The sequence below is a fragment of the Acinonyx jubatus genome, chromosome B3 (genome assembly GCF_027475565.1).
Source record: "Acinonyx jubatus isolate Ajub_Pintada_27869175 chromosome B3, VMU_Ajub_asm_v1.0, whole genome shotgun sequence".
Taxonomy (NCBI): Eukaryota; Metazoa; Chordata; class Mammalia; order Carnivora; family Felidae; genus Acinonyx; species Acinonyx jubatus.
Window position 1 is genome coordinate 18,563,412 of NC_069386.1, and position 144,179 is coordinate 18,707,590.

At 41.0% G+C, this 144,179-nt stretch overlaps 2 protein-coding genes and 1 pseudogene across 12 annotated transcripts; 2 read left to right on the forward strand and 1 right to left on the reverse strand.

Moving 5' to 3' along the window:
* Positions 1 to 2,529: 2,529 nt before the first annotated feature.
* On the reverse strand, positions 2,530 to 24,943 carry LINS1 (lines homolog 1). 11 transcript variants are annotated; one of them, XM_027067929.2, is made up of 10 exons: positions 24,807 to 24,887; positions 24,013 to 24,048; positions 14,427 to 14,530; positions 13,078 to 13,242; positions 10,480 to 10,980; positions 10,278 to 10,367; positions 9,278 to 9,419; positions 7,813 to 8,403; positions 5,991 to 6,162; positions 2,530 to 4,161 (listed from the first exon to the last, which is right to left on the reverse strand). In XM_027067929.2, exons 5-10 carry the CDS (start codon positions 10,900 to 10,902, stop codon positions 3,279 to 3,281), a joined length of 2,301 nt encoding a protein of 766 aa, XP_026923730.2. In that variant the 5' UTR covers positions 10,903 to 10,980; positions 13,078 to 13,242; positions 14,427 to 14,530; positions 24,013 to 24,048; positions 24,807 to 24,887; the 3' UTR covers positions 2,530 to 3,278. The 11 variants fall into 11 exon arrangements, with proteins under 11 accessions (XP_026923730.2, XP_014924492.2, XP_053079603.1 ...); XM_015069006.3 differs by having other exon boundaries at positions 14,427 to 14,535; positions 24,013 to 24,902; XM_053223628.1 differs by lacking the exon at positions 24,013 to 24,048 and having other exon boundaries at positions 24,742 to 24,874.
* Positions 24,944 to 25,182: 239 nt separating this feature from the next.
* Positions 25,183 to 77,030, forward strand: ASB7 (ankyrin repeat and SOCS box containing 7). Its single transcript, XM_015069009.3, has 6 exons — positions 25,183 to 25,725; positions 25,889 to 25,982; positions 33,240 to 33,361; positions 35,767 to 36,028; positions 57,531 to 58,136; positions 73,602 to 77,030. The coding sequence occupies exons 4-6, from the start codon at positions 35,818 to 35,820 to the stop codon at positions 73,739 to 73,741; spliced, it is 957 nt and encodes a 318-aa protein (XP_014924495.1). The 5' UTR covers positions 25,183 to 25,725; positions 25,889 to 25,982; positions 33,240 to 33,361; positions 35,767 to 35,817; the 3' UTR covers positions 73,742 to 77,030.
* A 64,347-nt stretch (positions 77,031 to 141,377) lies between these two features.
* On the forward strand, positions 141,378 to 141,867 carry LOC106972084 (60S ribosomal protein L21-like; annotated as a pseudogene).
* The last annotated feature ends 2,312 nt before the right edge of the window (positions 141,868 to 144,179 follow it).

A 144,179-nucleotide genomic window follows, 5' to 3' on the forward strand; every position in this document is an offset into this window, starting at 1 on the left:
AGCCCCGAAGGTCGTGGATGATCTGACCCCAATATCCCTTTCTAGCATGAGATCGTGGAGAACAGTATGAGGACATTGGAACCAAACTGCCTCGATCCATTCTCTGGGCTCTGCCACTTTACCAGTTGGGTGATCTTGGCCAAGTTACTTATCTCATCAGCAACACAAGGATTATAATAGTACCTGCCCTCCAACATAATGGCGAGTATTATTAGAGCCATTATTAGAGCTAAAACAGTGGCTGGCATAGGAAGTGCCATGTGAGTGTTAAAGGAAAGCCTCTTCACACCTGTCTCCTCCAGGAGATTATCAAGTCCTTGGAGAGGGCTCTATCCCATTTAGTCAGCATTTGTGGGACATATAATGGCACAGACATGATGCTATCCACAAACATGATGCTATCCACAAACGACTACGTAAAAGGAGCTTGGCAAATGAAGACTGACTAACGATTAAAATATAATGGGACAAACCCTACAATACAGGAAAGAGCACAGTGAAGAGAATAGGAAGCATGTTAAGATCTAATGGTTGAGAACAGTAGGGGAAGGCTTCACAGACCCGACATTTAAGATGGGGCTTGATGAACAATTATGTACGACAAAAGGTTGTGCTGCTAAGACAGTGGGTGGGGGGAGACCCGACAGGTGAGGCTGGAGAAGCAGGTTGGGGCCAATTGCACAAGGCCCTGCATAACCTGTTTGAGTCTGTATTTTGTTTCAACCAGTTTGTCAATTTCACCATCCTAGCATGCTGGGAATGCCAAGACAATTTTGAGGGGTTAAAGGTATTTTGTTACTAATAATAGCTGAAAGGCGCTTCATTGGCAATTATTTAAAAACCAAATTTGAACACATTTCCAAATAATGTTCAAGATGCCAGCCATAAAAGAACACATACTTAATGATTCCCTTTATAAAAAACAAAACCAGGCAAAATTAGTCTATGTTGTTGCAATTTGGGATGGTTACAAGTGGACAGTGACCAGGAGGGGATCCCAGCAGGACTTCTGGGGTGCCAGTAGTTTTTTGATGTCGTTACTGGTTCCACAGGTATGCTGTTTATGAAAATCTATCAAGCCATACACTTATATGTGGAACTTGCTATATCTGTTAATATTTCTAGTTAAAAAAATAAATTAGACTCATGATACTTTGTGCTTACTTGGAGACACATTATGTGTTCACTTAAAGAAGTGGAGCTACAGGCTGGGAACTCATCACGCCAAGCATCACTAGTTTGGTCTTCGTTTATGGGCTAACTCAGAAGGGCTCTTGGATACTCTGAATGGCCAAGGATAGCCAACATCAGTCACCTTGACCACTAATAGGACTTCATGAGTGTCTGACAAATTGACTTATACCCAAAGGTCAGAGACTGAAATACCAACACTCAGTATACGTAGAAGATGGCCTCTTCCCTCATTTTAGGTCTAACAAGGGGCTGATGGTTCCTTATTAACTTTATAGAGAAAAACTGGTAGGTCAAAACCACAACAGTATAAGCATGTCTTTTAAGGCATTCAACATGTATGTACCTTTAGGAGCATAAAGAATCCAGTTTGTTTTTTGCTTTTCTTAAATAAAAGGTTACTTTCACTAAAACAACAAAAATAAAACTATGCACCCAGTTAAAACAAACAAATAAAAGAGTAAAAAAAGATATACAACGAGAAGCCAAATCTCCTTTGGATTGGTTTCCCAAGGCAATCAGTTAGGACTTTCTTATGTAAATGTTTCGTACACACAAAAGCATATATAAATGTATAGGTGCATTACTCCTGTCCCCTTCTTTTCTTAAACAGATGGGAGCCCTATATATTCACTTGTTTTTTCCTGCAGATACTTCATCTCTGTAAACATGGATATAACCCATTGTTTCCACAAGTATAAAGTCTTCTATAGAGTATATATGTTATTTAACCAGGTATTTCTGCTTTTTTTACAATGTGCATCGTACATCTTTGAATACACATTCTTTAATATGCTTTTTAAATTATGTAGAAACTGCCCCAATGTATACCAACTGTTACCAAACTTGCTGACTTCTGCATTTTTTTTTTTTTTAATTTATTTATTTTGAGAGAGAAAGAGAGTGTAAGCAGGGGAGAGGCAGAGAGGGAGAATCCAAGCAGGCTCCACACGGACAGCGTGGGGCCCGAAGTGGGGCTGAAACCCACACACCAGGAGATCATGACCTAGGGTGAAACCAACTGAGCCACCCAGGCACCCCTTGACCTCTGCACTTCTATTTGGTTAACATTAGCATCGCATTGCTGTCTCAGTTAGCAGTCCTCTTTTTAGTTCCCCTGATCTTTCCACTTCCACCTGAATGAGTACTAAGCCTGATACAGGGCTCTATCTCATGATTGTGAGATCATGATCTGAGCTGAAATCAAGTTGGATGCTTAGCCGACTGAGGCACCAGGGGCACCTTACAACGATTTTAAATAGAAGTATTATCTAGTGATTGAAAAATGTGTTTTAAAGAATAGACTCCTTTTCACAGAACAGACCATACACCTACATATACAGAGATAGTCACTGAGATTTTAAGTTCTTATGTATCATATTACATGTAAATACCTCAGAGGGAAATAACAAATAACACTGGATTAAATAGTGTCATTTCCAAAACTCACATCTACCCAGAACCTGTGACTGTGACCTTATCTGGAAATAGGGTCTTTGCTGATGTAGTAAGATGAGCCCATACTACACAACAGCAGACCCTAATCCAATGATTGGTGTCCTTGTAAGAGGGAAACTGGATAGACACATACAGGGAAAACCTCATGTGACAACAGAGGAAGAGACTGGAGGGACACAGCTCCAGGCTGAAGAATACCATGGAGTGCCAGCAATCGCCATAAGATAGGAAGGGGCAGGGAAGGTTCTTCCCTAGAGCCTTGAGAGAAAGCATGGCCCTGTTGACTCCTTGATTATGGACTTCTAGTCTCCAGAACTATGAGAGAATAGATTTTTGTTGTTTGGACCACCAAGTTTTGTGGTAATTTGTTACAGCAGCCCTAGCAACCTAACAAAATGACCAACCCAAATTTGAACCCTGTAAATTTCAAGTGATTTATCAGGTGACTTGGCATTTGATGTATATTTGTCAGTCACTAGGTTACTTCGAAAGGACAAAAAGATAGACTTGATTTAGAGAATGCTTGTGAGGGTGTTTTGGTTTTTTGTTTGTTGTTTTTTTACTATTATCTCATTAAGGCACAATTTACATTAGGGAAAAACAGCTCCTGGAAATAAAGTGCTACCGTCTTACAAGGCGTTCATACTCTCATTATATGTTGCCCCGATACGTTTTAACAACTTTAAAAGTGCTGTGGGATTATACGGGAAAAGATTTTTCTTCTGCAAGCGGTAAACAGCACTTTGTAGCTCCTCAAAGCACTTCAGTGTTTTGGAAGACAGTCCCACTTCAGAGACGTTATTTGGGACTGTATCCCAATCAACGGAGAAGAGAATATTAGATTGTTTGGGAACCAGAGGCCTTGACTGAGGCTCGAGGCTCACTTCTCTTTCATCCCCACTTGTTCCAACTGTGTCCTGAAATTTCTTCACTGCTTCTTGGTGTAAAGATACTTGTTTACTGTTTGCTGTACGCTGGTCTGTGCCTTCTACCTCAGAATCATCAGAGCTGTCATAATCTACCAGACTTTGAGAAGCGCGTGGGGGAGACGGGCTATCAGCCAGGAGCGTGGCGGGGGTCTCCTTGGGCATCACAAGCTGGTTCAGAGGTTTGGAAGAGGCATCAGAAACCCAGGAGCCGGAAGCACGGGCATTTCTGTGATTACCAAGAGCAGCCGAAGGTCTCAGTTCTGTTTGGTTGCTGCTCGTGTCTTGGACAAGTGAGGGGCTACAAGCACAGATATTTATGTTGTCTTTAGATTTGGTTACATCAAAATACTTGCAGATCGTGAAAAAGTCAGTCCAGTCTTTTTGTAGTAACTTTAAATATTTAACAAAATATTCAAGGAAACAGGTTTCTGATGAAATCAAAAAGTCAAGAAGAACTGAAGCATCAAATCCTATATTTTTTAGTAAGAATAAGAAGACGCAGTGTGGATTATAGCCATATTCATGTGTGTGATGGTTGCACATTTCTTTTTCTTGGGTCAAGCTTTCAGCAGCTTTACATTCTCTGAAAATAAAGGCAACAGAGACCTCAGATTAATGACTTTTTACAAAAATAACAGTTTTAACAGATATAATTCACATACCACAAATTCAGCTATCGGATTATTTTCTAATCTATGCATTATCTTCAACGAAAAAAACATCAAAACAATCTCTTCCTCTACAAACTCTATATAATAACCCAAGTCAATAAAATAAGTAAAATTCAGGGACCTTGGCAGTACTAGTTATTGTCTGCCAAAAAAAGTCCTCTGTCTTCCTGTCTTGACATCAGAGTTCCTCACGCCTACAGGTAACTAATTGCATGGAGTAAGGTGGGGGCTGGAGACTGACCTCCTTCCTTTCCTTCTAGGGTCTCCTCAATAAGGATGGGTACGTGACCCAGACCGCCAGTCAGAGTGCCTCACGCTCCTGGCTACAATGACTGCTTCCTTAGATGAATCTGTGACCCAAGCAGGCTAATCAGATCCCCCCGCTGGGACTTTTGCTAGAGCTATTAAAGATTGGAACTGTAAGGCTGGTGTCAGCTGGGCACTGCCAGCAGCCCTGCCTGAGAATGAGTGCAGAGAAGAAGAGCGATGATCAATGACGTGACTGTATCCCTGTGTATACGGTGACGTCTGATGCCAACATGACCCCCTGGAATTTCTAATTTTGAGCTAATAAATTCCTTTTTTTTTTTTTTTTGCTTAGACCAGTTTGTGTTGGTCCTTTTACAACCAAACAATCTTAACAGATACAACTACATTAGGAAAAATACGTAGGGCATGAGCACATGCCTCTCTGGACATAGTGAAATTAAGAAAGTTAGAAATTTAATTCAGAGGCTTCCTCCTTCCTGAGGAGTAAGAAGTCAGCTTTGAGCACAACCAAGATCTATTTTAATAGGCATGTGTGTTTTCAGATTGAATTTGTGTCTCACTGTTTTGGAGCCTAACTCAAATCACATGCAGGAATTTTGTGTTCTTGATTAGAACCTTTTGAAAATTGGCCCCAAACACTTACAGTCTGAAGGCAGCCACTGCCAGCAGGGCCATAATACAAGTCAGAAACTGGCAGCGTGACACTGTGCCGTTGGTCATTAGTAAGAAATCCCTTTCTCTGAAGCCAAGAAAGAAATGGAAATAAGGCAAATACTTTAGGACTTTAATAAAGCAGAGCAGAAATAGTGTAAAAGGTCATCAGTTATTAACTCCGTAGCCGATTACAGCTATTTGCCACGGGATGATATGACCCCATGTGCAGCTGCTTTACTAAAGCAGAAACAGGATCAGCGGAAACCATGTCATCACTAACAAAACTTCATGACCAATTTCACATATTTGCATCAGGTTGGTATCAGCCTCAGTGCAACTGTATACTAAAATGAAAATTTCAAGCTGCTGCTTTGGTTACTTACACGTTTGTACTCACCTTTAAAAAGGTGAAAGTCCTAGAAGCTCATTATGGGAAAGTTAGTCTTGGGGGTGAAAAGCATTTTTGAACATCGATTAAATTAAGGTTCGGACAATGGTACTAACGTACTCCTGATCGCACAGGTGAAACTGATGAAGCGTAACCAGAACCCGAGTTTTCCAGCCCCATGGTCTGGTTCTACTGCCTTAGATCTGCCTACCCAGCCAAGTTTTCATAATGAGAACTCAAATGTAATCTCATTTTCATGTAGGGCAGGGTTAAAGAAAGGAATTGGAACTTATAAGGAAACCACAAGATTGTTACGGATTTTTTTCCCCCCTTAATGATGGAAAGTAAACAGTATGTCCAGCACATTATTAAAAATGTTTTCTGCTTTCCTGGCATGTAGTTACTACAATTACTTTAAAATCTACTGGCCTGATCAACGTTAGGTAGATGCCCAATGATGCTCTGGCAGCTTCCACCATGTCATCGTCTTGTTCTATGAAGACCCTGGAGATCCACTCACATGCATTGTGTGGCTGAAGGGAGGGCTGAAGGTGAGGCTTTAAGAAGGTCAGTAACTGAGCCATGAAATTCTGTAAACCAACTTCAAAAAATGCAAATTTCAAAGAGCAGGCAACAGCTCAGGAATGCATTTATATCTTGCTACATAGAAAGCTATAGCATTTCAAGTATTCCAACATGCATTATCATCATAATTCACACTTTTCAAAAATCCTGTGAGGGATGAGCTCTCTTTTGCAAATTAGGAAACTGAACATCAGAGAAAAAGAAGTGACTCATTCAAGAAGATACAATTAAAATGTACAACCAGATCATCTACTTGCTGCAAGTGCCAAATAATGGATGCTCTCTGAGAAGCAAGAGTTACATGAATTCTTGCTAGAAACATACAAATGAAGGAGTAGCAGACAAAAGAAATCACTTCGCTGGAAGCTGCAGCTGTCTGTTACTAGAAGCGACAATGCAACCAAGAAAAAATCATTTTGCCTTCAAAATAACAGGAAAAAATTTTGTTTAAATATTTAAAGTATTAAAAGAAAGACTACTATCAAGCACAAAAACCAAAAAAGTTTTGGGGAGTTAGTTGTAACCGCAATTTAAAACTCTGACTTGTAGAACATATGCCACCTAGTGTTGTAAATTATAACTGTGCAGGGTGAGGATGGTATCTAGGATGTAGTAATTACACCGTAAATGGTCTCCATTCAAAGCAACGCAGGGAAGTCACGGCTTACAATTCAAACCGTTCAGTGAAACTATATGTTGCTTGTTTAGAGACATCTACTATTCCTTTTTATCACATGAAATGGAGGACATGTCTTCCGCAACACCTAAATTAAATATTCTACTTTAAACAGAAGTCTTTGGAGTTAAGATCCTGAATATTATATGTAACAATTTCTTTTTATTTTTTTTGTTTATTTATGAGAGAGAGAGAGAGAGAGAGAGAGAGAGAGAGAGCATGAGTGGGGGAGGGGCAGAGAGAGAGGGAGACACACAATCCAAAGCAGGCTCCAGGCTCTGAGCTGTCAGCACAGAGCCTGACATGGGGCTCGAACTCACAAACCATGAGATCATGACCTGAGCCGAAGTCAGACGCTTAACCGAGTGAGTCACCCAGGTGCCCCTATATGCAACAATTTCTTAATCAGTGTAACTTCTCACGTTAGTTTCAATTCATTTCCTAGTTATCCATTATCTACATTAGTAGTTACCCCAATTTTATGAAGCAGAATATGAATGAAATAGTACAAATATCTTAACTGAACAGACTTATAGCACCTGCCTTGAAGCGACTCAATAACACCTTTTTAACTTTTGTCATTAATTATACTATATGAATTCAGTTTAGCCCACAAAAAGTTGACTTGTTTCTTCTTTTTTTAAAAGCTTATTTAAAAGAGAGAGAGAGAGGCAGAGAGAGAGAGGAAGAGAGACACAATCCCAAACAGGCTCTGCACTGTCAATGGGGGGCTCGAACTCATGAATTGTGAGATCATGACCTGAGTGGAGATTAGATGCTTAAACTGACTGAGCCACCCAGGTGCCCCAAAGTTGACATGTTTCTTAAGGGAATTCTAATTCTTTTTTTAAAAGAAAACTTAATAAATTATAACTATGATAACATGTAGATTAGTGAAGTTATAGTCCTAAGATTTGATAATTATGAATTATTTTATATCACTAAACAATTACTCGTCACTTTGCACACAAAAGGAATTCAGAGAATTACCTTTCATTTCATTTGCTGAAGCACAGTTTTGAAACTTGATTTCTAAGGATTTAATGATAAGTAGGCTTGCTGCTCTGAGGATTACATGATCTGGACCAGGGACACGCTCATGTGCAGGTTGAACTTCATCTCCACCGAAGAAGGGAGGTTTTCCGTGGACAGACAATGTCCTCAATAAGCCCAAATCCACAGCTTGCAAAACAGCATCAGCTAAAGCCAACATGTCTACACCTAAATGCTGATCTGGTGGCATCAGGGCAGGGCCAGATCCCCGACACAGATCTTCACCCACTTTCCAGAGAAGGCACTTTTTGATGAATATGATGAACCTCCTTTTGACAAAAGCCTGAACGGGCCAGGTAATAACACCTAGCACACAAGAGGGTTTCAAAAATAAAATCCTCTGGCAAGTGAAATGTAGCTTCAGATGGACTCTGGAAGCTATAAGAAGTTCAAGCAATTCCAGGGAACATATCAAGCTGTTTATTATTTTAGAGGTGTCTTGGCAGCTTTCAAAATGCTGAGAAAATAAGGAATTGTAAAAAACTTCAAAAGCAGTGTCAAAAAGAGTCAGGAACTGCTTTAAAATTTCTGCAATGATAAAAACAGTAATATCAACAACAAGAAAAACAAAGCCTTCTTAAAACACAATTTACAATTCAATTTTTATAAATACTATCACTTTACACGATGAAAAATGGATTTGGATTATTTCACTCATGTGAACAAGTGAAGATACATATAGGATAACGGCTAATAAGAGGAGGTTTTTATACACAATGGAATACTACCCAGCCATCAAAAAGAAATCTTGCTATTTGCAATGACGTGGATGGAGCTAGAGTGAATTATGCTAAGCGAAATAAGTCGGTTAGAGAAAGACAAATACACAGGATTGTACTTGTATGTGGAATTTAAGAAGCAGAACAGATGAACACGGGGAAAAAAGAAAAGAAAAGGCAAACCAAAAAACAGACTCTTTACAGAGACAAACTGAGGGTTACTGGGAGAGAGGTGGCCAGGGGGATGGGCTAAATGGGTACTGGGGATTCAGCTGGGCACTTGCTGGGATGAGCACTGCGTGTTGTATGTAAGTGATGAATCCTGAATTCTACTCCTGAAGCCAATATTACACTATTTCTTAATTAACTAGGATTTAAATAAAAACTTGAAACAAATGAACAAAACAAAAGAATAAAAGCTAATAATCATGGTTAATTATCCTTTTTACAAATATCAATAGCATCAGACTATGAAAGGGATACATAATAATAAAGAGGTTTAATTTTTGTCTTATGTTTTATTTTAAAAAGGTATCTTCAGTCAAAAAATTTGGAGGGAGAGTCTTTAGTTTTTCATACATGAGGACAGATCAGATGCTGTAAAATAAATTTTAATCTTCATTATAAACATCACGCCCCTTGGGAGCAAAAGAATGGCATTTATGGGGGACCATAATTTGTACCTGTTTTTTGTGAACATGTGTCTTTAAAGATTTCCTTTATTATAAAAGTAAGGGTCCAGAGGCAGTACACTGCTTTCTCATTTTCAGGGTATTCAGAAAGATTTGTCTGGCAAAAAGCAATCCAGGAATTACTTAATGCTATCTATGACAAAAAACAAAAAGTAAAGTTATAACATAAAATTTTCTTTATAATTACAAATTACCTATTATATACAACTCCATATAACATTTCTTATTCCCTTGGGGGAAAAAAAAAGCAGAGTATTTGGAAAACAAGGACACAAATATCCTAATATTCTTCAACTAAAAAATTCAATATGCCATAGAAATAAAATCTCAACAGTGAACATGAAAATATTAGCAGTGATTACTTCTAGGTGGTAGGATAATGTGTGGTTAACGTGTGGTTTTTATTTTGTTCTTTACGCTTTCTCCCATTTTCTAGATTTTCTACTACAAATACCACCTTTTTGTATTTAGGACAAAAATGTTGAGAAAACAGCAAGGAATTATAGCTAAAATAAATCAGTAGGTGCTTACATTTATTAACGAATTCTGAGATAAGAGAAAAATCTGATGCTGTTTGTTTGCATTTTTTTTTTTTTTTTTAATATTATGCTGAGGACCATTCTTATAATTTATTTATGTTAAACCTGTAAAAATGGTCTTGGTCTTCAGCAGGGGTTCCTAAATCTTTCTTTGGAGACAAGGAAGAAGGCCTACCTGCTCCTCTGAGAAGCTGAAGAAAGTTATGGACTGACTTGAAACCCATCCTTGAGGTGAAGAATCTGATTTATAATGATTTACAACATATTTAAGACTCTAATCTTTGATACAAGTCACTATTATATTGCTCCATTCTTACACTTTTGTGGATTTATGTGTTCTTAGGTGAGCAAACATTTTATTGGTACAAACATCTGAAGGGGAAAATCGAGGGCCAAAGAACAATTTTAAAGAAACTATAAAAGAAGTAACATAATTTGATTACTTATCTTACCTCTTCTCTCATTTGGAAATACAGAAGTAGTGCAAGGCACTTGGCAGCCATGTGACATAACAATTTATCCGAGTTTTGGAACATACAGGTCTATGGGAAAACAAATAAGTTTATCCACTATTGCCAAATGTTGTCAAAACTTTTGTCCTAAAAATCTGCATCTAAAGAAAAAAAAAAAATCCACAAAAAACAACTGGCTTACTAAGGTTGAATCGATGTCAGAGGATTTTAAAAGAATTGTAATTATATCTCTGTATTTTTCCTTTGCGTGGAAGTCAGTTTCAACAGACAATATTCTGGTTATCATCACTTTGATTACTGTTAACTGAAGGAGCATGATTTCTCGGGCGCTGCACGTCGGAGAGTGTCTCTTCAAACACACAGACACTACGGAAATGGTACCCAACGTGGTGCTGGGTGGCTGGTGCCTGCCTTGGACACCACGGCGGTTCGAGCATTCTGGAGAAGCGGCTGTAGAGCAATCCTGAGCTAAAACTGCTGGGTTGAGATAAAAGATGTATTCCTGGCTCTCATTTTCAAGTGTGGCTCCCAGAAGTACCTTCTTGTAGAATTGTTCTAACACTTCAAAAAAAGCTTTCATTTTGACTGCCAAAATACATCTCATGAGAAAGCTGACGACTCCAAACTGTAAATATTAATCTTAGAAATGCGATGAATCTCTAAGAGGGTTCTTCGGTGAAACCTAAAATAGGAAAAATAATTTTTAAATTACAAGTGTTATATACATCGTAGTACAAGGGAAAGGCATCTGTTTCCACTTAATCATTAGTCTCTCAAAGGTAAGGACGACTGCTTAATTTCTAAAATGGAAAACTGGTAATAAGAACATTATTTTAAGACCATAAAAACGAAATGCATGCTTTCTGTAAGATTTAAGGCCATAAAATTATTTTTAATTTTATCGGAGCAGAAACTTCACCTTCCCTCTAACATTTTTCAGTGGGCCACAAGGGCTTCTCAGCCTTGGCACTGACACTCGGGACTGGATAATTTTGTTATGGGGAAGCTGGCCTGTGCCTTGTAGGCGGCATAGCAGCATTCTTGGCCTCTACCCACTAGATGCCTATAGCACCTCCCTTGGGGGCAAACCCACTCAGGCTGAGACCCATGGGGCTCAATTCCAATTCATTAACCTTCATCTCAGGGGCGCCTGGGTGGCTTAGTTGGTTATGTGTCCAACTCTTGATCTTGGCTCACTCCGATCATGATCCCATGTTTCGTGGGATCGGGCCCCATATCGGGCTCTGTGCTGACAGTGTGGAGCCTGCTTGGGATATTCTCTCTCTCTCTCTCTCTCTCTCTCAAAAATAAATAAATAAACTAAGAAAAAAACACTTTACCTTCAATGTACAGATGAAAACCTAGTTAGATAGTTATGTGGTCAAACTATTGTGGTTATGATGATTAATTCCCAACTTGAATTTAGTGATAATATAAAGATCCTTAGTCACCGCTTTCAACATTTAATAAAAAATTTAAAAATGCCATCCCAAGGAAAAAACAAGATGTTAATAAGCAAAAGTAATCCAAACGGGAGCACACTGTACTTGTAGCTGGATACAACTTTAGACGTTCGGGTGTCCCTGACTCTGACACAATGGAGACCAGCAAGAGTGGGGAGAAGGGGTCAGGCATGGCTTATAAAGCAGGGAATATGGACAATCACTGATAGATGAATAGAACAGAAAATATTACGAGTAATAGGAGTATTAATGTAGTTACTAAAGAGCAAGATGATGAGGAAAAATTTAGGATCTTGGCAGAAACTAGAGATTACTGAAAATCCAATGGAATGCTGAACCTCAGGAAATTATCTGATCCTCTGGGACTCAGTCCTTTCATAGCCTTTGAGCTATTTCACACCTTTGTAAGTTGTAGATTACTGATAGCAATGCAAATAATTGTTGTCTTACAACATGCAAATACAAGACTACACTGTATTTAACTAACTTGAGAATAACGGGGGAAAAAAAAGAATGTAAAAAAAACCCCCACTAAAACGGGGGGGGGGTGGGAAGGGGGAACCCCCAAATCATGTAAATAATTGTCTGGGGAGGGGCAACCCTCCCGTCGGTGGGAAAAGCCAATTATGTTTTCTATTTGTAAATTTATTTCCACATTTCTTACTCCATATAAACTCATGTGGCTCTTTAACTTTTCCTCTTTAGGCCAGTTGTGACATTTGCCTAGTTCTTTCATTAGTTAACGAGTTAAATACAATTGCCGATAAAGTTCATTGTGTACTGGTGATGATTTTGTTGTCTGACAATCTACCCTTTAATATACTCCACGGCCTTGCCTCATCTACTCTGGCCCATTTATAAATGTCCTGCCCATCTTTAACCTCAGTCATCCCTGGAGGAAACCTACTAGGAGTCCTGTCACTTACTTTGGGTTGGTCTCACTTCTACAGTATGGCCCACTGACTTGCCCCTGCCTGGTCTTTAAACCTCCCTCACTACAGGTTTCTTTCCCTGGCTTAGCTTCTAGGGCATTTCAACTCCTGATTCCTACCCTCTCCTCCACCAAGATGAACTGCCTTGTTTTTGTCCTGTAAGTATTAAGAAACCTGTAAATTTTAATGTAAAGTTATGAGTGAAACTTTGGTTAAGTTTCTCTGAATCCTCTTTTCAAACTGTGGCATACATCCCACATCATTTGGAAATGTAAGTAATTATCGGTAACTTTGTTCTATCTGACAAAGTTCAGTGTTATCTGTTACCCTGAACACTGTGCTCCCAGAAAGCAAAAATGGTTAATGTTACAAGAAAGTGCTCACCACATTCCCAGATAGGACTGCCCTCCATGCTTCCTCATTGACTCCCTTGTTTCATAAAAACTCACATTCTCTCCTTCTTCTTTGAGAGGTATTCTATTAATGAACATTCTCCCTTTTGCAATAGCCTGAATAAACTTATCTTCTTAATTGTCTGGTGAGTTCCGTCTGCCACAAATCAGAAACTAGTTTTCATATTCTACTTCAAAGTCCATTTCCATTGTACTTATTTTACTTTATATTTTAGTTATGATAGTAACATTTCTTGCCAATAAAACCAATAACATCTTTTACTTAAGTTGACATAAACTACTGACACTTTTGTATGTCAAATATCCTATGACAATAGACTATTTTAGGTTTTAACTAATAGCACATGTGTGAGTGTATTATAATTTTTAGCCACAAAAGAAATTATCTTTATTTCAATGCTACAACAGTAAAAACACTTCCAATAATATTTCTATATATCTTGTAAGTTCTTGAGTTTTTACCATGAATGAGAATAAGATTGCTGCTAATCAACCATTTTTGACCTAGGAAAAGGGCCATTTCAGCACTCAAAACTGAAGTGGATACCAGTAAATGAATAAATAAACAAACAAATGAGCAAGTGAGCATTTCGGGGGGGATATGGGCTATTTTCTGTCATAGTGGGACCCAGGTTCTCTGGTAAGCGTGGTCGCGAGAAATCAGATCTAAAAGTTATAAACTTTCAATCAAGGAGAGACATTTTCAAAATGACTCTTTATAGACAGAAGAAAAAACAAAAGCATCAACGGGGGCCCACACATGCCAGGCAGGTGTAGCAGGGCCAAGGAGAGGCTGCCCCGAAAGGTGCCACTTTGGCACATTGATTATTTCAAATAAAAGTTACTTAAGAGATGGCCTGTCAAGAACGCTCAGACCCTCCTCCGCTGTCCCTGCCAAAGCAGGAAATAAATCTCCCATGAGAGGTGTCCTCCCTGTATCAGGAGGTAGAGATGCCCTTACCTCTAGAGATAGGGAATTTAGAGCCAAGAAGGCTGTATAACAACCCTTGTGACTTTTTACTAATTTATTACCCCAGCCCAAATTCTCTTTAGAATTCCTTACTAATAAAAGCTCCCGAAGTTAAGTTTTCTCTGTCCTGTTACTTCTTCACAGATTTATTGTCTCTTTGTCTAAAAACTATAAAAACTGCTTATCTTGGTCATTTCTTTAGGCGTTCTGGTCATTATTGGGCCTCTGTGCACACATCATAAAACTTTTTTTCTGTTAATCCATCTCATATAAATTTAATTCTTAGTCCTGCTGGAAGGCCTTGAAGCTTGAAGGATGGAGGAAGAATTTTTCCTTCCCTTCACACGCACCAAATGAATGAAGAGGACAGATGCTAGGCTGGTTCTTCTGTGACTAAGCATCAATCTTTCCTCATGACAATGTCTTTTCAAGTACTGGTGCTGGCCAAAGAAACCTGCACTGAAACAAACGTCTGTGAGCAGCCTGTGGAGAATGATAGCTTTTTTTGTGAAAGGAATTATAGTATTACATGAAAGGACAAATCCTGCAAAAACGAACTAGGGGATTTGACCAACCACACTTTTTCCCCCTGAAGTGTCATTCCAAGGTTGGTACATCTCAAGCTCATTACCAGCCTGGGCTGGAGGAAGACGTACCCCTCAGACAAGCTTTTGAACAAGCCATGCTAGATATACGTGAGAAATATGTCTAGCTTGAGAAGGAAACAAATATTAGGAAAGGTCTGTTTGGGACAGTAAATGGGTAGTGTCTTTCAAAGAGTTTTTTTCAGAAAAGGCCTCTTGGCAGAGGAGAATGAACTCCACCACCAGACTGCCTAAGGGAATACCTAGTATAAGCATAAAATTTGCCTCCAGTCTTTTACTGTTGAAGTGCTATAAATGATTTGAATTGTGTATTCTATTCCTAATAAACTGTGTTTGTCTTAATATAAAAACAATATATTCCCACTCATCTTCACATAAAGTCGATGCTTTGGGAATAATAATTGTTAAAGTTTACTGAGTGCCTACTATGTACCAGACACTGATCTAAGTGAGTGATAGTTTCACAACAGATTTATGAGGTGGATAATTATCATACCCATTTTACAAATAAGTAAATTAAGGCAAGGAGAGATAAAGTTAAAGAGTTAAGTGGCAGAGTCAGGATTTGAACTGACAAAGTCTGATTTGAAAGCCTGGGGTCCTCCTCAAATTTTGTCTGATGCTCCAAGCCTCAGGACAATGGATGAACAGAGGAGCTCTAATAAGCTTCCAAATCGAAAACTTTGTGAGTGAAAATTCACACAGACTAATCTTCAACACTTTCTAGATTTTCTCCCATAATACTGTAAAGCAGAATACCTATTCTTAGAATGATTTTCATATGCTGCACAAAATCTAAACTCAAGGTCAATTACCAAACAACTTCCCAACGCAAACCAAGATTACTTTTTTCAAAAGACACTCAGCAACCAAAGGTTAAAACACTAATCAGGACATCCATTTGATTGAATTTTTATATTAAATTACTTTCAGAAGATACATCAAACCCAAGATGAAAAGCCAAAGTATCCACACATCATATATCAACATCAGCCTATCAACGGTTAAAGGCGGTATAAATATGAGTGATTAAGACCTTGATTTTACTTCACTTAAAATAGTTTCAACTCTTCACAAAAACTAACTCAAAATGGATCATGGGCTTAAGACTTAAAATAAGACTTTAGGAAAAAAGAAAAAAAATAGGAGAAAAATATTTGGGATTCAAGGTTAGGCATAAAGTTCTTAAACTTGGCTCCAAAAGTACAGTCTATAAAAACAAAATTGATAAACCAGACCTCAACAAAATTAAAAACTTTCGCCCTGTGAAAGACCCTATTAAGAGTATGAAAAGACAAGGTATTGATGGAGAGAAAATATTGGCTACTCACATATCCAACATGGCGCTAGTATCTAAAAATCTATAAAGAATTGTCAAAACTTAGTATTTTAAAAGATAATAATAATTAGAAAATGGGCAAGAGACATGAACAAACCTTTCCCTGAAGAGGATATACAGATGGCAAATAAGTGCTTAAAAAGATGTTCAACCACATCAGCCACTGGGGAAATATAAATTAAAATCACATTAAATACCAGTATCATTATAACTGAAATAAAAATTAGTGACACCAAATTCTGGAGAGGATATGGAGAACCAGACCACTCTTATGGTGCTGGTGAGATTATGAAATGGTACAGTCACTCTGGAAAACAGTCTAGTAGAGTCTCTTTAAAAAGCTAACATACTCTTAACCATATGTTCCACCAGTTGTGCTCCTTGGTATTTACTTGAAGGAGCTGAAAACTTATGTCAACACAAACACCTGCACACAAGTGTCCACAGCAGCTTTGTTCAAAATTTCCAAAACTTGGAAGCAATTAAGATATCCTTCAGTGGGTGAATGAATAAAGAAACTGCGGTACATTCAGACAATGGAATCTTATTCAGTCCTAAAAAGGAAGAGCTATTGAGCCATGAAAAGACACAAAGGAACTTTCAATGCATAGTATTAAGTAAAAAAAATCAATGTGAAAGGCTATATATTGTATGATTCCAACTATAAGACATTCTGGAAAAAGTAAAGCTATGGAGACAGTAAAAAAATCAGTGGTTGCCAGGGGTTGGGGTGGAGGGAAGGGATGAATAGGGAAGCATCCCTATTAGGGCAGTGAAAATACTCTGTATGATCCTATCATGGTAGATACGTATCATTATATCTTTGCCCAAACACAGAGGATGTACGCTACCAAGAGTGAACCCTAGTGTGAACTATGGACTTGGGAAGTAGGTTCATCAATTGTAACAAATGTACCACTCTGATGGGGGGGTGTTGATAATGCAGGGAAGGGCTATGCATGTGTGAGGGGCAGGAGGTATATATACGGGAAATCTCTGTACTTTCTGATCAGTTTTGCTGTGAATCTAAACCTGCTCTAAAATAAAAGATCTTTAAAACAAAATAAGAAACTAAACATGCAACTACTATATGACCTAATAATTACACACCTGGTCATTTATTCCAACAAAATGAAGACTTACATTCACACAAAAACCTGTACATGAAAGTTCACAGCAGGTTCATTTATAATAGCCAAAAACTGGAGATAACCCAGATGTTCTTCAATAGATGAATGGTTGTCCTGTGGTACATCCATACCATACTGGAACGCTACACAGCAATAAGGAAAGAACTATTGATAAATACAATAATTTGGATAGCTCTTACATAATTAAGCCAAGAGAAAAAAGCCAATCTCAGAAGGTTGCATATTGTATGGCTCTACTCTTGAAATGACAAAATTAGAGAGATGGAGAAGAGATTAGTGGTTGCCAGTGGTTAGGGAGGGCCCCTCCCGCTTAGCAGTAGGATTATACAGGCCAACACAAGGGATCCTTGTGACCATGGAAGTGGTGAGAGCAACACTAACCTGCTGTATGTGATAAAATTGCATAGGACTAAATATACATACAGATAAATGAACAGAGGTAAAACAGGAAATCTGAACAAGATCAGTGATTGTACTAATGTCAATATCTAGCTTCTGATACTGTACGATAGTTGTGAAAGATGCTACCATTGGAAAACTAGGCAAAGGGTACACAGTCTCTCTCTGTATTATTTCTTACACTTGCATGTGAATCTACAATTTCTCAAAATTAACAATTCAATTAAAAATATCATAATTTCAGGGGCACCTAGGTGGCTCAGTCAGTTAAGCATCCAACTCTTGATCTAAGCTCAGGTCTTGATCTCAGGGTCATGAGTTCAAGCCCCATGTTGTGCTCCAAGCTGAGCATGAAGCCTACCTTAAAAAAAAAAGAAGAAGAAGAAAATATAATGATTTCAGCTACAGACATCAGCCTTCTGATCCCAAGCATTAATATGCACAGAATTTCATTAATATCAACTTTATCTAAATGTAAAGATATTAGAACTTTGATTCTGAAAATTCCTAGAGTGAAAACTAAGCAGAATGGCATTTTAAAATGCTAAAAAGTATTTAAAAAATTTTTTTTGTTTATTATTTGTTATTGGGAGAGAGAGTGCAAGCAGGGGAGGGTTAGAGAGAAAGGGAGACACAGAATCTGAAGCAGACCCCAGGTTCTGAAGTGTCAGCATAGAGCCTGATGTGGGGCTCAAACTCAGGAACTGTGAGATCATGACCTGAGCAGAAGTTGGATGCCTAGCTGACTGAGCCACCCAGGTGCCCCTAAAAAGTATTTTCTTAAAAAATATTCCTAAGTAAGGGGCGGTGGCTCAGTCGGTCAAGCATCTGACTTCAGCTCAAGTCATGATCTCGCCATTCGTGGGATTGAGCCCCATGTTGTTGGGCAATGCTGACAGCTCAGAGCCTGGAGCCTGCTATGGATTCTGTGTCTCCTTCTCTCTCTGCCTGTCCCCTGCTCATGCTCTGTCTCTCTCGCTCTCTCTCAAAAATAAACATTAAAAAACCTTTTTTAATATTCCTAAGTAAAAAATAGGTAGAAATTTTAAGTGCACAGTCTATTCATTAGAAAACATTCTGCCATCACCCAATTTCAAAATTATCAAAAACCAAGCTGCTAGTAATTTAATCCTTTTTTGTATGCAGAAAATAAAAACAACAACAAAAAAGGTGCCACTATCTCTTTAGGATTTTCTTTAGATAACCTATATATTTAAATTCAGAACACAGAAAAATAATTACTTTCATGGTCATTGTTATAATGAAAAAATGATTTCTATATATGAAAAGCTACTATAGTTTGTCAATTGACTGAAAAACTCAAAACTGGGCTTTGGCCAAATGCAACAGTAAGTTCAAATCTGATCATAGCTCCACAGGTCACTGAATCTACATTGCTCCATTAATGAAGATGCTGTGATTCTAAAGGCAGAAGTTGAGACTTCTAAACAAAGGCTATCCTTCCATGATTCTGGTTTCTGTCCCAACTAAGACAGCAATCATTATGTCTAAACAAACAAATGAACGAACAAACAAATAAAATGAGTCTAGTTAGAGTCTACAGAAAGTTCAAGGGTGATGCCAAAGTCAGGGGAGGCTGAGGAGGGTGGCTAAGGCACTGACAAGGCCTGGAAGACAAAAGGAACATAGCTGGTGAACTGTGATTTCAAGTGGACCTCCCTCCCCTATAAAAGATGGACGCAGAAGGGATATCTTCCAACAGCATGTCGCGTGCTTTGCCCTCCTACTTCTACTCTTCATCTTTCTCCATGCCCCAGTATTCTCCAATATTGGAAGTCCTAGTTAGAGCAATCAAGCAAGAAAATTAAATTAAAGTATCAGAATTAGAAAGGAAGAAGTAAAACTATCTCTATTTGCAGATGACATGACTTGACATAAAGGAAATCCTAAAGACTCAACCAAAAAAATGTTGGATCTAATCAAAGAATTCAGTGAAGCTGCAAGATACAAAATTAAATATGAGAATGAGTAGCATTTTGTTACAGTAACAACAAGTTTTCTGAAAAAGAAATAAAGAAATTGATCCCACATGTAATAGCACCAAAAATAAATAAACAAACAAAAACATTTAGGAATGAATGTAACTAAGGAGGTGAAAGATCTCTGAAAACCACAATGCACTGATAAAAGAATTCAGAGACAAAATACATGGAAAGGTATCTCATGTTCACGTATTAGAAGAATTAATATTGTCAAAATGTCAATACTACCAAAAGTCATCTATAGATTCAATGCCACCCCTATTAAGATTCCAATGGTATTTTTTTTAATAGAAGTAGAAAAAACACTCCTAAAATTTACACAGAACCACTAAAGACCCCTAAAAGCCAGAAAAAAGCCTAAGAAAGAACAAAGCAAGAGACATTACAGTTCCTGATTTCAAGCTACACCATAAAGCTATAGCCATCAAAACTGGCATGAAAACAATCAGACCAATGAAACAGAATTGAGAGCCCTGAAATAAATCCCCACATGTACAGCCAACTAATATCTAACCATGGATTCAAGAATATTCAATGGACAAGACAGTCTTTTCAATAAATAGTGCTGAGATAATTGGATATTCACATGTAAAAGAATCAAATTGGATCCATATCTTACACTCACAAAAATTAACTCAAAATGAATTAAAGACTTAGATATAAGAAGCATGAAACTCCTATAAGAAAACACAGGAATAAAGCTCCTTGACATGGGTGTTGGTAATTTTTTGGATGACTGCTAAAGCACAAGCAACAAAATAAACAAGTGGAACTATGTCCAACTAACAAGCTTCTGCACAGCTGAATAAATCATCAGTAAAGTGAAAAGAAAACCTACAGGATGGAAAACAATATTTGCAAACCGTACATCTGATGTCCAAAATACATAACGAACTCGTACAACTCAACCAAAAAACCACAAATAATCCAATTTAAAAATGGGCAAAGGAAACAAAACAAAAGCAAAAATGAACTATTGGGACTTCATCAAGATAAAAACCTTCTGCACAGCAAAGGAAACAATCAGCAAAACTAAAAGGCAACCAATAGAATGGGAGAAGACATTTACAAATGACATATCAGATAAAGGGTTAGTATCCAAAATCTACAAAGAACTTCTCAAACCCAAAAAACAAATAATCCAATGAAGAAATGGGCAAAAGACATGAGAATAGACACTTTTCAAGAGAAGACACCCAGATGGTTAACAGACACATGAAAAAATGCTCAACATCACTCATCATCAGGGAAATACAAATCAAAACCACAATGAGATACCATCTCACACCAGTCAGAATGGCTAAAATTAACAACTCAGGCAACAACAGATGTTGGCAAGGATGCGGAGAAAGAGGAACACTTTTGCGCTGCTGGTGGGAATGCAAACTGGTGTAGCCACTCTGGAAAACAGTATGGAGGTTCCTCAAAAAATTAAAAATAGAACTACCCTACGACCCAGAAATTGCACTACTAGGTATTTATCCAAGGGATATAGGTGTGCTGTTTCGAAGAGACACATGCACCCCAACGTTTATAGCAGCACTATCGACAATAGCCGAAGTATGGAAAGAGTCCAAATGCCCACCAACAGATAAATGGATAAAGAAGATATGGTGTATATACACAATGGAGTATTATTTGACAATGAAAAAGAATGAAATCTTGCCATTTGCAGCAATGTGGATGGAACTAGAGGGTATTATGCTAAGCAAAGTTAGAGAAAGACAAATATCATTATGACTACACTCATATGTGGAATTTAAGATACAAAACAGATGAACATAGGGGAAGGGAAGCAAAAAGAATATAAAAACAGGGAGGAACACAAAACATAAGAGACTCTTAAATATAGAGAACAGAGGGTTGCTGGAGGGGCTGTGGGTGGGGGGATGGCTAAATGGGCAAAGGGCATTAAGGAAGACACTTGTTGGGATGAGCACTGGGTGTTATGTGTAGGGGATGAATCACTGGATTCTACTCCTGAAATCATTATTGCACTATATGTTAGCTAACTTGGATGTAAATTAAAAAATAAAAAATAATAAAAATAAATAATTAAAAAAATAAAAATGGGCAAAAGAGCTAAATAGACATTTTCCAAGGAAAATATACAAAAGGCCAACAGGTACGTGAAAAGATGCTCAACCTCACCACTCAGGGAAATGCAAATTAAAACTACAATAATGAGATATTACTTCACACCTGTTAAGAATTGCCATCATGAAAAAGAGTTAACAAATGCTGGCAAGAGGTGGAGAAAAGGGAATCTTTGCGCACCGTTGGTGGGAATGTAAATTGGTGCAACCACTCTGGAATCTGGAAAGCAGTATGGAGGATCCTTAAAAAATTAATAACAGAACTACCATATGATGCAAAAATTCCACTTCTGGGAATATACCCAAAAGCATAAAAAAAAAAAAAAACCAACCTGAAAACATATCTGCACCCTCATGTTCCTAACAACATTATTTAAATAGCTAAGACATGGACGTGATGTAAGTGTCCATTAATGGATGAAAAAGTTGTGTAATATACATACAATGGCAAATTATTCTGCCATAAACAATGAGGAAATCCATTTGCAACAACACGCATGGACCTTGGAGGCATTATGCTAAGAAAAATACTATATAATCTCACTTATATGTGGAATCGAAACAAAAGACCACTCCAAACTCATAGAAAAAGAGATAAGACTTGTGGTTACAAAGGCAGACAATGCAGCGGAGAGGAATTCAAGGAAGGTGGCCAAAAGATACAAACTTCCAATTATAAGTTCAATAAATACTAGGGATGTAAGGTACACCATGACGACTATTGCTAACACTGCTGTACGACATACAGAAAAGTTGCTAAGAGAGTAAGTCCTCAGAGTTTTCATCACCAGAAAAACATTTTTTTTCCTTTTTTTCTTTCATTTCTTTTTATTGTATCTATATGAGAAGAGGGGTGTTAGCTGCACCTTCTGCGGCAACCGTTTCACAATTTATAAAAATCACACCATCATGCCATATGCCTTAAACAGACACAATCGTGTATGCCAATTATTTCTCAATAAAATAGAAAAACAGTTGGCATCTTTAAGTGTTCAGTCCTCTATAGCCTCTCTCTTAGAGCAATTTCATGGATTCTCAATGTCTTCAATTATTATCTCTATGCTAACAACTCCAGAATCCAGTTAGGGTCTAGGTGTCTTCTGGGTGCTAATACCCAAGTATGCCCAGAGAGTTTTGGGCTCCAGACTCAAAACGCTATCAGAGAATTGCACTTGGAGGTCCCACAGGCACCTTTAGCATAAATTCAGCTCAACTTCTAAGGTCCCTCAAACTTGTTTTCTCTTACATCTCACTTTAGGTGTATCTCCGAGTCAACCAAGCTAGAAACTCAGACATCTTCCTGGAACCCTTCCTCACCCCAATTCTCTCCATTTTCACGGCCACTATTGCAGTACAACACTTCTGCCCCCGACAAACTAACGGATTTTTTTGCTACATGGTTGTTTCTTATGCCACATCACACCCTTCCTCTGAAAAACCCCTCCACCTTCCTTAGGAAAAAGTCCAAACCCCTGGACAGGGCTTAGAGGTCCTTCAAGATCTGCCTCTTGGAATCCCTTCAACTTTCTGCCCCACAAACTAAGCTACAGGATTTTTCTAAGGTCCTCAAAAACCATGCACTTTAAGGGTTCCCAAGCTTGGCCTGATACCTTCTGACTAAATCACATTCAACTTTCTCCCTCCCACGTTCAACCTTTAATGTGGAAACCTGCAGTCCAGGGGAAGGCTTTCACATATCCAACTCAGGATTAGGGGGCCGTGCCAAGTGCTCCCTCAGCCTATACTACACTATTTATCTCACTGCATGGTCTATAAATATTTTCTAGTTTGGTTTACCCACACTTTGACTATGGGCTTCCCTAGGCAGGACTGAGGTGTTTGCTTACATAAGCCAGTATGTAGCTCATGAGGAAAGCACCAAAACATGTACTCCAGAATGAAGAATAGTGTATAAGACAACGTGGGGGGGGGGGGGGGGGGAAAGGGGGCGCGTGCAAATTCAAAGTGTTTGCAGCGACCCCCACCGGCCACACAACATCTTAATTTATCTTATTACTTAAAAGTAATTGGCATATTAAATTACTTCTTTTATATAATCAGATAGGCCTTTCTATGTAGACATTGGTGGTAGCCAAATGTTTGGTATATCAGATGGCTCAGTTTAAAATAATGTCAATGCTTGTTTAGATTACTCTAATAGCCTTCCAGATTTGCAGTAACCCTGCTCTCAGCTACAGTCTTTCCCCCTGAGCAGTCAGGGATTTTTTTCAAAAAATAAATAAGATATTGTGATTTCCCTACATGGCTTACAATGTCCGGCAAAGATCCGCAGTTTTTCCCACACCCCCAACCTTACTACCAATCATTCTCCCTCTTACTCACTCTGCTCAAGTACGGGGGTCTTCTTTCTTGCGGTTGCTGTTAAACAGCAAAGATTATTCCAGCATCAGAGCCTTTGTACTGTTGATTCCACCTGCCTTCAAAATTATCCCCACCCCATCGCCCCAGATCTTGGCACGGTTGGCCCCTCCTCATTCAGATCTCAGCTCAAATATCACTTTCTCAGAGACCTTTCCTGACTACTTATCTAAGATAGTCATCACATCCTAGTCAAACTCGATCCCATTATTTGCTTCACTTTCTTTATATAACCTATCCCTTTGTGATAATTTTGTGTTTATCTGTCTCCTATTTTAAAGCGAAAGCTCCACGAGGACAGGTGATCGCACCTCTCTTGTTCACTGTTGTCTCCCTACCGGCTAGAACCGTGTCTAGCCAGTTAACACTTTCTAAATGAATACACGCACTCAATAAACCCGTCCATCTCGCATTATTTTCCATTCTCCTTTCCCCTCCATTGTCAGAAATCCGTGAGGGTCGCTATCCTCGCAGGAAAGCTCTTGCAGCGTTACCACCGTTCCAAAGAGAGTCCTCTTCTCCTCTCCGGGAGAGGCAAGCCCAGCCTGGTCGGTAAAGGGGCCTCGGGAACCGAAAGACGAGCCACAGACCCGGCACCCGCCTCTGAAAAGCGCTGAGGAGGGGCGGCGACACAGGGTGCCCCTCTCCTCGCTTCCTGCGGACTGCGGCCACCCCAACCTTAGACCCTCTGACCTGCCTTTCAGTCGGCGGCACACATTCCTCCCCCGCCGCCGAGCTCCGCGGCCGCTCCCAGTTACCTGCCAGGGATCTGGCTTGGGAGACTCAGCCTGGCCACCACCATCCTAACCCACAAAACCGCCTTCCGGGCCACCGTACTTCGCGGAAAGTATAAGCTAGTTTCTCCTTCCGCATGCGCAGAGGTCCCGTTCGGCGTACAGTGTCTCTTAGCAACGGCTTCGAGTCCCTCCGCCAGGGGCGGAGCATCGGAAGCCACAGTGGGGAAGCCGAGGGGGAAATGAGTGAGGCCAATCCGAGACGAGTCCCAGCCTCGATCGGCACGCCTCCTCTAACTGTCGCGAATGCGCAGATGGCTTTACGGCAGGCAAGGGGTGGGGGCAGCTGGGGTAAGGAGGGGAGAAGGAAGCAACCAACCAACCAAGTCGCCCCCACCCCCCACCCCCACCCACCCCGGACCTGGTTTACGGCTCCGGACTCAGGCTCCAGTGCGGCTGCTGATTGGCTGCTGAAGGCTTGGTCCCATCCCAGTGACCCCAAAGTGCTGGAGGGAGGGGGCGGGGGTGGCCCAGTGCAAAGTGCATCCCGAAAGCCCCCTGCCTGGAGCCCCTGCGGCTGGCACTTCGGACCCTGTATGACCCGGGACCTCGCTGCCCCGAGACCTCTCGTGTGCCCCGGTAGCTGGGAGCCTCCGGCCCGGAGCGCGGCAGCCCCCTGCTCCGAGCCCTCAGACCGGGACTGCCCCCCCCACCCGAGCCGGGACTTCCTCCCTGCACCCCTGCCCCGAGGCTGCCCGGCGGTCAGGACCGTCGCCCCCATTCTGCTCGGCTGTCTGGATGCTCGGCGGGCTGGGGCCGTGAGGCACCAAGAAGGATCAGGAACACCCGTGTCCGGCCCTGCCTGGGATGTTTGTTCAATGGAGAAGTTGGTGAGTGTGGAGAAGGCTGAAAGGAGGAAGAGAAGCAGCAGCTGAGGAGACAGGTAAAGTCAGTTACCTCCCCCGAGGGGAAGGGGACTGGCGGGGAGGAAGAATCACTGCTTCTTCCTGCCTGCCCTTATCACTCTTCCTTTTGCTACCCCTTCTCAGAGCCCCTTCCTCCTCGCCCCTGGGTCACTGCACCACTCACTGGTTTTTGCTTTCCAGGTTTGAGCTGGCTAGAGGAGACGAGAGAGCAGGAAGGGTCAAGCCACCCACCAGAGAAGCAGCAGAGAGCCTCTGACCAGCATCCTGTATAAAGGTAATAAGCCAGATCTCCCCACCCCCATTGTTTATTTCTAGCCCCTATCTCATTAAGCATTGCTTTATTTTCAGCGTGGTTACCTGGAAATGCAGGTCTTTCCTGGCACCCAGTTTCCCAGCAAAAACAAAACTCTGCCGGTGCCTGATCCTTAAGATTTTAATTAATAATAACTTCTCTATCCCAGAAACATATTTTCCCTTCTCTGTACATTGTGTTTTCCTTTTTTCTTTTTCTTTTTTGCATTATCTTTCTGTACATTGTACCATTTACCCTGCTCTGAGACTTTGAGACCTTTTTGTAGCCCCCCCCCCAAACCTTACTCCCAGAGGAATTCCTCAATTCCTTGTTAATTGCTTGTTAATTCTGAATGACTCTGCTTTTTAATTAAACCACAATTTTCTGTTTTCCCCTTATGTCTGCCTATCACCTTTCCTCTAACTGTGTCAGAAAATCTTTTGAGTTAACTAACAGACAAGGGTTTGGTAGAAGAAGACGCGGTAATGGCTTGCAATTTATGACTTTTGGAAAATAATTTGACTTTTTCTACTAGTGAAAAGTGAATCTGTGTACCTTAATAGTGTGGATAGTATGAAAGCAATATTTGCTCCTGAAGCACGTACCTGTAACTAACTCGTCTGGCTTTAATGTGTTTCTGTTGACAGATGTGAATGGGTTCTGAAACTGTTATAAAACGATAAGTAATATTTGTGACACCTTAGATTTTCTAGAAGAACTTACAAAACTTCATACAATATTTTGTTAATCATTTGACACTCAAGAATTTGAAAACAAAGGGATGTTTTGGTGTGTTTAGAATCTAGGGCTTTATTCTTGCACTCTTCATAGATAAGGTTTATTTCAAAATCCTTAAAGATAATTTGTTAGATTGAAATTTAAGCATCTAATTCATGTGATCACATTTCTGTCGTCGTATTTTGTTGCTGCTTCTGGAAAATACACCAAAGGTAAGTTTAGGACATTCATGTAATTCCTAAAGAGGGAATATGATCAGGGAAATTATATAAGAGTTAATTCACAAATTAGTCAAGTGAATGACTTCTCTAACATCCAATAACAGGAGTATAAAGTGACTTGTTAATCTCAGAGTTATTTTAATATCTCAGATTGTTTAGGGAATTTCAGGTACAAAGAAGTACTTAAAATAGCAGAAGTTGTTAGGAAATCGTTGATTTACTCTGTTCCACTGGACTTTCTGCCTTCCCCCAAAAGAAATTTATGCCTTTCCTGATTCTTTTAATTGTGAAGACATTGCTAAAGATACTTTTAAGTGCTCTGAGGGTTTGCATATTCTTGAGACCTGGTACTGGACTCCAAAGGGAGAGTGTATGCTACTGAATGGAATTGAAAATCAGTATCTACCACTGACTGTTCCATGGTGAACATTTAGGGCAGCCTATATGTGCATATAGGGTCCACTTCACTTCAGTAAAAGCTAGGCAGAAGTCTATAAAAGTTAAAGGCAATTTTCATTATGCAAATATGCACATCTCCAGAGAGATGCCCAATGATTACTTTAGGAATTTTGTCTTTTAAATGCTAACATATTTGGAATATGTTTTTAAGGTAAAGACAAATGATGTGTTTTCTATTCAAGCCTTCTCACTTATATATTTTTTCTACTTTAGATATGACTCTAGCATGTTTTCATTTGCAAGGGGTGTTACCACCTGAGATGGTAAGGGAGCAGGTCTGTGGCGAGTCAGGCTTGTAAGTTACAGAGAGAACACTGCTTTCTTCTGGTTGCCAGCCAGATCATTCTCATTGCTTAAATAATATTTCATTGCTCCTCTCAGCTTTTAACTGCTTTTCTATGACTAGGGAATATGTATATAAATCGTTGGCATCTATTCCTAGTATTAGCATGATTGAGAGTGTTTGGTCTAGATTATGCTGAACATTTAAAACGTTTAATATGGGTAATTATTTACCAGCATGGACAGTTAGGTAGTTTATATTTTTCAGATTGGTAGTTAACTTTGTGTTAATTCAATTGCCGTGTATACAGGTTTTTAGAGAAAAAAAAAGGAAAGAGCCTGATTTATTTGATAACCAAATATAGATTTATAGTCACATAGGGAGAATAACTGATTTTAACTGAAGATCTACAGTGATGCATTTAGAGTATGCTGTGGCTCTATACTTACATTCTTTATACCTGAAGTAATACCATGCATGATTATTTAATATTCTATATATATCTATTTTCTTTATGTTTAACTTTGGTAACACAGCAGTTCATACTATTCCTAAAAAGCCTAAAGTCAGATAAGGTTTATATGTTACCTAATATCTGACTTACAGCCTTTTATTTCATTTTCAGCTGAAGACACTCCCTAAGGAGAATGATTGTCTCTTTTTTTGCAAACCTTCTAGGTACTGATGTAAGGCTGCTAAGATGATAAAGCCGGACAGGGGTTGATATGATAATATTGACAAGACCTCCTCATTTACAACATTTGTGATTTAAGCCTTGAGTTGAGTCTGGATAGTGAATTATACAATTTCCTTTCTTGCCTCCTTCACATTCCGTGAAAATGGTTGGTTTTTCTGCTGGAACATTTGAGAATTATAGATAAGTTGTGCATGATAACACATCCTTGTGTTACGTGGAGGCCCAGTAATTTGGAGGAAATATGAATACCCTTACTTGTTTTAGAACATAAACACCATGCTAACCATGAGGAGTGATACTAGAAAGCACTTCTACTTTATTTTGGGTTCCAGGCTCTTGATCATATCAATAGTGCTGGTCAACATAGACCTCGGCCATGTTGTACACTTTGGGCCTTACAGTGTTTCTGCAGCCATCTTCCCTCTTAGAACTTGTGACCCAATGGTGTTTTTTTTTTCCTCAGAGCCAATATCCTTGGAGTTGCTGATTTTATTTTCTTACCAGCCTGTATATCTCTGTCTGTTCTACAAAGAAATGCTTATTTCCTTTTTTGAGTAGCAAGCTGTTATCTTGTTTCTAGTGGTGTGAAATCTGAAAGCACAGTTCTAATTTGTATCACCTAATCCAAAAATATGTGGACTTTTAGTGAAAATAATATGCAAAGAGCCATTAGTGACTAATCATTTATGCCAGAGGAAATCGGGGACATGTGGCAAATCTGGTGAAAGTTTTATACAATTTTAGACAGGTCTTAAATATATTTTATATTATAGTTATTTTACTCTCTTCACTCTGTTCTGTGAATATAAACTTCTTTTAATTATGTGAAGCAAGAAGTTTAGTTTTAACTTAATGAAGTTCCTTTGGCATCTTTATAGAATTTAGTGTTAACATCTTATTTTTAATTTTTTTTAAATGTTTATTTTTGAGAGAGGGAGAGAGACAGCGCAAGTGGGAAGGAGCAGAGAGAGAAAGGGGGAGACATATTATCCGAAGCAGGCTCCAGGCTCTGAGCTGTCAGCACAGAGCCCGATGTGGGGCTTGAACCTACGAACCGCGAGATCATGACCCGGGCTGAGGTCAGATGCCCAACCGACTGAACGAACCACCCAGGTGCCTCAGTGTTAATTTTAATTCCTAAATGTATACTTTCTAGTATGGTCAACAGTGTAAAAGCTCAGAGGCCTGCATTGTTTCCTTTAGACCTAACGTAGATTAGAAAAGATGGATTTGTAAAATTTAAACAACACAATTCAACACACTATCCTGCAGTTAAACCTCATATAAAAATGATAGACATTGGGGAAGTGGCTCATTTTGATACATAATTCTGAGGTCTTGTCTGCATGGTTTGTTTTTTATTTTTTGTTTCTTGTCTTTTCTGACTGAAACCTGGAATGGGATTTCTAAGATTATACCCTCAGAATTTTAGTCATTGTGAGTCATTAATTTAAAAACAGCTTACACTGTACATTTATTTCTTTAGAAAATAGCCTCCTTGGCCATATTCTATTATTTTATAGGTGACTTCTTCATGAACTATCAGATTTTCAAATGTGCACTCCTTGAGGGGAATATAGACTTTTCTCCATTTTCCTGTGTCTGGACTTCTCTGTGATTTTTTTTTTTTTTTTAAGTATTTATTTTTGAGAGAGAGAAAGAACATGTGCAGAGGAACAGGGGAGGGGCAGAGAGAGAGGGAGACAGAGGATCTGAAGTGGGCTGTGCAGTGACAGTGGAGAGCCCGATGCAGGGCTTGAACTTATGAACTGTGAGATCATGACCTGAGTTGGACACTTAACTGACTGAGCCACCCAGGCACCCCAACTTCTCTCTGATTTTTTAAATAGTATGTTTAGCACTAGATATTGTATTTACTTTTTAAGTTCAATAGTCTTTTTTTTTTTTAATGTATTCGTATATGGATAGCTATACTCTATTTAAAGTGCAAACTCTCCTAAAATAACACCAAGATAAAAATTAATTACTTGTCTGGTGCTTTGGACTATTAGGATGTTTTAGTAATGGTAATTAAGTCGTTGCCTTTCATAATTTAAGGGATGCAGCTGACAAAGGACTCTGTGTGCATGGTATGTGTGTCTTGTTTTTTTTCCAGTAAAAACTGTTGCATGTAAAGTGCTCTTTTGGTTTAAACCTATAGTTATTGTTTATAGCACTTGGTATTGTCAGAAAAGGGAAAAATGATCTTAACATTTTTAGGTGTATCTAATTTATTTTAAGTATGCAGAACTCTCTAGTAAAGTTTTACCAGGGGCGACACCAGTGGCCAAAGCCTAGCAGTGTGCCAAACACATGTCAGGGGCTCCGTGGACTTTCATCTGTCTGATTGAAGTAGCCCACATGGCATTATTGCAAGTTATTGTGGTTTGTGCATCTTTCTTGTTCAGAGAAATAGTCACTTCATCCTTTAACACAAAGCCTTTTCTTGATATTATTAATAAATCAGTACCATTTCATATTCCCCTCAACCCCCACTTTGCATGCCCTCCTCCCCACTTACCCCCTCTGCCTCCATGGAAGGGGCGATGGGTAGATAGAAGGCCTAAGAACAAGATTCCTAAAGGCTTGAAACCATGGAGAGCTATCTCCGCTTCTCTTGGGAGGCAGGGGATACCAAGGACACCCTTAGAAGTAAGGCAGCCAGTGCCATTGATTTTTGCAATGTAGATGTAGCTCATGTGGAAAATAATCACCTGTTCATTTGTGGAAAATGCTGGAGGCTTATCATTGGAGACCTCGGTTTGCATTTTTTAAACAAATTTTTATTTTAGTATAGTTTTAGATTTACAGAAAAATTGCACAGACAGTACAGAATTCCCATATACTCCACACCCAGTTGCCACCAACAGCTTATATTAATAGATGGATTTGTCACAATTAATGAACCAACAATGAACATTATTATTAATTAAAATCCATATCGTGTTCATACTTCTTTAGCTTTTACCTAATATGCTTTTTCTGTTCCAGGATCTCATCTAGGATACCACATTACATTTAGCCTTCTTGTTTCCATAAGCTCTTCTTGGCCATGACAATTCCACAGACTTCCTTGTTTTTGATGGCTTTGACATTTTGAGGAGTACTGGTCAGGTATTTTGTAGAATGTCCCTCAGCTGGAATTTGTGTGGTGTTTTTCTCATGATTAGGTGGGGGTTATGGGCTTTGGAGAGAAAGATCACCACAGTAAATTGCCATTCTCCTCATTCCATGCTTGTCACGTGACTTGGCACTGCTTCCTGTTAACCACGATCACCAGGCTGAGGTGGTGTTTTTCAGGTTTCTTGCCGTAAAGTTGTTCTTTCCCTCCTTTTCCATGCTGTCCTCATGGGAAGGAAATCTCTACATGGCCCACACTAAAGGAGAAGGGAGTTATGCTCTACCTCCCTGAGTAGGGGGGATCCATGCAATCATATGGAATTCTGTACAGGAGATTTGTTTCTGCTCCATCCTTTATTTATTCAATCAGAGCATTATGGGCCTGTTGGTATTTATTCTAGACTTTGGGTTAGAATCCATACCACTTACATTTATCTTGTTCAAGTTGTTCCAGCTTAGCTACTAAGAGCTCTTGTGGTTGGCCCGTGTTCCTGTGACATTCCCCCATCACTGCATTTCTCTTTGAGCACTTCCTTTTTGGCACAGTGAGATGCTCCAGGCTCATATTGTATATTTCCTGCCCCACTCTCAGAATTGGGCATCTCTGTAAGGATAGTTCTGCATTTTTTGCAGCTTGCCTTGCAGGAGTTGCTCTGATCATGTCTAATTCTCTAATTCATTTTTTTAAGAAATGATAGTTAGTTTTAAGTTAAATATTGTTTCCAAGTGTGTGCTGGCCAAGTCTTTGGACTTGGAAAAAGGAAAGGGTCAAAGTGGACTATATACTGATGTGGATTGGTTGTAAATTCTGGTGTGCAACCAGCGGCACCTAGGACTGCCACTCTTCCCCATAGTACGTCAGGTTGTCAGGTTTTCAGGTAGCCCAGCCTTTCCTGTTTAAGTGATGGAGGGTTTAGCATACCTACCCTACTGGGATGGGGTGGGGTAGTAGTTCTCCCAGTGAGTAATTTCTAGAGTGATTTGAGCATAAAGTGTGGAAGTCACTTAGCATGTGCTCTTAACCTTAATGGAGTTCATAGACCTAGGGTTTAATCTATACGAAGAAAGATCCTTTTTTTCTTTCAATTGTAGAGAGGATTTTTCCAGAATTCATATAGGGAAGCTGGCAAAGATGTTGTTAATCTTTTACGCAGTTTGATGTATATATAAAGGAATAACCATTTCAAAATGATTAACATAATGCTTTTTAGGGCATATGAAGAACCAGCATTTAAAGATATACTCTCCTTTTGGTTGTCATAGATTCCATTTTGGCCCTGACCACCTACTATATTGAATGAACACATACTTTCATTTTTGTCCTGTTTAGAAAAGAGCACACGCCTAACAGTGTCAGTTAAAAAGTAATTCAGATGAAGCAAGCCTGAAAATATATTCTGAATAGAGCAAAAAATAAGATAAAAGGAACCTGTACTTGCATCTGAATTTCAAATGTGTGATTTTTTTTTTAATTTACTCTTTTTCAAAAAACTGCCCTTTTAAGAAAAAAAATCCTGAAAATACACCATATCCTATACCAGTTTGGAGATTAATGTAAGTCTCAAGATCATTTTCTCTAAGAACTGACCTGAGTTCTTTCTCTGCTCTGGAAGTTTGATAGAAAGCACTAAAATTTAAGCTCATCGAAAGGTAGAGTGTGTAGGCATCTCTGGTTTTTTATTATTTTTAAGAATCTTCCCATAATTGGTATTTGTTTTTAGGTTAAGAAAGCTCAATCACGCTGCAATCTGGACACACTCTGAGCCTTCTCCTCACAATGCTGTATGTGCACAATGGTTATTAGGCAATCCACGTATCAGAAGAAGGGACATTCTTCCACAAGGTAAGTGACTGAAGGTTATTGGTCATCTGTGCAGTTCTGGGGAGGAAAATCCATATAGCTTTTGCTTTTCCCTTCAAAGCAGCTAACATATACTAAACACAACACTTGCTAAAAGAAAATCCAGGTTTTTGTTTGTTTATTTTTTTTTATACTGTTTGAATCTTACATAGTAGACCTCATTTAAGAGCCAAGATAATGGTCTCATTTAAAAAAAAAAAAATCTGTTAAAACTGATTTTGAGCATATAGTAGTAGTTTTCATTAATTTCTTCCAGTGGTATTCAGTGTCTTTGCTTACAACTCTAAAAATACACAGAAAGCTATTCCAAAAGGGTTCTTGGTCGTTTTTAAGATGAGAGACTTAGTTTTATAGTGTTGATTGAAAAAGTAATTAAGCAAAGGGATAAGGGAGAAAATCATGTTTATTAAGGAGACAAATTGTCAGGAAATTTCTCATTTCCAAATTTTCTCTGAGGAGATAGCTCTTTGTAATAGTAGCCTGATATTTTTAAATTATATTACTTAATAGGAATACGAGTTTGAAATAACCATTTTCACTTTATGAAACAACATAGGACATTTGATTGTATTCTTAAGCTGTGATGATTTGACCTAGGTCAGGCTTAAGTTTACCTTTGCGCAATCTATAGCAAGAGGTTTTGCAAGATAAATTATTATTGGTAACAAGATTATCCCAAGATGTCTAACCTACATAGGAGACCAAAATGTCTTTAAAGGACTTTATCACATAATTTTTTATTTTTAGAAATGGAAGCCGCCTAATTAGGAGATGAGTCTAATCTATTCCTTAAAATTAGCCCAGATGGAATGGCTTCTTAGAAGCGTGTTAGTTTAAGCTTCTGTAAGCTTTTGTAAAGCTTAAAAACCCACTGAAAAAGTTTTTGTACACACACATGTAAGAGCCACTTTTCACAATTCACTTTGGACTTTTTCCTCTTTGCATGAAGGAGATCTCGTTTTATATTGAGCCTGAGTGCACACCTCTTTTGTGACCTGTTAGAGGGTGCAGAAGTCCAGGACACTACTTTTTCTTTAAAATGATTTTTTCATGTGGTGTTGTTTTGATTCTTACAGGTTTGTTTTTTTTTTTTTTAATCTCACTTGGATTTTCTACATTTTCTTTTTTTAAATTAATTTGTTTTTGAGAGGGGAGGGGGCAGACTGAGGATCCGAAGTGGGCTCTGCGCTGACAGCAGAGAGCCCGAAGAGGGGCTCAAACTCATGAACCGTGAGATCATGACCTGAGCCAAAATCAGATGCTTAACTGACTAACCACCCAGGTGCCCTGATTCTTAGAGTTTTTAGATATTTTGTGTGATCTTGGTCCTTTGCCAATTAGAGTAAAACTTTTAGAAAACTGAAATTAGAAAAGTGGAAAAGATAACGTGGCAGAAAAAGAGGGGTGGTAAATCATGCATCAAATAACAAAGTGGGGAGGATAGAAAGAAACAAACAAAAGGAAAATGCATACTCTCTATGCATTTTACTTTACCCCACGCACTTCTTTCCCCCCCAAACCTTTCACCCTTTGGGGCTAAAAATAAAATATTGAAATACTTTAGGGGACTCATCTAAAGTTTTTCATTTTTTTTTTGAACTGCTTCTCATAGTCTTTAATCTTCATAGGCTATGAGTTGACCATATGATACCCTGCATTCACTCACTGATCTGTGATCGAGTCCTTGAATGGTTTATAACTGCATGCATTAGGGAAATTAAACTCTTTTTAAAAATTTTTTTAAAATGTTTGTTTATTTTTGAGAGAGAGAGAGAGAGAGAGAGAGAGAGAGACAGAGCATGAGTGGAGGAGAAGCAGAGAGAGAGGGAGGTGCAGAATCTGAAGCAGGCTCCAGGTTCTGAGCTCAGCACAGAGCCTGACGGGGGGCTCGAACTCACAGATCATGAGATCATGACCTGAGTGGAGGAAGTCACATGCTTAACCACCTGAGCCCTGTCCCCTCCCTCCCCCCCCCCCCCCCCCCCCCCCCCCGTGCCCCAGGGAAATCAAACTCTTAAGACAAGCACTCACCTGACTACTCTGTTGTCTCCCATTTTCTGGCTGCCCAGCATCACCTTCCATTATACCTAAAATAATGCTGCTATGTTCATAGGATGTTTGCTTTGAGTTTTCAAAAGACTACAGAAGAAATTTCCTGTAACCGCAACTTAAGGCATTATGCCTGGCTTTTTGTTTGAAATCTTTTATAATCTTTGGGAAGCTACCAAAGTTCCGGTTATAAGAGGTGCATATTAATTAGTTGTAGTAGGATGAACTGTCATGACTAAGATTTACATGATTTAACAATGGAAAATTCTGTGCTATTTAATAGACACACTGTGAGGAGCAAGTATTCTAAATTTCACATATTCTACTTGCCCTTAAAGGCTGTTCCCTGTGACCTAATGAATCCTTGGTAAAAAGTGGACTCAGCTAGGATGTTACACCACCATTGTCGAAGGAACCCTGAACTCCAGGAAGAATTGCAGATTCAGGCTGCAGTGGCTGCCGGGGATGTTCACACAGTACGAAAGATGTTAGAACAAGGCTATTCTCCAAATGGCCGGGATGCTAATGGCTGGACCCTTCTTCATTTCTCTGCAGCAAGAGGGAAGGAAAGATGTGTTCGAGTATTTCTAGAACATGGAGGTGAGTTTTCTGGAAGCAAACAATTTTTGTCAAGGAGAAACTTAAATTACATTTAGTTTAAATATGTGTGTACATGTATATAATGTTTAATGCTTCCCTTTGGTTGATACCCACCTTCTTATTCTCTCCTTTGTGAAGATTTGTTGCAGGTGTGCTGCGTTTTGCTTAAAACCAGATTGTTTAAAGCACAATTTCGTGAATATAATGTGCTTCCCCCGCCTGTAACTGTATTTATACATAGCCAGATTTTCCTGGGTCATTTCAAGTAAAAGCAACCCTCCATGTTGTCCGGCTGCTTCTGTTTCGGAAGCAGAAGTGGTTGTGGTACCCACAATTAGAGAGTTGCACAAGTTTCCCGTTTGATAATTGCTCATGCAAACAGACCTAGCAGGGGTCCCTTTAAGTGTCATGCCCTTAATGAAGTCCTATCTTTTGAAGTTACCTCTTTAAAAAAAAACTTTTGGATGGCATCTTTTATTACTGTTTTAGAGCTCCTGCCTTTTCCAGGTCTGTACATAGTTTGTAGGTTAGAAGATAGATTATCTGAGGTCTTGTTATGTATAAATATACACATTTGGGAACGACATCTGACATTTTATGCTTTTGCTTTGAAAATCTGTGCATTCCCATAGTTAACAGTTTCCATAATAATAGCTAATAATTATCCCAGACTAGTTTACTTTTTTCCCCAGTTGAATTTCTTAATTTTCCAAAGATGGGCTAGATGTATTCTGTATTCATACCCATGTTATCTTTGTAAATTATGGCGTAAAGCAGCTTATTTGGGACTCAGGTTCCACACATGCCCCTTCCGGGGCCTGCACTGCTCTTTGACAACCACTTGGTTTTGTTTTAAGGTGTGCTATGTTATGAGATGAGTCAGCCTTGTAAACCCACCTGAAGTACAGAAAACTTGAGAAGTCCCAGGGTTCTCTTGAAGGTCGTGTGAATTACGTGAAACTAGGGACATGGAGGCTGTGAGTGGGAACTAATTGCAGGGCGATGCTAAGCCTGGGACCCTGGGTCTTCACACACCCCAGGGGTTCCATAACAGCAACTAAGTCCCTGAAACGGTGGGTCGTTGACGGCCCAGCCATTCGCTGTCCCATGCCTGCTGTGTAGCTGTCCTCCCTCCCTCCTGCCACCCTGGCTCTTCCCTCAGTTCACCTTCCTCTTTAGAAACCTCAGTCCTGATGTTGATGAAGGGGAAATACAGAGAGGAACAGGAGAAAGATCAGGGAAATTGAAAGCCATAGGATCTGAAAAATTCTGGCAGTGCTTACCAAGATCAGAGTTGACATTTTTTTTTTTAATGTTTATTTATTTTTGAGAGGGAGAGAGACAGAGTGCAAGCGAGCAAGCAGGGAGAGGTAGAGAGAGAGAGACACACACAGAGTCTGAAACAGGCTCCAGGCTCCCAGCTCCGAGCTGTCAGCACAGAGCCTGACACGGGGCTTGAACTCATGAACTGTGAGATCATGACCTGAGCTGAAGTTGGACGCTCTGTCAGCTGAGCCACCCAGGTGACCCCAAGAGTTGACAACCTAGTCCTGTTGCTTTCTGCTTCTGCCAGCCTTGCTTTTAAGCAATTAACTAAGGGGAAAAAAAAAGTCAGTTACTCAGGTAATAACATTACTGTGTCTCCTTAAATAAAACAGTTTTCAAATAAATCACAAATAAAGCCAACTCCCAACTTTGCCCAACTCCCAATCCTTTCTGCCTGCCCCTCTCAGAAGTAACCATAGGTATGAGTTTGGGATAATTTCCTCATATTGTTAATTATACTTACAGAAAATATGTCATATTGTGTTGTGTGTGGTTTTAGAACATAAAATGATAATTGTACTGACCATGGTATTCTGCAGTTGTTTTCTGCTGAACTGTACAACTTAAGATTTTTTCTAAATAAGGGATTGGCAAACTCCTGTAAAAGACCAGATAGGAAATATTTTAGGCTTTGCAGACCCTACTGTCTCTCATAAATACTCCACTCTGCCTTTGTAGGTAGCATGAAAGTGGCCATAGACAATTTGAAGCAAATGAGTATGCCTGTGTGCAAATAAAACTTCATAAAAACAAATGGTGGGCCAAAGTTTGCCTGTGGGCCACAGTTTTCTGAACCCTGTGTCCTCACTCACCCTCCCCTCTGTGTAGCCATGGGTGTGTGTGGGTGTGTGTGTGTGTGTGTGTGTGTGTGTGTGTGTATAGGTATTTTTAACAGCTTCTATTGAGGTAGAATCCACATGCCTTACAATTCACCCATTTAAAGTGTGCATATAGTTCAGTGGCTTCTAGTATATTTGTAGAGTTGGGCATCCATCATCACAAGTAAGTTTAGAACATTGTCATTACCCCCGAAAATACTTGGGCCTGTTCTATAATACACATAGATTTACTGTGTTCTTTTTAGCCGCTAATTATAATATTTATTAGTATGGACACACTGTCTTTTGTCTAAACCATTCTTTATTTTTTATTATTTGAGCATGGCTAAAATTTTCTCAGTGGATTTTATTTGTTGAGAACATAATATATGTGGTTAAAAACCAAAGGATAGTTATTCTGCACTGTTCAGTGAGGGGAAAACGCCTGCTCTCTAGCACCTGTCTGTGACATCCCTTCCCAGAGGCAGTCACTCTTACTGGTTTCTTTTGTGTCCCGGCAGATATAACCTGTGTGTCTAGGTGCATATAATATTCCATCCTCCTCCTTCTAGCCTGCTCCTTTTCTTGTTAATAGTCTATTCCACATCTTGCTTTTTCCACCTGCCAGTTTAGCCCAGCAATAACTCCTTATCACTATTGACAGTATCTCACATTCTGTCGCACAGATGTAATTTATTTAAACTTATCCCTCATTGTTGGACATTTTGATTTTTCATTTTTCTACTACTAGAAAGAGTATTACAGAGAATGTCCTTGACTGAATTTTTTTTTTTTTTTTAATGTATGTGAGAGTTTATCTCTTGGATAATTCCTAGAAGTGCAATTGCCAAACCAAAAGGATGTTAAAAAAAAGTTTTTTTTAATAGATTTTTTGACAAATTGTTCTGCAAATGTTAGGATGGCTCTGTCTTTACTGACCAGTAGGATAGCGCCTGTTCCCCCACCTTTGCCAGGCATCCATCACAAGATAGTTTGCTCTTCCTCTTTGTGATTTGCTTGCCCCTCTCTCTCTCTCTCTCTCTCTCTCTCCCTCACTCCCTCTCCCTCTCCCTCTCTCTCCCCCCTCTCTCCTTCCTCCCCCCCCATCCCCCCCCCCCCCCGAAATGACATTTGAGTAACAAAACATTGCAACACTGGGCTGCTTTGCTGATCATTTTCTTATTGGCTTGTAGGAATTGTTCGTATATTCTTCTTTGTTAGATATGTGTTGTGCCAATCTTCTCTCTGGTTTTAGCTTTATCTTCTTGATGTCTTGTTTGTTTTTGTTGGGCAGAAGTTTGCATTTTATTGTAGTTGAATTTTATTTTTCATCTGCCTTAGGATGTGTGCTTTTTGTGTCTTGCACACCGTGCCAGTGGGTCATTATTTGCTTGTATTTTCTTCTAAAAAGTTTTATGGCACATAGATCCTTAATCTATTCCAGAGTTGATTTTGGTGTCTAGTATGAGATGGTCAGGTACAATTTCATACTTTTTCCCCATAAGGGTAGCCTCAGTCATCACTTCTGTCCTCATTGCTGTGTCTTTCTGGCTCAGATATAAAGTTTTCATATATGCATGGTTCCACTGAGTCTAGTGTCTGTTGGTATAACCCTGAGTTAGTATAATACTGTTATAATTAATATCACTCTGTAATTAAAGTTTTGATTTACAGGAGGAGGCGGGTATGGCAAATCTCCTTGTTATTCTGTTCTTTAAGGATGCTTTGGCTACTCTTAGCCCTTTATGTTTTCTTATAAAATTTTAAAACAATAGAACTAAATGTTTTGGAGAAGCCTCTCAATTGTTTTTACATAGCACCTTTTACTCACTCCTGTTACCCTAACAGAATTAGGAGGTTTGGGAAGTATTTTTTTCCTAGCACGTTATATATCAATTTGGAAACGTTAACAGGAGAAGAACTTTCCTCCTTCCCTGTGCCCTTGGCCGCAGGTAATGCTTCTCAGTGCTCTGTGTTTAGTCTAAGCCTGCCTTCTGACCTCTAGACCAGTGTGTCCAGCTGCGTGTTAAGCCTCTGCACGTTCCTGGCTCACACACAGCACAGGCTGCTGCTTGGACATGTTCTTTTATAGCTAATGGCACCACAGCCTGCTAGGCCAGCAGTCTAGAAACCACCCTTGACGCTCTTCTAAATAGTTGCCAGATCTTCTCATTTCTTTTCATTGGAGGCACTGCCCCACATTTGGGTGAGAAATCCTCGTGCCTCACCAGGACTGTGATGATGTTCTCCTTCATCCCTGCTTCCAGTCTTGCCCCCTCCCAGCCAGTCTCCAAACAGAATGATCTGTGATGAAAATTAAAATGGGGCGCCTGGGTGGCTCAGTTATTTGGGCATCCGACTTCAGCTCAGATCATGATCTCACGGCTTGTGAGTTCGAGCCCTGCATCGGGCTCTGTGCTGACAGCTTGGAGCCTGCTTCTGATTCTGTCTCCCTGTCTCTCTGCTGCTACCCTGTTTGCACTCTGTCTCTCTCGCTCTCTCTTTCTCTCTCCTTCTCTCTCCCTCCTCTCTCCCTCTCTCTCAAAAATAAATAACATTAAAAAAATTAAAATGAAAATATTTCCTTTTTAAAATCACTGAAAGTTTTCCATCTCTCTTAGGGTAATAGTCAAAATTCTTAATGTGACCTACATGACCCTCATTGTTCTGGCTCCTCTGTGATATCTTTCCAGCTTCATCTTTGAGCCGCAGCCTCTCTGTGTTCATTCACATCCACTGAGCCCAGAGGCCTATGCGCAGGACCTGCTGAGTCCCCCTGCTCACCCTGCTGCTACCACTTTCACCTCATTCATGCCCGCTTCTCTGTCAGCTCTCATGTATCACTTTCTCAAGGAAATCTCTTATCATCCAGACTTGGGCAGATCCTTCTGTTGTATGATATTATTGTCTGTACCTTTTTTTTCTAGCTCCTATCACAAGTGTAATGATTTATTTGTGTACTATTCTGTTTAATGTCTTTATCTCCTGTTGAAGCTTCGGAGGGTAGCACCCATATCTTCTTTGTTCTCAATGAGAGAGAGAGGAAACACATACCAGCTATCTCACAGAATTGCTCCCCAGCCATACAGAGACAAGACTAATCCTTTCTTTAAAAATATTGAATATTGGTTGAAAATGGGCCAGTCTTGTGGTGGATTAGAAAAGTGTTTGAATTTGACCTACCTGCTCTTGTCCTAAAACCATAGTTTCTTTAAGAGCTTGAAAATTTCCAGATTGGCCCCCCCTCCTGTTAATAAGCTTCTCTTGTGATTGGTATTAAGGTGAACTGAAGTCCAGTTCAAATGTGGGTAAGTGAGCAAAATAAGCCACAAAAAACAAAGGTTCATTTCTCTTCCCCTCCTCCTCCTGGCCCCCAGTCCCATGAGGGTGGGGGAAGGTTCATAGAGATAGTTAGATGAGGTGGCCCATTGGTCCTCCATAAATCACTTATTCATGTATTTATTCTGCAAATATTCATTGGGTACCTAACATATGCCAGGCTCTGCGCCAGGCACCAAGGTACAGAATGAGCGTTGTGCTAGCTGTCTGGTCCTTCATAGTCAAGTGGCTGGATAGATTTATAGCCAATGCTTATTGAGCACTTAGTAGTAGCCTAATGCTTCACAGCAGCTCTGTGAGGGTGAGTAGTAGTTTTTCCATTGAGAAAACTGAGCCACCGAATGGGAAATAATTTGCCCAAGGCCATTCACCTCATAAATCGTGGAGCTAGGGTTCAAATCCACTGTCTTAGCTATGATTCTGTATGGCCTGCCTATACGGATACAATGCAGTTCCAACAGAGTGAGCTAAGTGCCGGGTATAAAAAGTCCCCACTGTTGCAGTGGTGGATGTGGGGGCCACAGCAAAAGAGGTTTACTAGAGAAAATATGGTTTGACTTGAGATCCTGAAAGGTGGGGCAGGGATGGGGCAGTGGAAGGACAGAGATGTGGGATTTTTGAAACACATAGGACATTGAGTGTGAAGGGTAGAAGAAGAAAGGAACATGTTTGGTTTTAGGAACTGAGAAAAGTTCAGTATGATTAGAGCATATCCAATAATTTATTCTATGGACTGTATTAGCCATTTGACATCTGATAGAGAGAAGTGGCAGAAACAGATGCATTTTAGCAAATTCACTAGTGATAGTATGTGAACTTAGTAAAAGGGCCTGCAATCTCAGCAAGAGCAGGTGGGTGCCTGCTTCCTGATCAGAACTCTGGTCTCATTTCCCTGCACCCCACTCTAAACACATTTATTGAGCACCTGCTATGTGTCAGGCACTGTTCTGAACATAATGGGAATACAGCAACAAAATAAAGTGCTGTCATGGCACTTACATTTCGTTTTTTTGTATTTAAGTTTATTTGTTTAGAGAGAGCGAGCGTGTGCAAGTGGGGACGGGGCATAGAGAGAGAACCCAAGGAGGCTCTGCACTATCAGCATGGAGCCTGATGTGGGGCTTGATCTCACGGACGGTGATATGAAGACCTGAGCTGACTCAAGCAGGCTCCACACTATCAGCGTAGAGCCCAATGAGTGGCTTGAGATCATGACCTGAGCCAAAATCAAGAGTCAGTCGCTTTAACTGACTGAGCCACTGAGGCACCCCAGCCCTTAAACATTTCTGAGTGAAGGAAATTGATGGTGAAATGTACAATGTCAGGTGGTGATCAGTGCTGTGAAGAAAGGTGAAGCAGAGAAGGGATAAAGAGGTATACAGGATTTTGTTTTAAATTAGGTATTTAGGGAAGGCCTCCAGTGTGCTGTTTGAATTGAGTCCTGGAAGAAATGAAGACCACACCATGAGAATATCTGGGAGAAAAACGTTAAAGATAAAGGGAACAATGGGGCACCTGGGTGGCCCCGGTTAAGCGGCCGACTTTGGCTCAGGTCATCATCTTGTGGTTCACGAGTTCAAGCCCTGCATTGGGCTCTGTGCTGACCACTCAGAGCCTGAAGCTGCTTCAGATTCTGTCTCTGCTTGCACACTGTCTTTCCCCTGCTTGCACACTGTCTCTCTCAAATATAAACATTAAAAAAAATTTTTTTTTAAAGAGGCAAAGGGAACAAGCGAGTGCTGCACAAGTTCTGGGAAGGGAACGTACTTAGCACTTTGAAGAAAAAGCCAGGAAGACTACAGCAAGAACAGAACGATGGGAGAGAGGCTAAAGAGATGATGAGCTGGCGTGTTCCGTAGGTCCTTGAAGGTTCAAAGAGGCTTTGGACTTTGTTCCAACTGAGAATGGAAAACCATCGAAGGCTTCTCAAACTGAAGAATGAGAAGACCTTACTGAAGGGCTCACTCTGGCTTAAGGAGGTAGATTGTAGAGGAGCAAAAGATAAAGGGGAAGACCTGTCGGGAAGCTTTGGAATAGTTGAGGCAGGAGATGCTAGTGGCTCATCCTAGACAAGAAGGATGAGTTGAGAAGTGGTCCTACGTTGAGAAGTGGTCAGGAGAGGTTTTGAAAGTGGAGCCAACAGGCTTTGCTGATAGATTAGTTGGCCATGTGGTGGCAGTGAAAAGAAATCAAGATAACTGAGGTCTGGGGCCTGGGGGAGAAAGAGTTGCCATTGAATGAGCAGCTGAAAGTTAACCAAATGCAATTAAGAGAAAGGGGACATAGGGGCACCTTGGAGGGCTCAGTTGGTTAAACGTCCGACTTCGGCTCAGGTCACGATCTCATGGTTTGTGAGTTTGAGCCCTGCATTGGACTCTGTGCTGACAGCTTAGCCTGGAGCCTGCTTCCGATGCTGTCTCTCTCTCTCTCTCTCTCTCTGCTCCTCCCCCACTCGTGTGCTGTGTCTCTCTCTTAAAAATAAATAAACATTAAAAAAAATTAAAAAGAAAAGACACAGATGCTTAATACAAACCATTCACCACTGTAATACCTGTTCACCTGCACAGTGAAACCGCTAGTGAATGATCAGCTCTAACCCAAATGCAGAGATAACAGGCTGCCTGGGACCCTACTGGGATGCCAGCGATATGGCCACCAGGGAAGCCTGGTCAGGGAACAGCTGTGTGAAGCCATACTTGTTGGTCCTGTGGGAGGAATCCAGTTTCACTGAGAAAATGAGCAAGTTTGACTTGGTTAGTTGATGCTGTCTCTATTCCAGAAGGTAGAAAAAAAAAAGTGAGGTTCTCTTTCTTATTTAATCCTAGGCTGTCCGTAGCAGGCATGGCTATTTACATTTAAATGAAATTTTAAAAGAAATTAAAAAATAAATTCTAAATGAAATTTAAAAAATTCAGTTTTTCATTGAGAGTAGCCGTGGTTCAAGTGCTCGATAGCTACATGTAACTAGTAGCTACTGTGTTAGGCCTCACAGATATAAAACATTAGCTTGTGCAGGTAAATTACATTTTGCTGCTTTGCAGGCATTCCTTGGAGATGAGCAGGTTGGGTTCCAGACGACGTCAATAAAGTGACTATCACAGTAAAGCAAGTCAATGAATTTTTGTTTTTCCAGTGCACGTAAGGGTTATGTTGATACTATACTGTAGTCTGTTAAGTGTGCATTATGTTTAAAAATATTTCTATATGCCTTAATTAAAAAATACTTAATTGCTAAATGCTAACCATCATCTGAGCTTTCAACCGGTCCTAATCCTTTTGCTGGTGGAGGGTCTCGCCTCCATGTTGACGGCTGCTGGCTGATCAGGGTGGTGGTTGCTGAAGGGTGTGGTGGCTGTGGCAATTTCTTCAAATGACAGTGAAGTTTGCCACATCGATTGCCTCTTCCTTTCGTGAACATTGTTCTGTAGCATGCGATTCTGCTTGATAGCATTTTGCCCACAACTTCTTTCGAAATTGGAGTCATTCCTCAAACCCTGCCACTGCTTTATCAACTAAGTTTATGTGCCATTCTAAGTCCTTCGTTATTTCAACAACCCTCATAGCATCTTCACCAGAAGTAGATTCCGTCTCAAGAAACCGCTTTATTTGCTTACCTGTAAGAAGCAATTTCTCACTGTTCAAGTTAGATTGTGAGATGCAGTTCAATTCCATCTTCAGGCTCCACTCCTTTTTAAAAAAATTTTTTTTTCATATTTATTCATTTTTGAGAGAGAGAGAGAGAATGAGCAGGGGAGGGGCAGAGCGAGAGAGAGAGAGAGAGAGAGAGAGAGAGAGAGAGAATCTGAAGCAGGCTCCAGGCCCCGAGCCGTCAGCACAGTGCCCGATGCGGGGCTCAAACTCATAGACCACAAGATCGTGACCCGAGCCAAAGTCGGATGCTCAACCAACTGAGCCATCCAGGTGCCCCTTTCAGGCTCCACTGCTAATCCTAGTTCTCCTGCTGTTTCCACCACAGCTGCAGTCCCTTCTTCCTCTGAGGTCTTGAACCCTGGAAATCATCCATGAGGGTTGGAATCAACTTGTTCCAAACTCTTGTTCATGTTGATATGTTACCTCTTCCTGCAAATCACAAATGTCCTTAACTACAATTAGAGTGGTGAATTGTTTCCAGAAGGTTTTTAATTTTCTTTCCCTGGATCCATCAGAGGAATCACTGTGTATGGCAGCTGTAGCCTTAGAAAATATATTTCTTAAGTAGTAAGATTTAAAAGTTGAAATTACTGCTTGAACCATTGGCTGCAGAATGGATGTTGTGTTAGCAGGCATGAAAACAACATTAATTTCATTGTACATCTCCATCAGAGCTCTTGGGTGACCAGGTGTATTGTCAACAAGCAGTCACATTTTGAAAGGAATCTTTTTTTTCCCAGCAGTAAGTCTCAAAGGTAGGCTTAGAATGGTATGTTATCCGTGTTGTAAACAGATGTGCTGTCATCCCGGCTTTGTTTTTCCCTTTATAGAGCATTGGCAGAGTAGATTTAGTTGACTTTTAAGGACCCCAGGATTTTCGAAATGGTAAATGAGCACTGGCTTCAACTCAAAGTCACCAGCCACGTTAGCCCCTGATAAAAGAGTCAGCCTGTCCTTGGAAGCTTCGAAACCAGGCATTGACTTCTCCTCTTGAGCTTCGAAAGTCCCACATGGCATCCATCTTCTTCCAATAGAAAGCTGTTTTGTGTACGTTGAGAATCTATTGTTTAGTGTACTCACCTTCATTAACTATCTCAGCTAGATCTTCTGGAGAACTTGCTGCAGCTTCTACATCAGCACTTGACTTGACGCTCACCTTACACTTTGATGTTATGGAGACGGCTTCTTTCCCTAAACCTCATGAACCCACCTGCTAGCTTCAAATTCTTCCTCTTCAGCTTCCTCCTCTCTCTGAGCCTTCACAGAATTGAAGAGAGTGAGGACCTGGCTCTGGACTAGGCTTTGGCTTAAGGGAGCTTGTGGCTGGTTTGATGTTCTGTCCAGACCACGAAAACTTTCTCTGTATCAGCAATAAGACTGTTTTGCTTTCTGATCATTTGTGTGTTCACTGGAGTAGCACTTTTCATTTCCTTCAAGAACTTTCCTTTTGCATTCACAGCTTGGCTAGCGGGCTCCAGAGGCCTAGCTTTCAGCCCATTTTGGCTTTCGACATGCCTTCCTCACTAAGCTTAAATCATTTCTAGCTTTTGATTTAAAGTGGGAGACACATGGCTCTTCCCTTTCACTTGAATACTTAGAGGCCATTATAGGGTTATAAATTAGCCTAGTGTCAGTATTGTTAGGTCTCAGGGGACAGGAAGGAGAGGGAGAAAGATGGGGTAATGGCTAGTTCCTGTTGCTTATTATTCCCATCTTATGTGGATATAGTTCATGGTACCCCAAACCATTACAACAGTAACATCAAATATTGGACACATAATATAATATATTAGTAATATAATAACTAATATAATAATTAGTGATAGTATATTACAAATTCTTAATCTTCCTGTTCAGATTAGTGTGCTATTGAAGTTACGCAGAAGAGTCTGTATTATAATAGTGGAAAGTATAAGAAACCCATTATTACTATCATCTTCATTTTCCCACTAGGAATCTCTCTAAAAATTCTAAGATCATGTTGGACATTTTATAAAAATAACATTAAGAGACCCTATCTTAGGTGGGATTATTTATCTTTAGATTGGGTTCATGTAACTAACCTGGAGGGCAGTAGAAGTTAAGTCCGTAAAGCACATCCCCATAGGAACCTGAGGAAAGAATCTCAGAGTTCTTCTTGATACAGTAGGTAAAATCCTCATGGTGAAACACATGAAAATAAGTTAGAGAGGTAAGGGATGAATCAAAGAAATCCATAGCAGTGTGGTGAGAAATTATTTTTAGCTTTTCAAAAAGGAAAGATTTTGCAAATTATTATCCCAAATGTGATAAAGAAGAAACATTAATGGTAGGAATTTATGAAAGCACTTCTAGAAAGCAGTTTGAAAGTATGTATTAGATCCTTAGAATTGGAAGATCTTTTTGTCCAGTAAATTTACTTCTAATTAATTTATTCCAATAAATCCATCTTAAATGAAGGAATTTTTTTGTGTCTGAAAATTTCACCCTTCATTTCATATAATTTTTTAAAATTCTCATGCCCAAATACAGAGAAATGATTAAATTGGTAGACTGTAATCACAAGTATGTGTAATTTTTTAAAAGGTATAGAAGAAAAGCTGCAAGCCTACTGTCAGTGGTGAGAGTAATTATCAGGAAATGCTGGGTTTTTGTGCTGCTGCTTTTCTAAATTTTCAGTTTTTCGTTAATGAAAAAATTTGTTTCTGGGAGAAATCCTGTTTGGAGACATTATACCATTTGACTTTCCAACTTTGTATTTTTTGGTGAATTCTTAGCAAAGTTTTAGGTATTTGTCTAGATTTTTTTTTCCTCCGTCACTGTTGCCTTTCTATCCTGTGTTAATACAGCACAATGTATAACTGTTTTAGACCTCCACGCAATGCCTGTGCCTGTGTAACTTAGCTAATTGTATTTGGTGCTTCCCAAACCTTTTTTTAAAGAGTAATCACATGTATAGTGAACTACGGTATGGTGTTCATCTGTGTATTTTCCTGATTTGAGGATTTTGCTTTTAAATACAAATGAGATGCATATCATAGTACATCTATACAAATCTGGTTATGATTTTGGCCAGGTTAGTATGTATATTCCAATCTTTAGACCAACCACTAAAAAAAAAAAAAAAACAAAAACAAAGATGTACAGTAGTAAAACCTTGGATTGCGAGTAACTTGTTCTGTGAGTGTTCTGCAAGACGAGCAAACATTTCTAATAAATTTTAACTTGATAAATGAGCAATGTTTTGCAATATGAGTTGTACTTGACGCCAGATATCATGTGATCACAATGGAGCCAGTGGTTCTTCTCTCTCTCTTGCTGTGGGATTGTGGTTGATCGTCAATGCAGTGTTACATTTCTGTGAAGTCTTCAAAAGGAGGCAAAAGCAAGGGTCAATGGATAGGTTCCTTGATAAAGTTGCACAAAAAGAAAATGATTCCCTTGAGTCAGTAGATAGCTGTGATTCGTTAATGCTAGCAAAAGTCGTCCTGTACAATAACCCTCCTCTCTGTTGTCTCCCTCACACCAGCCACGAAGGTTTTCAAAGGTAAGTGCAGGTTAATTTGTTTGTTTTTCTTTATATTTTGTATTTTCTTTATTATTTTGTATTATATTACAGTATTGTAATCATTTTTATATGAATATTTTTGGGTTGTGGAACGCATCTGAGTTTCCATTATTATGGGGAAATTCGCTTTGATATACAAATGCTTTGGATTACAAGCATGTTTCTGGAATGAATTATGCTCGCAAACCAAGGTTTTATTATATAGCTAAAAAGTCAATAGAGAAATTAAAATAAAATACTAAAAAAATGACCTAAGAGTATAAAAAAGGCAGTAAAGGGAAGAAGGGGAACAAGAGAGGAGATAAATGGAAAACAAAATGGCAGATCTAAGCTCATCTAAGTATCAATAATTATATTAAATATTAAATGGACTAAACACTCCCAGTTAGAAGCTAGAAATTGTCAAAAAGGAGTAGACAAGATTCAATGAAATGCTGCCTATAAGAGATACACTTTAGCTATAGAGATACAGATAGGTTGAAAGTAGAATGGATAAAGATACACCATGCAAATGGTAATTAAGTGAAGGCCAGAGTGGCTATGGCTAACATATAAAATCTATTTTAAGACATAAACTAGTACCAGAACTGAAGAAGGAGGAGTAAGGATCATGGGATGTGTACACAGTAAGAGAGCCCAAAATACATGAGGCAAAAAATTGATAATTAAAGGGAAAAATGGACAGTTATACAATCACAGTTGAAAATTTTAACATCCTGCAGCAGTTGATGGAACAACTAGATAAAGAAATCAATAACTAGAGAAAATCTGAAAAACATCAAACACATTGACTTAATTGAGATTTTTGAAAACTGCACCCAGCACCTTCAGAATTTACATTTTTTTTCCTGTGTACGTGATTTTTTTCATGCGTACATGATAGGATACCAGGATAAAGTCTCAGTAAATTTTATGAAATTGTAAGAATATGTTCTCTGACTACGGTGGAATTTTATTAGAAATCAACAACAATAGGATATCTAGAAGAGCCTCAGATGTTTGGAAATTAAACAGTGTTCTGAACTGAATGCTAATGAAAATACAATATATCAAAATTTGTGGGATGTATTTGGTGCTTAGAGAGAAATTTATAACTTTCACTGCTTATAGTAGAAAAGAATTTTATACCAGTTATCCAAGTTTTTACCGTAAGAAACTGAACTCAGAGTGGCTGCCCCCATCCGCCCTTTCTGTCCCCCAACAATCTCTATGGCACGTTATCATGAGGACTGGCATTCTCCTTGCTGCCAGTGGGCAGACCTGCTTTTGGAGCTCAGTAGAAATGCCCTAAGCCTGGAGCATTGTTGAAAATAACAGTGGTCTCAAATTAGGTGGCAAACAATCTAGAAAGGCCAACAACACAGCTGCCTCAGGCTGTGATACTGGTTGGAGCAATCAACACAGTACCCTCACATTTAATAGGAGACCTGGAGAATGAGACAGCCATTTGAGCTTTATTGAGCTTCTGTATATTCCTGGGAATTTGGAAGGCTACATGCATGCTTAAGAAAGACCACAAAGGACCCCAGTTATCGACTCAACCCTGGCTGAACAGGAGACCAGAAGATGAGAGCTTCACTGAATATTGAATGTGTGCCTCAACCTGTATACATCTCACCTTAGCAAAAAGTGTGGGAGCCTTGCTCATTAGAGATGTTTAAGTACAACCTCTGACCAGTCATTGGTCAAAGAGAGTTATTTTTGCCAAACATAAGTTATTCTTGGTAGTGGCCCCTAGAAGCCAGAATTTAATAATATTAACAGCTAAGCAGACATGCAAGTGGCTGCATACTGCAGAGGAGACAGATTTTGTATAGTTAGACTGCCCATTTCACTAAAACAAACAGCAATGGCATCCCACCTGGATACAATCAAGGGTTGCTACAATATAGTCTAAAATCTTTAGTTTTCAGAAAAATTGTGAGACATGCTTAAGAAACAGGAATGTATAGCTCATACACAGGAAATAAAGCTGGCTAATAGAAAGTGTCTCTGGAGGGGCCCAGATGCTATATACTTAGTTAACAAAATTTCAGCTATTATAAATGTGTTCAAAGAACTAAGGACAGATACCACATTCAGAGAATTAAAGGAAAATGTGATGACAGTGACTCATCAAGTAGACACTAGCAATGCAGAGATAGAATTTACATACATATGAATATATGTGTGTGTCCCCAAATAGAAATTCTTGAGCTGAAAGTACAGTAACTAAAATGAAGAATTCATTAGCAGATTTGAACTGGCAGAAGTAGGAGTCAGTGACCTTGAAAATTGATTAACAGACATTATTTCAGTTTGGGGAACATATAAAAAAAGAACAACAACAAAAATAGAGCCCCACACACCTGTGGGACATTATCAAGAATACTGACATATGCCTGAGGCATAATGGGAGAGCCAGAAAAGAGAGGAGAGAGAGGAAGAGGCAGAAAAAAATATTTAAAGAAATAATAGCCACAGCTTCCCACATTTGATGGAAAATATTAAACTACACATCTGAGGAGTTCAGCAAACTCCGAGTAGGATAAACTCATCTATACACATAGTAGTCAAACTGTGGAAAGCCAGAACCAAAGAGAAAATCTTAAAAGCACCTAGAGAAGTATCTCATTATGTACAAGAATTCCTTGGTAAGATTAACAGCTAATTTCTCATAAGAAACCACAGTGGCCAAAAGGCAGTGGGATGACATATTCTAATTGCTGAAAACAAACTGTCAATCAAGAATTTTATGTCTAACAAAATTGTCCTTTGTTTTTCATACAAAAAAATAAAGATCACTGGTAAAGGTAATCAGGTACATCTAACAAACAGTATATTCATTTCTATTACTGTGCAACAAACTACACAAACATATGGCTTAAAACAGTGCACATTTATTACCCTACAGTTTTAAAGTGTTGGCCAGCATGTTTTCATCTGTAGGCTTGAGTAGAGAAAAATTTGCTTCCAAGCTCATTCAGGTTGTTACCAGGTTAATTTCCTTGGGCTTCTAGGACTGAGCACTTCAGCTGCTTGCTGGCTGTTGGCTGGAGGTTCCAGTGGTTGCTGCAGGTTCTTGTCCTGTAGGCTTTCCCACCCGTGCTCCTTACCTCATCAAGTCAGCAAGGAGAGTCGCTATAGCGAGTCTGCCGGCAAGATGGAATCTCATATAACAGAACACAAACACAGTAGTGACAGGCCATCACCTTTGCCACACTCTTGGGTTAGAAGGAAGTCCTACGTTCTGCTTACAACTGGCCGGGAGAGGATTACAGAAAGGCATGGACATGAAGAGGCAGGGATTATGGAAGGGGCCACCTTAGAATCATTCTGCCATAAACAGTATAAATGTATTTTCCTCCTTTTCATCTCTTAAAGACAACAGTATAAAACAAGTATAAAACTGCTGTTAGGCTTATGTAGAGATGTAATATATTTGACGATGGTAGCACAAAGGAGAGGGGAGGGGAAAAGAGCTGTATTAGAACAGTTTCTATGTACTGCTGGAATTACACCCAAAGTAATAATAGGAATGAATAATAGAAGACAAATCAGTGGGATCGAAGATGGGAAAATGATGGGGAAAACTGATGAAGAAAATAAAAGACATATCACCAGTATTATGTATGGACAGATCCTACAGACATTAAAAGGGTAATAAGGAATATAATGGACACCTTTATGCCATTCAGAAGAAATGAACCAGTTCCTTGAAAGACACAAATTGTCAAAACTGACTCAAGGAGAAATAAAACAATTTAATAGCCCTATACTGGAGAAATTTTGTTGATAATTAAAACTTTTCACTAAGGAAACTTCAGGCCCAGCTGCCTTCTCTGTTGAATTATTTCAAATATTAAAAAAAATAAACAATAACAGCACTACCCAAACTCTAAGGGAACACTTCCAAATGTACTGTACAAGGTTTGCAGTGCCCTGATACAAAACCAAATAGACACTGAAAGAAATGAAAACTATATACCAGTATCCTTTGTGACAATAGATTAAAAAAAAAAAAATCCTGGACAAAATACTAGCAAATCTTATCAGTATACAACAAAAAGAATATTACATCATGGCCAACTACAGTTTACCCCAGGAATGTAAGGTTTAAGATATGAAAAGCATGGTAATTTCCACTGTCTATAGAACTAAAGTAAATACCAAGTGATCATTTCAATAGATGCAGAAGATGCATGTGACAATATGAAATACCCATTCATCAATAAAGACTCAGCAAACAAGAAACAGAAGATAACTTCTAAAACCTAAGGAAAGGCACCTAAGAAAAGCTATAATATGCATCACAGTAAATGGTGAATTGCCTATTGCTTTCCGAGATCAGGAATAAGGCAAGAGTAGATGTTTTTACCACTTTTATTCAACTCTTGTTTAAATAAGAGGCCTGTGGATTGGAAAGGAAGAAATGAAGCTTTCTTCGCACAGAATGTAATTGTGTACATAGACTAGCATAACAAATATACAATAATGTGCTTGAACTAAAATTTAGTTAGGTAGACAATACATAGGTCAGTATATAATGAACCTTATTTCTCTATATCAGCACTTAATACTTGGAAAATGAAATTTTGAAACTGCATTACTATACCAACAAAACTTAAAATATTTAGCAATAAATGTAATGAAAGATGTGCAAGACCTACACACTGAAAAAGTACAAAACATTCCTGATGGAAATCAAAGAAGACCTAAATAAATAGATACTTCATGTTCATGTTTGGAAGAATCAGTATTATTTAAAGTATTAGGGGATGGTTTCCATTTTTAGAGGTGATGAAGTTCCAATCAAAATCCCGCAGGTTTGTTTGAAGAAATTGTCGATTCCAAAATTTATTGGCCAAAAAAGTTTTTAAAAAGGTTTGAGGATATATACTACCTGCTATCAAAACTTACTGTAAAGCTGCAGTAATCAAGACAAGCCACTATTGGTGTATGGATACACTTTTAGGTAAATAGAACAGGATAGGGTTTGGAAATAGACCCATACTTGCATATGGTAAATGGTTTTCAGCAGTGGCACAAGCATAAATCATTGGGAAAAAGATAGTTTTTACAACAGATTGTGCTGGACAACTAGATACCTGTGTGGAAAACAGTGAACCTTGATCTGATCGCACTGTACGCAGAAATCAGCTAGCAATAAGTCATTCTTCTAAATATGAGTTGAAAGTTGAACACTTCTAGGGGCGCCTGCGTGGCTCATTCTGACCCTTGATTTCACCTCAGGTCATGATCTCACGGTTCGTGTGAGTTCAAGCCCCACATCAGACTCTGTGCTAACAGCACCGAGTGTGCTTGGGATTCTGTCTCTCCCTCTCTCTCTGCCCCTCCCCCACTCACACATGCTCTTTTTCTCTCTCTCAAATTTAAAAAACAAGGTATAACACTTCTAGAAGAAAACATAGAAATTCTATGTGATACTGTGTTGGGCAAAGATTTCTTAAATGGGACACACAAAGCACAAGCAATAAAAAACAAAAAAAAAGTCGACTTCATCAAAATTTAAAACTTCTGCTCTTCAAAAAACAAAACAAAACCATATAGAACAAGAAAAGGCAATCAAGAGACTAGGAGAAAATATTTATAAAACATACCTAACAAAAAGCTTGTATCCAGAATATATACACAATTAAATTATAAACTCAGTTACGAGAAAATATAGCCACTTAGTAAAACAATGTGGCAATTTCTTGGGAAGTTAAACATGCACTTAATATGTGACCCAGCCAGTTCTTGCCTAGGTATTTACCCAAGTGAAATGAAATCATATGCACTTACAGATTTGGTTGTGAATGTTCACAACAGCCTTATTCATAGTAGCCTCAAACTGGAAATAACACAATTGTCCACCTGCTGGTGAATCATAAATAAATGTGTTTCCATATTATGGAATACAGTTCAGCAATACAAAGGCATGAACCTTTGATACACACTGATAACATGGGTGAATTTCAGAAACATCTTGCTGAGTGAAACAAGTCAAACACAAAAGTCTACACACTGTGATTTCACTTCTATGAAATTCTGGAAGGGCAAAACTTTAGTGGTTGCCTGGGACCCAAAGTCTGGGCAAGGAATTGACTGTAAAGAGACAGGAAGGAACTTCTTGAGATGATGGAAATATTTTGATTGTGGTGGTGGTTACATGGCTGTATACAATTTGTCAAAGTTCATCAACCTCCGTTTAAAGTGAGTGGATTTTATTGTACCTCAGTCAAGCTGTTGGAAAAAAAGAAATCCTATTGGTGGGAAGCATTTTTTATACACACTTTAAATTTTTTCAGTAGATTTAAATGGATTTCTTGAGACTATACTATAACTTGTTTAAAATAAGTTGCACTTGAAAAACATAAAAATAGAAAATAAAGTAAGTTGCACCTTGGAGGGAGAGAGGCTTGCTATAAGCAGACAAAGTAATGAGGTGGGTGGGGCTGCTCTGTTAGTGTTCAGAGAAAGTTTTTTCTCAGAAGGGACATTTGAGCAGATACAGATGAAGTGAATTGAGTTCAAAGAAATGTCTTGACATGTGCCTTGCTCCATCTCTTAATTTCTATCTAGATTTCTGTGGTTTCTGTTACTATCACAAATGAGATCTTTTTCTTATCTGTTGCACTGGCTAATAATAATTCTTAAATTAATCTTTGTTTGCATCCTCAATGGTCTTCTGTCTCCCATTTGTTAATTCCTTGAGGACAGTAAGTATACAATTTCATGCATTGTTAATTTACATCTCTGCTGTGCTGTGTTTCCAGCGTGTGCTTACTTAATGCATTTTCATGGTTTTTCTGAGACTGAGCAGATCCTTGTTGTATCTGTTCATCTTTGTTTTTCCTAGCTCAGTATAGCACCAAAATATAAGTAGCACCTAAAAAAGACGTAGTAAAGTGGAAAACCAAAGATGCTAGTGCCATTTCACGTAACATATTTTCAGTCTTAACTGTCAAATAGAGCAAGTATAGGATGCACACGAGACTGTGTGCTGGCACCTTAAAGACCCCCCTGGTGGATGAAAAAAGGTGAGAGAAATGAAAGAAGGTATTCTTAAATCTGACAAGTTAAGAAAGAATGTTGGAAGCAGCTCATTATAGATTAGAAATGGAAGTCTTGGCAAAATTCATTGTTTCATTTGAATTAAAGGTATTCTTTTAGATTCATGCCTGTCTTCACTTGGTCTCTGTATATAAGGGAGGTAGGTTTCAAGATGTGAAGGCTTCAGTGTCAGCTGTCTAAATGAAAACATTAGTAGCTGAAGTTCATGCCTGATACCAGCAGATGGCAGCAAAATGCTTTGTTTAAATGTTCTTGCTTTTTTTTTTTTTTTCTTTCTTTCTTTTTTTTTTTTTTTAAGTCACAGAGTAAATAGGTATTGTATCTTTTTCTTTTAGCGAAGGCCAAGGCAGATGGAATACTCTTAGTTTCTTTAAATGGTAATACAACCTTTGGGTACTGTCAGTTTATACTAAGTGGTTTTATAAATTCAACTGATACAGCTTACATAAAAATGTTAACCTTTTTTACAGGTTTTGTTAGCAACTACTTCTTAATTGTCATTTTTATTCTCCATAGTATTGTTAATATTTTATATATAGTTTTCTGCCTCACAGATTTTCCTGAGGGACACAGCTGTCCTAATGTAGTTTGGAATGAAATAACATTTTAGTAAACAGTACTTGAATGTTTAATCATATAACTTGGGAAGCTTTTCGTTTGTTTGAAAAACACTCATGAATTTCTCTCTTTCATGAACAAACCAGAAATTAAGGGTGATGTTTATAAGGAGAAAGCATTTTAATCCTAAGTAGTTAGGTCTGAACAATTTATTTTCACGTGAAATTGCTAGCCTCCAGGCAGTGACCTACATAGTAGAAGGAACACTTCTTCTACCCACAGCCCCGGAAGGCCAGCGGGAGGAGAGCTATACAGAACTGACCCTTGCTTTCAGGAGAGATTGGGGGCAGGTGACAAGTCAGTGACATAGCAGATAGATTATTGCTTTTCTTTCTCTTTTATTCTTTCCTCTTGTCCCTCCTTCCACCATCCCCTACCCCCCCCCCCATTTCTCTCTCTCTCTTTCTCTCCAGAAATCAATCCATTTAGGAGAGAGTTTTGGAACTGTTTTAGAAAATAATATTTATACAGTGCTGAGGTTTCTCCAAATTTTTCACCCAATGTGGTGTTTAATTCTTATAAACTCCAAAATTCTTGTAAAACTAAGAATCCAGAATAGTCTTTTATCTTATGAAAACATGATTTATCAAGATCACTTAACATATATCTTACATGCTTTGGAATTTTTACAGACCACAGAAAATATTTTTTTTTCTTTTTTTACCTAATACACCCTAAAACAACATGGCCTGCCAGACCACAGTACATCCGTAATTTAGAGCAGCAGATGTTGCTACACATGCTTCTCTTTAAGACCAAGAAACACAAGAGAAAATAAAACAAAAAGTTCAAAACAGAAGAGAAACATGAAACAATACAGAGATGAGAGAGTTGAGTAGCCAAAAGCAATTGGTTAAATTAGCCAAGAGAGGGGATGTGGCGATCTGAACTCTCTGTTTTTGCCCATCTGTCTTTTAAATACTTTGTAAGTCATTTTCATTCTGTTAACCCAGGTTTGATAACTTTCTACCAAAATTTATTTTCCATGAAACTATGCTTCAATTGAGGAAAGAAGTACTTGATGTTCATTATAATGTTCAGTCATTTCGCAATTTTTATGGAAATGTCTTAAATGCCCTGTGCCATGGTAGAGACCATTGTTTTGTCTTCAAGTCTGCTAATGTTTTCGTTTTGGTTTTAACTCTAGCTGATCCTACAGTTAAGGACTTGATCGGAGGCTTCACTGCTCTTCATTACGCAGCTATGCATGGCCGGGCCCGGATCGCACGCCTGATGTTAGAGTCTGAATACAGGAGTGACATTATTAATGCCAAAAGTAATGACGGCTGGACTCCCCTCCATGTGGCTGCTCACTATGGGAGGGACTCTTTTGTCCGACTTCTACTGGAGTTCAAGGCGGAGGTCGACCCGCTCAGTGATAAAGGCACAACACCACTTCAGCTCGCTATCATCCGAGAGAGGTCAAGCTGCGTGAAGATCCTCCTGGACCACAATGCCAACATTGACATCCAGAACGGTTTCCTGCTGCGATACGCTGTGATCAAAAGCAATCACTCTTATTGCCGAATGTTCCTTCAGAGAGGAGCAGACACAAACTTGGGTCGCTTAGAAGATGGACAGACTCCTTTACATTTGTCTGCCCTTAGGGATGATGTGCTTTGTGCACGGATGTTATATAATTATGGAGCGGACACAAACACAAGGAACTATGAAGGACAGACCCCATTGGCTGTTTCAATAAGTATTTCTGGAAGTAGTCGACCATGTTTGGATTTCTTACAAGAAGTCACAAGTATGTAATTTCATTATTACTGTCATTGCATTTAAAATGTTCATCTTCTGAGGGGCTTTAGATGTTTTCACAACTTAAAATGACCAGACACTAATGATTCCTATTAGCCCTGCTTATTAATAAGTTACTATTAATATTCTACTTCATTCATCTGAAGTAAAAAGAAACTTCTAGATCACAGGGTTTCATACAAATTCAGTTGTGTTACTGAAAGTAACAGGGGTATGTATATAGGTTGAGATAGGAAATGGAGAAAAGAACAGAGAGAAGAGAAATTTTTAAATTCACTAAGATCTGTGTTAGAACAAAGCAGTTCTTGCTGGTCATATACGTAGTCGTTCAGGCTTTCATGGACTTCAGCTTGAGGAATGAGAAGGAGAGTTTGGGATTTTAGGTTCTATGTCTGTGTAAGTGTCCTAGAATTTGTGCTTTCTTGCTAAGCTGTTGCTCACCGTTTTATTGTTTCTTTGCTGGCTTCCTATGATGTGACCCCACATGAGATGAACAGCAGTGTTCCTGATTTAGGGATACTAATAATGCAGGTTAAGGATGCTAGAAGTTGTTGTAAGAAAAGATTTTTTTGTCAGTAGGAAATTTGGTGCCACCATCCCTGGTCCACATGACTTCCACTTTCGACACGGTTTTGTGTGGGCACTTCTTCTTAAAGCCTGGAGGCATATGACCTACCTCATGTTGTGGTGCACATGTTTGCATCATTTTTCCGGCAGGGGTATTGGTTTGTGTGGACACTGCCTCCTTCTCTTGCTGGATGTCCTGTGTGACTAGTCGAGTGTGTGTCTCAGAGCTCAGCTTCCAAACATGAAGCTAAAGTCTGTAAACAAAATATATGATTTTACCAACTGCTGCACCTTTTAGTGAATTCCTCTTTCCTCGCCTGATTTTTACCTTTCAGTCATTAATAAGGAAGAAATTAGGGTACCAGGTACCAAGGGGTAAGGAGTTTACTTGACCTTGTAGATAATCTGCCCCCTTATTTGGAACTGAACTTGGGAGTAGAAATTTGCAGATTCTTTCAGCAAGTTTTCTAGCAGTCTAGAAATGAAGTATAATTTGAATTTTGTATGTTTGTAAAAAGGAAAAGACATTATCACCACTGGGTGTATACACACTAAAGCATAAAAAGAAATCACACTCAGGATCTAACGTGTGCTGTCCAGTAGGTCTTTCTGCGTGGTCTAAAAATGGTCTGTCTGTGCTGTCCAATATGGTGGCTGTTGTACACTTGTTACATGGCTAATGCCACTGAGGAACTGAATGTTTTTAATGTTTATTCATTTTTTGAGAGAGAGACAGAGCATGAGCAGGGGTGGGGGCAGGGGGCAGAGAGAGAGGGAGACACAGAATCTGAAGCAGGCTCTAGGCTCTGAGCTGTGAGCACAGAGCCCAACGTGGGGCTTGAACCCATGAACTGCAAGATCATGGCCTGAGCCGAAGTTGGACGCTTAACCGACTGAGCCACCCAGGTGCCTCAAGGAACTGAATTTTTAATTTAACTGTATTGACTGTAATTACAAGCGCCTGGTGTTTCCCATGTTCCACAGTACAGGTCTGTGTGCCTTGGGAGAGGTGTTTTGGGCTGATTGGTAGGTGGTCCCTTGCTGAGAGCTTTCTAGGCATGGGACCTCTGGAGAGATGGGAGATGTTGTGTATGTTGGTTCCTCAGCAGTTTACTCTGACTCTTCAGATCCAGGCCACATTTTCTGAAAAGTTTGCTGTGAAATTTCAAGTGCTGATTCTTTTCAGCAAATTTTCTAGCAGTCTTCACGCATAGACTGGGAGAGGTATTGGTGTTATGAGAGAGAAGATTGCTCTTGAACTTGAGCTTAGGATTCTGTCATGGTAAATAGCCTGTGAAGTATCTTTTATTCTTTATACATTCTGAGTATCTTTGTGTTCTTGCAGTCATTTTTGTCTTAACTTCTCACTAGAGACTCCTGGTTTTATTAGCGTGACTGCCTTCGGGAAGGCATATTATATACATAAATGCCTCAGCTCCTTTTGTTAAATACCTCACTCGGCAGTTAACAGCATCAACTAGAGCTAGGCGGCCCAAGCTCAAGCCCTGACTCTGCCACGTGTCAGCTTGGGCAGGTTACCCAACTGCTCTGTGCCCCAGTGTCCTCTTGTTAGCATTAGGATAATTATATCTGTTTTACAGGCTTGTCATGTGGATTAAATGAGTTAATATTTATAATGCACTTAAAACAGTGCCTGGCACATTTTAATGGCTATGTGTACTTTTCTAAATAAAATAATTAAACGGGAGTGGATGAACAGCAAAGGCTGGCTTGCTTCCAATAGAGCGAATCCCCTAGATTCTTATTCTCCCCTTGCTTCCTAATTTCAGCTCGGTGGACTCTTCTGTAGTCTGCATATGGAGACCCAAGGAGGGATGGGGGGCGCTGCCCTTTCCCATCAGCCTCAGAGCTGCTGAGTTACAGCACAGAGTGCTTCTGGGGAGCAAGACTGTTGAGTTACAGAGAAAACTCACAGGTACCTTTAAAATTAGGGGCACGTGGAAAGAGTTACGGGGTTGCCTCTTCGTATTTGAGATCTCCTGCTACACGTAGAGTGGAGCTGTGTACCTGGTAGGCCCTCAGGAAATGTGGGTCAGCTGGTTGACTGGTGGTTGGTGGCCGAGCAAACTTGGTATGCTTTTCAGAAGTGAAGGGCCATCAACCTTTTGAAGGCTACGGTATCGTTGTGTTCAGGTGCCTCAACATAGTCCATTCCTTGTTGACTCTCCAGTGATGTTTCCTGCCAAAACCAAAGTTAACGTTTCTGCTTGACCTGTGCATCATTTATTAGATTTTCTTTTCCTAGTGAGTAATTATCTGTTAGAAGAACCAACTGTAACTGATGCTTTTTGGAGCTCTCTACTGAGCTCTCTTGAAAGCCAGAGTGAAGGAAGGTCGGATAGTTCAGGGAGCACTAAGTCAAATCTGCAAGCTCTTTCTGGCCTCCACAACACCATTGAGCACAGGCACCGAGCTTTTGGCTTCTAATCTGAGACCCCTGAGGTATAAGGATGGCAGAAATGCCACTTGGTGGTCTTTATTCAAGTCTCTTCTGTTCATTGCACCATTGTGACTAGAAGCAGTTTATTTAAGTTAGAAGAGCTCAAGACAGTTATAATCCTATGGAATCTAAACGCTACTGTGGCTTTTTAGAAAAATTACCATAAAAACTCTGATACAAACCGCATAGAAACAGAACAGGTCGAGTGGCTTAGGTATAAACTAGTATCTGCTGGTGCCTTGTTGACTGTGGGTAGAGGCAGAAACCATGAAGAACTGCTGGTACTGTTCACCTGCAACCAGACTTCCAGAAACTTCTGTTTCCTAGAATGGCTGGAACTCGACATGGTCTCCTCCAGAAAACCAGTCAAGTGAAGGAGCAGCTTCTTTGTGCCCTGGAACAAGAATGTGGATCACTTTGCAGGAGGAAAGATGTTTCCAGCTTAGAGAAGCCAGTTTCTGTTCTTTTAGTTCTTTTACTTGGAAGAAAAAACGAGAAAGTGAACAACGGAACAATGCAGGTGTGACTGATCACAGGTAGAAATGGTAGTGGAGACAGTTTGCAGCAGACACCCATTTGTTGGTAGGGAGAGGTCCATTTAGGGCTGAGTCCCTGGATGAGGAGTTAAACAGCCCCTTGCACAAAAGCCAAGGCTCGGGTGAGGCAAGTAGGGTGCGGGTGCCTAGGGCACAAAATTTAAGGAAAAACTCATTCTCAGGATCATGCAGATGAACACAGGTAATTAAAGGAGAATAATTTGCACATAGCATCAAACACCATTACGGAGCAAAGAAGATCCTGGAAGCTCTGGTCTATGGAAATGGGCTCAAATTCTCCAGCCTGAGGGAAGAGCAGAACATTGTAGGAATGTTTGCCCAATTCAAAAAAGAAAGTAAACATTTATGAATAAAAAAAGGGCAAGCACAAGAAAATGTTAAAACAGGTACAGTATTAAACGTGGATAAAGACTATTTCATCAGTAAAGTTTACCCTGAGGATATGGTTAAATAATAACCAAACTCAGCCTGAGCTATTCGATTGTAATCCAGTGTGCTCTTTTACCCCTTATCATCTCCCTGTGCCATAATGTAAATTCCCCTCCCTCCTCAACATACCTACTGACGAAGGAGTTATTCGGAATGTAAAATCTTTGAAGAGAGAGGAATTCCACAGGAAAGCTGAACCTCAGGCATTGGCCAGCAAGAACTTTTAAACTTACGGGGGGACAAAAAGGGATTTTAATTACCTGCATGCCTGGAATTTTGTTTGGAGAGAAGTAGTGAGGAACTTAGTTTCAGGGGAAAGCTTACTTCTTCATGCTCAGGCACAGATCACACATGTGGTCGCCATGGACTTTCTTCAGCCAGCCACCTCTGCAGGAGAAGGCCTCAGGACTGAACAGAACTGGTACCTGCAGCTCCTTGTGCACAAGGGTGTGGAAATTGGAAGAAGGTTTTAGAGAACAGAGTCAAGTCAGAGTAGAGAGGGCAGTAAACAAGATGTCTCCCTGCTGGAGAGCGCCACTTGAACAAGATGACTCCCTGTTGGAGAGCGCCCCCTGAGAGGAGGCTGCCTCCATGTCTGATAGGCTGGACTGTTTGAAGAACGGGTGCCGTGTTGTGCTGCCTGCCGAGGAAACCCTTCAATTGTAAGGCTTACCCTTTCTGCACCAGAAGGAAATGTTCCGAAGGCAAAGTGGAATCAAAGACTTGTGCAAGCAGCAAGGTCAAGAGCTATTGGAGAAGTTGCGCTCGTCACCCATTCCTTACTTTGCCAGTGACATCCACGTCTATACTTACTGTGTGGAATCTACCTCTGCAGAGCTGCTATTTCATTAAGGCATTAGAGAGGCAAGATTTTACCACCACCATCAAATATTTTCGTTAGTTTTAAAAGAGCAATCATAGTTAAATTGCCTGTCTGATAATTCCAGCATCTGTGTCATAGCTGAGTCTGCTCTGATGCTTGGCTTTGTCTCTTCCGACTGTTGTTTTTTCTTGCCTTTTAGCCTGTCTTGTAATTTTTTATTGAAGCCAGGCATGATGGATCAGGTAACAGGAACTGAGGTAAATAGGCCTTTAAATGTCAGGTTCTGTGTTAACCTGGTGAGGAGCTGGGCTGTGTGCTGTGTCTGCCAAGGCCGTAGGTGCCGGAGGCTTCAAACTCCTGTGTCCTTGCTTTTGTCTCCCCTCTTGACTTTGGGCTTCTCGGAAGTGTTGGCGTCTCGCGGCTCTTTCACATGCACCTGTAGTCCACTGTCCTCACACTGGACCCCTGTTGCTGTGGAGGCAGGGTGTGGGGAGGATAGCAGTCTACAGTCTACAGATGAAGATCTCAGTGTATCCAGGGGCCTGTGTCCCTGGGCTGTGGCCTTCATAAGCGTTTCTTAGTTTGCCCCCTCACGCCCCCGCATCTTTCTCCTCCTCAACACATACACCCCTTGGTGAGACCGAAAGCCTGTTGGGGGCTGAAGTCAGAGAAATGTTCTTTCTCCAGGTGGGATAAGACTCTGGTAATGTCTTTCCTTGTAGAGAACAGGCCTTTGTTATGGAGAAGGTTCTGGGCATAGGTCATATGGTTATTCTTGCCCTCCCTTGCTAGAACCACAAAGGGGTTTTTATCAGCTATTCACTGTGAGAACCTGGTGGGGCTCCTGAGTAAAACTGAGAGAACAGGTGGGGGCTCTCACTGTCAGGCCAGTCCACACACAGCCTCAGGTAATTCATCAAAATTATCATTTAAGTGTTTCTGCCAGTTCAGGGCTCTGACGTCTTCTGCACCAGGCACACACATCTCCGCAGTGACTCTCTGGATTTGTTCCTCTCTCCTGATTCTGTGATGGACGTTTGCCCTGGGAGGTCTGTTCACGGGTGGGCTGGTCCAAGGGAAGTCATTGATTTTGAGCTTGTTCAGCTTTTCCTTCTTATGAGGATGGGAGTGATGACTTCCAAGCTCTTGACATGTTTGGGAGCTGAAACTGAAAGTCTGTTCATTAGTTTTATCATTGTTACTTACAATGTGAAAAACCATCCTATCCGTGGTCATTTGGGCTGAGTGGTGATTTGCCCACTGGAATTGAGAGGCACATCTCTCCCATTTACCATTCTGAAGACCTCTCAGCTCTGCCTGTGTCAGAGGTGCTATTAAATTAGGTGTATCTAATGGTGGAGAGAGGGGCTAATGGGTTCTTGACCCTGTCTGTGTCTGACTTGCCTAAAAACACTTGGGCAAGCCGCTGGGCCTCCCCACTCCCCCTGGTTCTCAGTGCCCCACCTCTGAACCATGGGGGGATCAGACCATAGTCTCTGGGGTCTCTCCCTTCTTAAAATTCTTGCCAGTAACCACTCTTAAAGGGGATGGTTTCCTGCTGCTTGAGATTTTATTTTACAATTTATGTGCAACAGTGCAGACTCCCCAGGGGTCCTCGAGACCGTTTTAGGTGCCCACGCAGGCAAAACAGATTTCCTAGCAACACTACATGATTTGCCTCTTTCACTGCACTGACATTTGACTGGGTGTGAATGCAACAGTAGGTGAACCTGCTGGCTCCTCAGGCCATGGCCCCCAAGGGTACCAGCAGTCCTGGTGCTCTTCACCGCCGGGCAATCTCACTAAAGAAGATTCCAGTTCCATTTAGGGATGTCTTTGACGAAGCAGTAAAATTAATCCCATTAAATCTGATCCCTCTGCGTGTGTGCCTTTTTAATATTCTGTGGAATGGAGATGGAAAGTATTCTTACTGAGTTGCAGAGTGCTGTGATTGAACTGAGGAAACGCACTCCTTTGAGTTGTTTGAGCTACACCAGCAGCTTTTGTGTGTGTGGAACACCCATTTTTACCTGGAAGGGCGACTGACAGCCACACTTAGAGCCATTTCACCTTGGATATTTGGCAGACATTTCCTTGTCACCCTAAGGGAAACAACTGACAGTATTTATGGCAAGCCATAAAATCTGAGCTTTCAAGTGAAAATTAGAATTTTGAAAAGCTTGTGTTTGCTACTGTGACTTTGGTACGTTCCCAATACGTAAAGACTTTTTTGAGATCAGCAGTGATACTAACAAAAGTGATTTTTTGATACTGTATAATGAAATGGGCCAGCATTTGGAAGATCTCATAACGTAGTGAACTGTTCAAAGGGCAAGATGGACCAATGGATTTTAATGTGAAAGGGTACAAAAGGTTCATTGATTTTGTTTCAGATTTCCTATTGCAACTAACCTTTAAAAAAATAACACTTGTCGAGTTTTGGTGAAGTATCAAAGATGATGATTATCTTAAAAGGCTGTGAAAATATTCCTTCCCTTTCCAGTTATGTGAGGCTGGGTGTTCTTCACTTACTTCAATCAACACCGCATATCACAACAGAATGCAGGAGCAGATCTCTGAATCCAGCTGTCTTCTATGAAGCCAGACTTTAAGAGATAATTTGCAAAAACATGTAAAACAGTGCCACTCTTCTCGTGAAACCTTTTTTATCTTAGAAAGCAGCTTCTTTTTCCCCACAAAATTTACTTCAAGTGATGATGAATTTATATTCCTGTTATTTTTATTTTATTTATTTTGTTGTATTTTTTTAAGATTTTATTTTTTAAGTAATCTCTACATGCAACGTGGGGCTTGAAGTCAAAACCCCGAGATCAAGAGTCACAAGTTCCACTGACTGAGCCAGCCAGGCGCCCCCCACCCCATATTACTGTTATTTTTAAATGAATCAATGAATACGTTTTAAATTTCTCAATCTTCATTTCTAAGTGTGGCAAGTACTGATAGATGTAACCCACACAACAAAAACTCTTTGAGGTGCTCCAATTTTAAGAGTGCATAAAGGCCATAAAACTTAAAAACTTTGAGACCTAATGATGTATAACCTCTCTATTCAAATTTTTAAGGACACCTTGTTAGCCTAGTGTTTTCAAATTTGGTGAATCTCTGATATATTTCTCTTTGCAGTTACAGTTTCTCTTTCTCTATGATCACATAAAACAACGCCTGGATAAAATGAAATGCTTTAAATTACGACTTGCCCTATGCCAGCATATTTACAATTTAGGATCTCTAGAGATCAGTGTTTGCTGAAGTGTGTCTGTAAAACTGTGGTTCTATCAGATGCATGAGGGCAAACAGATTCATTATTCAGATTAATTTGGAGGATTAGTAAGTACCCTGGACTCTAGATCCCACTTCTAGAGAGCAGCATATCCAAGGCGCAAGAAGTCCAGTAAATTAACCATTTTATTTTGTTCACTAAACAGCTGAACAAATTACACAGCATCTTTTATTCCTGTGGCAAGCTCTGGTATAGATTTTTTCTTACGGCAAAGAATATGCTATTTGGGTTTGTGTTTACTGTCCTAAGGAGTCCAAGTTGATGCAGCGATCTGTGTTTCCAGTAGATGCTGTTCATAGACCTGAAGCAACCACTCAGGATGCTTCAGTGGTGCGTAAAAGATAGGACTGGGTTGTATTTCAGATTGTATAATTTAAGAAATTAAATGGCTTATATTTCTGAAAAAAAGATTAGGTAGAAGGGAAATGAATTGGGTAAACTGTTTTGGTGGAGACTTAAATCTGTCAAGTACGTAAGCTTGTTACTTTCTAGAACAGCATCACAGGTGTTTAAAAACACTGTTTTAGGGACGCCTGGATGGCTCAGTCAGTTGAGTGTCCGACTTCAGCTCAGGTCATAATTTCATGGTTCGTGGGTTCAAGCCCAGTGTCAGGCTCTGGGCTGACAGCTTGGAGCCAGTTTGGGATTCTGTGTCTCCCTCTTTCTCTGCCCCTCCTCCACTCCCACTCTGTCAATCTCTCTCTCAAAAATAAACAAACATTAAAAAAAAATTTAAGAACACTGTTTTATAAACACTGCAGTAATCTGAAGTGTGTTTTTATTTAAATAGTCAAACACTATGTTTTAGCTACAAAGTTAAAGTTCCAAAACAGTTTCGAACTTTAAAAAGTAAGAATACAGGTCATGACTTTTTTTTTTAATTTTAAGAAAATTTTAGGCTGTGGTGTTCTCTGCTAAATCTAATGGAACGGCAGGCATGTCAGCAGATGATCACATAAAACAACACCTTTATATCAGGTGCCCTTATTCCTATGTTTCTTTCAAATGCTTCTTTAATCAATTTCTTTGATTTTTTTTTTTTTTTGGTAGGATGATATCAAAACAGTGTTACCTAGTATAACTCTTTGGAGAAATCATGTATGTAACACATTTTACCTAAGGTGATTTTTGATTATTGATTTTTTTTTTTCCCAAAGAAGTTGGGAATTTGCCAGACATCTACATTGTAGTCTTGATAGGCTTTTCAGTACCAATTACTAAAATCACTTTTAGAAATAAATAGTACACAGTTCTAAATCAACTTATCCTACATTTTAAGGTTCTTTGATATAGAAAGTATTACCTTATTCTGACTTTTTTTCATGATACTAATTTTGCTTTCTGAATTTTTTAAAAATACTTATTTATTTTGAGAAAGAGAGTTTGTGCACATGTGTGCATGAGCCAGGGGAGGGAGAGAGAGAACCCCAAGCGGATCCACACTGTCAGCCCAGAGCCCATTGCAGGCCCAATGCTTGAACTCACAAACTCTAAGATCATGACCTAAGCCAAAATCAAGAGTCACTTAACCGACTGAACCACCTAGGTGCCCCTATATTGCACTCTGCTTTTTAACGTAGGCTTCTAGAGATTTGTCACTTGTTAGGAAGCAATATTTTGTTTGGTGCAAATGAAGAATGTAGGTCAAAGCTCACTTAGCCTGTGGAAAAAAATGTAACCAATGGACAGATGTCATCAAGGCTGATATTGTATATATTTGGATTCTAAGGCTTAAATTATTTTACAATACCATGGTTTTTATTTTAAGGCAAGGTAGAAATTGCCATTGTCCTATGAAGTAAGATTTGTTGAACGCATTTCTTTTTTTTTTTTGATATTTTTTAATGTTTATTTATTTTGAGAGAGAGAGAGAGAGAGAGAAGGTGTGAGCAGGGGAGGGGCAGAGCGAGAGGGATACACAGAATCAGAAGAAGGCTCTAGGCTCCGTACTGTCAGCACAGAGCCTGACCCAGGGCTCGAACTCATGAACTGTGAGATCATGACCTGAGCCAAAGTCGGACGCTTAACCGATTGAGCCACCCAGCTGCCCCTGTTGAACACATTTCATACTGAGTCCCTGTGAAAGGAATTCAGAGAGAAGAGCAAAGGAATAAAACATGTTTATAGTAGGATTTTTAAATGGGAAGCTGAAGTAAAACAGAAGTATTGGGAGACCATTCCAGATGCTGACCTGAGGTGGGGACGTGCTTGAAGGGACAAGCTGGATTGTATAAAGCAGTCCAGAGGAGGCTCAGTCTTTCCTTGTGTTTCTTTCCACCCTCCCCTCTGAAATGTCCAGCCTCTTCTCCCTTTCTCCCAAAGAAGACTGGGACCTTTGTTGTGCTTTCATTTTCTTTACTTAGCTTATACAAAAATGTTTTGCCTATCCTATCATAAATATGGTAATGGTGATATCAAAAGGAGGTGGTTTAGGACATTTAATTTTCTAAATTATGCTGCTGCCTGGTTTTGTAATTTATCCTAGACCAGACCCTTCAAAAGCTGATTTCCTACTTTAGACCAGCCCAATTATTACTAATGATGGGCTTCTTTACCAAATGGAAAGACTAATAGCCCTTTGAACTGTTATGCAATTCCATTGTAGTTTGTTAGTGTGAACACCTTATAGTGTTTCTGCATCTCCCCAAGTGTTTATGATTCCTTAAATTATACTCTTTTGTGAGATTCCCCCCCCCCCCCAGGTCTCCCCTGTTACAATCCCTTGGACAAGGCAGTTGTTATTTAGTAGGGTAGGAATAATTTTCTGAGACACCTAATAAACACTGTGCACGTGCGTATTGAGGGTTTTTGGTTTTGGTTTTGGTTTTGTTCTCTTTATTCTCTTCCTCTGCCTTCTTCTCCTCTGCCACTGCTGCCTCCTCTCCCCTCACCCCTTTAATCCTTGGGCGGTGCATTTTTGAGTACATAGTAGGTGCTCCGTAAGTACTTTTGAGTGATGTATTGACAACAAAATAAGTACTTTTTTTCCATCATGACCTTCCATTCCTAAAATGATACTCCTGAAAAGATAGCTCCTTAGTCTTAGAAATAGCAGTAATTACAACAAGGAGTCCTTACCACTCCTTACTATTTAGCCTGCTTTTCATGGCAAGATTAGTTCAGATCTGTATTTGTGTATTTGTGGCACCGTTGTAGAAGGACATCTCTCCCGTCGTCACTGCACAGCTGTTTACACAAAGCTCTTACACCTCTGCTTGACTCGAGTCACGCAGTGATTTCCAGAGTGCCATTTCCGTCATTTTGCCCAGGGTCTTTTCCCCGTAATGGATTACCAGTTGCTCCCATGGTGTCAGCTAGGTGTCTCACTATCTTAACACCAGGAAGATGGAGACCTCAGCTTCCAAGAAGAGTCCTCTTCTTTTCTGGGAAGGAGAAGTAGACGTTATCCTTACAAGTATTTACAAATTACCATTTTAATATTTATTTACCGAATACTTAAATAGCTCTTACTGTGCCATAAGCATGTTAGCAAAATTTACTTTTTATGCTGGTAGAAAGCCTGTGATGTAGGTGTTACTATCCTTGGTTCATGGATGAAGAATCTGAAGCAGGCGGCTGAGTAGCTTGCCTAGGACCACACAGATTGAAAGTGGTGGGGCCAGGACTCAGACCTGGGCCATCTTGCTCCAGGGTGGATGCTTTTAACCACCAAGATAAGCCTCTCCCATTAAAGGCCATTCTGCAGACAGGGATTATACATGGTCAAGAAATTTCTAAAAAATCAGATTGTCCCAAGATAGGCAAAGATTGCCACAGCACAACAAACTGCTTAAGGAGAAGGAAAATCAGTAGCAAATTGAGTAAAACTGTCTGATATTTAGACATAGAAAGTACATCTCTCCCTGGGAAAGGCCCATATGGAGATACCTTCTGAGGATGATAGTATTTCTGTTGCTGCATCCCTTGGATTAAAGTTGCTAGCTTATCTTTGCCTTCTTGCATTTTATAATAGACAATGAGGAGAGCCAGTATTCTGGCTGCGGAATCTTCTTAACCAGATCATTAGGGCATTTACTACATTCCACGTTACAGCAGGGGACAGTGTTGCCAAACTTTCTGCCACTAATGAAAGATTCCCCTTTCCTCCAGCTTCTAGTAACATTTGAAACATTCTTTTAAGCCCTAACAGCCTCCTCAGAGCCCTTCCCTACCACCTGGTCCCACTGATAGACCCACATATTTTAGATTTTTTTTTTTTTTTAATGGCAACACCCTGCTTCCGTGTCCCAGGATCTCAGTTATCGAATGCTACAAATTTTAGTGCCTTCACACAGTAATGGTGGATTATTTTGCTTCTCTGCTCCATCTGGAGTCACTTGACTGGGTCCTCTCCACTTTCAAAATGGTTCACTCCAATGGCTGGCAGTTTGGTGCTGGCAGTTGGGAGCTCAGCCAGGGCTGTTGGGCAGTGAGTGACCTCAGTTCCTTTTTATAGACTGCTTGGAGTTCTTCGTGGCATGGGGGTAGCTGTGTTCTCAGAGTGAATGTCCCAAGGGCCAGGTGAAAGCGTGTCCCCTTCTATGACTTAGCCATAGCAGTCACATAACATCACTTCTGCCATAGTTTCAAGGAAAGGCCACCTTAATGGTGGTAGTTCTCAGTCTGTACAAAAAGAGCATGAGGCATAGGCGAAGGTGTAGTTACTTTTGGAGAGCATGGTCTCCCACAAAACAGGACTATCAGAAGATCCCCATACATAATATTCCTTTGTCTCAATCCCTTCTTTTTTCCTTAGCTAAGCAAATTCCAGTAACATAGTTTTTCTACTTTGTTGGATAGTATGTTTTCATTTAAGTGCGCATGTATACTCATACATGTTAACTTTGTCCTCACCTGCTTTTTTTGCCTGAATACATTGAGCTTATTCCTTTTATTAATGTTCCGTTTGAAAAGAACCTGCCATCTATTAGCAAAATCAGTTCTTTGTTTCGAAAAAAAAGAAGGTTCATATCTAACTCCTATTCTGGTTTGCATTTGCAGATCAAATACTGTAAGCATTTATTGAAAAATGACAATGATAATTTATTCCCTTCCTAATGGTAGCCCATGAAGGGTGGTGAAAAATAATTCAAAACAGGTTAGAAAATGATTTGCTGTTGACATGGGTGGGTTTTGGAATAAGTTGGCTGGTTTATCCCTTATGGACAAGTCTGTTAAGTATTTATTCATTCAACTACTATTTATGGAGTATTGTGTCAGGCACTGGGCTTCCTTGGCAGCCAGAAGTGGTCTTGCCCTCATGGAACATGTGACATAGTGAGGAAAGTGGGCATTAATAGATAGTCACCAAATAAATGTAAAATCATAACCTTATTAAGTGCTGTCGTAGAAGAGAGCTCTAGAGTATCTGATGGGGAACCTGACTTTGTCAATCCTAATGAAGTGCTTTTTTAGCAAAGATTTGGACAATGGAGAAGACAAATCTTGGCGGGAGACACGTGATGTGTATGTGTCACAGCCTCACATAGATCCCAGGGCAGATATCCGTAGATACCCATGCACCTGTTTTACAGGCATTTCCAGGAAAGCAGTAGCTTCTGCGATTCTGCCAAGAGACCATGTCTTAAGCAACTCTTGGAAAGCACATGTTCATACAGGCTTTTTACAGAGCAGTTTAAGGAGCCCTTTTCATTTATGGAGAATTACTTAATTTTGAATAATGGCGATTGCTACAAACAAGGACAGTTCAAGTAAGGGGTATAAAGTACTAAGGATAGCAGTGGTTTCCCATGTAGGGCCTGGGGACCCCTGGAGCTCCACAAGACCCCTTCCCCATCTGAGGTCAGAACAGTTTCCAGAATACTGAGACATTACCTGCCTTTTTCATGTTCCTTCATTCATGAGTATAAGTGGACTTTTCCAGAGACGAGATGATGTGAATTCAGCACAGCAGATTGAATGTAGAAGCGTATATGAGAACTCCACTATCATCTATTAAGCCAGCCTGTTAAGAACTTTGCAAAAATGTGAAAGAATGTCATTCTTCGTATTATTTTTCTAAACGTTGTTATTTTTGTGCCAGTGTTATTTATGGCAACGTGTAATGAGCTTATTTTTATCTTTTTTTAATGAACACCTGTTTCTAAAATTTGCTTTACCTCCTAATTATTGATAGATACAACCCACATAGATGGAAGTTCTTTTGGGTCCTTGATAAATTTTTTAAATGCCAAGAGGTTTTGAGACCAATAAGTTGTGAGAACTGCTGAAGTATGGCATTCTACCTGACTTTGAGAATATTACTTAATCTCTCTGAGACGCAAGGAGTCTGTAAAATGGGGATGATGATCAAAGTACTTCACTCATAAAAGGATGAAACGAGTTAGGGTATGTCAAGAGCTTAGAAGAGTACGTGGCCCGGAGTAAGCGTTTGGCATGTGAGCTTTTGTTATTATTACCATTTAATATGGAAGCAGAATTTATGTGAATCCAAACACGACTGAGGCACTGCTGCTTCGAATTCTTGCCTGTGTTTGTGGTCATCTAAGTCGTTTTGGTAAAATACAGTGTTCCAAAGCGAAAGAAATTGGATTTTGTAATTCTTCTTTTGAGTGGCAGCAGCGGTTTTCATTGGCACATGGCCAGGGTGTGAGGTTTGAAGACACACAGCTTCAGAATAGTGTGTAGTGCTTTCTCCGCCTGCCTCCCTGCCCTCGCAGTCCAGGCCCTCATGCCCACAGCCAAGGTGTGCCGTGTCCGGAATCCTGGCGAGCAGGTACGCCGATGTTGTTTGAGAAAGCTCCCCGGAGATCATGCTATCTCTAGGCTCCAGTGTCCTGGATGGTGAGCTGAAAGGAGGGGCCACACTAGACAGCATTTCATCCAGCCCCCTTACTTTTCAGATGGAGGAACTTTGGCCCAGAGGGATGATTTGTTCATATGGACTCACTCAGCATATTAGAGGCATCCCAGGATGAAAACCAGCATTCTGATTTGTAATGGAAAGAATACCAGCCTTAGAATCAAAAGAACTGTTTTTAGTCTCTGCTGAAAAGCCTTTGGTGGTCATCTGACATTGAGCAGTTTACTCCCATCCTTAAGACTTTGAGTCCTTATATTTGTAACATAGAGATGAAAATATCTATCCTCCCAAGGTTGTGAAAAGCATCAAATAAGACCTCCCACAAAGGTACCCAGGATGTGTCCTCTCAGTAAGAGTCTGTCTGATCCTTTGCATGTGAAGTCCACAGAGGGGCGCATCCCTCTGAAATAAACAGTTGTTTTCAAAACTGAAAAGCCTGCCTTAAATACTGTACTTTGTAGCTTTGTAACAGTTTCTTTTTTTGTCTTTTTAGGACAGCCCAGAAACTTACAGGACCTGTGCCGAATTAAAATTCGACAATGTATAGGCCTTCAAAACCTAAAGCTACTTGACGAACTACCAATTGCCAAGGTCATGAAAGACTACTTAAAACACAAATTTGACGATATCTGATGTACACAGAACTGTGAGCAAGATTAGGAGTTATATTCCAGATACTTAAAAGGCTTTTTGCCTTGCACAAAGTATATCCTATGCAATTTCTGATTTGCTGTGAAGTCAGAAAGCAGGTATACACTTTTAGGTTTTTTGTTTGTTTGGTTGGTTTTCATGGTAGGGGAGGGATTTTTTTTATATATATATATATATATAAACACACACACACACACACACACACACACACACACACACATCCCACATGCTTGAAGGTCTTAATTTGGTTTCTTGGTCCAAGTTTAAGAGGTCCAAGCTTTCTATACAATATTGCATTTACAAAACTTGTTTTTCCAAAATGACACAAGCAGGGCTGAAGTGGAGAATTTACCCTTTCCAAATTTATGGTTTCATGGGCGCGCACGACGGTATGAACCAGCAGAGCACTTGTTAAGGTTTGGAGGCACAGCTCCACCTGGGGTGGGGGGGTGGGGGGGACCCTGGGTTCTACTGGAAAATGCCCGAAGAAATTTTTAAAGTAATGCTGTCACCTCATTCATTTTTAATGAGTACAAATTGGCGGTTTCAAACTGTTCCTTTCCTAATTAATGTAGCTTTCGGATGACATAAATCCAGTACCTCTGCTTTCCTGTTGGTGTGCTCTTATTTTTTAACTTATTTTTTTAACAACTGTAGTACACTACCCGGAGACATTGGAACTCGACTTCTGTCTCTAGTTGAATCGTGCTTTTAAAAAAAAAAATTAATGGAAAAAGAAGATAACTTTATAAAGCCAGTGTGTTCTGTTTTTAAAACAGTGCCTCCGTGCAATACTCTTTCTGGTGTATTTTATCCATTATTTCACTTGATGTTTCTCATTCCACAACCGGCTCCAACATGCCCACAAGGACAGGAACCTCTACTTTTAATTTTAATTGCAGAACCATAGTGTGTCAGTTGCAATTTCCATTGTAAGCTTTGTCGTTCACTTTAAGCAGAAAATTTCATATCCTGGTGGTAGAGTCTTCCCTAAAAATAGCCCAAAATATTGTCAAACCATTTGGCTTTAACGGTTCAATAATTCGGGGTGGTTTCATGGTGTTTTCTTTTTTTCTTTTCTTTTTTTTCCTCTTCCCAGTTTAAAAAAACGATTTCTAAAGGGTACAGTTTCGAATGGGTGCGCAGTTGTAAGTCTGGTTAATTCCTGTTATGCTAATTAAACATTTCCTATTCATTTTAAGGTTATGCACAGTGAAACTCTTCTGGACGGTCGTTTTATTTTCTGGGTTGATTGGGCATACGTTTGCAGTGTAAACATGGTTATGATAATGTGTAACAACGGGAAAGGTTCCAGAAGCATTAGGGATCTATGATGATGCCCTTAGAAATGTGTTCTGTGCTTGATTTGTCATCATATTGGTTTCAGAAGAACCTTTTCAAATATCCCAGTATTGTTCTTAGTGCTTTGGGAAATTTCAAAATATTTACACACTAGTAATAAATTTGTTATCAGAAGTTTACAAGATGAAGGGCTTCTCTCGTCTGAATTTCTGGTTTTAAGTCATTCAGTATAAAACGTTTTCATCTGGAAAGTGCAAGCAAGAATTAAGAATCTACTCTGGCTTTACATTTTTTAGAGAGCCAGCAGTGCCATTTTCTCAAGCACAAAGTCTGTTCTCTTGGATGCGGAGTAGCTTTGGTGTTGGAGTATCTGATCTGCTGTAGGCATTGCATAGGTTTATGAAGAACAAGAACGGGCAGCTTTGGAACCAATGATTTGGGGATTGCTGATGGGGTACATGGACTCTTTTGCGGGGAGCCAGTGAGAGCGTGGCCAGTTTTATAACCATTCCAAAACTAACTGGAACCTGATAGATAGAAATGGGTCATCTCCATCTTCCAAGAGAGAGAGTCCCTTTTGGAAGTCAACTGTGTTCTCATTCTTTTAACCAGTGCCCAAGTCAGAACTGAGACATACTTGCAGCATCAGGGGCATGGCATGGCCAGAAATGAATTGAGTGTTACTTCCCCCTCAAAGCCCAGGCCTTAGGGAGGCGAGGAGCCGGGAGGGCGCCTGGGACCCTGCACTCTGAGCAGGAATATTAACATTACCGTCACACAGGGCTTCTTTCCTCAAACGTGTGTATTCATTTATTCAGGTAAATTAAAATGATTTCTTTCCCCAGCCATTTGGAGGTTTCCAAACTAAGTTAGCCACTGAGTTTGAGTCAGGGAATTCCAAGTAAGATCAGATTAAAGTAAATTCTTTGTTCTGTATTGCTGCTGCAACTTCGGAAAAAAATTATGAGAGCTCTTCCTGGAATTGAAATTTCTATTTAATGAAGAAGTGGATAATTCCATTGTTTATTGTTTGAAGTTTGATTTACCTGGAAGCTTAAAGAGAATGTTTTGGTTTTGTTAGTGAAATCCCAATCACATACGCTATTCAACCACAACTAAAACTTCAGTCTCAAAGGTGGTAACCTGTAGAATACAGGGACAAACGTGCAGGTCCGCATTTGAATTTAATTGGCAGGGATGCATTCTGTGGTCACGTCATGAGTAGAGAGAACAAGTATTTTCAGAAGATCAACTGATTGGTTTTTCCTGAATCTTCACCACAGTGTTCCAAACATTATCAAATTTGTCACTGAGCCTTCTATGTTCCTTTTGGAATTTATTGTTTAAACCTATTCTTAAACCTTTATAAAAATATATTTGGCAAGTACACCAAAGAAACCAACTCATAAAAGATTATGATCATTAATGAACTGCCAACCTCATCTTTTGAAAACAGAAGATTTTTTTTGTGTGTAAATATTTGTGTTTATAAATGTACAGCAGAGTTAAGAGTGTTTTTTAGGTTATTTAATTCCCATATTTCTAAACTATTTACTACAGAATAATCCACGCTTGTTAGTTTGGAGGACTTGACTGTTTTGTTTTTTTTAATTCATTATCAGTCATGCTTGGAACAGCATTTCCGCTAGAGAATTCAATGTTCTGGCAGGAGAAAGAGTCCACATCTGGAGCCTGAGGAGTCTAGAGTGATTTGTCAGACGCACACCCTAAGAGACAAGAATGTATAGTTTCATTACCAGAGTGGACCGTATGCAAACAGATTCTAACTTCCCTGCAGGTTTGCTCAGTAGCCCAGAATGTGATTGGGATGAGGCCCTTTGCCCACAAATTTAGCTTTCATGTAACTCCTAGTGTTATATCATAATGTATTTTGTTCTTCCTTTGTAATGTAAGTTTTGCTTTGGGTCAATTTGAATTAAAAAAAAAAAAACTTAAATCTGGTTTAAAACCCTTTCGGAATTGTGTTTTATTTCTAGTCTACCTTAGCTTTTTCATATTCTAGGCTGTTCGGTGAAAAGAAACGAAGATCTGTCTTTCATTCATCGGCATTTTAGATCATTGGGAACTGTATGGAGAGCGTGATCCAGAAAAGAGCATCAGGTTAGATCAGAGAAGGCAGTTCTTGCCCCCTCCCCCAATCACTTATTTCGCCGTGTTCTGCATGTACTACCACAAAAGAGTGTTGATTGAGCACTGAGCCCTTTTGGGCCCAATTCACCTCTGCCTCATGCCTGCCACACCTTGACTGAGCACAGAGTTCGGACCACATTGTTTCTAAGCACAGAACAGAATGATGAATTGGAGGTAGTTGATTAGTCTGCAGGAGATAGAAGCAAGACAACTCTGATTTCACACTTCCTTTATGTAATATAAACACAGTTTGATTCAGGAGAGACTTCACACTACTGTGAGTGACGGTGTGCTGAGGAAAAGGGAGGGCAGACAGTTGAGACGGAGCACCCCGATGCAGAAATAACCGATATTTTGCAACTAACTTTGTTGAGGACTTGTCCAGGGTTTGGCACAACCAAAGGCCAAGAATGGGACATTTGAAACCACTCCTAATGATCAGCAGGGGAGTTCAGATGTGAAAAATAGCTGTGTTGCTTGGAAATCTTGAGGTCATTCCTTTTCCAATATGATGTAAGTAGTGTTTTGTTTTTTCAGCTGACAATTTACAAAAATGGCTTACTAGCTATTGATAAAACAGATTATCTACTTGATAAAAAAATATTTCCACATCCCATGTAGCTGCGTTTCAGAGAAGAGAGAAAATGGATTTGTATCTGCTGCCTGTATTTATGTAACATAATGTAACTGTGTTCTCTTAACACGTCTTACAAATTTTGATGTTAGAACTTATATGAGCTTAAATACCAATAAAGATTTTAAATATCCACTGCCAGATATTTAGGCCCGAGTTGCTCTAGACTCCTAAGATACAAAGGTAATTGGTCTTTATTCGGTCATTAGTTATTTGGTCATTACCATTGAGATGTCTTAAGTGGTAGATAACTGAGGTGTCAAGTCGGCATATGGCACTGCTGGATCTCATGACTTTTCTTGTACGCTGCTGGTAAATAGTATTTAAACTTTTGTAAATATATTTCTTTACTAAGGGATCATGATGCCTTTTATAGGTATTTCTTTATCTTCCAGAAGAACTCTGTGATTCCTGAGCGACAGTTAACATTCTGAATCCCATTTGGAAAGACTGAGGTGATCTGCGGGAAGGTCCTGTAAGAGATGGTCGGTGTGGGAATGAAACCCTGAGCTAGTGCTGCTGCTCCAGTGCTTGGTCTCTTGTCCTAAAGGAGTGTCACACTCAGTATTGAAATGTGCTCTTTTGTTTCATTCATTCGCTGACACCCAGAGTGCCTTGTGCTGCGTTTTCCATTGCGCATCCACAAACCATGCAATTTATCAATTCTGAAGATCCATTACGGGTAAAGGATCAGATTCCAGGGAATTACTCTCTTCTGTTGCAGATAGGACCTTAAAAAAAATTCATATAATTGTTTGTTGTTACTATAAATACGTTCTGAATCTTGGTTTATTCCAGCATCTTAAAAATCATGCTTAGCACATTTTTTATGTTTCCTTTTAATTAGGTAATTGTTTCACATTAGTTAAGTGTGACTTCTTTTACGTTACACTAAGTAGTAATGAAGTGATTCACTTTTCTCTGAAACAGTATTTTATGAATCAGAAAAGAAGTGGCTTAATTTGGACAACAGGACCTAGTTGAAGTTGAGAGACTCGGTCACGTGATGAGTAGGCTGTGCCTTTGTGACTGACACAGAGGTAATCCAGCTGCAGGGAGTTCCTATTTTATCTGGCAAACGGAGTCCTATTTTTCTTGCTGCTCAGGCTTGAAGCTAATGTTGCTTTTCTTCCTCTGATAGTGTTGGGTCAGGTCACTGCTCAGTTTTCTTTTTCTTTACTAAAAAAAAAAAAAAAAAAAAAAAAAACAACATTTGTAGGGGTAGGGCATGGGTTTACAGTACATGACCAATTTGTATTTCTCTAGGGGCTTTCTAGGTTTTCCCTCTCTTAGTTCTGGCCACTTAACCCTTTAGCGAAGTACATACACGTGCACAAGGTATGGCCTTGGCCACACCAGGTTGCTTTTGTGTGCTGATTGTAGAGTTCCCAGATTGTTTGTTTTTCCTGCCTTACCTGGGTAGAATTCTAGCTTACTACCATTTAGGAAGAATGCCTAGCAAACTAGTCAGGGCTACATCCATCTGTCATCTTGGGTAGCGCCACAGAGGAACAGATTGCATTTCTTCTTGGTTTATTACCAGTGCTCTTAAGAAACCATTTGCTGTGAGTTCTTTGCACAGTGAGTTCCTGGGGGACAGATCCCTGGCCTTATTTGCCTAAATCTCAAACAGTTCCCTTAAAGCCTCCAAGGAAACCAGGGACAAGTGGATGACAGCATCAGCTTTTCTCAGCTCCAAATCTCAGGTAAGTGGAGTCCTCATTCCTGCCAGTATTGCCTTTTGCTGTTCCTTCCTCCTCCCCTCTGTCCGCATCCCTCTGGCCTCCCCTCCACCATCGTCACTGGGCAGCGGACTCACATGATCAACCATGCGTGACACTGTGATGGCAAGCTTCCAAAGAGAGACTGCTGGACTCTGGCTGCAGGGAATTCTGTCTACCAGGAGACTGCGTCCTGAGCTGGCACAGCGCATCAAGCTTCTTGAAGGATTCCTGTTCCCATTGGGGCAGTGGACACTCCATGTATGTCCAATTCAGCATGTCTAGACAGGGAGCCCCGACTCACTGTGTATCTCCGTGGGCTACAGCCATGCTTAGAGCTCTCCTCAGTCCTCAGGGCAGCTAGATGGGGACCGAGGCAGAACCCCTGGCCCATCACTACCCGCCATGCTCAGCCTGCAGAGCACAAATCGTATCACTTTCTATGTAGTAGGAAAGCACCAGCATAGGTGGCTCTTTATGTTCTTTAACCTTCTCCTGAGTGCCTCCTTGGCATGGTGCCTCACAAAGTATTACACAATCAATATTTTTCAAATGACTGAATCTCGTCCAAACCCTTCCTTTTACAGGTGGGAAAGCTGGGCAGTTGAGAATGGAAGTGATTTGGTAGCTGTGGCCACGCACGTAGTGACTGGCGGTAGGGCATCGAAGCCAGGCTTCCTCAACCCCTGAGTTCTCCGGCCCTCCCAGGACTAGCTGGCTCTCCTCTCACTGGCACCAGTTGCTTCCCATGAACAGCAATTGACCCATTGTTCACACAGCAATGATGGGATGAGACACACTTTGGCAAGAGTTGGCAGGGCTCGGGATTTTCTATACGTACTTCCTAGATTTAAAGCCCACACATCCATACACTGCCTGTAATTTCCTACAGAATGTTTTGTGAAACTTCCATTTTAGCCTCTGCCACAACTTTTTGAACTGAAGAGAAACGACTACGATTCTGGAGATGCCCTTAGGAAGTACACTGCCATCCTTGTGAGGGTGGCAACAGAAATTCTCGGCATGCTGTGTTTCTGTTTTGCACTGCATGTTTGCAAGATGTCCCATAACTGGATACATGAGCCTGTACTGAGACCCCTGTGGCATTCAAACTCAAGCTTTTTTTTTTTTCCCTTTCATCTTTGATGCAGGCAACTAAGATTGATAGATGTTCCCATCCTTCCATCATATTTTATGATCTCTTACATTCATGATATACATTCCCATTGGGAGTTAAGGAGACCTGCCAAGGAGTAGAGGGAGGAACTTGGATATTTCATCTTAGCAATAAGGTTGAGTTGAAATAAATATCCTTGTATCAGATAGCAGCTAATTGTTGTGTACACTTTAAAATAGAAGCTTCTTTAAAAAGTAAAATAAGAAATAGTTGTTTTTTATCTGGAGGCTTCTGAAGTTTGTATGTAGGGTGCTGATAAATTTTCTTAGGGATTAAATCATTACCTTCAGCAATTAAAAAGTAAAACTTGCAGATTTAGAGGTGGGGGGGACCAAGTGTCACTACTGACATGGAAGGTGTCATGTTAGTTTAACCTACAACTATATGGCCAACTAATCTTTAAGAAAGCAGAAAAAAAATATCCAATGGGAAAAAAGTCTCTTCAACAAATGGAGTTGGGAAAACTGGACAGCAACATGCAGAAGAATGAAACTGGACCACTTTCTTTGACCATACACAAAAATAAATCCAAAATCAATGAAAGACCTAAGTGTGAGACAGGAAACCATCAAAATCCAAGAGGAGAACACAGGCAGCAACCTGTTTGACCTAGGCTATAGCAACGTCTTACTAGACATGTTGCCAGAGGCAAGGGAAACAAAAGCAAAAATGAACTATTGGGACTTCATCAAGATAAAAAGCTTCTGCACAGCAAAGGAAACAACTAAAAGCCAGCCGATGTAATGGGAAAAGATATTTGCAAATGACATATCTGATAAAGGGTTAGTATCAAAAATTTATAAAGAACTTATCAAACTTAACACCCAAAAAACAAATGATCCAGTTAAGAAATGGGCAGAAGATATGAATAGACATTTTTCCAAAGAAGTCATCCAGATAGCTAACAGGCACATGAAAAGGTGCTAACATCACTCATCATCAGGGAAATACAAATCAAAACGACGATGAGATACCATGGCACACCTGTCAGAATGGCTAAAATTAACAACACAAGAAACAGGTGTTGGTGAGGATGCGGAGAAAGGAGAGCCCTCTTGGCACTGTTGCAAAGTGGTGCAGCCAGTACTCTGAAAAACAGTATGGAGTTTCCTCAGCAAGTTAAAAATAGAACTTCCCTACAATCCAGCAATTACACTACTAGGTATTTACCCAAAGAATACTAAAAGACAGATTTGAGAGGGTACATGCACTCCGATGTTTATAGCAGTATTCCCAACAATAGGCAAACTATGGAAAGAGCCCAAGTGTCCCTCAACTGATGGATGGATAAAGAAGATGTGGGGTGTATGTATGTGTAATTATATATATAATGGGATATTACTCAGCCATCAAAAAGAATGAAATCTGAAATCTTGGGGCATCTGGGTAGCTCAGTCAGTTGAGCATCCAACTTTTCATTTGGGCTCAGGTCATGATCTGGTGGTCATGGGATCAAGCCCCAAGTCAGGCTCTGTGCTGGCAGCCTGGAGCCTGCTTAGAATATTCTCTCTCTCTCTCTCTCTCTCTCTCTCTCTCTGTCCCTCTTCTTCCCCCCATTCTCTCTCACTCTCCCTTTCTCTGCCCCCCCCGACTCTCTCAAAATAAATAAATAGACATTTAAAAAAATGAAATTTGCAACAACATGGATGGAGCTAGAGTGTATTAATGCTAAGTGAAATAAGTCAGAGAAAGATACCATATGATTTCACTCATGTGGAATTTAAGAAACAAAACAGATGAACGTATGGGAAGGGGGGAAAGAGGGAAACAAACTGTAAGAGACTCAATAATAGAGAACAAACAGGGTAAATGGAGGGAAATTGGTGAGGAATGGGCTAGATGGGTGATGAGTATTAAGGGCACTTGTGATGAGCACTGGGTGTTGTATGTAAGTGATGAATCCCAGAATTCTGAAACCAATATTGCACTGTATGTTAACTAACTAGAACCAAAATAATTTTTTTTAAAGGAAGGGTGTCCAATTATTTTACCCTAATTCATCAGCCTTTAAAAGTATGATGCTTTATTCCAGAAAGTATCCATGGAACATTTGGAGGTCCCATGGTTAAAATCACAGCAGACATGTCAATAAGGTGGTCATTTCACTTCCAACTTCCTGTCAATCCCAATTCAGGGTAGATTTGAAAGTTACCACCACCACCACCTCCCTACCCCTGGCAGGTGTTTCTAAGGCATGAGTTGGAGGGCCATTAGGGTCTCCACCTGCTGGGGTAATACCAGTAGTGGAGAGATGAAATCCCTCGCCTCACACCTCCTCATGGGAACAGCTCGTCCGGGGAGGAATGGGTTCAACACATGGCCACAATTCCATAACAAAATCCAAGATACACCACCAGGAGCCTAGAATTGAGACAGCCAGAGCTGGTAGCAGTCTCTTCCTTACCTTAGAGCCCCTTAAAGAATAAGGAATGGCCTCACCTGAGTCACAGAAGCTGTGGGCCTGGGATGCAGCAACTTGCTACAGCCTGTTGAGCACACTTGCCTTGACTCCTGATTCCTGTTCAATCTGTCCTCTGGTGTGTCTGTCCCATAATGCATAAGTGATGAATGTGTTAACACACCCCACAAAAGCGTGTGTGTGTGTGTGTGTGTTATTACTAAAATAAAGCCTTAGATGAACAGAGATGAGATTTTGATCAAAGAATAGTGTTGGACAGAAAACTGGCTCTCATGGAAGTAGGGCAGGCCTGCGTGCCTCTGCAGAGGTCAACTCTGATTGTGTGTCATGACGTGAGCAGGACTTCCGTGTTAGGGGCCTGAGGATTTATAGTAACCGGTTAGTCAGGTCTAGAAGGGGATGGGAAACTAAGGCAAGGAGGCAGTGGAGGGGCTGGTGCTCAGGAATGAGTGTTAGCTGGGAGATCTGTGGTGGGGGGAGCAGGGCAGAGGTGTCCTGTCCTATTGGACACCCAGCCCGAACCCAGGACAGTAGTTGGGATTGCCTCTTGGGACGGCTTCTCCAAGGCATTCCTGTTCCAGTGGTGAGAATGCCCTTCCCCTCTGCTTCCTTCCCTTGGGAAGTCATGATTGGAGAGATTGTCCTGCAGTTCCTCTTTCCAAGGGGGAAACCGGTTTGTAGGTTTGTCTCCACCTGCCATGTTGGAAGCCCCTGGAAGGCAGGGATCTCGCATTGGGCTTTGTGGCCCAGCAAACAATGCCTGGCTGTAGTCATGGGACCTTGTAGATGGTGAGGGAGGGAGGGAGGGAGGGAGGGAGGGAGGGAGGGAGGGAGGGAGGGGGTATAACAGCCCCTTGAAAGCTCTGTTATTAGGTAAGAAAATTGGAGGAGAACCAGTGTTCGATTTGCTCACATAGATTCCATTAAGCTACCATTTATTCTTTGTCGATTCTCACCAGCACCCTGTGAGGTAGGTACTTTGATCGTTTTCACAGCTGAAGAGGCTGAAGCTGGTTCTTCCCCACTCCAGTTTGCCTGTCAAGCTCTGCCAGGCCCTGGCCCACCCACCCCACCAGGGTGCCTCCTCCCCAGGGATGCTTCCCAAGCCTCCAAACGGGCCTCACTCACCCTTCCCTGGGCTCCTCCAGACATCTGTATTGCCCCTGTTATCACAGATGCCACCCACTGTCTTGTTCATTGTGTGCACGTGTGTTCCTGAGGGTTCTTAATGTAGAACCTATGAAATCTAAGTGTGTGACATATTGTATGGGTGCGCATGTGAGTTTTCTAGGGAAGAGGGTCTGGGGTACTGTCAAATTGTCAAAGGGCCCTGTCATCCCCTAGTGTCAACAAGTGGCACATTGACCCTGTGGTAGTTTCTGAGTGTGTTTCCCTGCCAGCCCAGTACCAAGGGCAGCTCCTCGACCCACCTCTGGGGCCCTGCCCATGTATTTGGCCTAAGTCCTGAGTACTCCGCGCTGAGCCAGGTGATGATGGCATACACCTCCTCCTGCCTCCTGGGCCCGGAGTTCCCACGTGGCCCTGACTGGGCTGGGGTGTGAGTCGGCTGCCTTGGTCTCCCTTCCTCCCCCATCTTTCTTCTCATCTCCTCACTTAACTATTTCCACATGAGTCCTAAACCGCCATCTTCAGTGAGAAGGTCTTAGGGAGCAGAGAGTTTTGGGGCAAGAAGGGGCCTGGGGGACCCCATTCTGTAATTTGGGGAAAGGAGAGGACGCCCTGACTAGAAGAGTCTGGAGAGCTTGCCCGTGGCCTCGCAGCAGATGATGGTGCCAGCCAGATGCTGGGCCCTTCTTGCTGGCCGTCCACTGTGCTTCCCTCCACCCAACATCTGCAGGCTCCCCAGTTACCTCAGAGAAAAACTCGGAGCTTCGAGGGGAACAACAGCAATGCTGACTCTTCCGGATGATGAGCCATGACATTACTGTCCTGAGAGGCCCTCAGAGGGTTACTGTGGCCAGAACGGGCTCTACTGTGGCCCATGGGTGGGGGTGCTGGCACTTTGGTTCACAGCCTTCAATTGCTTGCCTCACCCTTGAGCTAGGCTGGCTCCCCACGATGTATACCCCCACATCACATCCTCTCCTGGGCACCTTTGTGAGTTAAGATAAAAGGGCTAGTATGTAGGCTCCAGTGTGGAACATCTAAACCCTATATTATATGAGGATCCTGGCAATCCCTTTGAGAATTCTGTAGAAGCACTTACTCACCAAGCCTATAATTAAGTAAGTGGCTAGCTTCATGGAAATGCTTGATGTTTAGGAACTTATTACAGGGTTTCAAAAAACGAAAAGAAAAAAAAAAAAAAACCTGACCTGAGATTAACTGATACTATTACTTCCTTCCCCATATAATAATTTTTAAAATTAAAAAGTGCTTTAATCACTTTGTTTTAATGGATAAAAATAAAATGCCTGCTTAGTAGTTTCTAACTCATCATCTCAATGATATAGAAGTTGAGATACTCCTCCAGTCGGACTGTGCCCCTGGAAAACTGTATGAGAAAGCTCCTTCCTGAGAAGAGTCCCTTGGTCTTCCTAACACAGTGGAACCCCAGTTGAGTTCTGCATGGGGGATCCCTTATGTAACATCCACAGACCCCACCACTGTTGTCTTTACTGAGCATGTTCACAAAGTCCCAGAAAAGTTGAGAAATCCAGTTGAGAACTGCTGGCTCATTCAATCAATACATACATATTTATATATATTTTAGCACCTGTGCTGAGGGGCCAGCATAGTGCCAGCATTCAAGGAGCCAGCTGGTGATGGAGCCCAGGTGACAGATAAGAGATAATGGGGTGGGGAATTGCGGGAGAGGAAGAAGCAGGGCTGGTGTGGGGAGGCCAGGCTGTGTGGAAATCAGGTAGGGCTGTGCTTGCCCAAGGGCTTCCATGTTTTAAATTCAAACTGTACACCATTCCTGGAGTGTGGAATTATGGTACTCCACTGTATACCTTGAGTGAGAAACAGAATCCCCCAGAGGGCTTGTTAAAATATCACTGAACTCCACTCCCAGAGTTTCTGATGCAGCAAGTCTGGGGCAGGGGGAAACTCAAGAATCTGCATTTCCAATGAGTGCCCAGGTGATGCTGATGCTGCTGGTCAGCAGACGACACTTAGAACCACCACAGACAGGTATTACCTCAGGCTTTTGCATGACAAAAGGGAGAAAAGATAACAATCCAACAGTTAGTATGAGATATTATAGAAACCACCTTCCTACTTGTCCATGAGTTGTGAATAAAGGAGATCTAGTGATTCTCAGAAACCACAGGTAAAATGAGTCCCCTTTATGGGCCAGCCTGAATGGTTCTATATGTATTGTGTTAACAAAGAATAAAAATCTCCCCCCTTACAAGCTGACTGTACGTCTGGTCCTTTATGTCTCCAATTACCTTTTGCAACTACTTAATTTAAGTTGGGCACAGACAAAACCAGTAGCCTGTAGTTCTGCAATCCTTCTGTTTTTGTTCTTCAGCCTAGTTAAGCAGCCTGTAAATAATATGGCTGCCAAACATTGGTAATGACAGTCGTAGCCTGCTCTGGGGTGGGGGAGACCGTGACTCTAGCTGCTTCAGCCAGCATGTGCTTTGGCTCTACCCACGAGGCGAGCTGCCAATGGCGTGTCCCGAAGATGGAAAGAAGCATCAGCAGGGATGCCCCAAGCCAGTTGGGCTGGGGGCAGCCTGAGCTCCCCATAGTAGCCTGAGGAAACTATTGCACCCGCAAATCCTTTCCTAGCCCCGGGATGCAGCGTGGGCTTCTTGGAGACTAAGTTGGTATTACCCATTTTAAGACATATACACACACACAAAATCATCAGGAAATGAGTATAGCTTTGCACGGGGTGCTGCTACTGCTGGTTCAGGAGCCACTCTGAGAGCCACCAAAATGGACTCATCTCTGTATGGAATCTACCTGCTAAAAAAAAAGAATTCATGGTGTTCCCTCCTCCCTACCATGTCGTGTTTTTTTTTTTTTTTTTTTACAGTTTAGTTGAATTTGTAATTGTTATACAAAAAGCTTTACGTATTTAATGTGTACAATCTGATGAGTTTGATTGTTCCCATTGGAAAGTTGGAAAAACAGACAACTTGAAGGAAAGGCAGTGTTCAGAGTTTGTCCTCATGGTGCAAGAAGCTGCTACATGCAACTCGGGACTTGGGAGAAGTAATGAGTGTCGCTCTCAAGGTTCCAGTCTCAAGGGGCAGGGGGCCTGGGGGGGTAGGAGAGCAGGTTGAGACACATGTGGCAAAGACAATAGTGGTGTTCCCAAAGGTTCTGAGGGAACTTCCCAAGGGACGCTTTGCCTACCCCTTGCCCCAAAGCCTGGCCCCAGTGGGTCTTGGGACAGTGGCTGCAGGTGACTTGTCCTGCCCATCAGCCATGTAGCCTCTGCCTGATGATGATGCAGCCTGTGTAAATGTGAGGTAGAACGGGGGCTGGAAGTCCTTCATCAGGCAGAGGTGCTTAATAAAATATTCAGGGTCTCTGATGCCTTGGAAGGATTTCAGCAGGTCTATTCTCCAAACCCTGTATCTCCTGTTTGCCTAAGTATTTTTCTAAAGGAAAGTGCAGCTGAATCCCTGGCCTCCTGGTCCAGGACAGACAATCCTGTCCTGCTATTATATTGGTTTTACTTGTCTGGTTTTGGTTGGGAGACCAAGTGAATATGACAAAACTTAGATGTGCAAAGTTTAAATTTTTTGTGTTTATTTTTAAGAGAGAGAAAGAGAGCATGAGCAGGTGAAGGCAGAGAGAGAATGGGAGACACAGAATCCGAAGCAATCTCCAGGCTCTGAGTTGTCAGCATACAACCCAACACGGGGCCTGAAGCCACGAACTATGAGATCATGACCTGAGCCGAAGTCGGACCTCAACTGACTGAGCCACCCAGGAGCCCCTGAATGTGCAAATCTATTTTCACATTGCAAATATTGTGTTATATTTTCCCCCAAAACACAAAGGAAAATTGTCTTCTTGCCAGCTTGATTGTACGTTCTGTGTGGGCTGGCCCTGGTTTTTCCTTAGTTCTTGGATTCCAGCACAGAGCTTGACACATAGCAGGCATCCATTCATGTTTTAGCCTACTGAGTTGAGGAAACACTCTTAGCATTCATCAGTTAACACAGTTACTAACGTGGCGTGGTTTCTTTCTTTTACACACTTGTATCCAGGGCCTCCTGAATACAGTGCACTGCAGTCAGCCCTCAGTAACCCAAGAGGAATGGGATCAGGAACCTACCTTCGAATGTTTAGGTCCTTGGAGAGAAGAGATGGTGAATGAAAATTACTAACACGATGGAAAACAGGAAGGACCCTGAAGAACAAGAGATAAAGGGCTGCCGCAGAACACCCTGAATTGTAGCTCCCGAGATCCAGCTCCCCATTCTTTCTGATTAGCTTGCTAGAGATAGAATGATCCATGACTTGGGATTCACACGGCCTGGGCTTATCTGGCTTTGCTGGTAACTGGCAGTGTGACTCTGGACAAGTCATTTGCCAAGGATTAGAAGAGATGCGCTAAGGGCTCCCTGACCTGCCATACTGTATGATTCTAAGTTACAGAGAAGACAGGAGGGGAAAGAATGGGCACCTAGAGCAGCAAACCAAGCTGTGAGCCCCAGCCGGGTTGTTTGTTTAATATACTCCCCTCCCCACCCACCCATCCTATTACCGCAGCTTATTAGAGGTGGTTTATGAAAAGACTGGAATCCATGCTCCGGGGTCTGCACTGCTCTGGCGGAGGGTTTAGCACCATAAAACTCACTTTGTAAAAGTGCAGCAGCTGTGATAAATAAGCTTAAGCCTCAGTAATCACTTTTTCACTTTTACCAATTACGCTAGGCTGCTTTGTGACAGAAGTTAATGCCAAGTAAGAATTTTAAAGAAGCCTCATTTTCCTTGTCTAATTAAATTAAGTACTTGAAAGGTGATTCACATGTTGATTTTCCCCCCATTAGTCAACTGAAAATTACAGGGTCTTTTAGGAGTTGAAGCCACGTGATTCGCAGGCTCAGCCTCTAGGGTCAAGGAGCCCTCACCCCTGGACGCTCTCCTGCCGGCATCCCACCTACCCATGTTTTGTGTGCAGCTGTCCATGGTGGGGCTCTTGGGCCAGCACTGCCCAGGAGAATTTAGGGAGGGCATGCCTGTTTGTTCTCTAATCCTTCCACAAAATTCTGCATAGGATGCCTTTGTTTCCAAGGTTTTGATATTCCCAACATGCAACAGGTCTTTACAGGGTGAGGAACAAGGACCGCTTCCTCTTCTTTTTTGTTCTAAACCGGCGACAGAATTCACCTGGATTGAGAGATCATTGTGTCAGCATTGCTCAACTTCCTTCAAGGTGAAGATCTGGATTGTTTAAATGCCAGTAGCTCCCGACACCATTTCAACAATGCAGCCAGGATGCTGTACTTTGAAACTTGCAATACTTTTTCTTCCTTATTTTCTGTTTTTACTCATTCTGCCTCTTGTTTCTGAGGTAGCACACAGGTGCATCAGAAGCAGTAACATATTCTATGCATGTATTTCCTTGGACACAGAGAGGCCCTGGGGAGCATCAGGGAGGCTGGCTGATGGCATTGAGTGTGAGCAAACGTGCTTTGCCCACATGTAAGAAGGATCATCACCTCTAAAGTGACTATGTCTGATGTAGGTGTCATGACTGGGTCAAACTGTTCACCATTGTTCATGGCTCATTCCAGGTCTTCCCTCTGATACACAGAATCATTGTGTGCATACTTTGAAAAGTCTTTGTTATTTCAAAATGAGTATATACTCTTAAAATGCAAACAATAAACCAATATTAAGTAAAAAATGAAAGCCCTTGCTTTTCCCTCTCAACGTTAATCATGTAGTGTGGATTCTTCCAAGACTTTGTGCATTTAGTTTTACCAAATAATCTGTCTGCAGATTCCTTCTCTCTATTCATGGAAACTCTTTCCTGTTACCATGTGTAACTATGCCTAATTCTTGTTAATGGCTAAATTCCACATTCATTTTTTTTCTTCCAACCAATGTGTATCAAGCAACTTCCATGTATCAGGTACTTTAGGAGTTGGGGAGATAGCAGAAACTAGTTCTTTTATGTGTCCATTTCTTACTCAATTCTCTCTTGAATCTAAAGTATACACCCTGCTTCCTAACTACTATCTCATCAAGGGTTTTATTTTCTCAGGTTGAAATTTGCTTGACATATATTTGTTTACTGTCTGTCTACATTAAAGTTTAAACTGAAATTGATGACACTTCCTGTCTTGTTCGCCAATATATCCCAGCGCTAAAACAGTATTTGACATACACCAGTAGTTCAAAACCTACAGAAGCTGTGCCTAGCTGGATGGACAGGTGGATGGACAGATGATTCTTATATCTACCATGGATAAAGGGAGGAAGTAGATCTGCTCATTGATGACTTTGACTGGGTTTCCTTAAACTTCCAATTCAATCCTAGCTGTTCATTAGATCTTTATGCAAGTGTGTTTTTACCATTCCTTTGTTAAAATGTTGACTACTTCCATACAGATGGACAAATAGTCATTGTCTGAGAACTCCAGTGTCCCCAGCACCCCACTGGTCTAGGCCTCCTCAACCTTGGAAACCTCACCCAGATCTAGCAGTTCCAGGGGCTCTCCAGCATCTGGCTCTTGTGCCAGGACCAGCATCAGTTCTGATTGGTCATGACATTGGTCCTGCAAGTTGTTCAATGCCTTGAATATCACCCCTGCCTTCATGGACATAACACTGTTCTGGTTCACTTGTTCAAGAGAATCATTCAGCCTTAACCTTTAAAAACACAAATCAGAGAGATAACTTCCCTGCTCAAGACCCACTGATTGCTTCCAACACAACAACTCTGAAGTGTTTATCATGGCTTTCAAACCTTCTCTGACCCATATCACCTCACTGGAGCTGCTCTGACCTCTTGTGTTCTTTGACACATGGAGCACACTCCTGCTCTAGAATCTTCCTTGCACTTACTGTTCCTCTGCCAGGAATATTCCTCCTCTGAGAACACAGAACAGTTTGCTCAGTCATTCCAGCCTTCTCAAAGGACACCTTCTCAGAGAGCCTGTCCCCAGCCCTTTGTCTAAAAGGTCAGTCTCCCTGTTCTTAAGCCCCTTTATATGTCTTATGTTTTTCTTCATAGCATTTGACCTACATATATATGCCTACAGCATAGCAGACTCTCAGTAAATATATATTTGCATATATCATATCTGTGCATACTATATACCTCGAATATAGCAGATCCCCAATAAGTTATTTATAAATATATAATATGTAATACTATATATATAGTATATAAAATAAATATATACACACTTATATAGATTTACACATATTTATATATATTTATGTATTTGTATATTTATTAAATATTATTACTTAACAAATATATTTATTAAATATATACACATACATGTACCTGGAATATAGGAGACTTCAGTGTCTGTATGTATATGTATATGTGTGTGTGCATGTATACATATATATATATATATACACACACACATACATATATATACACAAATATATATACATAGATATTTATCTATATACATATATATATTTATCTATGTATATATTTTTCTATGTATATTTATTTATCTATATACACACACTGTATACCTGCAATATAGCAGACAATGAGTAAATATTCGTGGAATGAATAAACAAACGAGTAAATGGAAGCATCACTTAATGAGTATAATTATTTTGCTTCCAGAGGACCAGAGACTCCACCATGAGAGCATTTTCTTAGCATTCACATACACTGGGCAGTGTTTTATTTTACTTGATATTTGAACTGTCATCATCAGTCTGTGCATGATGTGCTCCCATTTCATTTATTCATTTGCTACTATGTTCCAGTCAACAAGCCTCCATACAACACAAAAACTGGAATACTGAACTTTTCACTGGCATCTGCACTCCTCGTCCTCCTGCGAAGTCGCCACCAGCCTGCCCTGGGATTTTATAATGCTCTTATTTCCTTGCTTGGTTGGTGGGATTTTTTTTGCACATACGTTTTCCACTCTGCTTTTCAGAAGACAAAGGAGTGGAATGCATGGCTTCCAGTTACAATGACCTTTTTCCCCCCACTTAAAATTTTTTTATTTCATTTAAAAAATATTTCTCCTTTCATTGATATTTTCTATTTTCTCTTTATTTTTATTTTGCTTCTGTTTTTCTTTCCCCAGCCTTTAAATACATTTTCAAACATAACAAGTTGAGAAATTATACAATGAATACCTCCATGTAGGTACAACACCTGTGAGAATTTGAACATTATTGCTTTCTCTCTATGTGGATATACATGCATATTTTTTAAAGCCATTTAAGAGTAAGTTGTGGACATCATGACACTTCACGCCTAAGTGCTTCACCCTGCATGCAGGAATAAAGACAATCTTCAATAGAAACATGCTGCCAATATCGGTCCTAAGAAAATGATGGTAATTCCATAATCTAATGTAATATCCAGCCCATATTCAAAATTTCCCCCAATTGCCATAAGAATGTCTGTTATAACTATTTTGGTATTATTTTCAATCCGGATCTATCTAGGTTTACATTTGGTCTTGATCCAGGGGTCTCTTTGGGTCTAGAACAATACCCCCTACCTTATGATTTATTTATTCATTTTTAATCCCATGACATTAAGAATCTAGAAGAGCTGCCTGAAGAATGTCCCATAATCTGGATTTGCGTGACTGTTTATTTCTGGTGCCTCTTAGCTTGTTCATCTATCTTTGGTATTTGCTGTAAACTGAAAGCCAGCCTGGCAGGGAGGTTGGATTCAGGGTAAGCATTCTCCGTAAATGTGTTGCATAGACGATGCTGTGTACTAGCATACATTTAAACAGTTTCATCTCCGAAGGCAGTTGAAAGTAGACAGTTCCCAGGCCTTGCAGAAAGACTGCTAATCTACTTGAGCATTAAGCACGCAAGAATCATTTCTACCCGAGGAAAGCCTTAACGAGGAAAACATCTGGCTACTTAGCAGAGGCTGGGAAATGCTGGCGTCCCTTCCAGGAACTAGCCGGTATTTGGTGATGCACGGCGTCACTCTAATCGACTTGCATTTCCTTCCCTGTATGTTTACTTCAGTTGAAGTGAGGTGAGGCCACCGGCCGCCCATGGAGGGTAAGACCTGGGCAGCCCTGTTTGTTTTCATCCGCATGGAGGATTTTGATCTTTATTTCATTACAACATGGTGGTTTTTTCTTTTTTCCTCTCTGTCTCTAATCCCATATTTCATCTTTCAGACCAAGAGCTGAATGACAAAATAGATGGCCCATGTTGGTTGGTCCCACAGAGTTGGAGGTAAGGAGACTTTCTTGAAAATTCCCTGCCTCAGGTTTTAAACTCTGTGACTCTGGCTTCTTTGCATTTGTACACACACATGCACACAAACCACTCAGAAATGTGGGTGGGAAAGTGGAGGATGGAAGACCATTATGTGTCTATGCTCCCACCTGACCTAAGTGACCATTTCTGGATGCCATTTTTAACTTTTTTCGTGTTTTATTTATTTTTGAGAGAAAGAGAGACAGAGCGTGAGCAGGGGAGGGGCAGAGAGAGAGGGAGACACAGAATCCGAAGCAGGCTTCGGGCCTGCTGACAGCTCAGAAGCCATCAGCACAGAGCCTGATGCAGGGCTTGAACTCACGAACCGTGAGATCATGACCTGAGCCAAAGTCGCTTAACCGACTGAGCCACTCAGGAGCCCCTAGATGCCATTTTTACATCATTTCCTTCCTGTAAAATAAGAGGCTTGCATATCAAAGAAAATCATCTTTCCTGACATGGAGAATTATCGGGGTCTAATAAGGAAAAAGCATGAGGACGTGTAGTATTCCCAGCTCCTTATGAGGATGCAGAACTCCCTGAGTGCAGGATGGAGGCCTGAGTGCTGGCATCTGCTTTGTCCTGAGCTCACAATGTGGCCTTCCTCTTGGACCATCATTTCCTCCCTGGCACTAGATGATTCCGTGGGGCTGCCAACAGCCCGAAGGCTGTGATTATTGAAAACTTTTCACAATGTTAGTATGCACTAGCATGCGTGTGGGTTTCTGTGTACACTTTATTTCATTTAACCCTTCAGAATGACGCTATCAGGTGGGTACTCTATTACCACAGGGTAAAGATGAGGAAACTGAGTCACAGAGGGCCCAAAGTCGCATGGTGGGGTAGTGGTGAAGGTGGGATGGTGGCCCACATCTGTCTTTCTGTCTGAGACACTCTCAGAGTTTCCTCTGTGCGCCAAATGGTGTGGCATTAGGTCTAACTGAGCCCTTGGCCAACATTACTGTGGTGTTTCAAAACTTCACCCAGAGCCCAGGTGATGTTCCTCCAAGGACAAACTACTGTGAGTTTGGTTTTGATGGAAGCCATCTTGGCACATTTTGCTGTGAGTCATTTTCTCCACTTCAAACCAGGGCTGACTCTTTGGCAATGTTCACATTGCAGAGCTGTTGGGTCCCTTGTCAGCTTGTCCAGCCAAGGGTGGGCAACAGTCAGACAGCCCAGCTCCACACCTAAACCAAGCAGCACAATCCAACCAAACACCCATGGCCTTCTGGCTTGAGAAACTTCACGGTGCATAAAAGCAGCATTTCAGTTTTCTGGAAATGTCTTCCCCACACCCCCAAAGAAAACAAGCTGTTGGTTTTATAGAACCATCCTAATTGTGTCACTGTGATGGGGCAAATCACAACCAGCCAGTCTGAGACATATTCAAGCACAGACAGGTAGTGACATATGATAAGGAGCCCGTCCAGAGGTCTGAAGGCACCCAGTGACCTGTGTGTGTGCTTCACAAAGGGCTGGCCTCCTGTGGGCACTTAGGCGCTGATGTGAAGGACAGGGTTTGAGAGCAGGAATTGGCTCCCCAAGTCGGGAGCATCATGTGTGCGTGATGGCTCACTCCCACAGGGCTTCAAGCCTTCCACCCAAGAAGAGGTGACCAAGTTTTGGGGTGCCACAGAGATTCTCTAGGCCTTTCCACAGAGTCAACCCAGCTCTGATTCTGTCATGTGTGTTTGGAAAGCAAAGGAAAGCATGGTTGCTCCCCTGCTGGGTAGAGTGAGTCCTGACGAGGCAGGCTTTTGTGGGTGGAACTATACATGGGGTGAAATATTTTCTGAACCCTACATCAAGACTAATTGTCCCTCAGTGGGTTTTTATGCTGTTTGGGAGTCTGGGAAGCAGCCTGAGAAAGAATATTTTCTAGCTGAAATTTGAATTTCTGCAACATTTGACAGCTTTTGAGGACTGAGATTTAAAACGGTTGGGATTGTGACTTTTCTGGAGAATCCAGGATGTTGGCGACTTTATGAGTTTGCTAGAGCTGCTCTAACAAAGTACCACTATCCAGGTGACATAACAACAGAAGTATATTGTCTCGCTATTCTGGAGGCTGGAAGTCTGGGCCCAAAGTGTCAACAGGGTCACTTCCTTCTGGGGGCCGTGAGCGAGAATCTGTTCCAGGCCTTTCTCCCAGCTTCTGGTGGTTTGCTGGTGATCTTTGGCATTCCGTATCTTGAAGAATCACCATCATCTTCATGCCTTCCTCTTCACATGGTGTTCTCCCTTGTGTGGCCAAATTTCCCTGTCATAGAAGGACACCAGTCATATTAGATTAAGGCTTATCCTAATGACCTTTGGTTAAATCTGCAAAGACCTTATTTCTTTTTTTTAATTAAATAATTTATTTTTAAGAGAGAGAGAATGAGCAGGGGAGGGGCAGAAGAGAGGGAGACAGGGAATCCAAAGCAGGATCCTCACTGTCAGCACAGAGCCTGATATGGGACTCAAACTCAAGAACCATGAGATCATGACTTGAGCCAAAGCCAAGAGTCAGATGCTTAACCGACTGAGCCACCCAGGCTCCCCAACCATATTTCTTAATAAGGTCACATTCTGGGGTTCTGGGGGTTAGGCCTTTGACCTAGGAATTTGGGCGGGGGGCACAGTTCAGCCGATTGCAGTGATCACGTTGAACCTCATCTGTGTGTGGCCTCCTTGGTCTAGTCAAGCTCCACAATGTCTTTGGACACTGGATTCAGGTGGAAAGGTGAGGTTCATCATTCAAAGTTTGCTCATCAAAGTAGGAGGCTGTGAGAAAGTTGGGACCCAGTGCTAACAGTGGGCCTTACTGTGGCTTCAGGAGATAAGAAGAAGATGGAAGGGTTAGAACGAGTAAGCCAGTGTACAAGGAGTGTGAACTCTGCTCCCTAGCTACCTAACCCTCTCCTTTTTAACAACATGTCAGGAAGCTTTCCCCATAGGCCCTGGCTGGGCTCTGGCATAAGGCCATATCTACAAATGGAAGGTCTGAGTTTTCTATATTGGGAAGGGAGCCCCCTGAAGGCTTCCTAAGAACTGCCAGAACCACAGGGCCACAATCAGCATCCTGGCACTGTGACTGCCCTGCCCCTCTGTCCGTAAGAAGAGGGGACTGGAGAGCAGGAGGGAAAGTTAAGTTTGCATTGGCAGCCTTATGGGCAGGGGCAGACTTTGTGCTCTTCCTCACCCCAGCCAAGTGAGGGAGATGGGTAATGGGTATTCCTCCTGGAGTCCAGGGTGCCCAAGAAAGGGGACCTGGACCTGTCTGCTCAGCTGACTGCTTGCTGGACCATAAGACCACCAGCCCACAAGGCATGTGATGTGGAGTTCAGGGAGCACCTGATCCAGATGTTGAAACCTGTTCCTGCCTGAAATTTGAATAAGGACTTACAGGGGTGGACACCACCCCTATCCCATTCTGGGTCCTTACATGGGACAGAACCAGAACAAGCCAGCAGGTGGTCCTGACATATCTCTGATCAACTCCCCAGTCCCAGCTTCAGAGGCTAGAGAATGTAGACAGATGGAGGGGTGAAGGAAAGACAGCTCCTGGTCTCTCCACCTCCAGAGGAAGAAGCATTGGTTGGGCTGGGCTGAAGACAGCCAAGTAGGAGGTTGGATGTTTCAGCCTGGACTCACTGCTTTAATATCTGGAAGGCACCAGAAAGTGTTGCACTCTGCCAAGGGGCCATTCCCAGCACAGAGTCAGAGGCAGAGATGGAAAGGAAGAAAAGTCTCAGGATCTGACCTCCACTCAGAGACCCCTCTGGAATACAGAAGTGCTGTGTGGCAGGGAAGTGAAAGGAGCCCAGAGCAGGCTGCCCCCATGTGTCCCACAATGGCATACTGATTATTTTGAATTGAAACTACTTGGAAAATAGCTGGTATGAGGACCCTCAGATCCTTCTCTATCCCCATGAAAGCAGGAAAGAAATCCCCCTATAAAAATTACCCTTCTTGGGGTGCCAGGGTGCCTCAGTCAGTTGAACATCTGACTCTTGATTTTGGTTCAGGTCATGATTTCATGGTTTGTGAGTTCAAGTCCTGCATCAGGCTCTGCACTGATATGTTGGAGCCTGCTTGGGGTTCTCTCTCTCCCTCTCTCTCTCTCTCTCTGCCCCTTCCTTGCTCGTTTGTGTGCTCTCTCTCTCTCTCTCAAAATAAATAAACTTTAAAAAATAAAAAATAAATAAAAATAATAAAAGTACTCTTCTTGAACTAAGAAGTAAAAAGACATCCTTATCACCAGAGATATGACTTCAAAACCGAGAAAGCTGTAGAAACCTTATTTTTTTTCTAATTTACTACCTCAGCCCAAATTCTGCTTAGAATTCCTTACTAATTAAAGCTCTCAAGCATCTTTTTTCTTCATTCTGTCAATTCCTCACAAGCATATTGTCTAAAATGTATAAAAACTGCCTGTACTGGTTATTTCTTTGGGTCTCAATTTTATTATTGTGCCTCTGTGTGCACATAATAAAACTTTGGTTTTTCCTCCTTGTTAATCTGTCTCATGTCAATTTAATTCCTAAACCAGCTGGAAGAAACTTGCAGGGAAGAAGAAAGTTTCTTTATCCCCTACACATGCATGTGAATTTCTCCCAGGGGAGGGAGGGGGTTAAGGAAAGCTGATTTGCATCTGGGTTAAAGCCCTGAGGGTGTTGTGCCCCTGGGGAGTCTCTGTGACTCCACAGAATTAGATGCACCTGTGTTCCAGTCCCACCCCACACCTCTTCCATGCTGTGTGGTCTCAGGTAGCCCCCCAGATCCCCAAGACTCAGTTTCCACATCTGGACAGTGGTCACAGGGCTACTGTGAAGACGACTAAGATGCTGAGTGTCAACAGGCACTGCCAAATGACAGCCAGCAAGCAAAGTAAATTGCAACCAGCCTAATGCCCAACCTTGCTTTGCTGTGGTCTTTCCTCACCCTGCAAAAACTGTACCATTAAGTGTGGGTGCAAAGGCACTCCCTAAAATATCTGTGACTCCAATTCCTGTAACCATCTAGATATTCCTCATTTTTTTTCTTTTTAAGAGGAATTACCCAATCGAGGTTGGAATTTGTTTATTAGTAGTTCTTTGTGTACATCAGCAAAAAGGAGAGATGGTTGGAGACAGCAGCATTTAAAAACAAAAAAGCCCAAGTGCCTTTTTTTTTTTTTTAATAAACCACACAGTTGCTACGGCATGATCTGCTGGGCCCGTGGATTACTGAATATTTTAGAGTCCAAGTCTCTAGATAGTAAACAATTATGAGATGTGCCATCAGTTTAATGACTTTTCAGGGGGGAAAAACACCATCACCTTCAATGTACACATCCATTGTAAGAGGCATCATGATTTCAGAAATATTAAAATCTGGGTAAAATGCCAACAGGGAAATATGGTGTGTGAATACTGAGTGTCTAGGGGAGGGCAGGACACCTGCTACCATGTTGGGGGTGGGGAGAGACAGAACAAGGGATGGTTTGGGGGTTCAGGGGTGCTGTTGAGTTGGGGGTTAGAAAGGTAGCTCTGTTTTGGGAGTGTGGGGGGCCTCATATACATAAGCTTCCCTTTGTTTCCACATCTAGTTCTGAGAGCCTTTTCCTGGACTTTTAATTTTTATTATTATTATTTTTTTAATTTCAGTCAGCTCTTGAGGCTTACTTTTATCTGGTTTGGTCTGAACAAAAGTGTTGAGGGAAGGGAATGAAGGGGCCAAGATCGCCTCCCCCAAGTGGTGCTGTATATGGGCCTTCTCTCCCCAACCCCTGCCAGTGCCCCCTGCTTGGGGCTGCCCGTCCCTCAGATGCTTAGGTTGCTTTCAACTGATTATGATTTTCACTTCATGCAATGGACTGAACTTCCATTTCCCATATTCTAATATGTACATTTTTTCCATATTTTGACATTTCTTTTTTTATGTTTATTTACTTTTGAGAGTGAGAGAGAAACAGAGTGAGCGGGGGAAAGGCAGAGGGAGAGGGAGACACAGAATCCGAAGCAGGCTCCAGGCTCTGACCTGACAGCACAGAGTCCCAGATGAGGCTTGAACCCACAGACCATGAAATCATGACCTGAGCCAAAGTTGGACGCTTAACCGACTGAGCCACCCAGGCACCCCCACATTTTAACATTTCTGAAATGGGTTGTGGTTTAAAATTGATGCTATCTCAGAGTCCATGACCCCCATAGCTGACCCACCTGGTACTTGCATGCCAAGTCTGTGTCCTGATGTTGCCCCTGAGGTGAAGGTCAAACTCTGTTGGCCTGTGCTCAGCCCCCTGTTGGTGTGACTGTGGCATGATATTTCCTGGGCGCCCACCACACTTCAGACTCTCTGCCCCCATCCCATGCCAGACATTCTGCGGGCCTCAGCGGAGACCTCCCGTCCAGACTGAAGCCTGCTCTGATGCCCAGATGTGATAGGGTCTCTTTATTCCCTGCTTACGGGACTCTACCGCCATCAGACTGTGAACTTCATGATCATGGGCCCCATGTGTCTTGTTCATTCAGCACCTGGTGCTCAACACAAAGTTCTGTAAAAAAACGAAATTCAACCAGATAAATGTGAAGATCTAATTGGCTCTATTAAGGGATTCATGAATCCTAGCAAACAGAGAGATGCTCCTAAGAGTGGTGCAAAATGGAAGGCAAGGAATTATTAGCCAAAGAAAAGAAAGGATTCTTCCAGGCCAGATCATCTTCTTTTGGGGAGAAGCGAACGCCAAGATTTTATTTTATTTTATTTTTTTATCATGCATTTGACTTCACTAGTGCTGATCAGGAAACTTTAACAGATTGACTATTAAAAGGTCACATTCCTGGGATCGGTTGAAGCTGTAATTAAGTCTCCTTTGCTGTTGTGGAGTCGGAAACAACTTCGTTTGGGGTTTGCTCTTTCTTTTTTAGCAGTTTTTAAGAGAATGGATGAATAAGGACCATTGTGTTGCAACACTGGGTGAGTATGTGATGATTAAAACGTTGTGAAGGCAGCTGGCCACGGCACAGTCCATTCCCTGAAAGCCCTCACACACTTCATCTGATTACGGCAGCGCAGAGATGAAAAGACTGTCCAGGAAGCAGGGGTGAGGATGGGGTTACGGGCACCAAAGACTGCACCCACGTTCCTCCTGACGGCCCTGCCTCATATGTCATGGATGCTCGTGGATTCCTGTCCCAACCTCTTTCACAAACCACGTGGCATGTCCTCTCTGAATGTCCTGTCTGTATCACTTGCAAAGAAACTTGAAGCATAAGGCCAGACCTTGCACAAAGGGACACTGGAGAGCTGCTGGGGTGTAAATTCCTTCCCACCCTCCGCCCCCAACTGGAGGCATTTTCCACCCAAGTGTCATGCCTGCAGGGTGGATGTGTACCTCCTGGACCCAGGAGCGGCTAGGGCCCTTGGGGAATCCCCAGCAGTGGGTCTGCTCCCTCAAGTTCAGCCGTTTCTCTTTCACTGCTGTTTGGTAATGAAGCAGTTGGTGTCACTGACTTACCCAGGTACCACCTGAAAATTTTGGCTTTGTCAAAAAACTCTGAAGTCTGACAGTTTTGCACCACCGGTAAATCAAGAGTGCTTTAAACCCAGGGCGCCTGAGTGGCTCAGTTAAGCGCCTGACTATAGCTCGGGTCAGGACCTCGTGGGTCCGAGAGTTTGAGACCCACATTGGGCTCTGTGCTGACAGCTCAGAGCCTGGAGCCTGCTTCAGATTCTGTCTCCTTCTGTTTCTGCCCCTCCCTCACTCATGCTCTGTCTCTCAAAATTGAATAATGTTAAAAGAAAAAAATATCTTTTTGAAAAGAGTGCCTTAAACCCTTGATAGCATTTTATTGTCAGGCAGAGCAGGATATTTTAAGGAAGGGTTGGGTCTATCATTCGAGAAGCAGCTGACATTTCCAGACCAAGTACTGCACTAGCTTCAAACTCCAACTCTTATTTAGAGAATTTTTATTGTGGATTCTGACAGAGTCTTTTCTAAACGTGTAAGTCATTTGGGGGCCAGCTGGGTGGGGGGAAGGGTCAGATTCCTGTGGACCCTGCTGTGGTTGACATTTTTCTAATGGCCCCCAAACCTAATAAGGAGTCGTGGGGGAGCAGGTCTCCTGGTTCCATCCCTGACTGTTCCATCCACCCCTGTCATAAAGGACTGCAGTTCACATGTTCTCTCCTGTCCCTTTCCCCTGCTCAAAATACCACCTGCCCCTTTTAATTTGGAGGACCTGGATGGGGTGTGGGCCACTTCAAAGGCATTGGGGCCCACAGAAGTTAGCTTCTCCCTTTTGCTTCTAGAAGCTGGTCTCAGGAGGTTCTCAGGCCCCGGCCAGTCTTTTGGGGAAGAGCTGCCTCAGTGAAGCATTAGAGTAAGAATGGAGCTCTTTACATCTCCCTCACTCGTAGCCCCCCACCTTCCCACCAGGAAGGGAGAGTTGATGGCATCCTGATGCCCCTAAATATAAGGAAACGGTGACTCCAATTGTGAGCAAAATGTGGCCCCCAAACTGAGCTTCCCTTGGCTGACATTCTGAGGCTATCAGTGCTCAGTGGAAGAAAAGAGGTCAACATAATGGTACAGTATTTGACCCCATTTTCAATGAGAGGTCCTGAATCACTCTTCAGCATCACCAGGAACATCCAGTGGACTTTAGTTCCTTGGCTGTGTCTCACTGACATTGACCCTTCCGGAGGAGCGGTCAGACTTATAGGAAGCAGCGTTCAGGCGGAAGGACTTCCACAAAAGGTCGCAGGCTCCAACAGATGACAGATGACAAGCAGGCATCTCTGTCTGGGCTCTGGTGGACACTCTTCCTGAGTTCAGGGCATGAGGTGTCCTTCCTAGGGCATCTGGGTTGGACTGCCCAGGTGCTCAAAGAGATGTGGCAGGCAAGGGGTGGGAAAGGGAAGGGTGGAGCCTAGAGGATGGGAGAGCTGGAGACCATCCAGGAAAAGAGCCAGTGTGTTCCCTCCTTGTCAGACGGCTAGTGGGAAAGTAGCTGTGGGGTCGTCCGAGCCAAGCTGTGGACTGCATCCACATAAACAGAAGACCAGTGCTGATTCTGCACCAGAGATAGGAGGTAGCTGCGGGCCCTGAAGGGGCTGTTTTTTTTTGTTTGTTTGTTTTTTTCATTAAGTCTTTTATTTTAATTCCAGTATAGTTAACTTACAGTGTTATATTAGTTTCAGGTGTACAATATAGTGACTCAACACTTCCATACATCACCCAGTGCTCATCACAAGTGCCCTCCTTAATCCCCATCACCTATTTCCTCCAACCCCCTTCCCCCATCTCCTCTCTGGTAACCATTAGTTTGTTCTCTATAGTTGAGAGTCTGTTTCCTGGTTTGTCTTTCTCTCTCTCTGTTTTTTTTTTCTTTGCTCATTTTGTTTCTTAAATTCCAACTATGAAATCATATGGTATTTATCTTTCTCTGACTTAATTCTCTTAGCATAATACTCTTTAGCTCCATCCAAGTCATTACAAATGGCAAGATTTCATTCTTTCTGATGGCTATACATCTGATGTATATATATATATATATATATATATATATATATATATATTATGTGTATATATATATATATATATTATGTGTATATATATATATAATGTATATATATATTATATATTATAATATATTATATATTATATATTTCCCACATCTTCTTTACCTGTTCATCAGTCCATGGATACTTGGGCTACTTCCATAATTTGGCTATTGTAAATAAAGCTGCTATAAACATAGGGGTGCATGTATCCCTTCAAATTAGTGTTTTTGTATGTTTCGGATAAATGCCCAGTAGTGTTGAGACCCCTACAGAAATGTAAAAGTGAATGGAAATTAAGACAGACACACTAATGCTTCACCAATTCTTGACTTCAAACTGAACAAATTTCCTCCTCATTCTTGAAGCCTCCCCCACCCCCTCCCTTGCTTTTCTGCACAATCCTCTATTCCAGGAACGAGGTATCAATACTGATACTTAGTAATGAGACTCTGATGGCAGCGCTGGCTAGTCATGAGACCACCTCGAAGACATAAGAACATGGTAAGAACGCGGCTGGCAGCAAGTAGCAGATTCCTCTCAAAACCGCCCAGATCCTGTATTGTCCTATTAAACCCCCCAGCCTTTTACCCCCCAAGGACTTGCCGTCTTGGAGGCATTAGCCACTACAGCGTCCAATTGCCTGGCAAAGTAATAAATTCTCTTCCTTCTTTATCAGGAAACTCTGTCTTCCAGCTACATATTTCGGCTTGGGGAGTACAGAGGTCGGTTTTCGACGACAGTGTGAATTGTAACTTGTAACAGTTACATTTTTAAATTTTTGGGGCAATCTCCCTACCACTTTCCAGAGTGGCTGCACCAGTTTGCATTCCTGCCAATGGTGCAGGGGGCTTCCTTCTTCATGGAGGGGTTGTTCTAAAGGGTTGTCCCGAGGGACAGCTTCCTTCTTGTCACGAGGTGGGTGTTGCGAAGGGGCCCCTCAGACTCTTGTTCAGCACCCACAGCCCCTTCCGAGGCTCCTGGCATGGTGCAGGAGTTTGCTGAGCAGTCGTGATGGGCCCGGGATGGCCTTCCTGACAAGGCGCGGGGCGCTTGGACAACTGGCCTGGACAGCTCACTTCCCTGGAATGCGGCAAGGCTCGCTGAGCTCACCCCCAAGCAGGAAAGGCGCAGCCAGAAGTGACCTGCCCTGTCTGGCTTGGCCATCTTGGATTCTTAGGGGGGGTTTCCCCTCTTTGTTTCACTAGGCAATTTGCAGGCATACAGTTAAGATTTCGTATCTGGATATCCTTCTTGGGAAAGAGTGGGGTGAATGTGGAAGGGAGTTAACATGTTCTGCGCCCTCACTCTGCTATCAGGAACTTTGAGTAGTTTATCTTCTGAAAGCCTCACACTTTCCCTGTGGGACAGATATCATTATGCCACTTAGCAGGTGGAAGAGATAGAGACAGGCCAGACAACCATGGAGTCAAGGTGCAGATGTGCACTTGGGAAATTTACCCCAAGATAGCCTTGCCTCACCCCCAGTGGCAAATGAGCCCCAACCTCCTCACAGCACCCAGGGCAATACCTGCTGGACATCCTTCTGGGGAGAGAGGCGCTGGGGATAACCCTGAAGGCACAGTGGAAGTCACCTCACCCAAAGGTGTAGAGGCCCCAAACTGGCTCCACCACCCACCCTCAGGGTGTGGTCTCCGCTGTTGTGGGGAAATTAGCCCCTTGGGAAAGTGGATGGCAGCCCCAGAGGCAAAGGGGAAGTAATACCAGTGGTTATAACAATGATCCCCCACTTCTCACTGGTTGAGCATAATAGACCTTTGTGTTCTCTCATGCGATGGTCCAAAGCAGACATTCTTGGTCAATGGGTGACTTTCTTCCATATGTTATGTCAAGCTAGAGCCCTTCCATTTTGGATCTCTGCTGTCTGCCAGTCCCTTGGCTTTCTATTTCTCTAGTGGGCAAATGGAGAGCAGAGTATGGGGAGGTCACATCTGCTTAGAGAGGACACCAACCTAAAGGGGCTCTCTGGACGTCTACTTACATTCCATTGGCCAGAACTAGTCACATGGCTTCTCCTGGATGCCAGGGAGGTGGGAAATGTAGTGCAGGTGGGGCTGGAGCATCCCATACCCGGGTGGGGGAGCACACAGTTTTGGTGTGCAGGTGGCCATCTCTGCCTCAGTAGGGACAAGGTCCAGACAGAAGTGGGTAATGGTAAGAGAAGGCTGCCTTCTGAGGGCCACTTACTGGAGGAGAAAGAGAAGGAAAATACTCTCAGGATCCCAGTCAAGGAGAGACGTATCCCTGTGTGGGCCCAGACTCAGTGAGAGCATGGCTCCCTGAGAACTGTGGACTAGCTCTGGCTCCAGCCTTCTGTGCTGGTCCTGGGAGACAGGCTTAGAGCAGGGAACCTTGGTGGGGTATGTCGGTGAGCAAAAGAAATGGTTAGTTGTTAGGAAATGGGAGTTAGAGCAGAGCGAAATGTGGATGCCTTAGCCTGAAAGTTGTCAGAGTCCCTCCAATAGCACCATACCCTGGAGACAGGTGGGTTCAAGAGTAAGGGAGCCGTGGATCTGGGTGGGAAAGAAGGCAGGCCTGGGGCTCCCACAGAGGGCTCATCTGTAACTGCTCTATTGTTTCCCCTGGCCAGTGGTTTGGAAATGGTCACCCACAAACATGCCAAGGAAAGGGAGGCATACGTAACAGGTGAAGTATGAATTATGGTAATTACTGGGACAACGAAGCTTTGGAAATCTGAATGAGTGCTTTTGATTTTAATCCTTCAATGTGCTTAACAAGTGAGTAAAGCAGATGACTAAAATTTTCTCTTCCAGAGCCTAGAATCAATCGTTCTGCTGTCTGGCTGGCTTCTGAAATATTCAAAAGACATCATTTGAGACCAGTGGTGAGACAAAACCATCTCTAACCCAAGTAGGAAGTGACTGAGGCATGAGTAAGACTTGGTGAGGGCAGAAACAATGGAAGGGAAACTAAGGAAAGAAAAGGAAATTGGTTTAAAGAAAGGAATATTTGCTTAGTGCCATAGATAGCTCTTAATTATTTATCCTTGGGAGAAAATGAAGGTTTAAGTACACAGCATGATAGTCAATAGGAGTAATTGTGTCTTTTTTTACCCTTCCATAGACCCCCTCCCCCGAGTCATGGACACTCAGCCAAAAATGATATAATATATAAAGCCAAAAATTTGAGTGGGAGAGAAACTTAATAATGATAATTAAATGGATAAACATACGTTCTGCCAAAAGTTCAGCAATGTTGTAATCAACTGAGTAAGAGTTTCTCAGAGATATTCAACACGAAGCCTCTCGGTTTGTAGGGAAACACAGTGAGCTTTCAACTGGAGAAAAGTGTGAGCCAAAAACAAGAATGTGCTGTTCTGGCTTCATTCAGAAGGTCTCAGGATGGATTGCAAGGGTGATGGTAAAGGGAGAAATGGAAGGAACAAAATGGAAACGTCTGGTGGGCCTCCGGCTTCAACGGGGCCTGTAAAAGAAATCATTACAGGAAGTGGGGGACAGAGAGGCATTAATTACATCACTCGGCCCAGGATTACAAGAGCAGATGAGCAAATTACAGGAAAAGTGGGCTGTGCAGCCTCTTCATGCTGATGCAAGGGAAGAAGGTAGCCTATTACCGGCAAAAACTTCCAGCTCCTCCCCCATGCCAGCCGTGTTGGCGGGAATGATCCGTTCTGCCATCCAGGTTCCCAGGGGTCGGTGTCACAGCAGCAGTGGGGGAGAGGGTTTAGGGGGGAGGTGATCAGGGAAATAGCTAGAGTCCCTGGATGGGTGAGGAACGAGGACCCTCTGACTGTAAATGTGTCCTGAGAATAAATCAAACAAAGCCCTGAGCCAGATGTAAGGGAGAGGCAACCGCCCCATCAGCCTGGGCTGAGGTTCAGTTCTGAACCCCTCTTAGCTGGTGTTGCAGGGCTACCAGTCAGGGCACTAGCTCAGCCTTGCCATAGGCCTCAGATGCTGCCGAGTTATGTGTTCCTGCAGAGAAAGAAGCATTGGCCCAGGAACAGCCCCTGCTCTACTCTTTGGTCCAGAAGAGTATAGACCTTCTGGAAGGCCAGAGTACAGGCCTACACTCTCAGCCATACACCAAACGTTGGGATGGAAGCTCAGGATCTATGTCTAAAACCACCAAATCTCCAAATTAAGGCTGACCTCCCTCACTGCCTCTTTACCCTTCTGACTCTGCCCAGGAAACCATAGGATAAGGAGGTTACACATGGTTTGCTTCCCTGGTTACTGCATAGGGAGGGAGCCTGTGGCCAGAGCAGGTTTGGAGCAGCAGGAAAACATGTTCTACATGCCCTGGTGATACCGATGACATAGAACTTGAATGTTTTCTATGATCTGAACATTTGTAACCTCCCCCCAAATTCAGATATTGAAGCCCTGATCCCCCAGTGTGATGGTATTAGGAGGTGGGACTTTGGGAGGTAACTGGATTTAGATGAGGTCCTCTGAGTGAGGTCCTCAAGATGGGATTAGAGTCCCTATAAGAAGAGGAAGAGTCACCAGAGACATGCTCTTTCTCTACTGTGTGATTTCTCTTTCTGTTATAGGAAAATCTTACAAAAATGATCTGAGGAATTCAAAATGTTGATTGTACTCTAATTCATTAAGGTTTTTGTCCTCTAGTAAAACCTCTGAGTTGAAGAGGCCAGAAGTATGAAGGCCGGCAGGAGGCATCCAGCTGGCCCCTGCCACGTGCTTGCATTGCTGGAGGTGGGTTTGAGAAGGACTCACGCTTCTTCACGTTGAAACTGAATCTTCTCCAGCTCCTAGAAAGGGAAGCTGTGTTTGTCCTTGGCCAAAGAAGACTCCTCAGCCTGGCTCTTTTGGACAGCTTCCCCAAGAGTGTGAATGATAGTGGCTTTCTGTTCATAACTTGTGATGGGACCCTGCATTGAAAGGGGTGTCTGCAAGCACGTGTTGTACAATCATTATCTGTTCCAGCTCTGCTCTGGGTGCTCATTGCACCTTCACTCTAAGAGTAAGAATCCGAGTTGGTGCTTGTCATTTCTCACCTGAGTGTTCTGGCTGAACACCATCCACTGCTGGTGGATTGTGGGCAGTGGAAGTCACTGCATCTTCTTGAGTCTGGCCTTTGGGTCACAAGTGCCATCTGATCCCTCCCCCCCAGCCCAGAGCCCTTATGTAGCTTGCCTTATCCCAGGCCTGGGGGCAGAATCAGTGGACACACAAAGAAAAGATAGTCCTGGGGAGTAAATGATAGGTGACAGGTGTCAGGATCCGAGCTTGAGCCAGGACTTGAAGCCAGGAACATATAACCTGGTCATATGGGGAACCCCCCCCCCCCGCCCCAGGGTGGATCTGGGTGATATCCTCCAATCACCTTTATGGATGGTGGGTGAGAAGTCTTCTGTGGGAAGAGCCAAAAGTCAAATGAACAACATAATCATTCCAACTACTTACCAATTCTTTGGGTAAAAAAGTCAATCGGGTATTTAACTAAATCATCATCATAGAAGTAATCTTTATGGGACAATGTTCTGATGGAATAAATATGGAGACAGACACCCAGAGAAGCTGTGTGAGGTGCCCAGAACCTTCTGGCCACTTGGTGGCAGAACCATGCCTCAGTTCCAGTCCTCCTCCCTTCTTCCTCCACACAGGAAGGTACAGTATGCTCCATCAGTCCATTGACCTAGGTCTGCTTGGGACCACTTCCTTGTTTTCAAATTGCAACAAATGCAGTGCCTCATGCCTGAACTGTTTCTCTGGGGTGAGGGGAGCTGGGCTAGAATACTCTTGATGGGTCTTTGTAGACTTTTGGGATATTGCTAACTTTAAAAGTAGGAAATAATAAGAAGGAATTGGAGAAGGGTCTCTGATTTACAATATCTCTCCTAGTCATCTCTTAGCAGAAATTCTACCAACTTTCACTTCTTATTACTGAGTGAGTCATATTCTCAGCCTTCATCAGCTAGCCCCTGAGTGCTTGCTAAGAGCCAGTGCACATCTTGTGGGGACTTGGGCTTCTGATCAGGCCAGAGAACTTGGGCCCACTTGCTGTCTACCCTTGTACACTTCCCTGAATATCTGTGATGCCCTATGTCATGGAATAAAAGCAGTGAAGCTGTTCTCTGACCCTATATCTGCCATTCCTTGACTAGGAGACAATGACGTTTCTCAGGCCACGAGCAAAGCCAAACTGGAAAAACTCCAAGGTAATTGAGGGTTTTCATAGTGCATAGAGCAAAAAGTGGCCAAGAGAAGCTGGGGAGGTGGCTTGACTGTGGCATACTGTGTCAGAGAGACAACATTTTGTTCCCATTCTGTGGTGTCCATGACTTGAGTAGGCACTTCTCTCAAAGAGATATATGGGCCCCTGTTTCTCCTCTTAGGCCTCCTCTGGGCTGTGCACATACTTAAGAGAGTGGACTTAAGCCTGTGTTTCGGCACTATACTCAGCATTAGCATAAAGTCAAAATTCAGGGGGTGCTGCCTTCTAGGGGTCCCTCTTCTTTTGTCATTTCTCAGTGGCTCATGTTCTAAGTCATTTTACATGGCTGATTAAAAATGAGTCTCTGCCTACACAGTCCCTGTCTAGAATGATGGGACCTAGTGCTTTAACTCCACAGTCTTAGGGGTAAATGTTAACTCCACACGTGTTTATTGAATACATATATTGTGTTGAAAAAAAAAATAAAATTGGTATAGTATTAGTGGAGTTACTACTACTTGTCAGGTGATGCTGGACACTTTGCCCTACCATGTAGCATCTCATCCTCATAAAACCTTTTAAGGTAGATGCAGTTATCACCTCTACTTTGGAAATGAGGAAACTAGACTTGGCCGGGGGCAGTGATTCTCCCAAGACCATATTAGTAAAGTGGCAGAATGAGACCAAACTCAGTTCTGTGTGACTCCAGAATCCATATCCTTCACATGACTCTGTTAACCTCCCAGTGGTAGATGACAGTTGTTTCAAGGGTTCAGAAGGTGTGATGGCTTCAGGAGGGTATCCAAGCAAGTCAGACCTTACAAATAGTAGAACTCAGATAAGCTGAGAGGAAAGGAGGGAAATTCCAGGTGGGATGGAACAGTATAGACAAACACACATAACTGGTTTGATGGATGAAGAGTGAACAAGTTTGGCCAGAATCAAGCAGCATTTCTCAACAGGGGCACTGCTGGCATCAGGTTGGGATGTTTACTGTGTGGGACTGTTGGGAGTCCCATTAAAGGGCAATTTGCATGCATGGACCCTGCCTAATAAATGCCAGTCACCACCCTAACCTTGTAGCAACCAAAATGCTTCCATGCACTTCCAAACACCCTGTAGGCCACCCCTTGTGGAGGCCCACTAGAGCCAACAAGTTGGAAATCAGGGTGGGATTTGCGGTCAGACTGAGGAAGTCCTTGAAAACCAAAGGAACGAATTTGGTCTTCATCCCTAAGACAATGGGAAATCACTGAAGAAAAGAAGAGTATTTGGGGGAAGTAAAGGGAGCTGGAGTAGAGAAGAAGCTGGGGAAGGGGAGATCCCAGACTTAAATGAGAGAAGACTGTCAAGGTAGCTAAGAATAACTGTAAGTCACCCACTGCCTATCCCACTGCGGTCACTCTTGTGTACCTATGAGAGAGGATCCAGCACCACAACCAGAAGAGGTGATAACAAGACAGAAGTGTAGGATGCTCCCTTATCCATCCCTGGAGGAATCAGAAAACTCTGGGCTCAGAGCATGTAGAGATCAAAACTACATAATACAGAGACGCACTACCCTGATATTAACAGAGGGAAACTAGAAAAAAAAAAAAAAGATGACTGGAAGGCTTGCTAATGATAATTTCTTTTCTGTTTTGGCCTGATTTATTTAAACTATCTCTGAGCCTACATGTCTTTATCCAAGAGGTCATCAAACTTTTTCTTGTAAACTTTATCCCAGAATTAATTTACAAACAAGGGACAGGTACCAACCATGGGTACTTGGTCCAGAGATCTTAAAGAACTCGTGTCCACACTAATAGGTCCTCAGAAACCTTATCCTTGATCTCCAGGTGGAGATAAGACTCTGTGGGGTAAAGGAGAAAGGACCTCTGAGGTCCATGTGTGAGATTCCTGGGGCCAGATTGAAGATATCTGGGGATGCCTCTCTCCATATGTGTCCTGAATGGAGGCAGCTCCACTAGGAAATGAAGAATGAAGCATAAACTCCTGGTTTATGGGAGCCACCGGGTATCATTCTTTGGCTTGAAGAAGATGCTGCAATTGCTTGCATTCCAGTTATCAGACAGTTTCAAGAGTGATATGTAGTTTTGTTTATAAGGAAAAATGCCAAGCCCTGAGAAAATTCCCAGAACAATGATTGTAACTCATGACAAGACAGCATGTGAAATTTTTCTGGCGCCTTGGCCTAGGTTGTTGATGTAGAACCTTGTGGGATTTTCTTTTTCATCCTCTGAGGAAGTTATGCTTTTTCACCAATGATACTGATTTTTAAAAATGAAATGTCATGGCTCTTTTGGGAGATTTCAAAGGAATCCTAACCTGAGATCAGTGTTCTAAAGAATTTCCTCTGCTCCATTTCAGCTGGGCTGGAAATCATCATTCCCATTAGGAGTGAAGGCTGATTTTGCAGTGCATTATCACACTGAAACTGGATTTTAGCTCAGGGGGTGGGGTGATGTGATCCTGGTTTAATAAAATTAAAAAATTTCCTGAGTCCTTCTAACACCCACAACAATATAACAGCAGAGCAAATTTTGTTATGTGTTTATTGAGGAACACCACCCAGAAACACATTCCAAACTTTCATCAGTTCTGAAAGTGTTTGGCCATTATCTCTACAAATATTGAGTTTGCCTGATTCTTTCTGTGCTGTCTTCTGATTAAATACGTATTTATCTTCTAACTCCACGGTTCATGTCTCTTCACCTTTCTTTCATATTTTCCATTTTTTATGTGTCTCAGTGCTTCATTCTGAATAATTTCTATGAACTTAACTTCCAGTTCCCAAATTCTTTCTTTAACTTTTTTCTAACCTCTTATTAAAAGATCTGAGTTTAGGGCACCTGGGTGGCTCAGTTGGTTAAGTGTCTGAGTTGGGCTTAGGTAATGATCTTGTGGTTTGTGGATTCAAGCTCTACATCAGGCTTCATGCTGTCAGCTCAGAGTTTGGAGCCTGCTTTGGATTCTCCCTCTCTCTCTGCCCCACCCTGCTTGCATTCAGTCTCTCTCTCAAAAAATAAAATATACAAACAAACAAAAAAAAAGATCTGAGTTTAGAGGAGGATCCTGGGAAGGTGGCAGAGAAGGAAGCACCAAAAATCTGTCTCTCAACCTAAACAACCATTGTACTGGTAATGTTTGATATAGCTATTTGGAGATCTGGGGTCTATTGAAGTCTTATAACATCCAGGAAAAGACTTGGATGGTAAAATTTGTTAATTTTGGGCAAGCTCTTAGCACAGTAGCAGCTACCCATCTTCCATCCCCAGCCATGTGGCAGGCAGCTATGCATGTGTTCCTAGAACAGCTTGCACACATCTTACAGGAGCCACAGTGGGCAAAAAAGACTATCCTCCTGTCCTCCAAATACAAGGACATGCACTCCATATGTGATCACTGATTGCTACTTCTGCTCACAGGTATGTAGTCAAAGAGGCATGCAACCATATACCTCCCTCCATTATTGGAAACTTCTCTCCATTTGGCTAAAGTGGCATCCAGGGACTTAAAGAGCTACTGTCCTTTGTCACTCTGTTCATTTTTTGCTTTTTCTTCTTTTGGGAACCAGACGTCAGAGAGTAGGACATTCAAAAACAACTGCATGTATGAGGAAAATTAGAAAATGATCACACATGCCCATGGAGAGGCTCAGAAAAGACCTGAGAAGATCTTAAGTTTATAACTCAATCTGATCCTCCTCACAGAGACAGCCTATAGCAATAAAATAAAAACAAAAATCAGTAATAAAAAACAGCAAACCCTGTGGAAGGAGGAGAATCTACTTTCGAAAGTTACCACATTATTAGATTCAAATGTCTAGTGTTCAACAAAAAATTACAAAACATACAAAGAAATAAGAAAGGATGGTCCATTCAAAGAAAAACATAAATCAACAGAATCTGTCCCTGAAAAAGTCTTAATGGCAGATATATTAGGCAACGACTTTATTTTTTGAAATACTTTTTCTAAATATTTTTTAAAAGATTTTAAGTAATCTCTATACCCTCTATGGGGCTCAAACATACAACCCCAAGATCAAGAATTGCATCCTCCGCCAACTGAGACATCCAGGCACCCCTAAACAAAGAGTTTAAAATAAATACATCTTAATGACGCTCAGAGAGCTAAAGAAAGATGTGGAGAAAATCAAGAAAATTATGTGTGAACAAAATGGGAATATCAATACAGAGATAGAAATGATCAAGAAATAGAAAACCAAAATAAAAGAAATTCTGGAGCTGAAAGATACAATAACTGAAATGAAGAGTTCACTAGAGATTCACAGGCAAATTTGAGTAGGCAAGAGAAAGAATCTGTAAACTTGATCACAGGACAATGGAAATTATGGAATCTGAGGAACTAGAAGAAAAAAGGTTGAAGAAAACTGAACAGAGCTTATGGAACCTGTGGAACATCATAAAGTCCACTAATATATACATTGTAGGAGTTCCAGAAGAAGAAGAAAGAGAATATTTTTTAAAATAATGACTGAAAACTTTCCAAATTTGATCAAAGTCATGGATATAAACATAAAAGAAGCTTAACAAACTCCAAGTAAAATGAACTCAAAGAGAACCACAATGAGACACATAATCAAAAATTCAAAAGTTAAAGACAGAGAACCTTAAAAACAGCAAGAGAGAAATTAATTGTCACATATGAGGGATCCTCAATAAGACTATCAGCATATTTCTCATCAGAAATTCTGGAGGACAAGCAGTTGCACTACTAGGTATTTATCCAAGGGATACAGATGTGCTGTTTAGAAGGGACATATGCACCCCAATGTTCATAGCAGCAATATCAACAATAGCCAAAGTATGGAAAGAGCCCAAATCTCCATCAACTGATGAATGGATAAAGAAGTTGTGGTATACACACACACACACACACACACACACACACACACACACAATGGAGTATTACTCAGCAATCAAAAAGAATGAAATCTTGCCATTTGCAACTACATGGATGGAACTGAAGGGTATTATGCTAAGTGAAATTAGTCACTCAGAGAAATACAAATATTATATGACTTCACTCATATGAGGACTTTAAGAGACAAAACAGATGAACATAAGGGAAGGGAAACAAAAATAATAAAACAGGTAGGGGGATAAAACATAAGAGACTCTTAAATATGGAGAACAAACAGAGGGTTACTGGAGGGGTTGTGGGAAGGGGGATGGGCTAAATGGATAAGGGGCATTAAGGAATCTACTCCTGAAATCATTGTTGCACTATATACTGACTAATTTGTATGTAAATTAAAAAAAACATTAAATTAAATAAAGAAATAAAATAAAATAGTTCTTAAGAAAAGAAAAAAGAAAAAGAAATGCTGGTGGACAGAACACAGTGGGCCAATATATTCAAAGTGCTAAAAGAAAAAAAATATGTCAACCAAGAATACTATATCCAGCAAACGTATCCTTTAAGAGTGAGGGAGAAATTAAGACATTCCCAGATAGACAAAAGCCAAAAGAATTTGTGCCCCCTACATCTGTGCTACAAGAAATGCTCAAAGACTTCTTTGCTAGGTGAAATGAAAGGGCACTAGATAGCAACTTGAGCAGAATGGGAAAATAAAAATCTCAATAAAGGAAAATACACTGGAAATTCTAAAACCAAATATTATTGTAACAATAGCTTGCAACTACACTTTTTGTTTTCTACATGATTGAAGAGACTATTATGTTTAAAGAAAAAAAATTATGTGTGTAAAAAGGGGTGCTATTGTAACTTTTGTTTATGATTTCAAATCTTATCTCCTACATAACTTAAAAGACTAATGCATTTGAAATTATTAGTTTATGATTTGGGACACACATGTATAAAGATGTAATTTTGTGACATCAACAACCAAAAGATGTGGGGACAGAGCTGTAAAGAACAGAGATTTCTTTTTTATGTTATTGAAGTTAAGCTGATATAAATTCAAACTGGAGTATTATAACTTTAAATGTTAAATGTAATCTCCATGGTAATCACAAAAAAAATAGCTATAGAATATACACAAAAGGAAATGAAAAAATAATTTACACATTTCACTACCAAGAAAACCTCCAAACAAACAACAACAACAAAACCTAACTAAACAAAAAGAAGATAGTAAATACAGGCAATTAGAGACAAAAATCTATAAGGCATACAGGAAACAAATAGCACAATGACAGAAGTAAATTCCTCTTTATCTGAAATTACTTTAAATGTAGATGGATTAAACTCTCCAATCAAAAGGCAAAAATTGCAACATGGATAAAAACATATGATCCAACTATATTCTATTTATAAGAGACTCACTTGAGAACCAAATTTACAAGCAGGTTGTAAGTGAAAAGATAGAAAAAGATATTCCCTACAAATAGTAACTAAAAAAGAGCAGGGTGACTACACTAATAGAAAAAAATAGAATTTAAGTCAAAAAAGTTTATAAGACACAGAAAAGGGACACTATATGTTAGTAAAACTCAATATAGAAATAGATATAACAATTGTAAACATTTATGCACCTAATAACAGACGCTCAAAATATGTGAAGCAAAAATGGATAGAATTGAAGGGAGAAATGAACATTTCTATAATAATAGTTGGAGACTTCAATATTGCACTCACAGTAATGGATAGAAAACGTCAGCAGAAGTAAGGAAATAGAGAACTTAACACATTAACCTAACTATATCTGACAGACATATGCAGAACACTCCACCCAATAACAGCAGTGTATACATACATTCTTTTCAAGTGCACAGGGGACATTTTCCAGAATAGACCATATGTTAAGTCACAAATTAAGTCTCAATAAAATTTTTAAAAAGATGTAATTTTAAATATACAATGTATATCTTCTTTCATCACAATGAGATGAAGCAACTATCTTAAAGATGTTCTTGAAGAATGTGAAATTAACAAAAAGCAAACTGAAAAACTCACAAAATTTTGGAAATTTAATAGCACACTGTTTTTTCAAATGTTTATTTATTTATTTAGAGAGAGCACACATGAGCAGGAGAGAGGCATAGAGAGAGGGAGAGAGAATTCCAAGCAGGCTCCATGCTGTCAGTGCAGAGCCTGACATGGGGCTCAAAGTTATGAACTGGAAGATCATGACCTGATCTGAAATCAAGAGTTGGACACTTAACCCACTGAGCCACCCAGGCGCCCCCAAAATTTAACAGTGCACTGTTAAACAACCAGTGGATTGAAGAAGAAATCACAAGGAAAATGAAAAAAATACTTAGAGAAAAACAAAAATGAAAATACAACATACCAAAACGGATCAGACAATATAAACATGGCAGGGCAGTGTAAATTTATAGCTATAACACGTTAAAAAACAAGAAAGATCTCAAATCAACAACTTAAGTTTACAATTTAAGGAGCTAGAAAAAGAAGAAGAAGCTAAGCATAAAGCTAGAAGAAGGAAGGAAATAATGAAAATTAGAGAAAAGATAAATGAAATGGAGAATAGAACAATAGAGAAAAATCAATGAAACCAAAAGTTGATTCTTTTTTTTTTTTTAATGTGTATTATTTTTTGAGAGAGAGAGAGAGAGATAGTGAAAGCAGGGGAGAAGCAGAGACAGGGAGACACAGAATCAGAAGCAGGCTCCAGGCTCTGAGCTGTCATCACAGAGCCCGAAGCAGGGCTCGAACTCATGGACCACGAGATCAAGACCTGAGCCGAAGTCAGATGCTCAACCGACCGAGCCACCCAGGCGCCCCCCAAAAGTTGGTTCTTAAAAAGAGATCAACAAAATTGACAAACCTTTAGCTAGATGGACTAATTAAAAAAGTGACTCAAATTACTAAAATCAGAAATGAAAGTGGAGACATTACTACTGTTTCTATAGAAATAAAAAATGATTACAGGAAAGTACTATGAATAACTGTATGCCAACAAACTGGATAAACTAAATGTAATGGGCAAATTCCTAGAAATACAAAACAAACCAAGACTAAATCAGGAAGAACTATAAAATTGGAATAGATCTATAACTAGTCAGGATATTCAATCAATAATAAAAAACCTCCCAACAAAGAAAAGCCATGGACCTGATGACTTCACTGGTGAATTCTACCAAACATTCAAAGAAAAACTAATACCAATCCTTCTCAAACTTTTCCAAAATAATTTAAGATAAAGGAATACTTCCAAACTGATTCTATGAGGCCAGCATTACTTGATACCATTGCCAGAAAAAGATACTCCAAGAAAACTACAGATGATCATCCCTTTTTAAAAATGATTCAAAAATCCACAACAAAATACTAGTAAACAGAATTCATCCACATATTACAAGAATTATACACCATGACCAAGTGAAATATATTCCTGGAATTCAAGGACAGTTAGACATACAAAAATTAATGAGTATAATATGTCACATCAACAGAATGAAGGGGAAAAAACCACGTAATTATTTCAATTGTATAAAAAAAAGCATTGGATAGAATTCAACATGCTTTCATTATAAAAACACTTAGAAAACTAGTAGAAGGAAACCACTTCCATGTTATAAAAGCTGTATGTGAAAACCCCACAGCAAACATCATACTCAATGGTGAAAGACTGAAAACTTTTGCTCTAAGATCAGGAACAAAGCAAGGGTGCTTGCTGTCACTACTTCAGTTCAATAATACTGGAAGAGTAATTATGCAAGAAAAAAGAAATAAAGGGCATCCAAATTGGAAAAGCAAAAGTAAGATTATTTCTGTTGGTAGGTGATATGATCTTATATATAGAAAAGCCTAAAGATTCCAAACACATACACACAAAAACTGTGAGAAATAATAAATGAATTTAACAAAGTAGCAAGATACAAAATCAATACACAAAAACTTACTTACATTTGCATACATGAATAATGTATAATCTGAGAAGGAAATTATAAAAACAGTTCCATTTACAATGGTATCATAAAGAATAAAATATTCAGGTATTTACCAAGGAGTTGAAAAACTCATACAGTAAAAATTACAAAACATTGCCAAAAGAAATCAAGGATGCATAAATAAATGGAAACACATCATGAATGAGAAGAATTAATATTGTTAAAATGTCAGTACTAAAATCTACAGATTCAATGTTATCCCTAGCAAAATCCCAATGATATTTTGCAAAAATAGACACACTTATCTTAAAATTCATGTAGATTCTCAAGGGACCCTGAAAAGCCAAAACAACCTTTGAAAAGAAGAACAAAACCATAGGACTCACACGTTCTAATTTCAAAAATTACTAAACTCTCTAGTAATCAAAACAGTGTGGTATCAACATCAAGCAGACATAGACCAATAGAATAAAATAAAGAGCCCAGAAATAAACCCTTTCACATATTGTCAAATGACTACTGCTAGGATTGCCAAGATTAATTAATGGGAAAATGGCAATCTTTTTAACAAATGATGGTGGGAAAACTATATGTACATGCAAACAAAAACAAAAACAAAAACACAAAAAAAACCATGAAGCTGGATGCTTAAATAGACAATTCATCAAAGATAGACTAATGTGTATAATATAGTGATCAACACAGGATTCTCATCACAACAAGTCCACTCCTTAATCCCCATCACCTATTTCCCCCATGCTTCTACCCTTCTACCCTCTGGTAACAATTAGTTTGTTCTCTATAATTAAGAGTCTCTTTCTTGGTTTGCCTCTCTCTATTTTTTTTCTTTTTGCTCATTTATTTTGTTTCTTAAATTCCACATATGAGTGAAATCATATGGTATTTGTCTGTCTGACTGACTTATTTGGCTTAATATAATACTCTCTAACTCTATCCATGTCATTGCAAATGGCAAGATTTCATTCTTTTTTATGGCAGAATAATACTCCATTGTGTGTGTGTGTGTGTGTGACATCTTCTTTATCCATTCATCACTAAAATTACACTTTATGTTAACTAACTGGAATTTAAATGAAAAATAATAAATTTTAAAAATAGGGGATTGGGATTAAGGAGTGCATTTGTGATGAGCACCAGGTGTTGTATGGAAGTGTTGAATCAGTATGTCATACACCTGAAATTAATATTGCACTGTATGTTAACTAATGGGAATTTGATTTTTTTTAATGTTTATTTATTTTTGAGAAAGAGAGAGAGAAAGCAGGGGAGGGGCAGAGAGAGAGAGAGAGAGAGAGAGAGAGAGAGAGAGAGAGGGATAGAGGATCTGAAGTGGGCTCTGTGCTGACAGCAGAGAGCCTGATGCGGGGCTCAAACTTATAAACTGTGAGATCATGACCTGAGCCAAAGTCAGATGCCTAACTAACTGAGCCACCCAGGCGCCTCTAACTAATGGGAATTTAAATAAAAACTTTTTAAAAATACACCAATGGCCAAAAGTCACATGAAAAGTACTCAGTATCACCAATCATTAAGGACATGTAAATTAAAACTAAAATGAGATATCACCTTACATCCATTAGGATGGCTACTATTAAAAGAACAGAAAACAAGTGCTGCTGATGTGAAATTGGAACCCCTTGTGCACTGTTAGTAAGACTGTAAAATGGTACAGTTGCTGTGCAAATAGTATAATCGTTCCTCAAAAAATTAAAAATGGAATTAGCATATGATTCAGCAATTCATCTTCTGGGTATATACCTAAAAGAGTTGAAAGCAGGGCCTCAAAGACCAAATTGTACATCCATGTTCATAGCAGCATTACTCACAATAGCTAAAATGTTGAAGCAACCCAAGTGTCTGTAATCAGATGAATAAGCAAAATGTGGTGTATGCATACACTAAAATATTATCCAGCCTTAGCAAAGAAGGATATTTTGCAATGTGTGACAACATGGATGAATCTTGAGGCTAATATACTCAGTGAAATAAGTCAGTCACAAAAAGACAGATACTGTATGATTCCACTTATATAAGGTACTTCAGTAGTTAAATTGATGGAGACAGAAGGCAGAATGGTGGTTACTGGAGTTGAGGGGGGACAGGAGAATGGGGAATTGTTTAGTAGGTACAGAGGTTCAGTTTTATATGATGGAAAGAGACTTTGCGATCGGTAGTGATGGTTGCACAAGAATGGTTGCACAAGAATTTAATACCACTGAACTGTACACTTAAAAAATGGGTAAGATGGTGAATTTTATGTTATGTGTATATTCCTTTTCTTAAAAAGGAAATAAATGGTGATATACGCTAAAACATGGATGAAATTTAAAAGCATTATGCTAAGTGAAATAAACCATACACAAAATGGAAAATACCATTTGATTTCACCCATACAAGGTACATAGAGTCATCAAATTTATGCAGACATAAACCAGAATGATGGCTGCCAGGAACTGAGGGAGGGGGGGATGGGGAGACAGTGCTTAAAGAATACAGAATTTTAGTTCAGGAAGATGGAAAAGTTCTGGAGATGGATGGTGGTGATGGCTACACAACAATATGAATGTACTTAATACCACTGAATTATATACTTCAAATTTGTTAAAATGGTAAATATTATGTCCTGTATATTTTACCACAATAAAAAATGGAAGTAAAAGAAAGTATGAGTTTTGAATTTTGATTGTTCCTTTTAAATTATTCCTAGAAGTTCTATTTGGTTCTATTTCAAGTCTTCTTTATTACTTTTTATAGTTTCCTATTCTCTGCAGATATATCTAAGCTTTCAATATCTTTAAACATCCCAAGTGTTATTATTTTGTGCTCCGTGTCTTACAATGTAATAGCTGACTCTTTTTGAGGGCTGTTTCTGCTACCCATTGTTTCTATTGGCTCTCCCTCCTGCTGTCTCTTTCCTTATATACTTGGTTATTTTTTATTGTACGTTGCTCATTGTTCTTGAAAAAGTATTTGTGGGATGAAGTGCTTTTCTTCAGGATTTACATTTGTTTCTGCTAGTTGTCTGGGATGACTACCAGCTAATGACCACTTTAAACTAAACTGGCAACTGAGATTACTTCTAGACTACCCTAAAAATGTGAACTTGGGATGCAAATCTCCATAATGCCCTACTTAAGATTGCAAGTTCTGGAGTGGGGTAGTCCCTCCCACACTCTGTTTAGTGACTCAGCAACTCTCATTTAGCTCCCCGATTCATCTTTATTGTGAGAGTATAGCTTTTCAGGTTCTTAGCTTAATGTGGGGAAAGTCTCCTATTATACTGCTCACTTTTGATGTTTGCCCTCTCACCATCTGAACTCAAATCAGAGTTCAAGTTTGGCTCAATCAATAAATGCCCTCAGAACAAAAGTAACTCCAGTATTGCTCTTACCTCTCTGGAGTTTCCTCTTTCCCTTATATTTTTGTCCTGTTAAGTCTTTACTATTAGGGTTGAAACATGTGAAATTACTTACTACTGGTTGACCTCTTTTGACTGTCAAAAAGCAAATATAATAAATCTAATATTTAACCAGGCTTTGGATGCTTAAAAAAATGCTTCTTTTCTATCCAGCATTTTTAATTTTTCTCAGCAGGAGAGTTGGCCCAAATAATCTAGTCTGCCAAATTCCTAGAAACAGAATCTATCTTTCAATTCCTCCTGCTGATTGTTGTGGGAAGACTTCCCTCTCCAAACTCAGCTCCTCCATGTGTAATCTCTGGGAACCTTCTACATATTATCTCCTTCTCTCAGGTGACACATTTTTTTTCTCTTTTTCACCTTACTATTTCTCTTCTGCCTTTTTTTAATGGTTCATGTTTCTTTCTTCACTGAAAAACTTTTCTGGCATGTGGAAATTACTTCTTCCTCAAAATCTATCTTCTATCTGGCTTACAGTAGGGAGTAAAGCAGGAAAGAGAAAGACAATGAAAAAACTGAAATAAATGAAACACAGGAAACACACTTGAGAAGCAAAGGACTGTTGTGAAAAGCTAATATGAATGTAAGTCCAGAATTATAGCTATGTTGCTGGCTATCAGAGCAGCTGGTCCCATTCAAAGCAGGAAGGTAGAGGGCCACAGAAAAGAGATCTCCAAAAAAGAAACAAAATCAATAGATGATTGGATGTGTTCAAATGTATTGAGAGAATGTATCCAGAGCAATGCTAATGAATAATTAAGCAAAACAAGATAATAAGAACACATGTGCACACACATGCAAAACAAAGAAACAAATAAAAAACAAAAGCCATTAATAACTTCAGGGAAAAGAAAACTTGTACAGTAAGGGAAAGACAGTCCTTGCCATTATGTGTGTGGCTGTGCTATAGATGATATATACAATTAGATGTAGATATAGATATTATAAGTAATATTTACTACAGATAATATGACTACATGAATATGAAAAAAAGGCTTATTGTGACAAAACTGTATTCAGAGAATGGGGAATATACTTGTGGGTGAGGGGTGGTATAAGACAGTAAATACTTATTTTCCATTATAGGAAGTCAATAGATAGTTTCTAAACCAAAAAATAAGAATAAAGATACAAATATAAGCATGACATTTGGAATTATAAATACTATAAAAATGTCAGAAGAAATAGTTAAAATAAATAAAAGCACTTGCATCTGAAGATTCAGAATCAAAAGTGAGTGTGGCAAGGAACTGCTATTTTTATTTAAAAAAAATTTTTTTTCAACGTTTATTTATTTTTGGGACAGAGAGAGACAGGGCATGAACAGGGGAGGGGCAGAGAGAGAGGGAGACACAGAATCGGAAACAGGCTCCAGTCTCTGAGCCATCAGCCCAGAGCCTGACGCGGGGCTCGAACTCACGGACCGCGAGATCGTGACCTGGCTGAAGTCGGACGCTTAACCGACTGCGCCACCCAGGCGCCCCAGGAACTGCTATTTTTAAATTATAAATCTTCTAGTATATTATTTGATTTTTTAAACTATGTGCTTTTATTACTAAGATAAAATTTGATTTAAAATATAAACATCAGAAATAAAGGTAAAATTATCTTTATATGCACTTGTAATGGATTGGATATGTTGAAAACCTAAAAAACTAATTAAAAAACTGGTATTGATAAGAACATCTAATAAGCTTGCTGGATACAAAGTAAATCTATAGAAATAAATAGCATTTCTCTGTACTAACAAATTTAGTTAGAAATTAAAATGGAAAGATCCTATTCATGTCAGTGACAATAATTCAACAATATTTACAGGAGTAAGTCTAGCAAAAGGGATATGATACCTATTGAAAAAAATTTTCTAACTTTGCTAAAGGAATTAAAACAACATTGGAGAGACACACCATGTTTTGAGATATAAACACGAAGCTGTACAATAACAAAAACAAAATGCAGTTGTAAATGGAATTTTGGTGGTATATCTTAGAATGGAACAAATATGTTTTACAGGTAATATGACAAAATAAAGTCTGAGAATACCCCAGAATATTTTATTTAAAAAGAAATGGTGTGGGGAGAGTGTTTTGCTTCACCAGATTACTACAATTTACTTCAAAATGCTTTAACAGTTGGCATAGAAATGACATAAATCAGAAACAAATGAAACAAAATAAAATCCAGAAATATTAACATTTTCCTTATTGTCTTTGGCTTGTTTCACTTATTAAAGATATGTATTACTTCATAATTTAAAAAAATCTAATAAAGACAATTTAAAAACAATCTAATGGAATATTTCTATTTATATACACTTTCCATATCTTTTTAGAAAAACAATCGTATTTTTTTCAGATGACTTTTTCTTTTTCTGCATGTGTTTTTCTTCTTTTTAACATTCCAAGGATCATTGTCAAGTATTCAATAACCCAGAAGTATATTGAGGAAAAATGGCTAAGTCCCTCTTCAAGATCCAGGAAAGTTTAATGTGTCTTCTCCATTGATTCTTAAGATTGCTTTGCATGGTTTCAGATCACACATTTTTATGGCCCCGCACTATCATGCAAAATGAAGAATCCTGTATATGTGTTTAGGTATTTGCCTTTTAAAACCTAAAATGGCATAATTCTGGATTTGCTGTTCTTCAAAAAAATTTTAATTTATTTTATTTTAGTGTGTGTGCAAGCACGTGAGTTGGGGAGGGGCAGAGAGAGAGGGAGAGATCCCTAAACAGGCTCCATGATGAGCGTGGAGTCCAACTCAGGGCTCTATCTCACAAACCTGGGATCATGATCTGAGCCAAAATCAGGAGTGGGATGTTCAGCTGAGCCACCCAGGCATCCCTTGTTCTTCAAATTTTCTAAATTTTTTAAGTTTATTTATTTATTTTGAGACTGAGACAGCATACACAAGGGAGGGGCAGAGAGAGGGGGAGAGACAGAACCCTAAGCAGGCTCCACACTGTCAGCACAGATCCCAATGTGGGGCTCGAACTCACAAAATCATGAGATCATGGCCTGAGCTGAAACCGAGAATTGGACGCTTAACCAACTGAGCCATCCAGGTGCCCCTTCAATTTTTTAAATATAATCTTTTAAAAATGTCAAGTTCTTGGGATGCCTGCATAGTTCAGTCGGTTGAGCGTCCAACTTCGTCTCAGGTCATGATCTCATGTATGGTTCGTGAGTTCAAGCCCCATGATGGGCTCTGTGCTGACAGCTCAGAGCCTGGAGCCTGCAGATTCTGTGTCTCTGTCTCTGTCTCTGTCTCTGTCTCTGTCTCTGTCTCTCTGTCTCTCTCAAAAAGTAAACAAACATTAAACATAAAAATAAATAAATAAATAAAAATGTCAAATCCAACAGAACTATGGATTAAAAGTTTTTCATTGCAAAGCCTATCTTCCCATCTCACCCCCAATCTCATTTTTCTCACCAGAGTAATAGATTGGTGAGGATCGTTCTAGTTCTTGTTTTGCAATAGGTATATATATTTTGCACGTAGATAAGTGGGTCATAATAAATGTATTGTTTTGAGGCTGTATTGTTTGTATTTAAGAATAGGTCTTTGGCAGCAGCGGTAGTAGCACTGCTAGGAATTTCCCCCAAGGGATACAGGAGTGCTGATGCGTAGGGGCACTTGTACCCCAATGTTTATAGCAGCACTTTCAACAATAGCCAAATTATGGAAAGAGCCTAAATGTCATCAACTGACAAATGGATGAAGAAATTGTGGTTTATATACACAATGGAATACTACGTGCCAACGAGAAAGAATGAAATCTGGCCTTTTGTAGCAACATGGATGGAACTGGAGAGTGTTATGCTAAGTGAAATAAGTCATACAGAGAAGGACAGATTCCATATGTTTTCACTCCTATGTGGATGCTGAGAAACTTAACAGAAGACCATGGGGGAAAGGAAGGAAAATAAAATGGTTAGAGAGGGAGGGAGCCAAAACATAAGAGACTCCTAAAAACTGAGAACAAACTGAGGGTCTATGGGGGGGGGAGGGTGGGGTAGGGGGTGATGGGTATTGAGGAGGGCACCTGTTGGGATGAGCACTGGGTGTTGTATGGAAACAAATTTGACAATAAATTTCATATTTAAATAAATAAATAAATAAATAAACATTAAAAATAAAAAGAAAGAAAAAAATAGGTCTTTGGTCTCTTCCTCCTTCTGTACATGTAGAACTGCCTCATTCTTGTAAAGGGCTGCATGGCATTTCATAGTAGAAATACACCATTATTAATTTTTTACAGCGTCACCCCAACAGACATTGAAATTTCCCCAAATTTAGTTATTGCCAGCACTGCTGCAGTAAATGATCCTGAACATGTGGTGTTATGCATGGTGTAAGGATTTGTGTCAGCTATGTTTTTAACTGTGAAATTGTTGAGTCAGAGGGTGACCCATTGATGGACACCACTCAGTGCCCTGTATAAACATGGTCCCTGTTCCATACTTCTATCAATAGTGTGTGATGGGTCCCTTTCTCCCATACTCTAACCCAGATGGGATATTATCAATGTTTTTACATTTTTGACAATCTGATAGATTTTAAAATGTCATCTCATTGTTTGAATTTGCATTTCCATGCCCAATACTTCATGGTTTACCAGCCATTTATATTTCTTCTGTGAATTGCTTTTATAAATACCATTTGCCCATTTATTCTACTAGGCTATTCTTTTTTCTTTGACCAATTTTTAGAAATTTGTTACAATTTAAAACTTGAATGTCTTTTATACATATTACAAATATTTTCTCTCTAAGTTTACCTCATTATTAAACCTTGCAAATGATGTCATTAATATATAGACGTTTTAAAAATTATAGATATTTAAATCTGTCAGTGTTTCTATTATGGCCAGTGGATTTGGTATTCTGCTTATGACATTACATATCAAATATGAAGATATACCCCTATATATTTTTTCTAATACTTTTATAATTTTATTTTTCTGCACTTGATTCTTTAATGCAGCTGGATTTTATTTTTGTATATAGTGATGTTTTAGGAATATAAGTATATTATTTTTTAATAGTAGTACCTTCATTTATTGAACATTCTAGTCTGTCTCTGCTGGTGATGGTCCTCTATTATGTGATAAATTCCCAAGTAATCATGAATCTGTTCCAAGACCTGTCCTTTTCCATCCATCTATTTGTCTACTCTGGCTATCAATATCACAATATTTTAATTACTGTAACTTTATAGAATATTTTGATATCTAGCACATCAAGTTCTTGTCATTTTTATTTTTCCAACACTTTTGACTATTCTATATTTTAAACAGAATCCATTTTGTACATTCCATAGAAATCCTTTAGGATTTTTGTTCATATTTTATTCAATTTGTGCATCATTTGGGACAGACTCTACCTCTTTATAAAACTGAACATTTCCAGTGAAGCTCATGGAGTTTTTCAGACTTCTTAAACGTTGTTCAGTAAATTGGTTTACATTTTTTCATGAATTTATACTCTTTTTCCTATAGTAGATTTAAAATATTTCATTTGGTGTTGTTTTGAATGGCATTTCCCCCCATTACAATTATAAATACTAATTGGGAAGTCTATGCCTTTGTGTGTGGCAGTGAGGTGCTGGGGGAATAAAGGAGTGACTAAAAAGTATTTCTTCATTTGCTTTCATGGAAGTACTTATACCCCATCTTCATCATCTTTTATTTATTTATTTGTTTTTTTTGTAATCTCTGTGTCATGGATACTACTGATAATTCTTCAAGGTCTTCTATTTAAAATTTTTTTTAATGTTTATTTATTTTTGAAGGAGAGAGAGAGAGACAGAGCATGAGCAGGGGAGGGGGAGGGAGAGAGGGAGACACAGAATCTGAAGTGGGCTCCAGGCTCTGAGCTGTCAGTACAGAGCCAGACACGGGGCTCGAACTCATGATCCCTGAGATTATGACCCGAGCCAAAGTGGGACACTTAACCAACTGAGCCACCCAGGCACCCCAAGTTCTTCTATTGTTTTATCATCATTTATTAATCCAGTGATTCTTAACTGGAGATGGGGTGGATACACCTTCTGAGGAGGCACATCAAATATACTCCAGTGTTAGGAAATATTTCACACATACAAAGAATATGTATAATGTCTACATAGGGGATAAAAAATAATATAATGAACCCTCCTCTATCCACCACTCAGCTTAAAAAATTAAATATCACCAAGTCTTCGAATGCCTTTTGAAGGTCTTTCTGATCTCATTCTCTTTCTTCTCTTGAGGAAGTAAGAAATATCTTGAGCTATTTATCACTTTCTTGCTTTTCATCATTACTTTACTACACGTGTATGCATTGGGGCAGTTTTTAAATTCACACACACAGATATTTTAACATGGTTTTCCTTCCATCTCAAGCCCTCTCAATGAGAATCTTTGCCATAAAGAAACACTGTAACTCTGGGAAAATGTGGAGTACTCCAGAGACTGAGTTTGAAAATCATTAAACCCTTGTCATTAATCCCTTTGAATTTTATCTTGTATTACTGAAGCACTTAGGTTTCTTCTTAAGTTTTTTATCCCATTTCATAGGTATGTTTACTTCTCCACTGGTCCCACACTTTCTTAATGATCGTAGCTTTAAGATAGGCTGTTTAAAAAATTGCCATGGAAAATTATCTTTATTAATCTTTTTAAATCTCTTATTAAAACAGGAAATATGTATCAATACAGAAAAGTACCAAAAACATTAGTGAATAATAATCTATTAAATCTTTACAAGGTGAAAATTCCTGTCATCAAATTGAGAAATAGAACATTTCTACCACTCTTAGAAAGTTCCCCATATGTCCCCTCTTGATTACAAATACTGAATAACATGTCCAAATAAAATAGGCTTTGTTTTAATATCTGGAAATGCATTATGCTTTTTTGTTTTAAAATTTTCTTCACTACTATTAGCTTTTCATTCCTCAAGAAGAATTTTATATTAATGCTCTTAGGTCACTCAAAAGGTCATCTTGAGCACAGATTGAAAATACATTACACTTGTAAATTAATTTGGGAAGAAATTTCATCTTTACAATATTCAACCTTTCCAATCAAGAGCTCAGTATCTTTCTACATTTGTTAAAATTTTATTTTATTTTCATTATTAGAGTTCAAAGCTTTTGTGCTCACTTCAGCAGCACATATACTAGAGTTCATATACTAGCTTTCTCAACAAATCCTGCTTTTTTATGGTAAGTTCATTCTTATGTGTATGTTAATATTTTTTTAGTAACTAAAAATATTGCTTCTCTGAGAGTCTGTAAAAAAGAATCTTTGTATATTAAAATTAAAATCTTCTGCACAGTGAAGGAAACAATCAACAAAACTAAAAGGCAATCTAAATGGGAGAAAATATTTGCAAATGACATATCCAATAAAGGATTAAAATCCAAAATATATAAAGAACTTAGACAAATCAACACCCAAAACCAAGTAATCCAATTAAAAAATGGGCAGAAAACATGAATAGACATTTCTCCAAAGACATCTAGATGGCCAACAGCCACATGAAAAGATGCTCAACATCACTCATCATCAGGGAAATGCAAATCAAAACTGCAATGAGATGTCACCTCACACCTATCAGAATGGCTAAAATCAAAAACACACTAATTGCTTCTTTAGTTTTGGTGAGAGTGTGGAGAAAAAGGAACCCTCTTTCACTGTTGGTGGGAATCCAAACTGGTGCAGCCACTGTGGAAAGCAGTATGGAAGTTTCTCAAAAAGTTAAAAACTGAGCTACCTTACACTCCAGTAATCCAGCTATTGGGTATTTACCCCCAAAATACAAAAACACTAATTCAAAGGGATATATGCACCCCTATGTTTATAGCAGCATTATTTATAATAGCCAAATTATGGAAGCAACCCAAGTGTCCACTGATAGATGAATGGATGAATGAAGAAGATTAAGGAGATGTGATATGGAATATATATATTCAGCCACAAAAAAGAATGAAATCTTGCCATTTGCAAAGACATGGATGAATCTAGAGAGTATAAATGCTAAGTGAAATAAGTCAGTAAGAGAAAGACAAATACCATATGATTTCACTCATATGTGGAATTTAAGAAACAAACATAAAACGATAAAGAAAAGAGAGGGAGAGAAAGAAACCAAGAAATAAACTCTTAACTATACAGAACAAACTAGAAGGGAGTGGGGGTTGGTTTAAATAGGTGATGGGGATTAAGGAGTGCACTTGCTGTGATGAGCATTGGGTGAAGTATGGAAGTGATGAATTGCTATATGATATATCTGAAACTAATATTATACTGTATGTTAACTATACTGGAATTTATAATAAAATAACATTTTGTAAAAGGAATCTTTGTTAGGATACATTTGTTTAGGATTTTGGTCTCATACTCACCCTAAATGCTACATGTTTCTTCTTTTTTCTTGCTTTTTTTTTTAAGGTATAATTGACATATAATATTATATTCGTTTCAAGGGTACAACATGATTCTATATTTGTATAGATTGCAAAATGATCACCACAATGAGTTAACATCCATCAACATATGATTCAATATTTGTATATATTGTGAAATGATCACCACAATAAGTCTAACTAACATCTATCACTATACATAGGTAATTTTTGACAGTGTGGTAAAGCAGTCTTCCAGAAAGAAAAGCTACTGATTTCTCTGTGATTATTTTTCTTAGCTGGTTAGAAGGTGTCTTTTTGAAAATGTTCAAACAGAACTACCTAGTTTGTGAAATAGATCAAGATCAAATGAGAGTAAGCAAAGGCTCTTTCAAGCTGTAAAATAATATGTGAATATTACTTATTCTTGCTATTGTTTAAATTGGTCTTAAAGTCTTTAGCCAATATTCATCAGAGAAGGCTATGTCATGCTGTAGCAATAAATGAACCCTGTAACAAACAAAAGTTTATTTCTTGCTCATATAAGGTCCACTGAGAGCTGGTTCTTGCCACCTGGTGACTCAGCAATCCAAACTGTCCATTTGTCTCAGGTCACTGAAGTAGGGGAAGGGAGAGATGGAGAATACACACTGTCTCTTATTTCTTATCCTGGAAGGAAAGCACATCACTTGTGCTCACAATCCATTGGCCAGAGTTAGTCATACCTAATAGCAAGGGAGGCTGGGAAATGTTGGGAAGCTCAAGGATGGTAGGTAGGTGAGTATCAACTGTTCCCATGACACCAGCAAAGTCACCGTAAATAAACTCATGTGTGTGGTCTCGTGCCCTCACTGAGGAGTTTCAGCCACAAAGGACTGGCCTTGCAGCTGCTGACAGTGTGTGGGAAAGTGTGCTGAGCCCAAACAAGCTCTGGGACCCATGGTCTATTTCCTGGATTTCTCATTCACACCCTTTGTTCTTTCTGACTTTAGCTTCTGTGTGTAAATATGCCTAGGTCACTCAATCCCTTGGCTTAGTCATCATCTCTAATTCCTCATGGGGCAATGGGTGGTTTCTAAGGCAGTGTCTTCAGTGCCTTGGGACCAGGGCAGGTTAGGCTCAGGCAGCCACCTGGACGTCCCTGTGAGAGCAAAGGATACCAGTTTCAGGGCTTCACTCTTGTGTCTACAAGCAACAGAAACACACTCAAATTCAGACTTTTCTCTTTTCTCACTTCCCACATCCAATGTCAGGAAGCCCTGTTGGTCCTCATGTGGTATAGATCCAGAACTGCTGCTGATTTGAGCATCAGTAGTTCACACCTGAATATGGCAACCATAATTCATATGGCCCATCCAGTCTCTTCTTTTTCTCCCATCTGGTCTCAAAAAGTGGCCAGGATGAATGTTTTAAAGCCTAAGTCAGCTGGTGACATTCTTCTGTTCATGCCCCCCAGGGGCTGCCCGAGTCCCCCAGCCCCTTACTTCTCCTGCCTCTTTCTCCATAGCTCTGCCCTTTGCTCATGTGGCTCCAGCTCTCTGGTCTCTTTGCTGTTGGTCAAACATCCCAGAAGTGGTCCCATGTGGGGTTTTGCACTTGCTGTGCCTTCTGCCAGAAGCAGCCTTCCCTCAGGTAGTATCACCTTCATCTCCTTAACCCAACAAGGATTCACCTGACCATCTTATTTAATATTACAACTTACTTCCCCACTCTCTAGGCCCCCAATCCCCTCCTTCTATTCTACTCTCAGCCTTCTAGCACCTGTAACTCTCTACATACTATATAATTGACCTACTTGTTATGCTTATTGCTTATTATCTGTTTCCTCCTTCTAGAATGCACACTCCATGAAAACAGGGTCTTTGTTAATGTTGTTATCTGATATAGGCCAAGCACATAGAATTATGCCTGGTACCTAGTTGATGCCTGATAAATACCTTTTTTTTTTTAATTTTAGAGACACAGCATGAGTGGGAGAGAGGGGGCAGAGGGAGAGAGAGAGTGAGAGAGAGAGGGAGAGAGAGGGAATCTTAAGCAGTTTCCATGTTCATCTTGGAGCCCAATGTCAGGCTCAATCCCATAACCCTCAGGTCAAAAACCATGACCTGAGCTGAAAGCAAGAGTCAGACGCTCAACTGACTGAGCCACCCAGGTGCCCCTGATAAATACTTTTTTGAATAAATGAATGAATAAATACAGCTCAAGTGAAATATTTTCTTAAAATAAGACTACAAAGGCCTCATGGGAATCCAAGAAGGGGTCCCCTCAACTAGTGGAGATCAATTACAGAACTTGTCCAGGAGATCAATTACAGACCAGGGTAGCTGCCCTGAGTATCTATGTCAGGGCTGGCAGCGTCTGCATCATAGATTCTTGGCACACTGGCTCCTCTGTGCTCCTTCTGCCCTTTCTGCCCAGTCTTTCTGGCCAGTCCCTCTACCTGCAGGTGCCTGGACCCAGGGACTGATGGATGAGGTTGCAGTGACCTTGGGCTGCAGCCATAGAGGTGGGACAACATGTGGCACCCAGAGGGGCCTAGATTCTGAAATAAGGGCTTCTTATGGCATTGGCCTCTTCTATGCCAATTCACAGGCAAAGGCAAGACTCTACCTTAGTAGTCTTTCCCTCAAGTCCTTCCAGAACTTTCCATTTGCTTTAATACCAATAATTACTGTCTTGCTTTGCTCCTGCTTGCTTATCTGTCCTCCCAAACAGTGTGAACCTTGTAGTGTGGAGACGTCTTTTGTCGTCCGTGTATCCACAAGGTTAGCACAGTAACTGCAGGTAGCAGGCACTCAATAAATATTTGCACATCAATGAATGAATGAATGACAGTGTGGGGTGAGACAGAGCTCACAGGTGGGTGCAGGGCCAAATCCAACTGGAGTTGAGTTAAACACAAACAAGGGTGCTAAATTCTAGGCAGGCCCTGGCCCTTGGCTACCTGCATTTCTGCTGGCTAGCATGTCAGAGGCCCAGGACCATTGCTGTTCCCTATCACTGGGGCCATCCCCATCAGAGAGGCATGCAGTGTGCTAGTAACACCTCCTACCTTTTGTATTCTCAGGAAATGTTGGTGCCTTCATCTCTATGCATTAACACCCACCCTCCTAAAACTTGGCAAGAGACCTAAGGAAACTCAAGACAGGTTTTAAACTCTATCAATTCCGAAGAAGGGAAGGGTTTTTTCCTCTGAGGACTATTTGTGAATAGATGGCTCATGAATGTGTTAGAGAGAGAGGACTCTGCACTTCTGGAAAATCATAAGAAGAATGGATTGCTATAGGTTCGGCAGTATCCACCGATAGGCTATCAGGTTCAGAAGCTGTGTCTGGGGTTTTACGTTCTGCAATTTTCTCCACAGCCCTATGAGCCAGGCTGGGGGTGGTATCTGCCTTCTTCAGATGGAGCTAGGGGCCAGCCTCAGGGGTTCTGAGGGACTTGCCATAGTGGAAGGGGATAGCCACAACAAGGCCTCCACTCCAGCTCTCCTATAATTCCATGTGACGGGGGCTGAGCTGGAGCTGGGGACACATAGCCCTGAATAAGACAAGATCCCCCAGCCTGGAACCCACAGGACCAGTGGTTCTCAGTGAAGGGCCCAAAGACCACCTGCAACAAGACCACCTGGTGTGTTTGTTAAAATGTACATTCTTGGGCCCCCAAATCAGAATCTTGGGCATGGAACCAGGCAAGCCACCTTTTTATGATGTTGCCATAATTTTGTGCACACTGGAGTTTGGGCACCTTTGGGATGCGTATGGGAGAGAGTGACTAATGGGCAGACAATCACAATGTGGAGTGACAAATGCAACAGTGGAGGTGTGTCCAAACTATTCTGGAAGGAAAGATTGGGTGGTCATGGTCAACTCCCATGACATGATGTTGGCATTGGGTTTCACAGTGTGAATAGGCATGTTGCCAGTTGGAGAACTGGGGAAAGAGGGCTCCCTAGCAATGGAACGGCATGAGGAAGGGCATGGTAGGAACAGCACAGTGTGGTCTGGGAGTAGGCAGTAGGTCAGTGTGGCTGAGGCAGAGGGCGAGGGGCATGGGGAAAGCTGGCAGGGGAAGACGACCAGACAGGCGGAGGCTAGACAGTGTCCATCCAAACAGTGAATGATCAGACACAGGGTCCCAGGCTTCCCTGGGGATCTGGAGGCAGACAGCAGATGGATAGGATGGAGAGATACCACTGGGGTAGACATGGGCATGAAGACAGCCCTCAAGATGGAGGTAAGACAAGTGCAGGCCTGACTGGAGGTTGTGTGGATGGAGAGATGAAGAGGGCTTGAGGAAATGGGGAGACAGATGCCAGAAGCTTCCAGCAGACAGGCTGGGAGAGGGGTCAGGGATTCCAGCTGAGGTGACTGGACAATCTGGAACCCTGGCAGGGGACACCCAGAGGTAGTTTGAGAAAGAGAGGTCAGTAGAAGATAATTCCACTTTGAAAATGGAAATGCCAGTCTGGAGCATGTTTATCAAGCACCTACTATGTGCCTGGAATGTCACTAATCAGCTGTAGGCACTAGTTTAAATCTGAGGAGCCTGGATGTGTGTGGGAGGCAAACGGGGAAGAAATCACAACTGTGACAAGCTAACCTCAAGGGCTGGCCTCAGCAGAAATCTCTGCCACCTTCACTGTAGACAAAATGCCTCTGTGAAGGGCCTACTTTGCCTGCCAGCTGCTGGGGATCATGCAGTCTGTGGGGTCTAGACAAGCTGGTGTGGTTGTTGTAGGTGTACTCTTGGGCACTCCTCGGAGTCAGGAGGAGTGAAAACCCCAGACCCTGAACCCTGAACCACATAGCCACGAGAACTGAACCAAGTCACAGAAATAGTTGCTCACTCCCATTTGTCTTGCAAGTTCTGGAAAGGCTCTGGCTCATCTCAGTTCTTAGTAATGGGGCGAAAGGCAAGGCAGGCTGGGTGCCTTTCTCTGCAGCAGGTAAGGTGAGCTGTGGGAGCTGCCATGACCTTCCCCTTGGGTGAGTGGGGGGCCAGCTCAACCAGGAGCCCTCTGGTGAGCAGGGTGCCTTCAGTGGAGCTGGCTTGTGGAACAATGGACAAGGGGTCTCAGGAGAGCCCTGGAGAGGCCTGTTCTCAACCCCCTCAACAGAGATGTAGTGGGGCTCCCTGTCTGCTCTGCAGATAAGTGAAATTCTCTGGACCAGGCTGAGTCTGAGGGCTTCATCACATGTAAACTTAGCCTGTCCACCTACCACCAACACAGAGGGACCCCTTCCCAATCCCCGTCAGCCTGTCCAGGACTCATTTTCAGACCCTATGGACAGACTCCTTTATGAGTTGAATTGTGTTCCTCCAAAACGGAAGTTGATGTTCTGACCCCCAGTACCTTAGAATGTGATTTCATTTGGAGATAGGATTGTTGCAGTTTTAAGTGCTTAAGATCATACTGAAGTGGAGTGGGACCTTAATCCTATATGACTGGTATCTTTTTAGAGGGGGAAATTTGGACACACACACACACACACACACACACACACACACGGAGTCCTGAAGATGAGGGCAGAGATGGTGGTAATGCTTCTATAAACCAAAGAATGCCTGAGACCACCAGCAGCCAGGATAGATGCTGAGAGCAGATGCTCCCTCATGGTCCTCAGAAGGAAGCAGCCTTGCCAGCACCTTGATTTCAGACTTTCAGCCTCCAGAGCCCTGAGACAAGACATTTCTATAGCTCAAGCCCCACCTCCTAAAGTCTGTGGTACTTTGTTACTGCTGCCCTAGGAAACTACTTTTTTTAAAATGTTTATTATTTATTTTTGAGAGACAGAGAAAGAGTGCTGGCAGAGGAGGGGCAGACAGAGAGGGGGAGACACAGAAGTGGAAGCAGGCTTCAGGCTCTGAGCTGTTAGTACAGAGCCTGACACAGGGCTCGAACTCATGAGTGGTGAGATCATGACCTGAGCCAAAGTCGGATGTTTAACCAACTGAGCCACCCAGGAGCCCTGGAAACTACTTAATACAGTCTCCATTCTGTGCAACATGAGTGAGTGAAAGGTCTAAGAACATGGAACCTTCAGAAAGCAAGAATAGGGATCTTTGTTCCTCTGCTGAGAGGGGTGAGGCTGCTGCCTCACATGGTAGGAAAAGCTGCTGACCTTCACTGAGCTCATTCTCTGGGCCAGCCCCCACACACAGTTATCCTTCCTTTACCAATGAGGAAACTGAGTCACAAGTCCCAAAGCTAGTGAGAGGTGGAGTCCTGTTTGACTCCAAAACCTTTGTTTTTAACAGTTAGAGAAGCTGCCTCTGAATAAGCAAGGCTCATCAGGCATTGAAGGCAAGAAGTATGAGAAGCCTGGCTAGAGGCTTATCAATTTTGTTTATTTTTTCAAAAAACTGGCTCTTGGTTTCATTGATCTGCTCTATAGTTTTGTTTTTTTTTTTTAAGATTCTATATTGTTTTTTCTGCTCTGCTCTTTATTATTTATCTTCTTCTGCTGGGTTTGGGGTGTCTTTGTTGTTCTGCTTCTATTTCCTTTAGGTGTGCTGTTAGATTTTGTATTTGGCATTTTTCTTGTTTCTTGAGATAGGCCTGGACTGCAATGTATTTTCCTCTCAGGACTGCCTTTGCTGCATCCCAAAGCGTTTGGATTGTTGTATTTTCATTTTCATTTGTTTCCATATATTTTTAAATTTCTTCTCTAATTGCTTGGTTGACCCATTCATTCTTTAGTAGGGTGTTCTTTAACCTCCATGCTTTTGGAGTCTTTCCAGACTTTTTCCTGTGGTTGATTTCAAGCTTCATAGCATTGTGGTCTGAAAGTATGCATGGTATGATCTCAATTCTTGTATACTTATGAAGGACTGTTTTGTGACCCACTATGTGATCTGTCTTGGAGAATGTTCCACGTGCACTCGAGAAGAAAGTATATTCTGTTGCTTTGGGATGCAGAGTTCTAAATATATCTGTCAAGTCCATCTGATCCAATGTATCATTCAGGGCCCTTGTTTCTTTATTGATACTGTGTCTAGATGATCTATCCATTGTTATAAGTGGAGTATTAAAGTCCCCTGCAATTACCACATTCTTATCAATAAGGTTGCTTATGTTTGTGATTGTTTTATATATTTGGGGGCTCCGGTATTCGGCGCATAGACATTTATAATTGTTAGCTCTTCCTGATGGATAGACCCTGTAATTATTATATAATGCCCTTCTTCATCTCTTACTACAGCCTTCAATTTAAAGTCTAGTTTGTCTGATATAAGTATGGCTACTCCAGCTTTCTTTTGACTTCCAGTAGCATGATAGATAGTTCTCCATCCCCTCACTTTCAATCTGAAGGTGTTGTCAGGTCTAAAATGAGTCTCTTGTAGACAGCAAATAGATGGATCTTGTTTTTTTTATCCATTCTGATACCCTATGTCTTTTGGTTGGAGCATTTAGTCCATTTACATTCAGTGTTATTATAGAAAGATATGGGTTTAGAGTCATTGTGATGTCTGTAGGTTTCATGCTTGTAGTGATGTCTCTGGTACTTTGTCTCACAGGATTCCCCTCAGGATTGCTTGTAGGGCTGGTTTAGTGGTGATGAATTCCTTCAGTTTTTGTTTGTTTGGGAAGACCTTTATCTCTCCTTCTATTCTAAATGAGAGACTTGGATAAAGGATTCTCGGCTGCATATTTTTTCTGTTCATCACATTGAAGATTTTCTGCCATTCCTCTCTGGCCTGCCAAGTTTCAGTAGATAGATCCATCACTATTCTTTTCAGTCTCCCTTTATATGTTAGAGCATGTTTATCCCTAGCTGCTTTCAGAATTTTCTCTTTATCCTTGTATTTTGCCAGTTTCACTATGATATGTCATGCAGAAGATTGATTCAAGTTACGTCTGAAAGGAGTTCTCTGTCCCTCTTGGATTTCAATGACTTTTTCCTTCCCCAGATCAGGGAAGTTCTCAGCTATGATTTCTTCAAGTATACCTTCAGTACTTTTCCCTCTCTCTTCCTCCTCCGGAATCCCAATTATGCATATATTATTGTGTTTAATTGTGTCACTTAGTGCTCTAATTCTCCCCTCAGACTCCTGGATTTTTTTTATCTCTCTTCTTCTCAGCTTTCTCTTTTTCCATAATTTTATCTTCTAATTCACCTATTCTTTCCTCTGCCTCTTCAATCCGAGCTGTGGTCACCTCCGTTTTATTTTGCAGCTCATTTATAGCATTTTTGAATTCCTCATGACTATTTCTCAGTCCCTTGATCTCTGTAGTAATAGATTCTCTGCTGTCCTCTATACTTTTTTCAAGCCCAGAGATTAATTTTATGACTACTATTTAAAATTCATTTTCTGTTACATTGCTTAAATCGTTTTTGACCAGTTAATTAGCTGTCGCTACTTCGTGGAGTTTCTTTTGAGAATTCTTCCGTTTCATCATTTTGGATAGTCCCTGGAGTGGCGCGAACTGCAGGGCTCTTCCCCTGTGCTGTCTGGAGTAACTTGCGTTGGTGGGTGGGGCCGCAGTCAGACCTGATGTCTACCCCCAGCCCACCACTGGGGCCACAGTCAGACTGGTATGTACCTTATCTTCCCCTCTGCCAGGGGCAGGGCTCACTGTGGAGTGGTGTGGCCCCTGTCTGGGCTACTTGCACACTGCCAGGCTTGTGGTAATCTTGGATCTGGTGTATTAGTCCAGGTGGATCCGCAAGGTGCACAGGGGCAGGAGGGGCAGACTCAGCTCACTTTGCATTTGGTGGTCCGCTTTGGGAGGGGCCCTGCAGCACCAGGAGGGAGGCAGACCCGTTGGAGGGATGGATCCACAGAAGCACAGCATTGGGTGTTTGCCTGGTGCAAGCAAGTTCCCTGATGGGAACCAGTTCCCTTTGGGATTTTGGCTGGGGGATGGGCAAGGGAGATGGCGCTGGCAAGCGCCTTTGCTCCCCGCCAAGCTGAGCTCTGTCCTCCGGGGCTCAACAACTCTCCCTCCCGTTGTCCTCTAGCCCTCCCACCCCCAGAGCAGAGCTGTTGACCTATAACATTCCAGACATTAAGTCCCGCTGGCTATCAGAACACACTCCAAAGGACAGTTCAGAACTGAACTCCAAAGGACTTACAGAGTTAGATGGAACAATTTGGGTAAGTGATGCAAGAAGGGGGAGGGTGGGAAGAGCGACCCACCAAAGCTGGTGAGCCTGACCTGTGGGAAGCCAGAGATGCAGCTGGAAACACATTGATGAGGTGGAGGGTCTACACTAGGGATGTTCGCTTTATCTCAAGAGTAATGGAGGAAATTTATCAGAGGGTTTATACTCATCACGACTGGTTTATATTTAGAAAGACCTTTCTGCTTGTGCAGAGCATGGGTAGAAGTATGGATAGGTAAGGGGAGGCCTGTTTGGAGGCTCTGGCTCTAGTAAGAATCCGAGCAAGAGAGGGTGGAGTCCAGGTTGGGTGGCAGCATTGGGGACCAAGAGAAAAGGGGGTAACTAAAAAAGATGGTTAGTGTCACTAATCACCAGAAAGATGCAAAGCCAAAGCACCATGAGATAGCGCCTCACACCTGTCAGGATGACTATTATCAAGGAAAGAACGAAAAAGAAAGAAAGAAAGAAGGGAAAAGAAAAAAAGAAAGAAAGAAAGAAAGAAAGAAAGAAAGAGAGGGAGGAGGGAGGAAGGGAGGAGGGAGGGAGGAAGAAAGAGAAGGAGGGAGGAATGAAGGAAGGAGGACGGAAAGAGAAAACAAGTAATGGCCAGGATGTGAAGAAATTGGAAATATTGTGCACTGTTGGTGGGAATGCAAAATGATGCAGCTACTGTAGAAAACAGTATGGCAACTTCCTGCAAAGCTAAAAATATAAACATCATATGATCCAACAATCCCACTTCTGGTTTCATACCCAAAAGGACTGATATCAGGATCTTGAAGAGATAGTAGAACCCCGGAGTTTATTACAACATTATTCACAGTACTGGAAACAAACTCAATGTCCATCAGTGGATGAATGGATAAAGAAGTTATGGTCTATGCATACAATGGAATATTATTCAGCCTTAAAAAAGAAAGAAATCCTGCAATATGTGACAACATGGATGAACCTTGAGGACATTATGTAAAGTAACATAAGCCAGTCACAGAAGGGCAAATACTGTATGAATCCACTCAGACAAGGTCATTGAAATTGTGAAACTCATAGAAGCAGAGAGTAAAAGGGTGGTTGCCAGAGGCTGGAGGGAGGGGGAAATGGGGAATGGGGAATCAAAAGGCATAAAGTCTTAATTATGCAAGATAAAGAAGTTCTGGGGGTCTTCTGTACAACACTGTGACTGTAGTTAACAATACCGCAGTGTGCACTTAAAAAAATGTTAAGGGGGTAAATCTCATGTGAAATATTATCACAGTATAATTTTTTTTAAATGTTAACGATTTTAAAAAGAGACATATTTACGGGGGCTAACTGTTGGCAAAGCTGGGGAGGTGAGGGAGTGGGTGGATGGCCGTGAATAGTGGTGCCATCTAGGACTGTGGGAAAATACTTGAGCCTGCAGATCAAAAGTTTATATTTTGGCTGTCCAGAATTTGAGGCCTCAGTGAGATATCAGAGTGTATTTGTCAAGTGGGCAGTTGGTGGAATCAGACCGGGATCTTGGAGAAGAGGACTGAGGGAGGCAGACCATGAGGGAATTATCAGAGGATGCAGTGGGGCCAAAGCCACGGGAGGAGCTGCAAAGAGAACTCACCGAGGAAGAGCCCAGGGCAGGAGAGGAGAACCAGGCCAAACCTGAAAGGGGAGGAGTGGCAGAACTGACTGGAAGGGTGAAGGCAGAGGACAGAGTGGCCAGTGGGAAGAGAACCAGGTGGGGTTGTGGGTGAGAGGCTTTGGGAAAGACAGAGGGGCAGCTGTGTAGACTTCTGACCAGAAGTTGAGTCCATTGAAAACTGCAACACACCAGGGCAAGTTTAGTGATTTGGGTCATTGGCAAATGAGTAGGAGTTCTGTAGGTGGGGGTGCCGAAGCAGATTCCAGGGTGTGGTGGTCTGAGGAGCAAGAGAGGGGAGAGGGAAGTACATTCAGAGTGTGGGCAAATAGCACAAGGCACTATTTGGTCTGCTTCAACTTTTCCTGCCTAGATCAGTAAGCACTGGACAGTTTTCCACAAACACTGGGCACCACCATTTCTCGGGCACTGTGTTGGCTGAGGAGATCCCCAATACTCCCTACACATAGGGAGATCCTAGAACAGTGGGTAAATCAGAAATTAAGATAATTATAATATTAGAAAGTGAGTAAGGTAGGAGTATGTGGGGGGTGGTGATTATGTTGACCTTGGAGGTTGTCAAGGAGAGAAAGGACTTTTGTGCAGAGTGAACAGCAGGAAGGGATTTGTGAGGAGGGGAAGCCAGAGCCAAAACAGGTGTCTTGGTCTTGCTTCCTCCACCCTGAGAAACTTCAGCAAGTTCTGCCATCTTCCAGTAATTTGCCAAAATGACAAACACAAAAGGAAAGTGGAGAGGCATTTGCTATATGTTCTGTAGGCTTTTTAGAAAACATAGAGTTGTTCCTTTGGCCACATACATGCAAATCTCTAAGAAAGGTGATATTGGAGACATCAAGGGAATGGGCACTGTTCAAAAATGAAATACCCCACAAATGTTACCATGGGAGGACTGGCACAGTCTACAATGTCACCCGGCTTGCTGTTGGCATTGTTGTAAACAAACAAGTTACAGGCAAGATTCTTGCCAAGAGAATTAATGTACAGATTGATCATATTAAGCACTCACAGAGCTGAGGTAGCTTCCTGAAGCATGTGAAGGAAAATGATCAGAAAGTGAAGGAAGCCAAAGAGAAAGATACTTGGGTTCAGTTGAAGCACCAGCCTGCTCCATCCAGAGAAGCTCACTTTGTGAGAACCAATGGAAAGGAGCCTGGGCTTCTGGAACCCATTCTCTATTCATTCATGGCACGATAAGTATAAAAAGAACCCAAACAAACAAACCTCTAGACTGTAAAAAAAAAAAGAAATTCAGAAAACTACACCTTACATCTGTTTTCTTCCCAGTGAAATGTCTCCATGCTATTCATATTAAAGTTCTGACAAATCTCACAAAAAAGAAAGGTCTTAGATTTCTAATCCAGCATTTCCCATATTTTATCAAAACCTTCTTTTTAAGGGTACATTTGGGGAAGTTTAGGAGCAGGTGGTAGGGAGCCATTGCAGGGCTTTGAGCACACTAGAAAGGTTCCCCTAAGAGTTATGTGTAGGCAGATGGGAGGAAGAGATGAAGAATAGAGAGCTGGTTATGGCAAGATTAATGTGCCCTAGTCCTAGCTCAGGCAGCGTTTGGGTAGATGCATGGAAGGGGACAGATTCCAAGAAATTTGGAAGAAAGAACCACCAAAACTGGATGACCCATTAGGGGTATGTGTGAGTGTGTGAGTGTGTGAATGTGTGTGTGTGTGTGTGTGTGTGCGCGCGCGCACGTGTGTGTGGAGGTGGAGGTGTTGGTACAGGTAAGTCTGGAGGTGGTGTAGGTTGTTATGATAGTAGTGGTGGAGGATGTGGAGGTGGTGGTGACAGAGGTGATGGTGATGGTGGCAGAGGTGAAAGCACAGACAGGTGAATATGGAGGTAGTGGTCAGGGTGGAAGTTTTAGTGATGGTCGTGGCGGAGGTGGAGGTGATGATGGTGGGGAGTAGCAGAAATTCCTGACCCTGTGTCTAGATGAATTTTATCAAGAGAGAGAATGTAGGTGGAGTGTAGATTTGGGGCTGGGATAAAAGGTGGGAAATCTTGGACATAGTTTGAGACATCTGCAGAGCAGACACAGGGTGTCCCAAAGAACTGCTGCTTTACCTGCTGGAACTCAGGAGAGGACTCTGGGATACAAGTTTGGGTATGGGTCAATAGCCACAGAAGTGGATGGAACCATAGGAAAGGCAAGGAGAAAGGAAGACAAGGGGACTGGTTGGTGACTGGCTTGGGTCAGGGTCTCCTAGATAAGCTCCAGTGGAATGGGCCAGTGATGTCTCTCAAGTGCTACGTGTACCAGAAAATTCCTGGGCATAAGACTCAGGGTCCAGTGCAGGCCCTGCTCTTATAGGAAAAAGTGCCAAGCCCAGCTCCATCTGGACAAGGATGGGCCTGCCTTGCCCTGCCCTGTTTTGCTATGGACCTAATGGACTATGTTTATGTTTTTGGTCCAGTTACTCATAGGCAGCCAATTGGCGGGGGAGGATTTGTGTGCCATTTGGAAGTGACAGCCCTACATCTCCATTCCTTGGCTGGACTCCGGCTGGCAGATTAAGGGAGACTGGCTTGGCACAGGAGCGAACAGTGGCTCTGCAGATGGGTGTCTTGCTTGCACGCCAACTGGGTGTGTGCTCAGATCACACAGATTCCTTTCCTCCAAGCCCTTTGGGCTGTACTGATCTCAGTATGGAGTCAGTGGCCTCTGCCATCTTGGATTATTGGACAAATGCGTTGGCAAATCTAGTGGAGTTGGAGGCCAGAGGCCCCAGCAGGGTGCCTGGTGCCTATTGGGCTTCTTCAAACTTAGAACCACCATACCCACTGTAACCCTGGGTGCCAATGTTAGGAGGGAAGGCTTGGGATTGCTAGGGGGTATGCTTGTTGTGGGTTTGCATTTGGCTTGTGAGTCTGGATTCCTGTGCTTGGAGGCATCATAGGAAACAAACTTCCAGGTACACAGACAGACACATAGACAATATCTATTACACAGATATTTCGTTTAAATATTGATTGAAATATGCATTGAAGGGACGCCTGGGTGGCTCAGTCGGTTAAGCGTCCAACCTCGGCTCAGGTCATGATCTCACAGCTCGTGAGTTTGAGCCCCGTGTCGGGCTCTGTGCTGATAGCTCAGAGCCTGGAGCCTGCTATGAATTCTGTGTCTCCCTCTCTCTCTGCCCCTTCCCTGCTTGTGCTCTGTCTGCCTCTCTCAAAAATAAACAAACATTAAAAAAATTAAAATGATAAAAAAAGACATATGCATTGAAAATCAAGCCATTTCATTGAGGTTTTAGGTGTTGAGGTCAAAGTCTGTTTTAACCTAAGAGTTATACTTGGTTCTAATTTGTGTGTAAGATGCCCAGAGTTCAAGGAAGCCATAGGACTTGACGATCAATGGTAAGTAACCCTGTGGCCTCACTTAGGGACTATGTCATCCTCTGGTATTGGGGAAAAGGTGAGGCCTTCAAGTGGTGTCTATAGAGAAAGTGTGTCAGACCACTGCCAGCTCCATCCAGGATCTTGTGTAGGAA

What these genes read in the sequence shown, in the direction of transcription:
- LINS1 (XM_027067934.2), bottom strand. Translation starts at nt 10,902, where the DNA reads ATGAGATGTATTTTGGCAGTCAAAATGAAAGCTTTTTTTGAAGTGTTA. An exon ending in ATTTCCAAATGAGAGAAGAG is followed by an intron (nt 9,420 to 10,277) that starts GTAAGATAAGTA and finishes TTTTTGTCATAG; the next exon opens with ATAGCATTAAGTAATTCCTG. An exon ending in CACATGTTCACAAAAAACAG is followed by an intron (nt 8,404 to 9,277) that starts GTACAAATTATG and finishes TTATCATTGCAG; the next exon opens with AAATTTTAAAGCAGTTCCTG.
- ASB7 (XM_015069009.3), top strand. Translation starts at nt 35,818, where the DNA reads ATGTTACACCACCATTGTCGAAGGAACCCTGAACTCCAGGAAGAATTG. An exon ending in AGTATTTCTAGAACATGGAG is followed by an intron (nt 36,029 to 57,530) that starts GTGAGTTTTCTG and finishes TTTTAACTCTAG; the next exon opens with CTGATCCTACAGTTAAGGAC. An exon ending in TTTCTTACAAGAAGTCACAA is followed by an intron (nt 58,137 to 73,601) that starts GTATGTAATTTC and finishes TTGTCTTTTTAG; the next exon opens with GACAGCCCAGAAACTTACAG.